The sequence below is a fragment of the Pan troglodytes genome, chromosome 15 (assembly GCF_028858775.2).
Source record: "Pan troglodytes isolate AG18354 chromosome 15, NHGRI_mPanTro3-v2.0_pri, whole genome shotgun sequence".
Taxonomy (NCBI): Eukaryota; Metazoa; Chordata; class Mammalia; order Primates; family Hominidae; genus Pan; species Pan troglodytes.
In genome coordinates this window covers 73167084-73311262 of record NC_072413.2, presented here as the reverse complement: position 1 = coordinate 73311262, position 144179 = coordinate 73167084, and the positions used below count along the sequence as shown (strand labels likewise).

Here is a 144179-nt window from a genome sequence, read left to right as displayed (position 1 = left end):
TACATTTGCTCAAGATGTAACTTCAAATTTAAATATGAGCTTCCTAGTGGGTAGAGCAAAAAAGAAAAAAAAGGAGGCATGGTCAGTTGTATGGTTTATAGTGTCCATAAACTAAAAGCCAGGTGTTTAGGAGAAGCATAACTATTCCTGGAATGAAGAAAGAGAAATTTATTCCATTGATCCCCATAAAGAAAACAACACTGTAACCATAAATATGACAAGAAGTCCCATAATTTTGTCTCTTAAAACATCTCTTGGCAGACGCAGTGGCTCATGCCTGTAATCCCAGCACTTTGGGAGGCCAAGGTGGGAGGATCACTTGAGATCAGGAGTTCAAGACCAGCCTCGGCAACATGGCGAAACTCCATCTCTACAAAAATTATAAAAATTAGCTGGGCATGGAGGCGCACACCTGTGGTCTCAGCTACTTGGGCGGGAGTGAGATGGGAGAATCACCTGAGCTCAGGGAGGTTGAAGCTGCAGCGAGCTGTGATTGCACTACTGCACTCCAGCCTGGGCAACAGAGTGAGACCTGTCTCAATTGAAAAAACAAAAACAAAAACAAAAAAACACGACCTGCTGCGGTGGCTCATGATCCCAGCACTTTGGGAGGCCAAGGTGGGTGGATCACCTGAGCTCAGGGGTTGGAGACCAGTCTGAGCAACCTAGAGAGACCCCTGTCGCTATTTAAAAGTAAATACATATATACATATATAGGTATATATGCGTATACGTATGTATACGTATATGTATATATGTGTATATATACACACATATATGTATGTATACATATATAAAAGTAAAAACATATATGTATATATGTACATATATGTATATATGTACATATATGTATATATGTACATATATGTATATATGTACATACATGTATATATGTACATATATGTATATATGTACATACATGTATATATGTACATACATGTATATATGTACATGTATGTATATATGTACATATATGTATATATGTACATATATGTATATATGTACATATATGTATATATGTACATATATGTATATATGTATATATGTACATATATGTATACACACACACACACATAGCTGATTAAAATCATCTCCACGGAAGACTGAAACCACATGGTTCCGACCTATAGCTGATGTGATTCAATGATAAATTTTAAGAACTAAGGGGCTGGATAGACTGTATAAGCCCCTAGATAATCTTCATCAACATTTAATTCCCTAAACCAGGTATTTATAAGCACCATGAGCACAATGAATGAGTCTGTGGTTGTTTCCTCCCAAACCAGCATTTGGGATGTCAGTTCACTATCACTCCATTTGTTTAACTTTAGCTAAGCCAGGGTAGGGTCAGTGTCACTGGCGGGTGGTACAGGGAGGTGATCATGCCTCTTCTCCACCATCCCCTTTCTTCTCTTACAGGGAACACTTGTAATGTCAAGTTCTTTCCTTTTCTCCTTTTCGAGGCCTAATGGGCCCATCTAAGAACAGCTCTCTCTCACACAGTACTGCCTTCAGACAAGTGGAGCTCAGGCCTCATTCAAAATTTCTAAGTCCCTCTCTTCCCATCCACTCCCCCAGGTGCCCTGAAGGATTCTGGGATTCGTGTCCATGGAGTTGTTCTGGGGCCCGGCTGGGTCCGGGTTCCAGGAAAATGTCAGGGCAATCAGATCTTTCCTTCTGGCTGGCAGGATATTTCTTCCATGGGATGGCATGGGATTGGGCTGATTGAATGGTATTGACATGTTGATTTGAGGTGACTCACACTTTCATCAGAAACAGGGAGCATGCAGGGCTCTGCACGATTAGTGACCCCCACAGACCATTGGGCATAAGCTGCATGCGTGGGCCTGTGTATCAGCTCTCTCCTGCTTCCTTTCTCCTCCCCGCAAGAAATAATCTCACCCTAAGGGCATCCCTGAGTCCATACATAGGCAGTTTCTTTGTCTGCTGTATTCCAACTCACACCTACTGATCTCAAGAGGAAAAAATGTTTCCCTTTTTCTCCCTTCACTCTATTCCATTGGTGAGCAAAATCCCAAACCCTAATCACATCTGATTATCAGTGGAGCTAATGAAGCCTAAGAGAAGGAAGAGAAAGCCAAAGCATAAAAGTCAAATGAACCACGCTCAAGATCTGGGACCATCCCCATCCAAAGCCCTTAGAATATCTCATCTCATCCTTGCAAAGTCGCCACCTACCTCCACTTCTAATAAAAGCTGCTCACCCCTACCACCAGCATTCGTGATCATTACAAACAATGTCTTATTTAGTTTTATAATTTTTCCATTTAAGCACTGATGGTGAAAAAGACGGTTTCATACCTGCATTAAGTCTAAATGGGCAGTATTTCAACTGTATATGGAGTTAAGCAAGTTTCAAAGATTAACTAAACCGCACTGCCATCATGTATAATCGCATTATTTTTATGAGAAAATGTATTCCCAGTTCCAATAACCACTTTATAATTGAGCTTCTGGTACAGAAAGCTAGGCTCTTCCTATCCAGTATCACCTACACATGCAAAAAAGCAAGAACTGGGAACACTGACCACCACTGACAATGTCTAATGCCTGAGCGTCTTAAGAGGGGCAGATTCTTCCAAAAATGGTCACTTCTGTATTCATTTGAAATATTGGTGCAACAAGTATTATTACAACAAAAATGCCTATATGTGCAAACATGCACACACAAACATGTACACACATACCCTGCAAAGAGCTCCAAAGTGTGAGAGTTGGTTCAAGTATTAAAGCACCATTTGGTAGGGCAGGGTCAGGGTTTACATGTTGGGATTTGCACTCAGGAACATTGGGTTCTAAGATCCCTCTGGGGACGTGATACAGTCATTGGGAAAAGTTATATTCTTTTCTTTGTAGGCTATTTGGGATATTTAAACCTTTTATTAAAAATATTGCTTGTACTTTTGATCATGAAAATGTAGACATGTATTTATATAAAATCAAATTACTATTGGTGGGTTAAATAGAAAATGAGGATGGAAATGCAGTGAGTTGGCCAGTTATGGTGGCTCGCACCTGTAATCTCAGCACTTTGGTAGGCTTGGGCTGGAGGATCACTTGAGGCCGGGAGTTCAAGACCAGCCTGGACCACACAGCAAGACCCCATCTCTATCATAAAGTAAAATAATAAAATAAAATAGAAATACAGTGAATTAAGACACAGGCATCCTCAATTCCAGACCAGCTCTTCCACTGACTGTGTGGCCGAGGGTGTTACCTCACCATGCTGAAACTCATAATACTCTGTGGAAGGGAAGGGTCAGGCCAGATTTATATCAAAGGGCCCTTCCAGGCTGAATGTCCAGGATTTCATCCCTCAACCAGTCCTGAGTCACTCTACACTGTCATCGTGTCCACGCAGGCCCTGAAGCACCAGTCCCAGGGCTGAGAACCTCCAACCTGTTTCCTAGGTGAGAGGAGAATCTGCTTCCCGCGGAGGCAGATGTCTGCACACTCTCACCTCCCTCCTCTATCTCCAAACATTTGGTGGCCTCCTGTATACACAAGCTCACGGGCTTCGTGATGCTGAGTATAAACACAGTGAGGTCCAGACCCCGAAACTATGAGGAAACAGATGATGGTATCATAACAAAAGGCAGAAAGCTTGGGGAGTGTGTCCAAACCACATAGCAAATCCACAGAGTAGTGTTCACTCCCTGCAGGAGGAGCTGGGGGGTTCACCAGGCTGGTCATTCTCTCTGTCCCTGCCTGCCCACTCTGTACCCCTGGAGGCCCAGACAGCAGGGCTGGCATGACAGTGAGGATGGATTTGTCCTCAGCATCCACCCTCTTGAAGCAGATAGTGCTGGGCAGCCCCTGAGAATGTTTGCTGGTGGCAGTTCTTGGCCACACAACAGTCAGAAAAAAGCCCCTCCTAAGTACTGGTATTCATAGCACAGAAATGCAATCTCCAGGATAAAATAGGAAGGGAGGAGAGTTGTGTGGGGTGCTATGGATGGGGAGGAGGGCCTCCGGATGGTTGTGTTACATTTTTATAATTCTAACAAGTTGTGGATGTGTTTCTGCCACATACTTCTAGAGGTTAAACCAGGATACACCAAGAACACAGAATTAGGTCTGCATTGTGGGCTTGGGAAATGATTCTGCCACTAGATTATAAGCTCCGAGAAGGCAGGGGCTTCGTCTGCCTTGCCGACAGTTGTGGGCATGGCTGTACATCCAGGAGGTCTTCAATACATATTTGTCGTAGGCTTGTTAATCAACCAAAAAGCAAGTCGACTTTGAGTAAGAGTCTAAGACTTACTCTGAATAAGACTATGAGTAAGAGTTATTTTAAATGAGTAGTGAATTGGAAGATCAAGCAAGGGAAAAGGAAATTGCAGTAGGGCCAGGCACAGTGTCTCATGCCTGTAATCCCAGCACTTTGGGAGGCCAAGGCAGGTGGATCGCCTGAGCTCAGGAGTTCAAGACCAGCCTGGCCAATATGGTGAAACTCCATCTCTACCAAAAAGACATAAAATTAACCAGGCGTGGTGGCACGTGCCTGTGGTCCCAGCTACTTGTGGAGGCTGAGGTAGGAGGATCACTTGAGCCAGGAAGGCAGAGTTGCAGTGAACTGAGATCACACCACTGCACTCCAACCTGGGTGATAGAGTGAGACCCCATCTCAAAAAGAAAAAAAAATGGAAACTACAGACAAAATTGGGAAGGAGGTGGGAAGTGGGGCTGCATTCCATGGCAGGTCAATGTTGTTGCCTTTCCAGAACCACAGAAATTCATCCCAGAAATCATGTTAGCCACTCGAGGCTACTATTTGCCCCCAAAGTTTAAATATATCATATAAAACTTTATAAAGTTTTAAATATAGCATATAAAACTTTATAAAGTTTTAAATATAGCATATAAAACTTTATAAAGTTTTAAATATATCATATGTGTCATCATTATATATGATACATTTAAAACTTTATAGTTTTATATTAGCTATATTAGGCTATATTAGCTCTCGGGGTGGGACATAGTGAAATTTTCCTCTTGTCATCTAAAAAGGCCAAGGAAAGGAACCTCTCATTCACTGAGAGGTGGGCATAGCACCCTAGTTCTCCCCGGGGCAACTTCTGGCCAGGCCGAAGCCCTCATTCCCTCTGAAACAGAGGTGGTAGAGGCCAGGAGCAAGCATGGAGGAGGAGAGGAAAGGAGGCCAAAAAGGCCCTCTCCCCACTTGGGCCCACTGCGCTCAAATCCCCCACCCCAACGTCCCTCCAGATCCTCCATGGACGGTTCTCTCCTCTTTGGCATGTTGCTAATTTCTGAAAAGAAGGTCCTGGGAGCTATGATTGTCCTGTACCCCCGAAGACGTACACACTAAGGAAGGTGTGAAGCTGCCGCAATCAGATGGTGCCCTTAACAACAGCCAGGGTGAAACCCCCTGAACACCTGGCTTTGTGAATTTCACAGCCTATTAACCCTGGTGGGTCTTTCCTTAAGACTTCTTACACCAGCCCTTTAGGGGAATGGGGGCAGGCAGGGAGCTCAGGCCTCTGCTCTACCCACCGAAATTGGTTCTAGGGCCCACTGTGGACAAACCACAGACCTCTGAGGATTCAGTGAGATAGTATAGGCAAAAATTGCACAGTGCCTGGGAAACAGGCATGCATTTTTTTTTTTTTGAGATGGAGTCTTGCTGTCGCCTGGGCTGGAGTGCAGTGGGGTGATCTCAGCTCACTGCAACCTCCACCTCCCTGGTTCAAGCAATTCCCCTGCCTCAGCCTCCTAAGCTAAGCAGGGTCGGGCCTGGTTAGTACTTGGATGGGAAACAGGCATGCATTCTACAAATATTTACTAGCATTTACTATGTGCCAAGTACTGTTCTAGGCACTAGGGATACAACTCTGAACAAAGTGAAATCCTGTTCTTCTGGAGCTTCCATTCCACTGAGAGAGGCAGATAACACATAAACAATATATGTCAGATGCTAAGGGAAAATAATCAAGGAGGCCAAGGCAATGAGAGGCCACCATCTAGGCCGGAGGGCCAGGTAAGGCCTCCCTGAAGGAGGCCACGGAGCAACGGCCACCAGCCCCTCCAGAGGTGAGAGGGCTCATTTGAGAGTAGGAGGTTCACTGGAAAGCCTGGCTGTGCCTTAACACAGAGCAGGAGGTGATGGGGAAGGGAAGAGAGGGTGGGTTGCCATTATCCATCTCCACCTTAAAGAGAGTTGGTGTGGTTCGAATGAATTTCCCAGAAGCCCCTCCCTCACCTGCTGCAAAGGAGTCACTGGTTGTCCTGAGGGCTGCTTATTAAAGATTGTTTCCAGCTGCCTCAAACCAACGGCAGTCCCCTATATGTGTGCTTCTGAGAGGCTCCTCTCCCAACAGCCAGTGCTGCCTCAGTTTCCCCTGGGTTGTCAGTCTTTTGAAGTCTAAAAATTAAATGATTCAGATCAAATTCTTGATCTGGCACTTACTGGCATGTGTCCTTGAGTGGGAAAATTTCTTAACCTTATAGCCGGGCACAGAGGTTCTTGCCTGTAATCTCAGCACTTTGGGAAGATGAGGCGGGAGGATTACTTGAGGGCAGGAGTTCAAGAACAGCCTGGGCAACATGGTGAAATCCCGTCTCTACAAAAAAAAAAAAAAAATTCTTAACCTCTGTGAATGTGCCTCAGTTTTCTCCCCTGCAATGTGGAAATTAGTGCCAATGCCTACCTTGGCATTGGCCATAGGATAATAAAATGGGCTCATCCAGGAAAGCACTTAACACAGAGCCTGGCACACATAACTGCCTTAAAAATGTTTGTGACAGACCCCAGGTCACATCCTTTATCCCTCTGTATACTAGGCCCTTGTCCTTTTACGCTCTCTGATGTCAAGGCAGCTGCAGCTGTGAGATTTTCCAGCCCTTACCCAAAGCTGAGAGCTAAAGACTGTTCATGGTACATTTCTGTACTAGAGGAATAGGAAAGCATATGATTGGAGAACCTGATGGAGACCCCACCCTTCTGGACAAGCATTGACACTCAGGAATATCTGCTGTTGTTGCTACCCAGCTTCCATTCATGCTATCCTCAGGAATGATGCCCTGATTTCCCCTACAGAACATGGTACCCCACTCCCATTCCCAAAGCTTCAGATGGAGGCCTCTCCTGGCCTCAGAGTAGAGCACAAACCTAGGACTCAACCAATCAACGCACTCCATTCTCCTCACCACAGCAACTGGTTGGAGGATAGAAACACCGTCCATCTGAACCAATGACAGCCAGGCCTAAACTTTGGTCTGTGGGGAAACAGATGCTCTCTTTCCTACTGAATTGGATCTTAGAAGAAGTTACTTGGAGCCACTATGAATTTCTTCATTTTTTAAATCAGCATGCCCCCATTACTGTGTGAATTTTAAAAAAGGATGAAAGCTCAGAGCCAAAGGATTATTTGATATAACATATGTGAAAGCTTTTTGTACAAGGCAAAGTTCTATGCAAAATGTCAGAGCTCCTAAAGTCAAGCTATAAAATAAGATTGAGCTACTTTCACTGAGTCTTTTACTCTGCATCAGGTGTTTTATATGCACTATTGAATGTTACTGAATTTAATACTACCAATTGCCCTTTGAGGTAGGAATTATTTAAGGCCCATTTTGCAGATAAAGAAAGTAAAGCTTAGTAAAACTAAGTATGCCCAAACCCACACTGGGGGGTTCTCTGGTAGAACAGCCTGCCTGTGTTATATACCCATATGACCAAAGGAACTGTGGAGTTGAACTTGTGTAACCTCACCAGATTCTGCATACAAGATGAAGTCACATTAGCTGTTATACCCAAATTTAGCTAAGTCATGCAATTATGCCCAAGTTCAGCTGAGTCCTGGCCCCTTTCTGCTCACAGGGATCTCATGCTACCCCTCCTTTGCCCTTCTCTCTCCCCTATCTCAAGCTCCAGACACCAGAATACCAAAGCAACTCCCCTATTCCCCACCCCCTGGTGCAAATCACTCAGACCAATGCCTGGAGATCTCAGTTTCCAGCCATAGCAAAGCAAGATCACCCAGCTACAATGATACAATTGCCTGCCAATCACAAGCCAGCAGCTCTATCATTTTGTAGAGAAGGTTGGCTTCTCCTCTTATCTCCTCCATATTTCCACCCTCACATGTGGCCTTTTCTCTCCATTCATCTCGGTCCTTGGAGAAGGAAGGTCCTTTCTGAGTCTCTTCAATATCCAAGGTCTAATCTCTTCTGTATGTGATCCCCACCTACTACTGGAATCTTCCTCCACCCTTGGCTGGTGTGTCTCTACAGGCATCTCCTCCTACTGCTCAGATGGCACCTTCACCAGCTCCTCCTCCCCCTCCTGCCATCTTCTAACTCTGGAAAGTCACCAGGACTCAGTCCTGGATGCCACACCATTTTCCCTTCATAAGCTCTTCCTCAAGTAGGCCATTTCTCTTATGGCTTCAGTGACCACTTCTCTGAGGACAAATTCTAACCAAATCTCAGGCCCGGCCCACAGAACGTCCACTTGGATATATCCCTGTCACCTTAAAACCTTCAAGCTTAGAAGGGTCCCAAGTCCTCCCTGACAATTGGTTCTCTCTCTCCTAACTTCTCTATGTCTGTGAGCACATCTGTTTGTTTTCAGTTTAGGGGAAGAAAATTGCAGCCAGGCCTCTGCCATAACTAGCAATACTTAGCACCACTCTCTCCCTCCCCAGATTAAAATGAGTTGTCCTGTAGTAGGGTAGCTAATGACCACTCTGTGACAACGAAAAATCTCAGTGGCTTAACACAATACAAGTTAATTTCTTACTTCTGTCACAGATCAATGAGAAATCAAAGGTGAGGAACTCTGCTCCATATAGTCATTCAGGGACCCAAGCCCTTTCCCTAGTGGCTCTGTTATCTCCTAAGACTTGGAATCCCCCACTACATCCTCAGTGTACAGCCAGCAGATGAAAGACCAGAGAGAGTGATGGATCACAGGGGACACTTTTAGGAACCAGGACCAGAGGTGGTATACGGCACTTTCACCTGCATCCCACTGGTCGGGACTGAGTCACATGCCCCAACAAACTACAAGAGAGGCTGGGAAATGTAATCTAGCCATGTGCCCAAAAGGAAAAGGAAATGGAGGTTGGTGAACACATAGCAATCACCTCTCAGCCTGGAGTGCTTGGTCTGCAACCTAACCCCTCAATAAGCCCCATATCTTGAAGAATTTCAACCTTGTCTCAACCAAGCAGCCCAACCACAGCTGCTCAACCTGCCCCTAAGTATCAACTTAATGACATTGGTTCTCACACAATTGCTAGTCTTCGTTCATCCAATAAACAGTTACTGAGCACTTAATCATCCCCCAGTTATTATGCTATACACCAGAGAGGCAAAGGCAAGTAAAAAAGTGGTCCCTGCCCTCAAGAAGACCCCATCTTGTATGACCTCATTCAAACCTAAGGAAAACATTTACTATATTATTATTTCGCCATTTAAAATCCTTTTCTTGGCTGGGTGCGGTTGCTTACGCCTGTAATCCCAGCACTTTGGGAGGCCGAGGTGGGCAGATCACTTGAGGTCAGGAATTCAAGATCTGCCTGGCCAATATGGTAAAACCCTGTCTCTAATTTTTGTAAAAATACAAAAATTAGCCGGGCATGGTGGCAAGTGCCTGTAGTCCCAGCTACTCAGGAGGCTGAGACAGGAGAATCACTTGAACCCAGGAGATGGAGATTGCAGTGAGCCGAGAAAGCACCACTACACTCCAGCCTGGTGACAGAGCAAGACTCCATCTCAAACAAACAAACAAACAAACAAAAAAACCCTTTTTTTGTCAAATATACAGGAAGGTGCCTAAAAAATAGGAACCTCACACAAATGTTAATTGCTTGTTATTGGGGAATAGGGGGTATCACCCAGGGCATGGTCTTGATTCCCCAGTACGAGTGATCACGCCTCTTCCTTTGTTCCTTTGCCAGTTAACTCTTGGAATTATCCTCCGCCATGCTTCTCCCAGACTGACATGTGGGGAAGGCTGGCATCTCCATGTTTCTAACCTCTCTTCTGGTTGCCTCATAAAGTGTCTGGCTGTGGATCCGCTCCAGCCCCATACCAGCCCCAGGGCAGCAAGGCCTACCAAGAGGCCCAGGCAGCAGGTACTTATCTCCAGAACCATCAGGTATTTCGTGATGAGGTCTGAGGATTTATGATGGTGGTGCCTGGCTTCCTCAGTCTCCAACCAGGCACCATGAATGAAGTAGTGGGTAGGGTCTGCTGTCTGTACAACATCAAACATGCCCCAGATGCTCTTCAGAGTAGAAATCCATCAGGAGTTTTTGATTGTCCAGCATTAACTCCCTTAATCATCCGGGACAACTCCCCATTGTGCGGTATGGGATAAATGCAGTCCCTCCCCATCTCCAACCACCTCCAGAAATGGAAATGAGGAGGTTCTCTTTTTGACCTCCGCCACACTGAGCAGGCCTGGGAACGTGACCTAGGCTCAGCTAATCAGCCATTCCTACCAGGGATTTTGAGGCTGGAATGAGTGACCGAAGCAAAGGGCCAGTTCAGGGGCATTTGAGGAAGAGGTAGTATGTCTGATGGCAATGGTGACAGTGCTCTGGAGGCTGGGAGCAGGGGCAGCAATTTGGGGTCAGGCTGACCCAGATAAAACGCCTTTGTGCTCTTTGCGTCACTCCTGGTCACTTTCCAAGCCTGCTTTTCTAACCCCCAACAATTCTGTGAACCCCTAATAGCCTTCCTGTAATTTCCCTTTTTCCCTTATAGTCAAAGCCTCTGACTGATATGATGCCAAACCACCTCCGAGTCAAGGCCACATGGGATGGAGCGCACAGACAGACCAAAATCGCCTACTCCAACCCACCTCCACGCCTGCCTAAACAAATCCATCCACCTCCTGCCCAAGCAGAGCTCTGAGAGGTCATCTCCAAGCATCACAAGAGCTGACGAGAGGATGCTGCTGTCAGGGGTCAGGGTCAACTCCAGGAGAGGAGTTGAGGTGATGCTGCTGTTCACCTCTGAAAGTCTCTAAAAACAATCACAATAAGATCCAGCAGAATTTCAGAGGACTTCAGGCTCTTCAGAGGATGGGCTCTTCAGATACAGAAAAGCTGAAACTCACCTGGTTAAACTTAGTCCCCGCATTGAAGAGGGCCCTTTGGGTACTGGGGGCTAGTTTAGGGAAATTCTGAAACGCCTTTTTACATCTCCCAAAGAATGCAGAAACCCATTTTGGATCCTTTAATGCAATCTGACAGGTAATATGTCTTAGTCCATTTTCTGATGCTATAACAGAATATCACAGACTGGGTAATGTATAAATGATAGAAGCTTATTTGGCATATGGTTCTGGAGGTTGGGAAGTCCATGAGCATGATGCTGGCATCTTGCAAGGGCCTTCATGCTGCATCATCCCATGGCAGAAGGTGGAAGGACAAGTGAGCATGCAAGATAGAGAGAAGGAAGGAGCAAACTTATCCTTATATCAGGAACCCACCTCCATGATAACTAACCCACTCCTATGATAAGGCATGAATCCATTCAGGAGGGCAGAGTCCTCATGACCTAATCACCTCCTATTAGGCCCCACCTCCCAACACTGTTGCATTGAGGATTAAGTTTCCAACACATGAGCTTTGGGGGACACATTCAAACCACAGCAGCTAGTTGTGGAGTACAGGCTTTAAAATACACAGAGGCCAGCTATGGCGGCTCATGCCTGTAATCCCAGCACTTTGGGAATCTGAGGCAGGAGAATCACTTGAGGCCAGGAGTTTGAAATCAACCTGAGCAACACAGCAAGACCCTGTCTCTACAAAAAAAAATTAAAAAATTAAAATAATAATAATAAAATACAACCACCCCCAGCAATGGTATGAACACCTTCATAGTTCTAAATCAGTCTGTACTTTTCCCTCATTCTCCCCTGAACATGTACCTGATTTGGAATCTTGACACATCTAAAAGTTCTCTCCTTGCACCAGTTATCCCATCCCTCTGGTTACAGTTTCCCCTGTTATTGGCTAAGAATGACTACCATCTAATCTCACTCTCTGAGGCATGGACCCATGAGGCATGTGTTAGTCAGGATTCTCCAGAGAAACAGAACCAATAGGATGTAGCTATAAAGAGAATGAGACTTATTATAAGAAATTGGCAGCCTTGGCAACATAGTGAGACCCTGTCTCTACAAAAAAATTAAAAGTTAACCAGGCATAGTGGTGCATGCTTTTAGTCCCAGGTCCTTGGGAGACTAAGGTGTGAGGATCACTTGAGCCCAGGAAGTCGAGGCTGCAGTGAGCCATGAACGCATCACTGCATTCTAGTCTGGGCAACAGAGCAAATGATGTCAAAAAAAAAAAAAAAAAAGGAAAGAAAGAAAGAAATTGGCTCATACAATTATGGAGACTGCCAGGTCCCAAGATCTGCAGTGGGCAGTCTTGAGACCCAGGAGAGCTGATAGTGTAGATCCAGTGTGAGGGCCTGCAGGCTCAAGACCCAGAAAGAGCTGATGTTGCAGTTTGAGTCCGAAGGCAAGAAAAAAACCCAAAAACCAATGTTCCCACTTGAAGACAGTCAATAGGAGGAATTTCCTCTTCTTCCAGGGAGGGTCAGCCTTTTGCTCTATTCAGGCCTCCAACTGACTGGAGGAAACCCGCCCACATTAGGGAGAACTATCTGCTTTACTCAGTTATCAACTGAAATGTGGAAGACTTATCCGAAGACACCCTCACAGAATCACCTGAAATAATGTTTACCAAATATCTGGGCACCCCATTGCTCAGTCAAGTTGATGCATACAACTAATCATCACAGACCTTAATAAATTTTTGCCCTTAGATAACTCCTTTTCCAGCTATCACCCCCTGCCAACATACACACACACTCTCCTCAGAAGAAGAACTATGGTAGAAATTCTATAAATCCCCTAACAATAGGAAACTGGGCAACTATGCTATGTCCTGGCCAGATGAGCAACTCCTGAAGAAATTATCATTCTCCTTACTAAGCCATGGTCTCATCTCCTGCCCATATTCCACCGATGCCCAGTCTCACCCCTCTGACCTTTTCTTCACACTCCTGCATCCACTACCTGGTCCCGACTCTTATCATCTCAAGCCCAAACTACTGTGATCGCCTCTGAATGAGTCTCTCTATCTTCCCTTTCCCCAATGTATCCTCCACACTGCCACCAGGTTACAGAATCTTGGTGAACAAACAAAACACATTCTTCCAGTTCTGAGTTCACAAAATTATTTAATGATTCTTCATTGACTATAAAATTCAATTCAGTACAACAGATACACTTTTAGCATCTGCTGTGCACCAGGTCTGTGACCACCACAGTGAGTAGGCTGTGGCCTTCCCATCAGTGGACTCACTGCCTACCTCTGGGAAGAGGCAGACAAATACAGTCCCAGGCAAAAAAAAATTAAAATCCCAAATTTTTTTTTTTTTTTTTTGAGACAGAGTCTCACTCTGTCACCCAGGCTGGAGTGCAGTGGTGCAATCTCGGCTCACTGCAACCTCCGCCTTCTGGGTTCAAGCAATTCTCCTGCCTCAGCCTCCTGAGTAGCTGGGATTGTAGGCACGCACCACCATGCCCAGCTAGTTTTTTGTATTTTTAGTGAGACGGGGTTTCACCATGTTGGTCAGGCTGGTCTTGAACTCCTGACCTCATGATCCATGTGCCTCAGCCTCCCAAAGTGCTGGGGTTACAGGCATGAGCCACTGTGCCCAGCTAAAATCCCAAATCTTTTAACCAAGAGAGGCTGACATCCATTGTTCTTATCTACCCAGAGGCTGACATCCATTGTTCTTATCTACCCAGTATCCATTTTCCCTTATCTTGGCAACAGCATCTGGTCTTCCACTGGGGAATATCTTAATTTGGATTCCCCAAAAGCAGACCTTTAGACAGATTCAAGTGTGAGAATTTATTTGGGAGGAAGTTCTGGGAAATACCAGTAGGCAAGTAGGAAAGTAAGATGGAGAAGGAAGGAAGTCAATGCAGAGTGTATCATCATTCAAGTGACCACACTGAGCAACTGGAACTTAATCCTACTGGGGAACTCTGAGAAACACTGTAGAACATGAGCCACAGAGTCATCTCATCCGAGACAAAAAAAAAAAAGGGGTATTCATCCTCCAACTCCAACAGCCATTGGCCAAGGACTGCTCTTAGGAAGTGTTAACTCCCTGGCATTTCTGGCCTTTCTTGAATGTGTTCAGAGTGGGCTCTGGTGGTGAGAGAAAGCCCTCAGGCAAAGACATGAGGGTGTTAACAGTAGAAAATTAAACCAGCATCCACCGAAATGGTAAGGACCAAGGGGATAAGGATGGGGCACTGGCAGCATCTGCTACAGTGGCCATTCCTCCATATGGTTGGGGTGGAGATGAACTTGCCCTCTTGGGCCATGTCCCAGACCTGGTCAGTGAGAAAGCCCACATCCCTCTGGTCATGGTTGTAGTTCCAGCAGGGTTAGAGGATAGTTGTTCATGACCCAGACTGAGCCAACCAACCAGCCTCAGTCCTAAGAATTCTGAGAATTCTTCTGGGAATATTTGGCAAGAGATTGCTGAACTGAGGTGACGTAAGCCTAGAGTTGCCAGGGACCACCACATGGAGAAAGCCTCCTGGGAAATGAAATCAATGCAGATGAGCCAGAGCTGAGAGAAGGAGAGAGACTGAGCCCTGATGACATCTTTTGAGAACATGGATCCAGCTATGTGTCATACTCATGCCCTTGGGCTTTTTAATTAGATGAAATGATAAATTCCATTTTATCTTAAGTAAATTTGAATTGGATTTCTATCACTTGAAACTAAAACAGTCCTGACTAATTCATGAGGCAACCAAGATCCTCCAAAATATGGTCCCAACTCAAGTTTTTGTTGTTTTCATCTATAATTCTTCTATTCAAATCCTGTACTGCTTCTAGACTTAGAATTGACTGTCCACCCCCATGGAGCTCGTTTATAGTCACACCCTCCATCCGCTCCAGGCTTCGCTCACCTCATTTCTATCCCCTAGGACTGCTTTTTCCTCTTCGCTGTCTGTCTAAATCCTACTCATTGTTCAAGACCCACCTCTGGTCCTGCCTCCTCCAAAAAGCCATCCTAACTACCCCAAACCACAGCTCTCCTCTGAGCAACGTGATCACTTATCCATGCCATTCGTTTGGTGCTCATTATATAGGATTTGGTATGTTTATAACGATGGCATTAGTGTGTTTCCTGGCTCCCCATTCAGATCAAAAGCCATGTGTGTAACTGTTTGTGTCTTTCATGATGCCCAGAATTGACTAGTACTGTAATATGCAAAACAATACCATGGTTGACTCAAATCTTTTTGAAAGAATCTTAAAAATAAATAAATGGTAATAACAGTTTTACTTGGTTGATTGAAGAACCTAGAACACAAGCATTTCTTACTTCTCTATTTTGCCTAAGATGAACTGAGCTTAATGCTATTGAGGGAAGTCCACCAGGGACTCTATCACTTCACCCACACAGTGGGGCACTTTCAACAGATCACCTTTTCCTGAGCATCTCAGGCCATAGTTCACAGACTTCTTGTAGTAGATATCTGTCATTCTTGACTTCCAAAAGCTTTTGCATAATCTCTCCACATTTTAAGGATATTCACATTGAATTTGTGTCTCTCTGCATAGATGTGTGGGTGTAGACATTTCTCAGCTTTGCTTGCTGCTGGGTACAGACACATGGCTTAGGTTTTGCCACTTAGATGCACCCACATGAGACTTTGATTTGGAAGTGAGCTACATGAGGAAACAGAAGGGGTGCAGGCCCAGATGGTAGCAGGTACAGCAGGTTTCTGGGGCTGGAGGTGGCAGTGGCAGCTCTTTGCCTGCAGCAGAGACAACCATGGTTCATGGTTGGCAGTGGTAACAGCTTCTTACCAACCCAATCCTGCAGTGTGTCTCTAGGAAGTGTTCATGGAATTTCAGCTTAGAGCTTGTTCCTTCAGCCCTTCTGACAATTCTGTGATCTTCCCAATATCCCCAAATAAACCCCTTCTTAAACTTGCTAGAGTGAATTCTATTGCCTGCAAATGTGCACTCTAACCAATGCAACCCTGATGTCCACCATTTGGCCAGGTAGCTTTCTCCATCTCCCAGACATAAACTGAAGTTGTGCAACCTCACCTGTGTGATGACCAGCTTCAATTCTTCCATAGATCAAAGGCCCTGGAGCCTTTGGGTTTATCTGCTATTGTAGTCTTGGAGAAAAGAGAAGAGGCTGAGCAGCAAGACCAGATGGCCATGGAAAATTCCTAGTATTCGGGGTTCCTGGTATTCTGGAAGTTTTTCCTAGTCTGAGTAGGGATTCTGGCTGGGTGCAGTGGCTCACACCTGCTATTCCAACACTTTGGGAGGCTGAGATGGGAGGATCGCTTGAGACCAAGGGTTCAAGACCAGCCTGGGCAATATAGTGAGACCTTGTCTCTACAAAAAAATTTAAAAATTAGCTGAGTGTAGTGGCCTGACCCTTGCACCTGAAGCCCCAGCTACTCAGGAGGCTGAGGCAGGAGGATCACTTGAGCCCAGGAGGCAGAGGTTGCACTGAGCTGAGATGGCACCACTACACTCCAGCCTGGGTGACAGAGTGAAACCTTGTCTTAAACTGAATTAATTTAATTTAAAAGGGATTCTCCCATTCATCCCAAAGGTGACTCTTAGTTGACTGGAAGGTTTCACTAAATAAATATAGAATTGCTTTATATCTCCTAAAGACTTTCTTGGCACCAGACATTAAAGAATTTAAAAACACTCAACTCTGTCTCCCAACATGAGGCTGCCTCTGACTCTACATACCAAGTTCCTCTCCTTCAGGTTCCTCTTGTTGGCTTCTGACTCAGCTAATTTTCCCCTTCTTTAGGCCTCTTGAAGACTTTTCTCAGCTCCCCAAACCCTGCTCCTGCATAAATGCCTAAATCATATTTTCCCCTGTAGTGCTCAGTCACTTCCCAGTAAAACTTGACCATGAGTCTGTGAGGTCTGGGGGTCTGGAGCTGGTGCTGTGGCTGAGCTTCAGCCTTCATAAATATCTTTCTCTTTTGCCTGATCCTGAATTCTAGGGAAAATCTTTCCTCCCTGTTTCTCACTCTCTACTCTAGCTGGCTCCAGACTATGCCAAGGGATTCCCCAATCAGCAAATTGGGCTACTTGTCCAAACTTTATGGCCTCCTTTAAGGGTGCCACTGAAGACAAAGATAACAGGATCATGGGGATCCCCTGACCTCCTAATGTGGAAGCCTGTGCATGCTGGGTTTATTTCTATGTGATCACCAACGATATTCCACAGAAATCCTCCCCAATCACCCTGCTTGTCATTCATTCATCAAAAGTTTATTCCCTGCAGAAATTGCTTTGGACTGAAACCCTATAGGAGGGTAGGTTCGGGATGGCTTGCCAGGGCCTCTCATAGACAGACTTTCATAGACAAGTCCTTGCCAACAGCTTAAGGGGAAACGAGGTCCCAGGAGGCCCCCGGCTGTCTGATCATGTGACCTTCCTGGCTCCGTTACAAGGACGTCCTGTTCCTCTTGGAGTGATGGCTCTACTGAGGAAGTGACTGTGTCATATCTGGGACAGGAAAAAAGCTATTTCAAGTCCTGAAGTAATCACTCGGTTAGGTAGTGCGGTCTCTTCAGAAACTGCCTGGACAGTGGAGAAAGACCAGTCCTGAGGGAAGGTAAATGGAAGCCCGTGTCACTAGGGCAAAGGAGGACCCACTAGAAGAAGAAGGGCAGGGGTTGTCATGTCAGTCCTCCATTTGTGATACATTTCTGGCCAGTCATGAAGAAATGGCATGGGGGAACAATACACATGACGCCCAAACCAAGACGCAGAGGTCTCTCCACATATCTGGGTAAGCAGGAATGAATGAGAACATCCTCACATTCATGGCCTCCTTGGGTTTTAAAAGTACATTGAGAAACAGGATGGTACCTAATGGCCCATGAAGGTCTCTCCTCGGCTGGCTGGCTTTCCCCATGTGCAATGAGAGATTTAGGAGATTCGTTTGTATATTTCCATCAAGAATTCTGGGAATCAGACCTGAAACTTACTATTTCCTTATCACTTGGGTAGACTGGGGAAAATAATGGTTATATTCAGAAAGCTCATGGACCCGCACATACTGATCAGTCAATGGTTCCTTAACACTTAACTAGTGTTAAGGAAACAAGAGAAAGGGAGAAGACCTTTATCCTGAAAATATCACCTATGTCTTCAGGGCCAAGCCATTTACCTGGGCCTGCCTAGCATACTGTAGGTGTTCATCATGTACTTTTTGGGTGAGTGGGTTCGTGTTTATGTCTAGAATGTTTGCATCCTTCTACATTCTCAATTTCCTCAAGAACAGAAGCCATGTATCTGCTTGAGTCCCAGAGTAGTAGAAAGAATCCTGGGCCTGGATGTGCTTCTCATCAATCAGTTGAACATGTTCATCTTTATTTGCCTGATAAATTAAAAAATAAGAGAGAGGCAATCAAAGGCAGAACGGTGGCAAGTCTTACTACAAGTCTATAGGGCTCTTTGTTTACCTCTAGGAAACCCTGGCTTCATCCAAGCAATCTCTCTCCATTATTATGCAAAATCAAGAAAATAATAATAGTAACATTCCTGCCAGAAGTTCCAGGGCAATGCTGTTTTAGGCATCTAGGTTGGAGATGGCAGATATTTGGCATGCTTGCAACTACCTGATATTCCGTGTTCCTGACAGACATCATGAATCAATCATTCTAATCATCACTAATCACTAATCATCACTATTCTGCTGACCCTCAGAGTCTTTCTCAACATTGCATTCCAGGCAGCCACTACCAATCAACTAGAAATCACACATGCAAAGGATGTTATCTCTGCTTTAGTCCATGATGGCATGTGATACTTTCATATCCTAAACCAACCTGAAAATTCTCACAAATACTCTTGATAATAAGTATCACTGCAATTACAGAATTACAGATCTGAAAGAGACCTTAGAAATCATCAGCTTTAATCCAAAATGCAAGATGAGCCTGGAGCATCTCGTATGGCAGATAGGACACTGAAGTCCACAGAGGGTAACCAACTCGCCCTAATTCAGAGTGTTAGTTAATGTCATTAGCAGTCCCTTACATCTGTATAGTGCTTTAGAGATGACAGTGTACTTTTACCTGAAGGACCTCATATGATTCTTTATTCATTCATCCAATAAATATTTATTGAATTCCTACTGTGTTCTATGTACTATGCTGGAGGTTAGGAAACCAGCAGTTAGAAAGAAGAAAGAAAAGAAAAAAAAGCTTTGATTCCTGTCTTACAGTTAAGCAAGGAGCCTTAAAATAACTCCATGACCTGAACAGGATAGACACTACTATCCTCAGCTTTGCAGATGCTAGAGGGTGACAATTAAGAGAGGACATGACACGCTCAAAAATGGCAGCTCTGGAATTCACAACATCCCTCAAGTCGCCACTTTTAGATGAGATCATTACTGTTGCAACATGTGGGAAGCAAATTTCCAGACCCATCAGGCATTTCTTAATTAGCTCTCTGACCACTTCAGAATGCTTAAGGTATGAAAGAACCTCTCTATTTAGGGAATGATGGCAAATTCTCCCAGCCCTGTAGAAACAATTTCAAAGGGTCTTTCTCTCCAAACCTGCAACCCCTTGACCTTGTAGCCCATGCAGTGTGGTGGGAAGAGCACAGATATGGGAGCACAGAGTTCTGAATCCTATTCCCACCCATGGCTCTAACCAACTAGTTCATCTTGGACAAGGTACATCACCTCTCTAGGCTTCAGTTTCCCCATCCATAAGGAAAGTGAGTTGAACCATGAGATCTCTAGCTTCCTTCCCACTGACATCTGACAATTCTGCCTGACCAAAAAAGACAGAGCTTCCCAGCCGTACTTCACCTTCTCCTTTCACCAGACATTCTCTGCAACAGCTGGCTTTGCAGCCCAGACCCACCAAGAAAACAGCAACTCTAGGAAAGGTGGTATGGTCCAGCAAAGCCCAAAGTAGTTCTAATCATGATCCAGCTGATCATGTGACCTGAGACAACCAGTTCAACCTTCATATGTCATGGTTTCTTCTTCCCCCATCCAACAATGATATGATAAAAGAAACCAGATGTAGAAATGCTTTGGAAATATTAAGATGTGCCCATCAAGAAGGAAAAAAAAGAAGCTGACCTAAGTAACTTTGGAAAATGATGGGGTTTTTTTCTTTTTTATTTCACTGTCACAAACTTCACACACAATGGAAAATGATGTGTTTGACTGGAATCTGTAAAGCTAAAAAAATACTGTGCAAAAAGAACTCTGCAAAAACACTATACTCTAGTTGATAAATTTACTTTTCATAGGGAACTACATTGGTGATTCTGAAACTACTTCACATGTATACTAGGGTTGAACAAATATGTAAATAAATTATAGATAATGGGAGTCAGGTTTCTCACCATCAGAGAAAAAAGCAACAGTGAGAAAAGGGAGAAGGTTAGAATGAAACCTGCAGGGTTGGATTCAAGTCAGAGATAATACAAACTCTTTTTTTTTTTTTCTTTTTTTGGGGACAGAGTTTCACTCTTGTTGCCCAGGCTACTGTGCAATGGCACGATCTTGGCTCACTGCAACTTCTGCCTCCTGGGTTCAAGTGATTCTCCTCCCCAGCCTCCCAAGTAGCTGGGACTACAGGCATGCACCACCACACTCAGCTAATTTTTTGTATTTTTAGTAGAGACAGGGTTTCACTATGTTGATCAGGTTGGTCTCAAACTCCTGACACAGGTGATCCACCCACCTTGGCCTCCCAAAGTGCTGGGATTGCAGGTGTGAGCCACTGCACCTGGCACAAACTCTTTTTAAAAGTATATATACAAATAGATTCACAAACATAGATATGCACATATTCATGGGTTAGCATACATACATATATACATAAATATATGTAAATATTCCTAACTGTTCACTGAGAGGGCCTAGAAGCAATGACACCCCAGTAGCAACGAGCACACCCAACACTCAGAAACATGGTTTCTAAATACCATTCTCTGATTAAAGGAACCAGGTTCCTTGGAGAAATAACTGATTCTAGGGCTAAAGCAGTGAAAACACAAGGTGAGTTTTGGAGCAGCTTGTAATGCCAGAAAGTAAGGAATTGGAAAAAAATGAGGTCCCCAAAACTATGTACATCCATTATGCATCATTTTTTTTTTTAATGTGGGCATGTCAAAAGGAACCAGGAGTTCCCAACGAGCAAGGCTGGAACAATTTAAGCAACAAACTAATGAAAGGATTGGATGATATATAACCATGATGATTCTTATAACCCAAAGAATAAAAGAAATATCCATGAGTCCATGCCAATATAAATAAATTAATACATGAACTACAGAGAATCTTTTCTTTGCAGTGACATACTCACGGGTCACTGCAGCCTCAACCTCCCGGTCTCAAGCCATCCTCCTACCTTAGCCTCCCAAGTAGCTGGGACTACAGGTGCGTGCCACTATACCCAGCTAATGTTTTGTATTTATTGTAGAGACAGAGTTTTCCCATGTTGCTCAGGCTGGTCTTGAACTCCTGGGCTCAAGTGACCCACCTGCCTTGGCCTCCCATAGTGCTGGGATTACAGGTATGAGCCACCATGCCCAGCCTGAGACAAATTTTCATAAGATTAAATTCCAAAATATATATGTACATTCTCCCTTCTCCAGGAAGTAGAGTTTCATTTCCTTCCCTTTGAATATGGGCTAGACTTATTGACCCACTTCTAATAAGTAGAATACAGAAAGGGAAAAACAGTAACTTCACAGTGGAGAAACGGCAGAGCCACCTTAACCATGCAAATAAAGTTAACTTCACCATTGATAAGCCATGTTGATATCATGTACCTCCTTATGGCATGCAAAGAAGAAAGGACTTTTCTTCTAAAAAATCCATAACCCTGGTCTAATTATGAGAAAACATTAGATAAACCCAAACACTCAATAAAATACCTGAAAGTGTCAAAGTTATGAACAATAAGGAACAACTAAGAAACTTTTCACAGGTGAGAGAAGACACGACAAGTAAATGCAATATGGTATCCTGGATTACATCCCGTGACAGGAAAAGGACATTAGTGGAAAAACTGGAGAAATCCACAGTCTGTAGTTTAGTTATAGTATATTATACCAGTGTTCATTTCTTAGCAAGGAAATGTTACCTGTAAGAAACGATCACTACACCTACTTTTTTTTTTTTTTTTTTTTTTGAGACAGAGTCTCACTTTGTCACCCAGGCTGGAGTGCAATGGCACAATCTTGGCTCACTGCAACCTCCATCTCCTGAATTCAAGTGATTCTCCTGCCTTAGCCTTCTGAGTAGCTGGAATTATAGGCACATGCCACCACGCCCAGCTAATTTTTGTATTTTTAGTAGAAACAGGATTTCGCCACATTGGCCAGGCTGGTCTCAAACTCCCAACCTCAGGTGGTCTACCTGCCTTGGCCTCCCAAAGTGCTGAGAGTACAGGCTGGAGCCACCGCACCTGGCCTGCACCTGCATTTTGAGGTAAGGCTGAAAATCCAAACCACTAACTACAGGGTGCCTGTCCCACTGGCCAGGGACCAGATATGCCACCGTTTGAAACAAATTCAAGGATAGGGGCCTGACTGAGCATTGATGGCCATGAGGGTGGGGAGCGAGAAATCACTTCTGTTGTGCCCCTCAGTTCTTACCTCTAGGCAGAGTCATTCCATGGGAGCTGTTTCTCTGAAAGGGGCCTGGTTTGTGATCAGAATCTATTGTCAGAAAGAAAGAAAGTCCCTTCTCCCACGCAAATGCCAGGCAGGGGGGTGGTGCCAAATGATCACAGGACCCTCATTTTCTGCAACAGTGATTGCTTTGTGTAAAGGGGGCAAGATGCCAGGGCAACTGCTGGGGAAACTGCCGGCTGCCCAGCATTGCAAGGCTCCAGGCGTTTGGGGAATTTCAGACTTAGGCCAGTGGAAGAAAGAGAACTTGACCACGTGGACTCCACCATCTTCTAGGGGTACTCGTCAGGGAAATAATGGGGAGATGCTGCTCCTTCCTGTTTCGCAGACGCAGCAGCAATACTTGTGGCATAAGAGCAAAGCCCCTCCAGAGGGGACAATTTTAAAGCTAAGTGTCCCTGGCATGAGTTACCAGGGTAGCCAAGCTTTACAAAGACAGGGTTAATTCTTTCAAGTGTTTAACTTTAGTGATTTGGTTTTGATCAAAATCTTTTTTTTTTTTTTTTTTGTTGGTGTGTGTGTGAATCGGAGTCTCACTCTGTCGCCCAAGCCGGAGGGCAGTGGTGCGATCTCGGCTCACTGCAACCTCTACCTCCCAGGTTCAAGCGATTCTCCTGCCTCAGCCTCCTGAGTAACTGAGACTACAGGCACCCGCCATCACACCCGGCTAATTTTCATGTTTTTTAGTAGAGACAGGGTTTCGCCATATTGGCCAGGCTGGTCTTGAACTCCTGATCTCAAGTGATCCACCCGCCTCGGCCTCCCAAACTGCTGGGATTACAGGCATGAGCCACCGTGTTGATCAAAATCTTTTTAAAAACTTGTTACTCCTTCATCCATTAAACAGAGCTTGCAAAATATAAATGAACGTTTCCTTGGTGGTTGAAGGTCATTATTGTGAGCATCAGTTATGCCGAGTGCTGCAAAGTGAAACCAGAGACTCAGAAGTGCATTCAGCGTTTGGGACACTTTGCTGAATGGGTCGTGATCTCAGCAACAGCTCTGAAATTTGCTTTCTTGAAAGAATCCCTGACATCAGCTCGTTTTTCTACTTTAGAAAAGTGCAGAGCATGTTCACTGTTCTTCACAAAGGCAAAACGGAACCCTGGCCCCAGAAGCTATGTGACCTTGACCAAGTGATGTCATCTCTTAGTGGCTCTGATTCTTCATCTGTGAAATCGGGAATAGCGTTATTAGATAATGCATGTTTAGAACATGCCTTCGATGCATTAGAGCAGGGCTTGGAACAGCGTTCAGCATGTCAGAAGCGCTCAGGAGGTTAACCGCTGTTATTACCGTTTGCAGATGAAGACAAGTCCCAGGTCTGGTTAGTTCAATCTGCCTCTTTTCACTGTAGTCTCACCAACATTGGCTCACTGTCTGGGAAGCAACACCGCCAGTGACCTCTTCTGGGTCTCGTGGCCACCAGCCATTGTGCCCATTCTAATCAAGGAGGCTCACCTCCAATTTATGCCTTTTCTAGTAAGAAAGGACAGAAAGAATTTCCCTGAGTTAAGTCCTTGCCAGAGTAGGGGCCTCTTGCAATCCGTGCCACGAAGTCCCGGAAGGAAGCTCTGCAAATGTGCGCTCAGGGCTTGTCAAATGAGCAGAAGGGCGGTTAAGTAACAAAGTAACTGCGGAGTCAGGCGCAGAGGGGAACAGCGTCTCTAACCACGGCGACCCTGTTCTTCTCTGCGCGCTTCCACTGAGTTATTAGATCAGCACTTGGCTGAGATGGGAGTGGAAGAACCCGGGAGGGAACGGGCCCAGGTCTTCATGTAGAAAAAGGGGCCCTGGCCCCTCGGGGTATTCAGGGCGCCGACCACCACGGCCTCGTCGCCCTTTTCCCCTAAAGCCCTGGAGGAAGGCACTCTCTGGCCTGGTGATACCACCCGCCGCAGCGTTTCCAGCTGGGAAGGAGTTGGACATGACCGTACCCGCAAAAGCTGCGCTCAGCACTGCCCGGGGCTGCCCCCATCCCTACCCCTACCCCGGGGGCTCCGGAAACCCCCCACAACCCCCGCAGATTGACCAAAATCCAGGGACCCTCTTACCCCCCATCCCCTCCTCCCCAGGTCACCCACAGACACACACACATTTCCTGCCCTGCCAAAAATAAAGCTGGAGGGCGCTGGGGGTGCGCTTGCCACCAGACCCTCCGGGGAGACTGCTGCCTCGCTGCACCCCTCCAGTGAGAGGACCACTCCCTTCATTTCTGCTGCCTTCCTCCTCCTTTGCTTTGGTGGATGTCACCCTGGCTCTGCCAAGGCCCTGGTGGAGGTTGCTCTCAAGGCATGGGCTGGAACCCTGCCCCTCTTCTGCTAAAGACACATAGCGCTCCTTCCTTATAAGAGCAGTTATACGGCGGGGCGTGCTGGCTCACGCCTGTAATCCCAGCACTTTGGGAGGCCGAGGCGGGCAGATCACCTGAAGTTGGGAGTTAGAGACCAGCCTGACCAACATGGAGAAACCCTGTCTCTACTAAAAATACAAAAAAAAAAAAAGAAAAAAGAAAAAAGAAAAAAAAATTATCTGGGCCTGGTAGCACATGCCTGCAATCCCAGCTACTCGGGAGGCTGAGGCAGGAGAATGGCTTGAACTAGGGAGGCGGAGGTTGCGGTGAGCTGAGATCGCGCCATTGCACTCCAGCCTAGGCAACAAGAGAGAAACTCCGTCTCAAAAAAAAAACCACACAGTTTATACCTTCATAGTACATGTCCCTAACCTCGACCCACCAATAGAGCAACTCCCTGAGAGGACGATCAAGATGTCAAGCTTGTTTGGGGTGAGCCCCACTCCTGGAAATCTGGAGGGGGGCAGAAGTAGTGCCCCTGACATCTGGTGGGTCATAGGTGCTCAGTCGTTATTTATTTTTGCTCTCCTCCTCATTTTCTTCCTAAATATCAGCTCCTCTCTCTCCATACACCTCCTCCTCCTTACACCTCTCTCTCCTTCCTGCTCCATCCCTTCTTCACTTTATCTCCTTTGGACGACTGCCTCCTGCCTGCTGGAGAACTGAGTGGGGCTGAGGAAGCTCCCTGTGCACCCTGCACCCCCTTCTCTTGGCTGCTAAAACTCTGACCCAGCCTCCTACACCACAACCCTGTTTGTCCCTAATTCACTCTGGCTCCTTCTCCACCCCGTCACCCTGGCTTATGCAGTGTAGTCTTGTTGAAGACATCGGGTCTATACCAACCTGGACATCCATAATTGCTTCCTGAAACACATTTATGCAAGATCTCAGGATTTTGTGGCTTTACCAAACACCTCCCCTGAGTTTTCAAAACACCACCTGATAAATTAGTGTTCATCTTGTTGCAGGTGACAATGATATTACAGTGGTATTTTTAAAGTCCTTATCTTTAGAGATACATTCTTTGACATATTTCCAGGTGAAATGATATGGTGTCATGAGTTTGCTTCAAAGTAATATGGGAGGGGATTAAGCAGATGGGACATGGATAGGGAAGGAATGGCCTTGGGTCAATATTTCTTGGGACTAGGTAATGAGTAGATGAGGGTTCATTATACTCTTCTGTCTACTGCCTCCGTAATATAAAGTTAAATTAATTCTCCAGCCTTCCAAAAAGGGAGAAATGAATTAATGAACAAATATTGGCAAAACATTAGAAATTATTGAACCTGGGTGATAAATACACATGGATTTATTGTGTTATTTTTTCTACATTTTTATGTGTTTGAAAAAATGAGTAAAAATGACTTCTTAAATGTTTATTTTTATTTTATTTATTTATTTATTTTGACCAGGTGCAGTGACTCATGCCTGTAATCCCAGCACTTTGGGAGGCTGAGGTGGGTGGATCACTTGAGGTCAGTAGTTTGAGACCAGCCTGGCCAACATGGCAAAACCCCGTCTCTACTAAAAATAGAAAAATTCGCTGGGCATGGTGGCGGGTGCCTGTAATCCCAGCTACTTGGGAGGCTGAGGTGGGAGGATCTCTTGAACCCCAGAGGCAGAGGTTACAGTGAGCGGAGATCATGCCGCTGCCCTCAAGCCTGGGTGACAGAGTGAGACTGCATTTCAAAAAACAAAAACAAACAAAAAACAATAATAAAATAAAATGTTTAATTTCTTTTTTAATGCCACCTTATCACAAACCCTTCATCTGTGTAAAGCTAGGCCATGGGTATTCAACACGCACTACACAGATGTTGATGGACAAGTGTTTCCTCAAAGATCTCAAGTGCTTCTGCTGCCTCTTCCTTAGATGAGCACACTGAAATGCTCCAGAAAACAGAACTTCTTGGCTGGGCAGTGCTGCTTTGGCATCTCCATGCCTTTGCACTTGCTCTGCCCTCCACATAGACTGGCCTTCCCCAGTCCACCTGCCAAGCTCTTACTCAGTTTCAGCCCCTCTTCTCTAAAGCTTTCTCTGACCCTCCCAGGCCTTGTGCCACCACTGAGCCCTGTACATACCTCTGTGTTATACAGTTCACCTTGAAATCCAATTGTTCCTTGCATGCCTAGCCCCCACTCCACACTAAACTTTTAACTACTTGAGAGCAGGGACTTTATTTTTTATTTTTATTTTTTTGAGACAAGGTTTCGCTCTGTTGGCCAGGCTAGAGTAGAGTGATACAATTATACCTCACTGGCACTTCAAACTCCTGGGCTCAAAGGATCCTCCCGCTTCAGCTTCCTAAATAGCCACATGTACGTGCCACCACATCCAGTTAATTTCTAAAAAATTTTGGTAGAGACAGGGTCTCACCATCTTACCCAGGCTGGTCCTGAACTCCTGGGCTCAAGCAGTCCTTCTGCCTTGGCCTCCCAAAATCCTGGGATTACAGGCATGAGCCACCACGCCTGGCCCAGGGATAATTTTTCATTCAACTTTCCATCATTAGGACTTCAAATACCACCTATATGCTCATGACTCCCGAATCAACATCACCAACCTCACACTCCCCAGCACCAGACTCTTATAGCCAAATGCCTTGAACAAGGCAAATGCCTTCTGAACTTCTCCCCTTGGGTGTTCTACAGACCCCTGAAATTCACCGTGTCCAAAACTGAACACATTGTCTTTCCCCTAAACTTACTCTTCCTGCCATGCCTGAGCAGGTAAACAGAACCCTCCACTCAGTCCCTCAACCCACAAATACGAGGTCTACCCTTCGCCCCTCTTCTCCTGCACTTCAGCTATTGATTTCACTTCCTACATAAGCCTTGAATGTTCCCACCTCCCTCATCCCTACAGCCCCTTCCTTGTTCAGGGCACCATTGCCTCTCTCCTAATGACGGCAAAAGCTTCTTCGCTGTTCTCCAATCTTGCCCCCTCCATCCCAAGTCTCCATATGAAAGTCTGATCTTTCTAAAATGCCAATATAATCCTATCATATCCTAATAAAATTCTTCCATGTCACCCTAAAGTTCAAATTCTTCAACATTGAACATGGATTACAAAGCCCCTTTGTGACTGACCTCAACTCACCTCACTCCCTACCATTTCTCTCTCCAACCCTGCCTACTAATCCCCAACACACACACACACACACACACACACACACACACACTCAATAAGCTCTAGCCACTTGGAAGGACTTGCAGTTTCCCAGCATGCCTTACTCTTTCTGTGGCACAGACAGCACTGCCCACCAAATATCACATGGGCTCCCCTACATTCCTAGCCCTGTAGCATTTAGATGGAACTGGGTCACTGGTTCTGGACAATGGGTCATGAGCAGAAGTTGGATGATCACTCCAAGGCTAAATCATTCTCTCTCTCTCTCTTTTTCTTTTCTTTTTTTTTTTTGACAGAGTCTCGCTCTGTCACCCAGTCTGGAGCTGGAGTGCAGTGGCATGATCTCGGCTCACTGCAACCTCTGCCCCCCGGGTTCAAGCGATTCTCCTCCCTCAGCTTCCTGAGTAGCTGGGATTACAGGCATGTGCCACCATGCCTGGCTAATTTTTGTATTTTTAGTAGAGATGGGGTTTCGCCATGTTGGCCAGGCTGGTCTCAAACTCCTGACCTCAAGTGATCCACCAGCTTTGGTCTCCCACAGTGCTGAGATTACAGGAGTGAGCCACCGCACCTGGCCTCTCTCGCTCTCTCTCTGTCTCTTCCTCCCCAGCCACATGTTGAGATGACAGAGTCTTGAGACGAAAGCACCCTGGATCACTGAGTCACCCCATGGAGGGCAGTGGCTCTGAATGCACATCAGACTCCCTGCAAGTGAGAATAAACTTTTTTCACGTGAAGCCATTGAGAGTTTTGCATCTTTTTCTTTTACTACAGCATAACTCAGCCTATCTCCTCCAGCACATGATTTCTCCTCTGCCTGGAACAACTCTCCCTCCCACCTCTCTACTATCTACCTCCTCACCTGGACAGTTTCTGCTTATGTCAGCCTTAGCTTAGTTGCTGCTTCCTCCTGAACTCCCAAGTCTAGCTCTGGGTTCTTACTAAGAACTTTCTTAACACCCTAGGAGATCCCTCTGAGCACTTTCCACCCTATGTTATAAGGGGCCATTCATGTGCCTCTTATTCCTCACCAGGTCTGAGATGGGAGGGCCCATTCCTCTTTCTGCTTCACAGCTGTACCCCCAGCCCCTGCTACAGGGCCTGTATGTAGGGTATCCAATGGATATTTGCCCAATGAACAGGTAAACTTTGTATTCACAGGACCTAGCTTCTAGCTCAATAAATATTTAATAAATGAATAAATGAATGACTTAACCTCTAAAAGAAAAAAAGATTTGGATTCTAAAAAGCAGCCCAATACTCATAAACAGCCTTGAATTGTAAAACTATACTCACTATATACAAATTAGTGTGCCCACCCCACAGTTCTGCCCTATACCAAAGGTCAACTATTTGACTTCAATGGGTCAATTAGCCCCTCTTTTAGTGGTAAACTATTCGAATTGAGGAATTGGAGGGTGGAAAGTTCTGCTTTTTGATGACTTATGCTCAGCTGGAGAAACTAAATACAGTACAAAAGCTGAAAATCCACAGCCAGGTTCTTACTCTACAGCTTCCTCACTTTTTTCATGTTTGTTTAACATTTTCTCCCCATTACCTATTGGGACGTCAGTAGAACCTGAACTGGGCATTAAAACAGCAGCTAAGTAAATAATGCAAGCCTTTTAAGCTCTGGTGCCGTTCAAGGCCACAGCTGTCCTGCAAAGCCACTGACACTGCTGTTGGGTCAGGTGGCTGGGAGGGGATGGGAGAGGCTACACGGCCCCTCTCCTTAGCTGTCAGATGCCTATGGAGGCACTCAGACCATTCGGCTTCTCCATTTGTCATTTTCAGCAAGGCCAAGAGCTTGGATCTCTGGGGACCTGGGGCAGGCTGCTGCAATTTTCCCCAAGAGTTCTAGCTCAATCTGGGTGAAACCTTGAGAAATCAGAGAGGAAAGAGCTATCAGTCCGATGCAATTCAAGGCAGCAAAGATGTATTGAGCATTCACAAACCTGAGTCCCTGGAAGGAATATCAAGGAAGCATGTGTCCCAGATGGTGCCTTTAAGGGTCTGTCTTGTTTCTCATGAAAAAAAGACAGAGTTAAGCACATGAGACAAAAAACAAGAGCATAGCACAAGGCAGTGGATAATCAAGTGCCACTTTATGCCGTTTCAGCTTTACAAGAGGTTAAAAAGGTGAAAGAGTGATGTGATCAAGAGAAGGCAAAGGGGACCTCATTATAATATTGGACGTTGGATGCCTGCTCTGTGCCAGGCCCTACATACATACATTACTGCTTAATCTTTTTTTTTTTTTTTTTTTTAGATGGAGTCTTGCTCTGCCGCCCAGGCTGGAGTGCAGTGCAGCTCACTGCAACCTCTGCCTCCCAGGTTCAGGAGAGATTCTCCTGCCTCAGCCTCCCGAGTAGCTGGGATTACAGGCACTTGCCATCATGCCCAGCTAATTTTGTTTTTGTTTTTGTTTTGTATTTTTAGTAGAGATGGGTTTTCACCATGCTGGCCAAGCTGGTCTCAGATGCCTGATCTCGTAATCTGCCTACCTCAGCCTCCCAAAGTTCTGGGATCACAGATGTGAGCCACTGCACCTGGCCTTTTTTTTCTTTTTTTCTCTTTTTTTTTTAAAGACAGAATCTCACTCTGTCGCCCAGGCTGGAGTGCAGTGGTGCGATCTCAGCTCACTGCAACCTCCGCCTCCCGGGTTCAAGCAATTCTCCTGCCTCAGCCTCCTGAGTAGCTGGGACTTCAGGCGTGCACCACCATGCCTGGCTAATTTTTGTATTTTTAGCGGAGATGGGGTTTCACCATGTTGGTCAGGCTAATCACAAACTCCTGACCTCGTGATCCACCCGCCTTGGCCTCCCAAAGTGCTGGGATTACAGGCATGAGCCACCGTGCCTGGCCCACTGCTTAATCTTTACAAACCCCATGAGGTAGGCTCAGAGAGGCTAAATAACGTGCCCAAGGTGGCAGAGCTGGTGGACAGCAGAGCCAGGATTTTAACCCAACTCTTACCTCAAAACCTGTGTTCTAGACCACCTCGTCTATACCCTCTCATAATAAGTCTTATTTTTTAGGACCGAGAGCCTGAGCTGAAACCTTCACATATCTTGTTTTTAGCCTCCACACTGTCCTTAGGAGGAGAAATGATTACTGCCACTTGACACTTGGAAAAAAACGGCACTCAGAGAAGTGAATGCTCCAACAGGGAAGGAGGGGAACTGAGAGATCCCTAACTGTAATACAACTCAATTTTATTTAAATTCGGGTATCCTGTGTATTTTCATTTTCCTGTCACTAATTTTTATTTGAACCAAAAAGGCTTTGGAGGTGGAAATGTGACATTTTAGGAGCTGGGCACATCTAGAGATCACCCATTCCTTAAAGACAAATTAATAAGCAATCTTCCTGTGACTCCACTGACCAAGATCATAATTGCTGTGGCCCCCGTGAGGAGCCCTGGAGGAGCCTTTGGAGGCAGGCTTTGTGCTATGTGCTTTTGCAGTTTCTTGATGCTTCCTATTGGCAGCAATATTTATTTGACAGTGCATGTAAAACACTCCTATATGACAAGCACAGTGCTAACCCTTCCCCTCCTCACACAAATCTCATTTGAGAGAGGAGAAAACTGAGGGCCAAGGAGGTCCAGTTACCAGTTTGAGATTGTATAACTAGTCAGTTGTAGAACCAGGTTTCCTGCCTCCAAGACCAGAACATGTTTTTACGTCTTCCTCAGTCAAAATTGTACGTGGAGTAGGCAGCAGACCACTCCTTAAAGCAATTTTTTTCTTTTGAGACATAGTCTTGCTCTGTTGCCCAGGCACTCCAGGCAAGATCTGGGCTCACTGCAACCTCTGCCTCGCTGGGTTCAATCGATTCTCCTGCCTCAGCCTCCTGAGTAGCTGGGATTACAGGTGCCCACCACCATGCCTGGCTAAATTTTTTTGTATTTTTAGTAGAGACGGGGTTTCACCATGTTGGCCAGGCTGGTCTTGAACACCTGACCTCAGGTAAGCCACCCACCTCGGCCTCCCAAAGTGCTGGGATTACAGGCATGAGCCACTGCGCCTGGCCCTTAAAGCAATTTTTTTTAAAGTTTTTTTTTAAAAGTTTTAAACCAATAAATGTGTATTTTGTTCATATAAAAATATATGAATGGGTATGTGTCCCTCTCATTGACTACCCTTGGAACTTTTGACAAGTAACATAACCTCTCTAAGCCTCAAAGTTTTCACCTATAAAACAATGATAATAGGACACTTCTCATATCACAGATGTGTTATTAAGGTTAAATATCATGCCTGGCACAGTGTAAGTCTCAGTAAGTGACACTTATTAGCAGTGGCAATATTTATTCGTTGCCTACTGTTTTCCAGGCCTCATGCTGTGTATTATAAAATAGCATGTATACAGCCTGGCCAACATGGTGAAACCCTTTCCCTACTAAAAAATACAAAAATTAGCCAGGCACGGTGGCACTCGCCTGTACTCCCAGCTACCCGGGAGGTTGAGGCAGGAGAATCACTTGCACCTGGAGGCAGAGGTGGCAGTGAGCCAAGATCGCGCCACTGCACTCCAGCCTGGGCGACAGAGTGAGACCCTGTCTCAAAATAAAATAAAATAAAATAAAATAAAATAAAATAGCATGTATAATAAGATCCTAACAGGTATATGTGGAAAAATATACATGGATATAGAAATGAATGGATGGATAGTTAGGTATGATTGGGGGTATACAGAAAAAAAAAGCTGGAATGATGAAAACCAAAATACTCACAGTGAGTATGGGAGGTTTTATTTATTTCTGTGTCTTTATGCAGTTCCCAAATTTTTCTATAATGAATATGAATGAATTACTTTTATAATCAAAGCAAAGAAAATCTTAGAAAATCTATTGGAAGTTCAATTCATTTTGGAATGGGAGAAATGCTATATTTAAAGAAGCAGTAAAAGTGTAAAACCTTTCAGAAGGTGCACTTGCTTCATAGCCCCAAGAGGGAAAAAGTGGCTATTTCCCAGCAAAGCTGAGCAAACCCAGCTGACTTTGCTGACAGGTGCTGACACCTGGTTCTAGAACAAGGATCTTAGAGTTAAAAAGCAAAGAAGTTTTGGTGGCAGCCATCTGTCTGGTGGTCATCTGAGGGAGGTGGTTACTCAACTCTCATTTCTAGTTGTTGAGAGGTCAAGCCCGGCTAGGACTCAGAGACCTCCTGCATCCCAGCCACCTTCCGCCATGACATGTTCATCCTTCCCTGATGGAGACCTCACACTGAAGCAGGTGCAGCAGCAGCAAGTGGTTGTTGGCAGCTCTCCCCACCTCCCCACGTGAGAAGGCAGAGCCAGGTGCTAAGCAAGGACCCAGCTGGGCTGAGAGCATAGGACAGGGTGTTTAAAAAGCAGCTTCCACAGATAGAAGCAGTCAGGTCTGGGAAGCGGGGTAAAGGAGGACGAAGAGGAATAGCAGTACACCGGGGAGGGAGCCGAATACTTTCTGTTTCCCAAGGACTTTTTTGTCCAGTCCTCCACCACTGACTCAGGGAGCATTGGTAACTCCATTGTGCAGAGGAAGGGGGACAGAGAAATTAAGAGCCTTGCTCAAGCCCCACAGCTAGAGTGAAGAGAAAAGCTACCACATGTGTACTTTATTTTGGGCATCACCGAAGCAAATGTTTCAATAGCAGTGAGGACCATGGCAAATTGGAGAGCCCCAGCTACAACAGGGCTAGTTCTCAGCTCAGCGATTGTGCCATGCTAGGATGCAGGTCCATGGTTGCCAGATCCTCTAGACTTTTCTGTGAGGTGTCTCGATTTCTGAATGTTGGTTTACTTTTTAAAATATTAGGCTGGGGCCGGGCGTGGTGTCTCATGCCTGTAATCCCAGCACTTTGGGAGACTGAGGCAGGCAGATCACTTGAGGTCAGGAGTTCGAGACCAGCCTGGCCAACATGGTGATACCCCATCTCTACCAAACAATACAAAATTTAGCCAGGTGTGGTGGTGTGCACCTATAATCCCAGCTACTTGGGAGGCTAAGGTGGGAGAATCGCTTGAACCTGGGAGGTGGAGGTTGCGGTGAGCTGAAATCATGCCACTGCACTCCAGCCTGAATGACAGAGTGAGACCCTTACTCAAAAAAATAATAAATAAATAAAATATTAGATTGGTACAAAAGTAATTGTGGTTTTTGCTATTAAAATAATTGGAGAGGTGTTCTCTCTGACCTACAGATGCCTTTATTTTATTAGGTTGGTATAATAACTAACCTAATAAAATATTAGTTTGGTATAATAACTAACCTAATAAAATAAAAGCATCTGCAGGTCAGAGAGAACACCTCTCCAGGCCAAGCGTGCCCAGTCAATGTGTGTCCTCAGCCTCAGAGGCTGCCTGGATTGCTGGCTTGCCTGGTGGAGCTACTTGCATGTGCTGCCTGGCCATGGTTCTGGAGTTTCGGGCTCCCATGGAGTAGAGGTGACACTTCCCAATGGGCTGGGGAGCTAACTCCAGAGAAATAAGAAAAGCTATACAGGATTTCAGGTTACCAACCAGGGAAGAACACAGACTGGAATCAGATTAGATTTAGGAAACCAGAGAGCTGTATTTGGTACCGAGTTTCTCTGACAACACATCCTTTCTTCTCTTAGGCTGTGAGTAAGCAGACACTCATTAAGCGATGACTATACATCCACTTAAATTGTTCCAGATCCTGGGGATAGAGTGAGGAACAGAACAGAAAGAATCCCTGCTCTGACTGAATTTACAATTTCATGGGAAAAGACAGAAACTAAACAAGCGCCTGATCCCACAGAGGGTGAAAAGTGCTGTAAGGAAATATTAACCGGGATGAGGAAGGCAGGGCGGGCTGGATAGTGATGGCCTTGCCGAGCAGGTGGGATTTGGACAGGGACCTGACTTCAATAGCAGGCCATGTAGATTTCTGGGGAAGAGCGGCCTAGGCACAGGAACAGTAGGTGCAGAAGCCCTGAGGGGAGGATGTATGACCTGCTGCAGGAACAGCCATGAGCCAGGACAGCTGGAGCAGGGAGGGGTGGGAGAGAAGGTGAGGTCAGAAGAGGGGAGCAGATAAGGAAGGGGACCTGGTCTTGCAGGGCTGTGTTGGCCACAGTCAAGACAGGTTCTGCAGATAGACAGTAATGAGATCTGCCCCTGCCCTCAAGGGGTGTGCAGCCTGACCCTGTGCCTGGCTGTATCCCATTCTCACCCACCTACCTGTACTACCTGTGTGTACTCAGCATCCTAAATTCTCACACTCCCAGTGGCTCACAGCCCTCTGGCTGCAGGTGGGACAGTGCAGCTGGGGGGCCCCATTCAGCACCGGGGCATTCCCTGGGTCTAGAGAGAAGAGCAGAAATAAGGAAAAGCCTGTACTGGCTGCCCGTTTTAGGGCCAATCACATAGGACCCCAGGGTTCAGTGGCCATCTCTGCTTCACAGACTGACAAAGGGCAGGAATTGGGGCCTTCCCATTGGACCTGGAGGATTTTGTATTAGCATATCCATGCAACAAGGATTTACTGAGTAATTCCTGAGCACTGGGCCCTATGCTAGTGATTGGGGGATCCACAGGTGAACAAGATGAGCTGCAAATGACCCTCCCCACAGAGAGCAACAGCCCTGAGGGGGACACAGGCAAGCAAACAGGCCATTAGAGCACAGTAGGTAAGCTCCATGATGGAAACAGAACGGTAGACTCTGGGCAGTGGTGTGCTAGTAAATGTTTAACAACCAGCTCTCCAGCAACATACCTGTGTATGTCCATACGCTCATGGATTTTACTGACCTAAAGGATTATAGCATATAATTTATAAATAACCACAAAATATACAACAGTGTTTACTGTAAATTCCACATAATCAATTGACTTTCACAGTATGTAATTTTTGCCAAACATTTGGTCTGTGGACAAGCTATCGTTATAATTGATGAGCAGGTATTGTTCTAATGGGATCTTGGTTGATATTATTTATGTTAATAAGACAAAAGCAAAATTTAAGTGAATGTCAGAACTTTGCTTATTTGTCAGTGCTTCTTTGCTGAATTGGATAATAGTTTTTGGAAACCGAAAGAATATTTCCTCGATTGTTTCATGCTATTCACAATGTAACAGCTACTTGTAAGTTTAATCTGCATCATTAACATTTTCTCCACTACTTCTTTAAGTTTAGATAATCAATGCAACAACAAATCGATCTCTGATTTATAGCATTTGCCAGTCTTCATGGTGTAAATAGTCCCAAAAGCTACCACTGAACACAGATTTGGGAAGAGATCCACAGTATCCTACAAGTTATATAGTGCTTCTGCCACGTGGATACAAGAGCTATAAATGATCTCAACAGTGTAAGTGATAGGAAAATACAGTAAAATAATTAGGAAGTGATGAGCTTTAAGTATTTGTTACCATAGCTGAAAGTTTAATAATGGCTGAATTTAACAACCAGCTTGCAAAATTCTTGAAAATTTAACTATCATTTCTTGAGAGGTACATTGGTGAGGGCTCTGGGGCACAGTAGTGAGACACTAACCTAAACACTAGGGGGTCAGGGCAGCTGAAATCAAAGGGGCAGGGCTTATGGGACCAGATGTCCAGGCAAAGGAAACATCATATAATGCAGTAGAGTAAACTTTAGAGGGGTCAGGGCAGCTGAGACCAAAGGGCCAGGCCAAATGGGACCAGATGTCCAGGCAAAGGAAACATCATATAATGCAGTAGAGAACATGTTATCTCTGGGCCGGGTGCGGTGGCTCACGCCTGTAATCCCAACACTTTGGGAGGTTGGAGTAGGGGGATCCCCTGAGGTCAGGAGTTCGAGACCAGCCTAACCAACATGGTGAAACCCATCTCTACTAAAAATACAAAATTAGCCAGGTGTGGTGGCGCATGTCTATAATCCCAGCTACTTGGGAGGCTGAGGCAGGAGAATCGCTTGAACCCAGAAGGTGCAGGCTGTGGTGACCTGAGATCTCGCCACTGCACTCCAGCCTGGACAAGAGTGAAATTCCATCTCAAAAAATAATAATAATAATAAACAAAAATTTAAAAAGAGAATATGTTATCTCAGCAGCTGAGATAGAGAGAGTAGGTTCTTTTTCAAGAAAAGGCCTTGAATTTGGGCAAATGCTGAACTGCTAGGTCCAGGGTGTCTGGTGGCCCTGAGGCTTTACAAGAAGGGGGAAATTACTGTGCATAGTACAATAACTTCCATTACTTGAGGGAGGGAGGAGGATGGAGAGCTCTCCAGGGAATCCGGGTGGGGAAAGCGGAGGAGGGAAAGGAAAGAGAGAGCTGAGTGCTGGGCACTGCACAGTGGAACCCCGGCCTGAAACAGCTCCCTCTCAAACTTTGGGAAAAGCTGCACCACAAAGAGGAAGTCACTTGAAGAGTTAAATTTTTTGCAAAAAAATGCAGCAAAAGGGCCAAGGGTTGTGTTGGAGCTGCTGCACACACAGGCCCAAAAGTGAGAGAGCATGCTGTACCCTGAGAGCTAAAAATGATTCAATCCCAAGCCCCAGGTGTGAGGTGGGGAGTGGGGGACAGACAGAGCCTCCAGAAGCCAGTTGGACAGTGACAGGTCCTGCCCTGTGCAGATCAAGGCCCCACATACTTCTGTCCCAAGCACAGTTCTGGGCTTCTTTGCCTCTCCTCTGTGGTTACCCCAGGTGTGGGCACCCAGCAACTAATCCCCACATCGGAGTCAGATGCCCCTGCTGAACAGATCTTGATCCCCCGTTCTTGACCCCAAACAGTCTTCCCAAGGACACAGAGGCTGTGGCATGACAGGACTCAAGCAAGGCTGCCTCTGAGGAGGCCATGAACACCTGCTCCTTTGCCAACAATTACCTTAAATGGGTATCAGGGGCTCCCAATTGAGGACAGCCAAGATTTTCCCCCAGCTGCGGCATGTCCTCTCCTTGGACCCTTGAAGTTCACCCCACGGTGACACAGCTGGCTCCGGGCAGTGACTAACTAGGGTTTGGACAAGTCTTTCCATGGTGGGGCAATGAAACCTTGGAAAAATCCCACTCCTTCTGTAAGGGGGAGTTTTCTTCCTCCGTCTGCAGTTGGCTCATCCTAAAGCCACAGGATCCTCACCTTCCTCTTCCCCATTTTCTAAAGCCCCTCGACATCCTGCCCCTGTAGGAAAAGGAGAACAGCTCCTGCAAGGTCCAGAATCCAGCTATTAGGGACTCTGCCATTCTGCTCCTAGGCTCCTGTAAATCTCCTGCCTTCCAGGGGCTAGAGGTACAAGGCCTGACACTGTATTCCCATCCCCAGAAGCCCATAGTCCAGTGAGCTTGGGGGACAGACAAGGAAATTAAAAGTTGCAATGCAACATGACGCATGCTGTAGTAGAAATAAGCCCAGGATCCTCTGGGGGGATGGAGGAAGGGGCATCTAATCCAGCCTGGGTGGGTTTGGAAAGGCTGCCCAGCGCTGATGGCAGGTGATGTAGAATATGATGCTCCGTCGAGCTAGCCTAGCTGAGAAGCAGTGACAGGACATTTGAGAGAGATGGGATAGCATGTGCAAAGACGAGAGAATGAGATACATTTAGGGTCTTATGAGTTGGTTGGTATGGGGAACTATATTAATGTTTACATTCTGGCTAGGCGCAGTGGCTCACGCCTGTAATCCCAGCACTTTGGGAGGCCAAGGCGGGCAGATCACTTGAGGTCAGGAGTTTGAGACCAGCTTAGCCAACATGGTGAAACCCTGTCTCTACTAAAAATACAAAAAATTAGCTGGGCATGGTGGCAGGTGCCTATAACCCCAGCTGCGCAGGAGGCTGAGGCAGGAGACTTGCTTGAGCCCGGGAGGCAGAGGTTGCAATGAGCTGAGATCATGCCACTGCACTCCAGTCTGGATGACAGAGCAAGACTCTGTCTCAAAAATAAAAATAAATAATAAAGTTTAAAAAGTTTACATTTCTACACCTTGACTAACTCAGTCATGGCCATGGAACTTACTTGGCCAGTGAAATTTGAACAGCAGTGACACTCATGTCATTTCCAGAAAAAATTGCATGCTTCAAGAGCCAGTGTCCTCTTCCCTACCTCTGCAATAGTGAAAGCTCATGTCAAAAGAGAGCTTCCATCAGCCTAGATCCCTGATTGCCAATACTGCATAAAGACCCCTGCTGGTCTGCAATGGACATATAGTGTGAGCAAGAAACGAACTTGGTGGCTCATTTGTTACTGCAGCATAGCCTAGCCTGGTCCTAACTGATATCATTAGCATGGCTAAAATAGAGGCTCATATTGGGGAATGTCAGGCAGTAAGCCCATATATACACGCAGCCCACCAGTTTCCCTACTGCTTTCTACAGATCTTAGATAGCAGCACAGGCTGTAATTCAGTGGGTTAGGTTAGAAATCCAGTTCTGTTATTTACTAACTCTCTGACCTTGGGCAGTTCAGTTAATCTCCTTAAACCTAATTTTATCTATCTGCAAATTGAGAATGACAATGAAAATAACATTGCCTACTTCGTAGGGCTGTTACATTTGAATAAGTAAGTGATGAACCTTCTCTATCCCCAAGCATGATCCTTGGACCACCTGTTCCCAGTTACCTGTGTGCTTATTTAAAATGCAAACTCCCCCACCCCCAAGCCCACCCCAGGGTGAATCAGATATGGGTCCCAGAAGTCTGCACTTTTAGAAAGCACTCCAGGCAGTCTTTTGCATGCTGAAGTTAAAGAACCACTGCCCTTGAGGTTTTGATGGACAATCAAACCTCCACACTGAGGAAGGAGCATTGACTGGAGACTGGCTTTTTCTGATGCCAGGAATCTTCAGCCTGTAGCTGACCAGGTGGTCATAGCACCTCCAATAAAAGCCTGAGGCTTCAAAGTCCAGCATGACTAGGTAACCCTGCCTGTGGACCCAGCTCAGTGTGCACAATTCTGGCAGTATTCAGCCCTCTGCAGCCTGCCTAGATCAGCTGCAGAACTTTTTATGAGGTGTTCACTGAGGGAGGGCCTTCAGCAATGCAGCCCTCCCCACTCTTCCAACTCCTGGTCCTGGCTTGGTGAGGCTTCCCTCCTGAGGACACAGAACTGGTTCCTCTTCCTGCAGAACGAGGCTGATGGCTGCAAAAACTAGACCCTGATAAGTAGCCTTCTTACCAGAGTTGCCCAAAGGTCTCAGAGGGGAAAGATGCTTCAAGTGTATTACTGCACAGACCGGTCCCAGCTACTCTCCTTGCCAGCAGCTCCTCCCAGCACATGCCATGGTCATCTGACTCTTCCTACACACTACTCCAAATCCCACACATGCTCAAGAACACACCGTGGCTCCCTATGGCTTCCTGGCCTTGGAATTGGCCAATGAAATCTGAACAGCAGTGACACCCATGTCATTTCCAGAAAAAAAAAAAATGCATGCTTCCAGAGCCAGTGTCCTCTTCCCCACCTCTGCAATAGCGGAAGCTCATGTCAAGTGAGAGCTTCCATCAGCCTAGATCCCTGATTGCCAATACTGCATAAAGGCCCCTGCTGGTCTGCAATGGACATATAGATAGTGTGAGCAAGAAATGGACTTGGTGGCTCATTTGTTACTGCAGTGTGGCCTAGCCTGGTCCTAGGCTGATACCATCAGCCACACTGATAGCACACTGATACCATCAGTGTGGCAAATTTATTCTCAGTTTGCACTTGGCTTTCATGGGTCTTTCTCTCGCTTTCAGACACCTCCAGACTATATCGCACCTTGCCTTTCCAGTCCTTAATGTCACCACTTTCCCAGCCATGTTCTCGCTTCTCTCCCTTGCCCCTGTTACTCACCTGGGAGGGGAGTTCAGGCCAATCCCCTGTAAGGGATGCTGCTGGTGTCCTACCAAGACCCCCTTTACCATATCCTAAAACAAGGTACAAAGGCTGGCCCTCTTGCCTCAAGGAAGCCCCAATCCATAGTGCCTTCCACACCCCTAGGGCTCCCAGGTGGAGCCAGGCTGAGATTATTCTGCAGCTGAGCCTCATCCTTACTTTACTTCTTCCCCTATCCTATCTCGTTTTACCCACTTCCTCCAGACCACCTTCTCCAGAGAGAGCTTCCTTATCAACTACTGGCACAAGGATCCCTATCTCTGGCTTTGCTCCCGGGAAGCCTGATCTAAGACTCCCCTGTCCCTTGGAAAATTACCTTGAGGCAATGGTAGTAGCCTCCAACTACTCTTCCAGGCAGGCTACCCCAGAGATCACAGAAGTCTTGAAGACCAAATTAAGGTACTTATTTAATCCATTTTAAACACACAGAGGCTGGGCGCGGTGGCTCACACCTGTAATCCCAGCACTTTGGGAGTCCGAGACGGGTGGATCATGAGGTCAGGACCATCCTGGCTGACACAGTGAAACCCCATCTGTACTAAAAATACAACAAAAACAACAAAAATTAGCCGGGCATGGTGGTGGGCGCCTGTAGTCTCAGCTACTCGGGAGGCTGAGGCAGGAGAATGGTGAGAACCTGGGAGGCGGAGCTTGCAGTGAGCCGAGATCGTGCCACTGCACTCCAGCCTGGGCAACAGAGCAAGACTCCATCTCAAAAATAAATAAATAAATAAATAAATAAATAAATAAATAAATAAATAAACAAACACACAGCAAGAAGCCAGGGCAAAGAGATAGAACAGGTGAACACACCTAGGATAGGTGCAAGCAGGTGAAATGATCACCTCCCTGAATCCTTGGTTATGTAACATTCTCCTGTCTGATTCTCCCTCTGCCACATCAGCCTTCCCACCTGACAGTGTGGTTACAAAGGTAGAAACTGAGGGCATGCAAAGGGAATTGCTGGACAGAGGTGTATGTAGTCAGCATACAAACTGGCTCTACTGGGAAGTCGGGGGCAGGTACACCTGGTCACACCGCCACACTCCAATTAACCTGCTGAGCACCCGTGGGTCTTAACCTGTTTCTGGGACTTTAAGAGTGTCACCACTGGGTGGCCAATTTAGAAATGACATTGCTTTGATCTAGAGAAGACATGATCTATGCCTTATAAATATTTAGGGTTTACTTGGTCTTTTTTTTTTTTTATTTGAAACAGTCTTGCTCTGTCACCCAGGCCAAAGTACAATGGTACAATCTCGGCTCACTGCAACCTCCATGTCCTGGGTTCAAGTTATCCTCCTGCCTCAGCCTCCCGAGTAGCTGGGATTACAGGCATGTGCCACCACGTCTGGCTAATTTTTGTATTTTTAGTAGAGACGGGGTTTCGTCTTGCTGGCCAGGCTGGTCTCAAACTCCTGGCCTCGTGTGACCCACCCACCTTGGCCTCCAAAAGTGTTTGATTACAGGCATGAGCCACTGTGCCCAGCCTACTTGGTCTTTTTATTCCTCTGTCTATAGCTAACATTCCCATCTCTTTTATCATTTTATCTATACTCAACCCAGAAATTCCTCTTATTCTGTGTCTATCTCATAAGTTACTTGCCTCTGTACTTAATTTTTCTCATTTTCTGGAGCAGAAGCAAATATAAAAAATTCTTCAAGAATGCAGCAAACACAAGGCACTCCTCTTTTCCAGAATTATTGTCTCCTACCCTTAGGTCCCTACAGTTCTTCGCATCACCCCTAATATAAAACCACATTCTTCAGTAGCAGAACTACGATTCAACCGAGGACTGGGGCACTGGTCTGTCTGCCTCCAACTCTCATGCATGCTCCATTGTGCCACGCAGCCTGCTGTTTATGAACATGGCAGGGGTAGCGATCCTGTCATTTTTATCTCTGTATTTTATGCTCTCTCTCTCTCTCTCTCTCTCACACACACACACACACACACACACACACACACACACACAGTTTGTCCATGGTGGGCCCTCCAGTGATACTTGTGGGGTTCAGTTGAAATCCACCAGCACCAAAGAAAGAGCACAGCCAGGCTGCTTTCCTGCATCACCATCCTTTGGCTTAAAAAGCCAGAGGGCAGAAGCAGACTTCCTCCTGTAGCAAAGCTCTGAACAAGGTCTGTGCTAAGTCCTGGTTGGATTTGCCACGGTCTAGGTTCATATTGTGAACACCAGGGTTGATGTCTCCCCAGATTTGGGAAAGCTAAATCTTGTCCCCACATGACTATAAAACCAGGAGCCTCTGTCGCTTTCTGCCCAACCAACTCCTCACAGCACTAAAGCTGAGCTTTTATATGTGAAAGGTGCTGGCCAAATTCCCAGAATAGCCACAGCAGGAAATTGAATAGCAAGATAAAAGTGTAACCATGTATTATACCCTTAATAGTGGAGGGAGAGAATGATACAACCATCAGTTCCAACCCATACAGAAGTCACTAGAGACAGGGATTTGAGAAGGAGTCCTCTGCTCTATTTAATAACTCTTCCCACTCCTCAAAAGGCACAGGGGGCTGGGTGCAGTGGTTCATGCCTGTAATCCCAGTACTTCGGGAGGCCAAGGCGGGAGGATTCCTTGAACTCAGGAGTTAGAGACCAGACTGTGCAACATAAGGAGTCCTCGTCTCTACTAAAAATTTTTTTAAAAAAATTATTCAGGTGTGGTGGTGCATGCCTGTAGTCCTAGCTACTCAGGAGGCTGAAGCAGGAGGATCACTTAAGCCCAGGTGGTCGAGGCTGCAGTGAGCCATGACTGTGCCACTGCATTCCAGCCTGGGAGACAAAGCGAGATCCTGTCTCAAAAAAAAACAGAGACATGTTCTTGTTCTAGACTTTCTGTATTGCCCTACATCATCACCCCTCCCGGTTAGTAGGGAAACCTCTCCCCTTTGCCCCCTTTCTCTTATTTTCTCTATTATTTAGAATGCTTTTGGATGATGATGATTATTATTATTGATGATGATGATAGTAGCTAATATTTATTGGGTCATAGTTTGGGTTACCAGGAAGTGACTCTGAGAACAGCATTCAGGTTGTACAGTTGGGATCAACACCTGTAGAAAGAGAGGGGGAAAAAAGTGGGATTCAGCAAAGGGAGAAGTTTTAGAGGAGACAAATCAGTGAAACGAGTTTGCCTCCCCACGTTTCCCCAGTGTGTAGTTGAGACTGTTGTCTGAGCCAACACATGTTCACATTGTTCCCAGGTTCTCCCATCATGTAATGAGAATAATTCTATCATTTCTCACAAGGCGAGAGGGACACAAATGAAGAAAAGACCAAAACACAGAATTTGAAGCCAGTCTGCCTGGGTTCAAATCCCAGCTCTCCCTCGTACCATCTAGGTGATCTAGGGAAAGATGCTTGATCCTTCTGAGCCTCCATTTCCTCGTCCACTAAATGAGAATACTGTTACTAGCTACCACACAAAGTTGTTGTGAAGATGAGTGAGGGATTATATGTAAAACACTGAGTGGAATGCCTGGCTCACAGGAAGCACTAAGTGTTGGCTGTGGGACTGTACGGCCTTCAGTATTGAAGAAGTCACTCATCATGCAACTCTCCTTCACTTATGCAACCACACACACACAACACCCACGTTACACACATACACACGCAACACGTGCAGCATACAGCACGTACTCAACAAAACATACACAGTACACATACATAAAGCAGCAAAGCCTTGTTTCATAAGTTGTCCTTTTTTTCTTTTTTTTTGAGAAGGAGTCTCATGCTGTCGCTCAGGCTAGAGTGCAGTGGCGTGATCTCGGCTCACTGCAACCTCTACCTCCACCTCCTGAGTTCAAGCGATTCTCCCGCCTCAGCCTCCTGAAGAGCTGGGACTACAGGTGTGCACCACCATGCCCGGCTAATTTTTGTATATTAAGTAGAAACGGGGTTTCACCATGTTGGCCAGGCTGGTCTTGAACTCCCGACCTCAAGTGATCCACCTGCCTCCGCCTCCCAAAATGCTGGGATTACAGGCATGAGCCACTGCGCCCAGCCTCATACTCTGTTCTTTGTGTACTTTGTGGTTTCATTCCATTTTAAAGCCAAATCTCTGCTAATACACACCCATAATGCTCATTGTTCTTCCCCATTGCATGTCATTGTGACATCATGCAATGCCATGATAAGGCGATTTACCAATTGCACATTCTAATTGCTCTCAGAGCATAATATTCATTAGCAATTTTCTTTCATAAGCTTCTTAGCAATAATGTTTCCTCCAATGCAGTATAGCATTCAAAGGTGGAACTTTGGAGTCAGATGGACTTGGGTTGAAATCCTGACATTACTACTTACCAGCTTTGTGACTTGGGGCAAGCTGCTAAACTTCTCTAGCTATAACATTATTCTCATTTTATCAATCAGGAAACAAAGAACCAGAAAGACCAAATCAGTAATCGTGAGTCTCATATTGTTATCTATAAAAAAGCTACACCTTGCAAGGAATGAAAAGATAAGGTGTGTACCACATTTAAATTGGTGCTTGCCACATGCTAATATATGCTAATAAAACATTTTGTAATGATAAAAGTGATGGTAGTGATGAATGGCTTATTTCTTTATTTTATTTTATTTGAGTCGGAGTCTCACTCTGTTGCCCAGGCTGGAGTGCAGTGGTGTGATCTCAGCTCACTGCAACCTCCGCCTCCCAGGTTCAAGTGATTCTCCTGCCTCAACCACCCGAGTAGCTGGGATTACAGGCATCCACCACCACACCCAGCTAATTTTTGTATTTTCAGTAGAGACAGGGTTTCACCATGTTGGCCAGGCTGGTCTCGAACTCCTGGCCTCAAGTGATCTGCTTGCCTCAGCCTCCCAAGGTGCTGGGATTACAGGCGTGAGCCACTGCACCCGGCCAATGGCTTATTTCTTTAAATAGAAAAAAGAAATGCATTGAATAAATCATTGACAGTTAATGGGACTCTCTGGTGATGAACCTGGGTTCTACCCATGCCTGGAGGCTCCAGGTCCCATAAGCTTCCACCCAGCATTGTGTTGTAACTGTACCATTTCCCTTCATGAAATTTGAGAGGTGATGTTTTGACATTATTTCATTTTGTTTCATTTCCTCTTGATGGGTGGGCTTAACCTGTTTCTCAATTTAGGCAGAGCAAAAGGGAGAAGTATTTTAAATTGCCATGATAGTCCAAGTTGGTCTTACCTTCAGGCCCCTGAGCACGAGCCCAAAATTCTCTCCAACTCTCCTACGGTATTTGGGTATTTTCCAATTCCTAGAAATGCCAGATATAAATAACCCTTTCCTTAGTTTCCTCCAAAACTCTCCCTTTCTCCTTTCCTTTTGCCTCTTGGCATTTGGGTACCATAACAATGAATTTTGAAATAATACTTTAATCACATTTTATATTCTTGGCCAGGCTCAGTGGCTCATGCCTATAATCCCAACATTTTGGGAGGCCCCATCTCAAATTAAAAAAAAAAATTACATTCTTATGGTGCATTTCTGTTCACTAAATGCATTCATATCCACTCTTCACAGTTGGCAGTAAGGAAGATAGTGTAAGTTCCATTTGATGGATGACACAGCTGAGGTTCAAAGAGGTGAACCCATGTGCCCTCGATGCTGGCCTTCAAGCCAACACCATTTCCTGCTGCAGCAAGAAGACAGTCTTTACTGACAGACATATTTATTTTTATCATGGTAAAATATACATAACAAAGTTTACTGTTTGAAACTTTTAAAGTCTACAGTTGAGTGGCATTAAGTACATTCGCATTGTTGTGCAACTCTCATCACCATCATCTCCAGAACGTTTCATCTTCCCAAATTGAAACTTCATACTCATTAAATACTCACTCCCCATTTTCCCCTCCCCTCGGCCTCTGGCAATCACCCCTCTACTTTCTGTCTGTTTGAATTTGACTACTCTAGGAAGCTCACATGAGTAGAATCATAAGCTATTTTTCCTTCTGTGTGATAGACACTTTTGCAGCAAGATTTCTGGAGGAAGATGCCAAGATTCTTTCTTCCACTGCATTTGTTTTGGCTCATATTGCCCGTTGGCCAGAAAGAGTGTCTATATCCTAAAGCGGCCCACCTTCAGGGACCTGAACACCATTCAGGCACAGAGCCGGGCTTTGATAGACAAGCCCTGCAAAGCAGATGTTTTCTAACATTTTGCATTGACTGTTGTTCATTCTTCTTGTCTTGCAGGTAATTACTTGAGTTGTCATCATCAGAGTAGAAAAAAAAAAATGCTCCTGGAGAAGAATATAAGGTATTTCCGTGTTCCACCGCTGAGGTTCCCAAAGCCCTCTCTCTCCTCCATTGGCGTGTGTGTGTGTGTGTGTGTGTGTGTGTGTGTGTGTGTGTGGTTTGGGGGAGTTTTTTATTTTAAAACACTCTGTGATTTACTTCAATTCATCTTTTGCCCAGAAAGCCAACACAGCTGCAAATCCGTTCTGCCCAGAAAGCCTTCTAGCCTTCCCAGAGGCCTCTTTGCCTGTTCAGTGGACACTTCCGTCCCTCTCAGGCCGGCTTCTCCCAGCCCACTGCCCCCCGGGCTGCCTGCCCAGCTCCTGAGAGAAGGCACTGCTCCCTGGAAGTGGCCGAGCCTTCTCTATGGGTTTCTGTAACTTGGAGAAGCGCAGGCTCCCCTGGGGCACCCCTGCTCCTCCTCCCCTCCTTGGGCTTCCCCCTCAGAAAGCTGGCTCTGCTGCCCGCTGGTAAACGGACTGGCTGTCACCATGGCAACAGCCTGGCCTGGAGCCGGATGACGCCAGACCTGACTCCCCTTCCCAACCTCACCCAACTCTGTTTGTTTGGGCTCCAGCTGCTTTTGTTGGGCTTTGTTTTGCTTGTCAGTTTGAAACAGCTCCTTTGCTGATTGGCTGCAGGGGGCTGAGATCCGAATCCCTGGGATACTGAGAAGTCCTGCTCCCTGCCCGGGCAGGATTTCCTGGCACTTTGGAGTATTTCCCCCATCACAGTAACAAGGCCTAAAGAAGCCCTGTTTGATGAACACACACTTGCCCTTTAGGCAAGGCAGAGCCCATAGAGAGACTGAGCATCAGATAATCTGCGAAATGCCCCAATCTGCACACCCAACAAGAACCCTATCACTAAACCATGTTGGCTTCCCGAATGCCACACTTGTGACTAAAGGCCAGCCTGTTACTTGATAAAACGAAAGAAGCATACCATGTCAGAGAGCAGTCCAGGTGTGTAGAAACATCAAAAATAAATAAATCCAGGAAGAAAAACAAACAAGTATGTGGATGTTAAGGAACAGCTTTAGGTGAATGTGGTGACAGACATCCAAGTAATGTTCACCTCAAATTTTGGGGTGGTTTTGCTGCTTTTATTCGGATAACTGTAGAAGCAAGAATCCAGAATATTTGTGACTAATTTGAAAACATGGCGTCTACCCTTTTGCTATTTCATCGGGTTTTTATCTCCCAAATAATCAATTTTAATAACTTGCTTGGTCCTCGATAATCCTGAATTTACTCCCAGGACTATCAGGGACCAAGCAAGTTATTGCTGTGCTTAAAATTTTTGTTTTGTTTTGTTTCACTCTGTCGCCCAGGCTGGAGTGCAGTGACGCGATCTCGGCCCGCTGCAACCTCCGCCTTCTCCCTCAGCCTCCCAAGTAGCTGGGATTACAGGCACCCGCCACCACGCCCAGCTAATTTTTGTATTTCTGGTAGAGATGTTGGCCAGGCTGGTCTCAAACTCCTGGCCTCAATGGATCCGCCCACCTCGGCCTCCCAGAGTTGAGATTACAGGCATGAGCCACCGCACCCAGCCATCTCCTTTGAGATACAAAAAAGATGTTTCTGGCCTGGCGCGGTGGCTCACACCTGTAATCCTAGCACTTTGGGAGGCCGAGGCAGGCGGATTGCCTGAGCTCAGGAATTCAAGCCCAGCCTGGGCAACATGGTGAAACCCCATGTCTACTAAAATACAAAAGAAATTAGCTGGGCGTGGTGGCGTGCACCTGTAGTCCTAGCTACTCAGTAGGCTAAGGAAGGAGAATTGCTTGAACTCGGGAGGCAGAGGCTCATGCCACTGCATTCCAGCACTCCAGCCTGGGTGACAGAGCAAGACTCTGTCTCTCAAAAAAAAAAAAAAAAGATGTTTCTTGTGCATCAACCTTTGAAGCTGTGTAACAGCAGCCTCAGCTCCTCATCTGTAAAATGGGGATAAATAATACCAACAGCCAGGTTATAAAGGGCTTAGCTCAATTTGCATACTTACTGAGCTACTATCCTCATCAACTCCCACCTATGCCTTTTTTCTGATGATCCCAACACTTTTCATAAGAACTGCATCATAGGCCGGGTGCGGTGGCTCATGTCTCTAATCCCAGCACTTTGGGAGGCCAAGGCGGGCGGATCACCTGAGGTCAGGAGTTCAAGACCAGCCTGGCCAACATGACAAAATCCCATCTCTACTAAAAATACAAAAATTAGCCGGGTGTGGTGGTGGGCACTGATAATCCCAGCTACTTGGGAGGCTGAGGCAGAAGAATCACTTGAACCCCAGGGGGCAGAGGTTGCAGTGAGCTGAGATCGTACCACTTCACTCCAGCCTGGGCAAAAGAGCAAAACTCCGAAAAAAGAAAAAGAAAGAAAGAAGGAAAAGAAAAGAAAGGAAAAGAAAGGAAAGGAAAGGAGAAAGAAAGAGAGAGATCGCATCATTGCCGGGCACAGTAGCTCATGTCTGTAATCCCAGCACTTTGGGAGGCCAAGGCAGGCAGATCACCTGAGGTTGGGAGTTCAAGACCAGCCTGACCAACATGCAGAAACCCCGTCTCTACTAAAAATACAAAATTATCCAGGCATGGTGGCGCATGCCTGTAATCCCAGCTACTCAAGAGGCTGAGGGAGGAGAATTGCTTGAACCCAGGAGGTGGAGGTTGCAGGGAGCCAAGATTGTGCCATTGCACTCCAGCCTGGGCAACATGAGCAAAACTCCATCTCAAAAAAAAATAAAAAATAAAAAATAAAGAATCACATCATTGAGTCAGTTAACACATATTTATTAAACACTCTAATGGGTCAGCACTGTGCTAGGCACTAGGGATAAAATGATAGGCAAGAAAGACACAATCCCTGCCCTTTGGGAGCCTCTGGACTAGTAAGGGAGACAGACAATGGTCAAATAACCACACAAAATGTAAAATTACTTCTGTGCCATGTGAGTGAAGCCATCTCAGACCCCCCAGACCAGTTCATCCTGCCGCTGAATACCACGGAGGATCTCAGTCATTGCTGTAATCAGCAGAAAAATTCCCAGCCAAGTCCTGCCTTCATCCCTGATCTGCAGAATCATGAGCTATAGGAAATCAGTGGCTCTTTTAAGCCTCTCCAAAGTAAAAATAATTGCATCTCTCTTAGGTGCCTAAAGCATTAAGAGGACAATTTTTAAAAAGAGGAAATAAACTGCATTTTAGTCCTTTTTTCTAGTTAGGAAACCAGGGCTGAGGTAGGTTTAGATATAAGAATGCAATGATTTGACCTGCAAAATCCTAAAGCCTAAAGTGAATTCCATCTGCCATCCTGCAGAAACATCCTGGCGGTTTCCTTCAAACCTTGTTTTGCTGAAGAGCGCCCTCTTCTGGCTCGGGACCCTTCTCCAGCCACGCTGCCTCCTGCGGCTGCAGCTTTTGGGATTGTAGGCTATGGCGTCCATTCCTCCACCAAACGTGTACTGAGCACTGAGGCCCTGGCAATACAGCTGGAATCAGACACCGGCTCCCCCACCTATGGGGGTGACAATCATTTGAACTGAGTCTCTGAGATTGCAGGGCAAGCACTGTGACTCTCATTTAACAAAGAAGGAACTGAGACAGGGAAGGTGGCTAAAACTTTGCTATGTTATTGATGATTTACCGCTGGATTTTAGGGCTTAGGGAGACAAAGAACCTTCCACTGAACATTAGATTGGGCCCACGTTTCTCACTCTCCAAAACCCACCCTGCCGGTCACCCTCTGGTTCCAGACCTCAAGTCCCTTCCATCTTGGGAAGTCTCCTCATGACGCTCCAATGTGCCGTTCTTATGTCACCTCCGCACTTCCCAAATACCTTTCCCTGCCACCTGCCACTTCATCTCTGTAATGACTCTTCTCCAAAGCCCACCCTCAGCTTCCCTCTTCCCTAAGATCTTGTAGCGCCCACTGGAGGGTCCCCTGGTGTCCCTCATACTATGGACTGTAATATACATTTAGAAACAATGTATGGAAGCATTTGGAAAAATATACCTCTTTGTATATGCTGGCCATGGAGGGCAGAGAGTAGTTCCTATCTGACAGGGCTGTTCTTTAACTTAAATGATGAGTTTGAAGCACTTGGCACACAGTAAACACTCAGCACATGATACATATTGTTTAACATGTTCAGTGTGGTTACCTGCTTAAAAAACACATGGTCCTCATAGCATCTAGTGTCATCTTGCACCCATCATAAAGAGACAGAACCCTGCCACCGTGTGGAGAGCAGGGCTCACACAGGAGGTATCATGCCCGAGACCCAGGATATGTTTAGGAATACATAAACATGTTTTCATTTCTTTTGAAAATCAGAAGAAAAAAATTAACTTTTACATTGAAAAAAAGTTTTATTTTTATTGTTTTGTTTTGGAGTAAGAGTCTCCCTCTATCCCCCAGGCTGGAGTGCAGTGGTGTGATGTCCTCGGCTCACTGCAGCCTCCTCCTCGCAAGTTCAAGCGATTCTCATGCCTCAGCCTCCTGAGGAGCTGGGATTATAGGCGCCCGCCACCACGCCCGGCTAATTTTTTGTATTTTTAGTAGAGACAGGGTTTCACCATGTTGGCCAGTCTGGTCTCAAACTCCTGACCTTAGGTGATCCGCCCGCCTTGGCATCCCAAAGTGTTGGGATTATAGGCGTGAGCCACCGTGCCCAGCCTGAAAAAAAGTTTTAATATATAATATTAATATATTTTTCTTTATACCAATGTAGTCATAAAATATAATTTTATAATTATATTAATTGTTAATCAATATAATTATTAATTAACTTGACTATTATCAAGTGATTTTTGACAAAAGTGCCAAGACCATTCAATGGGGAAAGGACAGTCTTTTCAACAAATGGTGCTGGGAAAACTGGATATCCATGTGTAAATGAAGTTGGACACTTGCCTAACACCATATGCAAAGATTAACTCAAAATGCATCAAAGACCCAAATGTAAGGCCTAAAGCTGTAAAACTCACCGAAGGAAACACAGGAGATAAGCTTCACAACATTAGATTTGGCAATGATTTTTCTGGATATGACACTTTTATTGCATAAGCAATAAAAGAAAAAATAGACAAATTAGACTTCATGAAAATTTTTAAATTTTGTGCAAGAAAAGACACTAGCAACAGAGTGAAAAAGCAACCCACAAGATGAGATAAAACATTTGCAAATCATATAGCTGATAAAGGATTAATATCCAGAATATATAAAGAACTCCTAAAACTCAACAACAAAAAAGCAAACAACCCAGTTCAAAAATGGCCAAAGGACTTGAATACACATTTCTCCAAAGAAGATATATAAATGGCTAATAAATAAGCACAAAAGATGTTCAACATCACTAGACATTAGGGAAATGGAAATCAAAACTACAGTGAGATACCACCTCACACCCATTAGGATGGCTACTATTAAAAAAAAACACACAAGACCGTGCACGGTGGCTCATGCCTGTAATCCCAGCACTTTGGGAGGCCAAGGTGGGTGGATCACCTGAGGTTGGGGGTTCAAGACCAGCCTGACCAACATGGAGAAACCCCATCTCTACTAAAAATACAAGATTAGCTGGGCGTGGTGGTGTATGCCTGCAATCCCAGCTACTCAGGAGGCTGAGGCAGGAGAATTGCTTGAACCCAGGAGGCAGAGGTTGCAGTGAGCTGAGATCACGCCATTGCACTCTAGCCTGGGCAACGAGAGCAAAACTCCGTCTCAAAAACAAAAAACGAAAACACCACACTCACACACACAGGCTAGGTGCAGTAGCTCATGCCTGTAATCCCAACACTTTGCAAGGCTGAGGCAAGAGGATTGCTTGAGCCCAGGAGTTTGAGACCAGCCAAAGCAACATAGTGAGACCCCATCTCTACAAAAAAAAATTAAATTAAATTAAAATTAGCCAGGTGTGGTGGTCCATGCCTATAGTCCCAGCTACTCGGGAGGCTGAAGTGGGAGCATCGCTTGAGCCCAGGAGTTCAAGGCTACAGTAAGCCATGAGCATACCACTGCACCCCAGCCTGGGCAACAGAGCAAGACTCTCTAAAAAAAATACACACACACACACACACAGAGAGAGAGAGAGAGAAAATAACAAACTTTGTCAAGGATGTAGAGAAATTGGAACTCTATGCACTGTTGGTGAGAATGTAAAATGGCACAGCTGCTGTGGAAAACAGTGTGGGGGTTTCTTTTAAAATTAAAAATAAAATTACCATATAACCCCAAAATTCCACCCTGCGTATATACCCCCAAAAACTGAAAGCTGATCTCAAAGAGATATTTGTACACCCATGTTCATAGCAGCATTATTCATAATAGCTAAAATGTAGAAGCAACCCAAATGTCCATCAATGATGAATGGATAAGCAAAACGTGGTGTATATGTATAATGGAATATTATTCAGCCTTAAAAAGGAAAGACATTCCAACACATACTGCAGCCTGAATGAAGCTTGAGGCCATTATACTACGTGATACAAGCCAGTCAGAAAAGGATACCCACTGTATGATTCCACTTATATAAAGTCCCTTAAAATCATAGCAACAGAAAGTAAAATGGTGGATGCCAGGGGCTGGGGAGAGGGAAGAATAAGAAATTACTGTTTAATGGGTACAGGGTTTCAGTTTTAGGAGACAGAGTTCTAGAGACAGACAGATGGTGGGATGGTGGTGACAGCTGCACGACATTGTGAATGTATTTAATACCACTGACCTGGACACTTAAAAACGGTTAAGATGGCAAATGTTGTGTGTATTTTACCACCATATATAAAAAATAGGAAGAAAAAAAAAAAAAGGAGGCCTGGTCACAGTGGCTCACACCTGTAATCCCAGCACTTTGGGAAGCCGAGGAAGGCAGAGTGTTTAGCCCAGGAGCTGGAGACAAGGTTTTGTACGAAACCATGTCTGTACAAAAAAATACAAAAATTAGGCAGGCATGGTGGCACACACTTATAGTCGCAGCCACCAGGCCCGATCAGAAAATTTATTCTTTTTTTTTTCTTCTTCCTTTTTGAGACAGTCTTGCTTCGTCACCCAGGCTGGAGTGCAATGGCGCCATCTCGGCTCACTGCAACCTCCAACTCCCAAGTTCAAGTGGTTCTCCTGCCTCAGCCTCTCGAGTAGCTGGGATTACAGGCACCCGCCACTACACTCGGTTAATTTTTGTATTTTTAGTAGAGACAGGGTTTCACTATGTTGGCCAGGCTGGTCTTGAACTCCTGACCTCGTGATCCGCCCGCCTCGGCCTCCCAAAGTGTTGGGATTATAGGCGTAAGCCACGACACCCACCCCAATTTATTCTTAAGAATACACTCTGCAGGCCGGGCGCGGTGGCTCATGCCTGTAATCCCAGCACTTTGGGAGGCAGAGGCGAGTGGGTGGCTTGAGCTCAGGAATTCGAGACCAGTCTGGGCAACGTGGCAAAACCCTGTCTACGAAAAATAAAATTAAATTAAAATGAAGAATAAATGTACTAATGCTATCGGAATCCGTATGCCCATTTGCTTTTAGAGAAGATCCTATTCCCCAAGAGTGTGGTGTGTTTTACAATTCATGCACGGTGTCTTTATCCCCTCGGTCGAAGATTGTCATATCCTTTAGTGGTCAAGAGGGGGCGCAGCGACTCAACCTAAAGCGTGGAAATCCCAGTGGCCTGTAGATCACAGATGCCGAAGTCTGAAAGCCTTGGTCCTGGAATTAGCATTATGGACGTCACCTGGGAGATTGTTAGAGACGCAGAATCTCGATCCTACCCCAGATCTGCCTCAGAATTTGCACGTTAAGAAGATCCCCGGTCGAAGGACAGGCACGGAGGCTCAGGTCTGTAATCCCAGCACTTTGGGAGGCCAAGGCCGGTGGATCAGGAATTCCTGCTGGTCAGGAGTTCGACACACAGCCTGGCCAACATGGTGAAACCTCGTCTCTACTAAAAACACAAAAATTAGCCGGACGTGCTGGTGAGTGCCTGTACTCCCAGATACTTGGGAGGCTGAGGCAGGAGAATGGCTTGAACCCGGGAGGTGGAGGTGGCAGTGAGCCGAGATCACGCCACTGCACTCCAGCCTGGGCGACAGAGTGAGACTTGGTCTCAAAATAAAAAATAAAAATAAAAAAAAGAAGATCCCCGGGGTAATTTATAGACACATTAAAATTTGAGAAGTACTGGTTGAAAGTGTCTAGTCATAGAAAGGGAAGCTTCTTCCTCAAAGGAAAAGAGGGTAGGAAAGGAGCTGGCTAAGGCCTCCCTTGAAGCCCCCAAATGTCCTGTGTATTCGACCAAGCAACCAGCATCAATCAAGATGGAATTGGAGCCACAGGAGAGGGTGTAAAAGCATTTCATTGGTCATAAATGCATAGGCTTGGCCGGGCACAGTGGTTCACGACCGTAATCTCAGCACTTTGGGAGGCCGAGACAGGCAGATCACTTGTGGTCAGAAGTTCGAGACCAGCCTGGGCAACATGGTGAAACCCCATCTCTACGAAAAATACAAAAATTAGCCAGATGTGGTAGCACGCACCTGTAATACCAGCTACTCAGGAGGCTGAGGCAGGAGAATCACTTGAACCAGGGAAGTGGAGGTTGCAGTGAGCCGAGATGGCACCACTGCACTCCAGCCTGGGGGACAAAGCAAGACTCCGTCTCAAAAAAAAAAAAAAAAAAAGCCATAGGCTTTTTCCATTTCAATAAATGCTTATTGATTGCTTACTATGTGCTGGGCATCAGGGATACAATTGTGAGCAAAAATCAGACCCTGTTCCTGCCCTCATGGAGCTTTCAGCCTAGTGGGGACACCAAGTGTGTGTAATCCCATAATCACACATAACTACAAACCTTGACCTTGCTCTGCAGGTTCAGAGAGAGGGCCATGACAGAGTAAAGGGAAAGGGAGTGGGGATGAGGGGCTGCTTTATATGGAATGTTCAGAGAAATCCTCAGAAGAAGTCATCTTTTTGTTTTGTTTTGTTTTCAGAGTTGAGGTGTCACTTTGTCATCCAGGCTGGAGTAAAGTGGTGCCATCATGACTCATTGCAGCCTCCACCTCCAAGCCTCAAGCGATCCTCCCACCTCAGCCTCCCAGCTAGCTGGGACCACAGGTATGCACCACCACGCCTGGATAATTTTGTTTATCTTTTGTAGAGATGAGGTCTCACTGTGTTGCCCAGGCTGGTCTTGAACTCCTGAGCTCAAATGACCCTCCTGTCTCGGCCTCCAAAGTGCTGGGATTACAGGCGTGAGCCACCAGGCCTGACCAGGAAGTGAGCTTTAAGCTAGAGATCTGAAGGATGTGTGGGAGTTAGCCAGGAAAGAGTAGAGTTCCTGTGCGGGGGGTGGCGGGGGAGGGGACAGAATGTACAAAGGTCACGCAACAGAGAGGAACATGCTTACTCAAGGAACTGAGAGAAGACAGGCATGGAGTGATGCAAGATGAGGCTGAGACAGAGAAGGGCAGGAAGGGGCAGCTCGATGGGGCCAGGGACCAGAGGACACAGGCCCACCCAGTCCTGATTGAGGTAGCCTCCCAGTTCCCAAAGTGACTACTGCATGGTTCTGCCTCCCGGGGGCCCTGCACCAAATGGCCCATGTGGACATCTCACCTCTGTCCTTCCAGTTCCCATTCTCTTCCTATCCTCCCCTGCTCTCCCCACTACTAATCCTTTCTTTACCTCGTCACCATCAGCTCCTCTATTGCTTATCCTCTTCTCGCTTGCCCTCCCTAGCATCTTCCTCATTCACCCTTTTTTTTTTTTAAGGCAGGGTTTCACTTTGTTGCCCCCAGGTTGGAGTACAGTGGCATGATTGTGGCTCACTGCAGCCTCAAACTCCCAGGCTTAGTTGATCCTCCCAAGTAGCTGGGACTACAGGTGCATGCCACCATGCCGAGCTAATTTTTTTTGTATTTTCTGTAAAGATGGGGTTTCACCATGTTGCCTAGGCTGGTCTTGAACTGCTAAACTCAAGCGATCCACTAGCCTCGGTCTCCCAAAGTACTAGAATTACCAGCATGAGCCACTGCACCCAGCCTCATTTACCATCTCTACCTGCTCCCAACTTTTCCAGGAAATCGAACGTCAATCTCCAAGCCTATCTTCCCCTGAAAAGAAGATAATCTTTAAGTCAGACACAACCAGCATTCATTGAGAGCTCACCATGTGCTGGGCCCGGCATCACTTTCCACATTTTTTTCATTTAACCCTCACAGAAATCTTATCCAATAGCTACTATCATTCCAGTTTTACACTTGAGGAAATCGAAGTGTAGAGACAGTAAGTAGTTTTCTCAAGATTACGCAGCTAGAAACTGGTTGAACCAATACTACCCTCCTGTGTGATAACAGGGACTGCACATTGTCCTGTTTGACAGCGTACTAACTGCACGACTACATTTCGAAAGCCTTAAAAATGTGCACACCCTTTGGCCCATTTCTGAAAAAGTCAACTTAGATGTGTACAGAGGTCCCTGCAGCATTTCTACAATAGCACAGAATTTAGAAACAACCCAAAGGTTCAACAATATAGGGTTGGTTAAATTGTGGGTCATTTAGAACTAGAAACCTATATAACCTTTTTTTTTTTTTTTTTTTTTTTGAGACAGAGTCTCGCACTGTCGCCCAGGCTGGAGTGCAATGACACGATCTTGGCTCACTGCAACCTCCGCCTCCCAGGTTCAAGCAATTCTCCTGCCTCAGCCTCCCAAGCTAGGCTTACGGGCGCGTGCCACCACGCCGGGCTAATTTTTTGTATTTTTAGTAGAGACAGGGTTTCACGGTTGGCCAGGCTGGTCACGAACTCCTGACCTCATGATCCACCCACCTGGGCCTCCCAAAGTGCTGGGATTATAGGCATGACCCACCACACCCAGTCTCATGACTATTAAAGTGATGATGTAAAAAAAATTTGATGTCCATGAACTACCATGTAGAAGAAGCAAAATGACAATACTTGTAATTACAAGTATTACAGCATGGTCCTGTTTTTGCAAAAACTACAGTATGTGAATTGAAGTAGAAAACTAACATGCAGAGAGGACCCTTGCGGCCAGGAGTTTGACACCAGCCTGGCCAACATAGTGAGACCCCCACACACACACCATCTCTATAAAAAATAAAAAATTAGCCCAGAGTGGTGGCATGTGCTTCTAGTCTCAGCTACTCAGGAGGCTGAAGTAGGAGGGTCACTTGAGCCCAGGAGTTGAAGGCTGCAGTGAGCTAGGACCGTGCCACTGCACTACTCCAGCCTGGGTGACAGAGCAATATTCTGTCCAAAAAATAAATAAAAAATGAAACTAGTGTGTGTATTGGAAAGGTAGAATTAAAAATGTTGACAGTGGTTATTCCTGTGATGGGATTACAGTCAATTTTTATTTTCTTTATTTTTTGATGATCTGAATTTTCAAAGGTTTCTACCAGGAGCATGTATTTCTTTTGGGAAAAGTTTTTTTAAAAAAGTGAGGAGGTGTTGGAAACTTCCCATTTATTATGTTGTCATCTATTTTAAAAACAAACATACTACTTTGCTGAGAACGTTTTGAAAATATTTTTTTCCTATTACAAAAGCAATATGTACTTGCCAAAAAAGGCAATCAGAAAGTACAGACAAGCAAAAAGAAGAAAATAAAAACACATTCCCTCCTACCCAGGAACAGCCAATATTAGCACCTTCATGACTCTTCATAAGCTATGTTTTTTTGTTTTTTTTTTTAAGAGATGGTGTCTCACTATGTTGACCAGGTTGGTCTTGAATTCCTGGCCTCAAGTGATCCTCCCACCTCAGCCTCCCACAGTGCTGGGATGAGCCACCACGCCTGCCATGTTTTTTTTAAAGATAGCTCAACCTTCAATTTCTGCTCCAGGAGCTATTAAGGGCCCACCCTGTTGCCATTACTGGAAATATGAGTTTGGAAGGAGGTTTGCAGAGTCCTCTGTGATCCCCAGTTCCTAAGATGGTTTTGCCAGGTCTCAGGCTGTGTTTGAGACCCCCAAATCACAGCTAGTGGTAAGCGTGGTAGACACCCTGGCCCTGGCCTGTTTCGGAGCACAAAACTCCTCATGTGTCATGGGGGCCCGGAGCTGTCAAGTACGAGGACCTTAAGAGTAATTCCTCACACGTTTAGGATTGCGACACCCTATCATTGTTTGATTTTGCAACCCTCCTTCCCCTTTACTGAAGGAATACATGCAGCATTTGCATATTTCGTTGGGTACTTTTCCACACATGAGTTGAAGGGAATTAAGATTAATTTGCCTGCAAGACTACCAAAACCCTCCTTCCCCCACTCCTCGGATAATTGCAGGCAATCAATCAGGGGTGTCTTCAGCTGGAGTGAAGGATGGCAGCTTTGAGGAGCCGTGAAGGCAGGTTCTGCCATGAGGAAGGCCACCCCAGGCCTGGGAGTCCACCTACCAAGGCCAGATATCCCTGGGCCATTCTGACACTCCCCCGCACCCCACGCACACACAACAAGAGGTTTCCAAGGCCCACCCACACCCTCTCTACTAAAATCTCCCCTCCTGGGAAGGAGAGCCGGAGAGGCCTCCAGCTCCTGGCATCCAGCCCCAGTGGGTCCACGCCCTCAGCACAGCCCTGGAGCAGAAAATGTTCTTAGAGCTGATGTGCAAGTCAGACCGTTTCTGTTTCCTCAAATGGGGTGATATTTACTCCTGGCCCAGACCCAGGCCCACCCTCCCACCAAGCTCCACAAGTTGAGCTGGTCTCATTGCTATCTGATATGTTCAGTCTTTCTGGAAACTTCAATGACCTTGGAAACTCTATTTTCCTTTACATGTGGCTGCTTTTGTCCACAATAATAACTATAGCTTCTGTTTATTACACTCCTTCTGTGTGCCAGGCACATTACAAACATGCAATACCCACAACAGTCTTTTGAAGTAGACACAATTATTCCCATTTCACAGATAAGAACACTGAGGTTCCGAGAAGTTATCTGTGCAAAGTCACACAACTACCGACAAAGATAGGAGTCAACCCAGACCTGCCTGACCCCAAAGCTTATGCACTGCCCTGAAAGGTCACTGCTCGAGGGAACCAAGAGAACATATAATCAATCCCCATTCCAATGACAAGACAGCTAAGCTGGAAAATTCATTTACAAACAGTTACATGGTACTTACGAGGTGCAAGGTGTTGCTTTAGCACTTTACAAATACCAACTAATTCACCCTCATTGTATCACTATGAGATAGGTACTTTTTTTTTTTTTTTTTTTTTTGGAGACAGAGTCTTGCTCAGTCACCCAGGCTGGACTGCAGTGGTGCGATCTTGGCTCACTGCAACCTCTGCCTCCTGAGTTCAAGCGATTTTTCCTGCCTCAGTCTCCAGAGTAGCTGGGACTACAGGCGCGTGCCACCACACCTTGCTAATTTTTGTATTTATAGTAGAGATGGGGTTTCACCATGTTGTCCAGGCTCGTCTCAAGCTCCTGACCGCTGGTGATCCGCCCACCTTGGCCCCCCAAAGTGCTGGGATTACAGGCAGGAGCCACCATGCCCGGCCTTTTTTTACAGAGGAGAAAACTGAGGCACAGAGAGAAGAGTAAACGTGCCCAGGGACATACAGCAAGTGGTAGAGTCTGGATATGAAGCTAACTCTAGAGCCCGTGCTGCGTCTTCTATCCCAGAAGCAGAGACCCACCTCTCCTAAGTCATTGTCCTTTGACCTGTCTACAGCATCACCACCTTCCTCATCTTTCTGAGAGTCCACTTCAAATTTCAGACTTCCTCATCCCACTCTGGGTGATGTTAGTGTTCTCTTGTGAAATTGCTTTGTGAAATGACTTACTATGCAAGGCCATATTTGATTAGATCACTATCCAGAGTCCCTAAAGAACTAAGAGTTCTGCAAGGTTTATTGAAGCAAAACCTCAGTTGTTTCTGTGGAAGCTAATCAATTAATTAATAAACAGGGACTTATTGAGAGCAGTTTGTGTCCCCAGCCCTGTGCTGGGCACCCTGGGGTCTGTGAACACAAAAGATGCACAGACTTGGACCCCAATAAAGAAATACAGTATATAAGTGCACACTGTGTGCTGAGCCTGTGTACAGCCATATTTCAAAAGACATATAGGATGGCTGGGCGCGGTGGCTCATGCCTGTAATCCCAGCACTTTGGGAGGCCAAGGCGGGTGGATCACTTGAGGTTAGGAGTTCGAGACCAGCCTGACAAACATGATGAAACCCCGTCTCTACTAAAAATACAAAAAATCAGCCAGGCATGGTGGCGGGTGGCTGTAATCCCAGCTACTCGGGAGGCTGAGGCAGAACTGCTTGAACCCCGGAGGCGGAGGTTGCAGTGAGCGGAGATTGCGACACTGCACTCCAGCCTGGGTGACACAGTGAGACTCCAGCTCAAAAATAAAAAATAAAAAAGACGCATAGGAGAGGAAAGTCAGAAGTCAGGAAAAGTTTTTAGGCAAGGTGTGGAATTTGAAATAGGCTTTTTTTTTTTTTTTTTTTTTGAGATGGAGTCTCACTCTGTCACCCAGGCTGGAGTGCAGTGGCCTGATATCAGCTCACTGTAACCTCCGTCTCTCGGGTTCAAGTGATTCTCCTGCCTCAGCCTCCCGAGTAGCTGGGATTACAGGCGTGTGCTACCATGTCCAGCTAATTTTTGTATTTTTAGTAGAGACAGGGTTTCACCATTTTGGCCAGGCTGGTCTCAAACTCTTGACCTCAAGTGATCCGTCTGTCTCGGCCTCCCAAAGTGCTGGGATTACAGGCGTGAGCCACCGCGCCTGGCCTGAATTAGGCTTTGAAAGAAGGGACAGGGTTCCGATAGCAGGAAGAGAAAGAGCAGATTTCGCAGCAGAAGCAACAGGCATGTTTTCTGCATCCAAATCGGCCAGATCCTCAGAAAGAAACGAAAGGGAGAAAAGGCTAGAATGGTTCGTGTGTTTTGGTTTGGCTTGGGTTTTTTTTCTGTCAAGTTTTGCTATTTCCACCAAAGTGAATACAGAAAAACTCCCTTGCTGGCAGCACCGCGACGAGGCTTCTGGATTGGAGAAGGGCGCGCTGCCTCACATGTGCACTAGGGGGCAGAGCTGCCGCGGGGCTGCTGTAACTCCAAGAACAACCAGAGGGCAAGGGGAAGGATCCCAGCCCCTTCCTCAAATCAGCCGGCTGCAGAACGGGAGGGCAGTTGGAAAGCAGTCGTCTTCTTAGTCCGAGTTGCCTTCATATTCAGCCTAGAAGTTAAGGAAGAAACAGCGTGTAAGAGGAAGTTGGGTGAGACTGAAAGGGGAAAGAGAAAGAGAGAAGCATTGAAGAGGCACTCTTCCCCACCCCCAGCAAGGAACCCTCCATGTGCCATGAAAAGACTTCCAAACAGCAGAAAAGGGTTAGGGCTACTCCTGCCTCCTGCTGTAATCTTGGCTGAGAAAAGTTTAATGCAAGGCTTGGGTAACTATGAAAAGTGACCAACTGCTAGACTAAGACTGGTTTCAGAACAGCCGACTCCTGTTCCCTGGACAGGGGTGACCATTCCAGCTGCTCTAAGGAGGAATGCTTGAGGCTTTAGGAAGTACACAATTCTTGGCCATCCCCCCAGGCCCTGGTGTCATGGTGTGGGCTGCGTGTGGCAGCAGACGTGACAATGGCGTTCTTTAAGAGCCCTGAAGTCAATATTTAGCCTAAATGTACAACCCACCAGCTGAGCCAGGCAACAGGGTTCTGAAGCACAGGAAATTAGAAGCACCTAGGCGATGTGGAACACTATTTGAAGCTAGATATCCTGACTTTTATCAGTTTCTAACTAGCTGTGCAAGTTTGGATGGTCGAACCAACTTCTCTGAGCTTTAATTTCCCTGTTGGCGAAATAGGTTAAATTAGATTAAAAGTCTCCGATGTGACTTCCAGCTCTGAAACTCTGGAAAACACACACTCCTTCAGCCAGAGGAAATGGGGAATCTAGGGGGCAGGGATGGGGGTGGGAGGATGGTGACAGGCGTCTTGAAGGATTAACCCCACGCTTCTCCTCGCAATTGCAATCGGCTCCCCAGCAGCGGCCACTGCGGCACTGCCTGCCCCACCCCCGCCCTCTGGGCCCGGCGGTACACACCCACGGCTCCCTCAGAGACTTCTGGAATCTCGCTGGATTTCTCCCAGGAATGCTTATTGCCCTTTAGATCTGCAAATCGCTTTACATCAGCAACCCTGCCGCGCGATTATTAATCATCTCAATATTCTCCCCCATCCCCTACCCTCCCCCTCGCCCGGCCTGGAAGAGGAATTGCAGGGGTCCGGATTTATGAAGGTGATTCGTATTATTCATTCAATAATCAGTTAACTAAAGTTCATTAAGCGCCTAATAGGAGCAAGGTGCAGAGACACACAAATCCAATCACCACAGGGGGCAGAACTGTAGGGGGTCGATGCTCAAAGAACTTCACTGATATTCCAGTTATGTCCTGGGGAGGGGGTGGTTAGAGGGTGATGGAAAAGCTCCCCTCACAAGCCTGATGACAGTGCTGCAACCATTATGGACCACCCCCACGGTTCGTTTTATCATGCCAGGAAAAGGAAAACGGCCTTCCCAAGGTCACTTATCCCCCGAGGGGCAACACTGACCCCAGAACCGCGGTCTTCAAAGCTTTCCACTGTGCCATGAAGGAAAATTTTGAGTTGAAGCCTATAAAATACAGCGTTGGGCGAGAGATGGCATGATTTCCGGGCACAGAGTGAGAAAATCGTGATCCCAGATCACCCACCCACAACAAACGAGACCGCCCCAAATCTTGACTGCAGCTACAACCAGCAGACGCACAGGAATGCTGGAAACAGCTCATCCATCCATCGCGGCGCCCTCTCTCTGGGCCCCCAGCGCCCCTGCCCTTGCCTCCGCCTGGGTGGGTCCCGGGACAGGAGGCGGGGGTCTCGTGGCTCGGAGCCTTCGCCCAGCATTCCAGGGGCGGGGCAGGGACCGGGGCGGGGCGCGGCGGGAGTCCCGCCCCCAGCCTACCCCGGGCCGGCGGCGCAGTGGCTGAGCCAAATATGGGCAGAGCGGAAGCGGCGGGCCGACGTCACGGCGCCGGGTGGGGGCCGCGCTGCGGGGCGGTGACGGGAGTCGCTGACGGCGCCTACGTGTCACCGTGGAAACCAAACAGTAAACAGAGGACTCGCGAGCTCCTGGCACCGTCTGGCCCTGCGACCTGGCCTGGAGCAAAGGGCCGGAAGCTGGGAAGGGCCAGGAGAAACCTTGGCCTGGCCGACGAGGACAGGGGCGCGGCAAGGGTGTAGAGAGGGCGGTGGAGGGGACGCTGAGAGAGCACTCCCAAACGTCCCTCCCTGAGGTCCCTGGAAGCCGGCTCTCCCTCTGCCCACGGGCCAGCAGGTGCTGGTCAGGAGCGGAAGAAAGCCCTCCTGTCCCTTCTTTTTCTTTTCCTTTCTTTTTTTTTTTTTTTTTTTTTTGAGATGGAGTCACGCTCTATCGCCCAGGCTGGAGTGCACTGGCGCGATCTCTGCTCACTGCAACCTCTGCCTCCCGGTTCAAGCGATTCTCCCGCCCCAGGCTCCCAAGTAGCTGGAACTACAGGCGCGCGCCACCGTACCCGGCTAATTTTTTACATTTTTAGTAGAGACAGGATTTCACCACGTTGGCCAGGTTGGTCTCCAACTCCTGACCTCAGGTGATCCGCCCGCCTCGGCCTCCCAAAGTGCTGGGATTACCGCGCCCGGCCTCTCCTGTCCCTTCTGAGGGCCTCCGTGCCTGCAAGGTTGTTGTGGATACTGATTTTGCTTTGTTTTTCCTTTCTAATGGCTAAGAGTTCAAGCATTGAAGCCACACTGCCTGGACTCAAATTCCAGCGCTGCCACTCCAGTTGGATGATCTTGAGCAGACCTCTGCGCCCCAGACTATATTATTATCTACAAAAATAAGGATAATAGCAGGACCTACCTTTAAGAGTAGATGAGGACTTTTAAAATGAGTGTGTGTGTGTGTGTGTGTGTGTGTGTGTGTGTTTGGAACAGTGTCAAGCATGTTGTGAGCCCCAAGTTAGTGTTAAGTGTTTATTTTTATTCCCAGGCAGCACAAGAGAAACTTACGTAGTATTAGTAGTGCATCTCCTAAATCTACTACTGACGTAATGTTTTTTTTCTCGAGTCTTCTTTAGATTTAAAATAAAAGGGGGCTGGGCAGTGTGGCCCACGCCTGTAATCCCAGCACTTTGGGAGGCCAAGGCAGGAGGATCACTTGAACCTAGGAGTTCTAGACCAGCCTGGGCAACATAAGGAGACCCCGACTCTACAAAAATAAAAAAAAATAGCTGGGCATGGTGGTGCACACCTGTGATCCCAGCTACTTGGGAGGCTGAGGTGGGAAGATCTTGGGCCAGGGCAGTCAAGGCTGCAGTGAGCCTTGATTGCAGTCACTGCACTCCAGCCTGAGTGACAGGGAGACCCTCTCTCAAAAATAAATAAGCAAAAGGAATTATCTATTTTAAAGATAATATTCAAATCTAGTAAAAATATTTAGTTATTAACTAAAATGTGCATTTGTCAAATAAAAACATGGCAAAACACTGTATCACACTGCTTCACAATTTTAAATTTTAAACACGAAAACTCCAAATGGTTACATGGAACAGAAGCAACTCAAATTCAGTCTTCACAGTCATTGTGTTATCTCTGTTTTTTAAGTAATTTTTTAAAATGAAGTGTACATATTACATTATTCAAACTCAATAGTAATCCCAGCAACTGTTTGGGACTTAAAACAACAAAAGATTTTTTCAGGAAGAAGTACTTTGTCACTGACAACATTAGAATTGCCAGCTCATAGTGTTTATTTAAAAGGCAGACTGCCCAAAGACCTGAAAGGCCCAGAGGTGTTCTAGGTCCCGACGCGGCTGCTGGAAGCCACCTTTGGTGAGTGTGCCCAGTGCTGGCCTGGGTGCCCTACCTGGGAGCTCTCATCCCCTTCCCCCAGCAGGCCCGGATGGATAATCCCTTACATCGAGCAGATGAGCAAGGCCATGCTCCAGCTGAAAGCTCTGGAGTCTTCACACCTCACCGAGGTCGTGGTTTACAGCTCCTATTGGTACAAGCTCCAAACCAAGTGGATGCTCCAGTCCGTGGCTGAGTGGCACTGCCAGCACCAGGAGCAAGGGACGCTCAAACTTGCAGAAGCCATGAATGCCCTCAAACTAGACCCTTGGATGAAGCGAACCAGCTTCCAGCCAATGTGATGGAGGCCAGGATGTAGAGATTAGGTTGTGGCCAGAGCCGGAGTGGTTCCAGCTTGGTTTAAACTCTGTTCCAGCCTGATGAATTAAGGAAAAACCATCTCTTTGGGGATCTCTGCCCTTGCTCTGAGTCCTGTTGTGAATATCTTTTTTGAAGGTTGCCAATTAAAGAAGAAAGTTTTGGGGTTTTCTCATTTTTCTTTATTAAGAATAAAGTTTTAAATAAGGGAAAATTTTTAAAAGGCAGACCAACTTTTTTTGGTTTTATTATTCGTTTGAAATTCTAAGCAGATAATGTGATCCCTTGTGGATAACAAATCCTAGAGTGACCCACAGTGATTCCTGCTTCCTGATGTCCATGCCTTTGTGTAATTCCCTCCATCTGAGTGCAGGTGGAACCTGAGACTTGCCTCTTAGCAATAGAAAATGCAAAGGTGATGGGATGTCACTCCCGTAATTTTATGTCTGTGTGTGGCCCCATCTTGCTGGCATGCACTGGAGAGGTTCTTCTCGCAGGCTTGATGAAGTGAGCAGCTGTGTTGAAGAAGTTTACAAGGCAGCCTCTAGAACCGAAGGGTAGCCTCAGCCAACAGCCAGCAAAATGCCAGAGTTCTTAGTTATACAGCCACAAGGAAATACAGTCTGTGAACAACCTGAGTGAGCTTGGAGGTGGACTCTTCCCCACTCAAGCATCCAGCTGAAAACACAGCTCAGCTGACACCTTGATTGCAGCCTTGCGAGACCTTGAACACAACACTGTTCTGTTCAGAAGATGGATGGAGTTTGCTAGATAAGCAACTGGCTATACCTGGACTCCTGATTTTCAGAAACTGTGAGATAATAAATGTGTGTTGCTTTAAGCTGCTAAGTTTGTGGTAAATTGTTATACAGAAATAGAACACAAATACATTCTCATTGCCTATCCCTAGAACAGACTGCTCCCACCTCCCCATGCTTGGTACACTTCTGTGGCTCTGTACACACTGCTCAGGCCTCCCATCTTAAAAAGGTTCCGTGAGAGGATTACAAGGAGTGTCAACTGCAGAGCATGCCCCAGTGTTGCTACTAGAACATCAAGCATCTAAGAATGATGTGGTGCAGGCACTTTAGGGCATTTTCGTAGCAGTCTCCTGATGTCATCAGAGTTTTGAAGATGGAAAGGGAGCTTAGAGATTTTTGAATCCCACCCCTAAACTGGCATAGGAAATAGTCTCAGAGGGGTTGAAATCTCACCCCAGGTCACATAAGCACATCTTTAAGAGCAGATGTTCACATTCTAGCAATGCAGTTAAGCACTTTGGGTTTTAGAGTCACAAAGAGCTGGATTCAAATCTTAGATCTGCTACTTACCAGTTGTGTGACCTTGGTCAGCTTATTTAACCTTTCCTAAATTGTTTTCCTTATCTGTAAAATGACACTAATCATATCTGCCTCATGGGATTGTTGTGAGGACTAAATGAGAGCATTTATTAAACAAAATAATTATTGTATGCCCATTACGTGCCAGTTGCTAGAGGTACAATGATTAGCAAACCAAAGTCATTGATTCAGCATGGCCTATAAAGTGCATAGCACAACCTGGCACAGAGCAAGCACATGTGAAATACTGGGCATTATCAATATTTTCTCTTAAGGCTCCAGGTTCTATCCCAACCATTTGCCTCCAGACAAGCTCTATAAACTCATATCATAGAACCTCTGCTGTGGTTCCAACTGCCCACATCTCCCCATAGATACTCCCCAGGCATTGCAAACTCAACATGTCCAACATAGAATTTACTTTTTAACCCCCAAACCTGTTCCTCTTCCTATAGTCACAAAGCCATTGGTGGAAACACAAGCCTCCCGTGTTTCAAGCCTGGTAAACCTGACGGTGAGCTTGGGTTCCTCCCTCTCCCTCACCTCCACCACCTACTCAATCACCAGGTCCTGACCCCCTAATTACCTCTTGTTCCCTCTCCATTCCCACCACCACTGTCTTGGTTCAGCCTACACATAACTGAGCTAAGTAAGCACCAGGCTTTTCATGATCTGGCCATAGTGATCTCTTCTTGGCTGATCTTCAGCCCCATCTATTTGATGATGCAATATTGATATAAGTGAAATTCAATGCACTTGCGTGATGTTCTGTAATTTACATCTCCTCCTCATCATCTCCCCCTCACTGCCCCCTCACACACTTTGTAGTTGAGCAAAACCAAATTCAGTGTTTTATGAGTCTGTGCCCTTGCAGTGCTAATCCTCAGCCCAGAAGCTCTCTACCCTGCCACTTGCTCATCTAGCAAGCTCCATACACCTTCGAAGCCTAGCTGAAAGGTCACCTTCCTCAGAGACTCCCCCAGAGAGAGTTTGTCACTACCTCTTCCATGTAACTCCTGAACCTGGTGTTAATTTCCATTGTTACAGTGTATTATAAGATTTGTGTTTACCTGTCTTTCTCCCTTACTTGAGCTCTTTGAGGACAGGATTGTCTCTTCCTCACACTGAATTCAATACCTGATACATAGCAGACACCCAGAAACTTTTTATTAAATGAAATGAAGCCCATACATGTTCCCCTGACCCCCATCTCCCTAAACTATAAAGATAATAAAAGCAGCTAACACTTCTTTTTTTTTTTTTTTTTTTTTTTCTGAGATGGAGTTTCGCTCTTGTTGCCCAGGCTGGAGTGCAATGGCGCCATCTCAGCTCACTGCAACCTCTGCCTCCCGGGCGCAAGCAACTCTCCTGCCTCAGCCTCCCAAGTAGCTGGGATTACAGGTCCCACCACCACGCCCGGCTAATTTTTGTATTTTTAGTAGAGATGGAGTTTCAACATGTTGGCCAGGCTGGTCTTGAACTCCTGACCTCAGGTGATCCACCCACCTCGGCGTCCCAAAGTGCTGGGATTATAGGCGTGAGCCACTGTGCCCAGCCAAAAACAACTAACCCTTCTATCATACTTCTGTGTGCCCAGATGCTGTGATATTCAGTCTATGCATACCAACTTATTTAATGTCCACAACAACCCCAAGAAGTGGATACAATTATTATCCCCATCTTACAGGAGGGAAAACTAAGGAGCAGAGAGGTTAAATAACTTACCCAAAGTCTAGGAGTGAGGATTCAGGGCTAAGTCTATGCTTTGGACCACTCTGCTAAATTGGATCCAATTCTTGCCTGGGTGCGGTGGCTCACGCCTGTAATCCCAGCACTTTGGGAGCCCAAGGCAGATGGATCATTTGAGGTCAGGAGTTCGAGACCAGCCTGGGAAACATGGTGAAACCCCATCTCTACTAAAATTACAAAAAGTCACCAGGCATGGTGGCATGCGCCTGTAATACCAGCTACTCAGGAGGCTGAGGCAGGAGAACCGCTTGAATCCAGGAGGCAGAGGTTGCAATGAGCCGAGATTGCGCCACTGCACTCCAGCCTGGATGACAGAATGAGATACTGTCTCAATACATAAATAAATACATACATACATACATTGGATCCAATTCCCCAAATTTAGATCAATATATTATATTGTTTTGATAAATTTAGCTGTGATGATAGTCATATCACTGACAAAAAGCCTAAAAACAAATCATTGCTTCCATAGATTTGACCAAAAATTGTTCCCCAAAGTAAGCATGGCAGCAACTGGAGACTGGGTCACTTACATTTAGCACAAAGGTGTTTCGTTTTGCTCAGTCTAGACCCTTTAATAGGGGCCCCTTTGTATGGGCCTGCTTCTAACATAACCAACAGTTAAACCCCTGCGGGTTCCCAGCCCTCCCAGTCACCTGACTGTACCAAACCCAATCACCTTGAGCTGAAAGGGAAAAGGGCTTATTAAGAAGAGCTGGCTGGGCTCGGTGGCTCATGCCTGTAATCCCAGCACTTTGGGAGGCTGAGACGGGCGGATCACCTGAGGTCAGCAGTTCGAGACCAACCTGGGCAACATGGTGAAACCCCATCTCTACAACAATGCAAAAATTAGCCAGGCATGATAGCAGTTGCCTGGAATCCCAGCTACTCTGGTGGCTGAGACGGGAGTGAGGCAGGACAATCGCTTGAACCCAGGAGGCAGAGGTTGCAGTGAGCCAGCCTGGGTGACAGAGTGAGACTCCGTCTCAGAAAAATAAAAAAATGGAGAGCTGATGGCCATAAGGCCAGGCAGGCTCCAGAGCCCTTACTGCTCTGTGTCCTCTTAAGCAACTGAAGAATGCTTGGGCAAAGGAAAGGCAACTTAGTTTAGTCCAAAAATAGATGTGTGGAACCACGAAAATAAATTGTGTTGCAACGGAACTGGTTTACGTTTCTGTTGCTTTCTCCCGCATGCAAAGGAAATGGAAATCTATCCAACCATCCCCCTTCAGAGACTTTGCACTGATTCCTCAGGATTCAATATACCCTATTTCTACCTGCTTCTCCTCAGGTCTGGGCATATTCTTGGCAAATGATAATTATGATGATGATGTTGATATGATAATAATGATAGTAGCTAACCCTTATTCTTCTATTTTAATGCAGACTAAATTATAGGTTTTACCATTTAGCACACTGATTGCTAGGAACCATTGAACTCAAATGGGATTTTTGTGATAGTCTGAAAGTTTTATAGCAGTAAGAGTGAAAAACATAATTTTGTTTGTTTCTTTAAAAATGATTATATCTAAATTTATATATGCATTCATTCTGCATTTAATAGCGAAACAATTTCTCAACCTATAATTAGCCTAGAAGTGTCACTGACCTACAGCTTACTTGTATTTTTTGTACCCCTTAAAATTCTTTCCCAAGCTAGCTAGCTCCTCATCTTAATATTGTAGAATCCTCGAAGGCAATTTTTTTAAACAAATAGGCATACTCTTCTACCCTGAAAAAAATCTGTGAAGTATATAGTTTATCTTCACTTTAAGTTCTAGCTATGTCCCTGTCAATATTTTTGTAATTTTCATCTGCATTCATTCACTCATTCATCTTCATTTATTCAACATGCACTTGAGGGCCTAATAGACACTAGAGATACAAATGTGATGAAGACAGAAAAGGTTCCTGCTCACATGGAACTTACAGTTCAGGGATAAGAGACAGACAATTTTCTTTTTTTTTTTTTGAGACAGGGTCTTGCTCTGTCACCCAGGTTAGAGTGCAGTGGCACGATCTTGGCTCACTGCAACCTACACCTCCTGGGTTCAAGCGATTCTCCTGCCTAAGCCTCCTGAGTAGCTGGGATTACAGGTGAACACCACCCACCCCCAGCTAATTTTTGCATTTTTAGTAGAGACAGGGTTTTGCCATGTTGGCCAGGCTGGTCTTGAACTCTTGACCTCAGGTAATCCGCCCACCTAGGTCTCCCAAAGTGCTGGGATTACAGGCGTGAGCTACTGCACCCGATGAGACAGACAATTTTTTAAAAGGAAAATAACACATAAATTAGATATTGCGAGTAGGGATACAGGCTGTGAAAAAACAAAGCAGGATAACTAAATAGAGAGTCCTAGGGAGCAAGTATGTCCCGAAGTCACCCTAGATAGAATGACCAGGGAAAGCCCCTTGGAGGACATGTCCTTTGAGCAGAGTCCCAAATGACAGGATGCAGCCAGCCTGGGGCAAGAGGCCGCGGCAGAGGGACTTCAAGTGCAGAGGCCCTGCTGCAGGAGTACGTGTTCTATGTGCCAGGAGTGGAAGGAAGGCTCGTGAGCAGAGTGCCTGTAGGGAAGAAGGAAAAGAGATACAGTGGGAGAGGAATTAAAAGTCAACTTTTTTTTTTTTTGGTGGAGGGGTGGTGTTTAGGAGTAGAGGTTTAATAAGCAAAAGAAAGAGAAAGGAGAATAACTCTCTCTTCAGTAGAGAGACAGGGGACCCCGAGTGAGACTTCCTAAAAGTCAACTCTTTAATATTAATAGGAAAACAGCACAATTTAAAGCATTCTGCTATTCAGCATTCAAGTGAGGCTCATATCTCTTTTTTTTTTTTTTTTTTTTTTTTTTTTTTGAGGAGTTTGGTTACTCTGTTTGGAATGAGTCTCATACACCGTTTAGAGATCAATTTTGTTTTAGCTTTTTTTCAACTGTAAAAACATTGAAACTTTAGACGATTACCTCGAGATAATCAACTGAGAACTTTTACTGTGCCTCAATTTTTTTTTGTCCGTTAATTAAAGATAGCATAATTGATTTACTTTCATTCACACATGGGAATTGCTGTTGATACGAAATTACTGTTATTAGAACAAATTGTTAAATCCTACCCTTTAATTTTGATAATTACACAAGATGCAGTGATGTGCAAAGATGATGCAGAATCTACAATCCACTATTCTACAGAGATAAATATTTTTCCTCTTCCCTCTTCCCATCGAAAATTAATTTGGAGCCAGAAGCCCAATGGCAGCTTTGAAGTTGAATTGGCAGAGGTCATCCAGGAAGACAGTGAAGGAATTCCAGGAGGCAAGGATGGGAATGGGGTATATTTTTGCAGCCAGATATAAAAGATGTAAAATTCCCATTGCTTAATATACTAACAGGGACCAGGAGAGGAGAAGTTAAAGAATATGTGTGGAATATATTTCTGTGTATGGAAATAGCACAGAATTTATTCATCCACTGGGCAAAATATTAATTAACCTTGTACCATGTGCCAGGCACTGAGCCAGTTCTGGGGATCCTGGTGAGCTAAACTGGACATAATCCCCATGAGGAAATGACTTCTGCCTCTATCCCCTTCAATTATATGTATATGTCTTTAGCAATGTTGAATAGTGGTGCCCTCTGGTAGTTGTTTTCTTTTTTGTTTGTTTTTTGTTTTTTTGAGACAGAGTTTCACGCTTGTCACCCAGGCTGTAGTGCAATGGCATGATCTCGGCTCAATGCAAGCTCCGCCTCCCAGGTTCATGCCATTCTCCTACCTCAGCCTCCTGAGTAGCTGGGATTACAGGTGCCCGCCACCACACCCAGCTAATTTTTTTGTATTTTTAGTAAAGACGGGGTTTCACTATGTTGGCCAGGCTGGTTTCGAACTCCTGACCTCAGGCGATCCACCCACCTTGGCCTCCCAAAGTGTTGGGATTACAGGCGTGAGCCACCGCGCCTGGCAGGTAGTTGTTTTATTGAGATTAGCATGAGGCCATATCTTGTGGGTAGGAATCCGACAAAGTCTTTTTCAAAAGAAAGTTGAAGGCCAGGTATGGTGGCTCACATCTGTAATCCCAGCACTTTGGGGACCAAGGTTGGGGGGATCACTTGAGGTCAGGAGTTCGAGGCCAGCCTGGCCAACATGGTGAAACCCTGTCTCTACTAAAAATACAAAAATTAGCCAGGAGTGGTGGCAGGTGCCTGTAATTCCAGCTACTCAGGAGGCTGAGGCTGGAGAATCACTTGAAGCCGGGAGGCGGAGGTTGAAGTGAGCCGAGATGGCAGCAGAGCGAGACCCTGCCTAAAAAACAAAAAAATATAAATGAAAAACAAAAACAAAAAATTTCCCAGAGTTAATAATCCCTGAGAGTTGTCCAGTCCTGAGTGAGTAAAAGGGATTTGGAAGGAGCCATTTAGCTGGAGAAAGGAGGAAGGAATTTCTTCTCTCAAGCCCATGAAAGTGGTCAGCAGGAAGCTTGGTGGGATGTCAACCCTGGGGATCCGATGGTCTCTGATTTCCTCTTTCTGGACCTTTAACGCCATCTTGATGTAGCAGCCTGGTTCCCACTGGGCTGTGCAATAAGCTAGAGCAAGGGTCTGTGTCTGGGCCTTGGCCAGGGCTGTCAAAGGGAAAGCGATGCTCACCCTCTAGAGTAAGCATGGGGCTGACAGGGACCATGATTGAGGTCCCCAGGAGCAGGTCAATGTCCGAAGGTCCAGCTGCCCTTCTTCATCTGGGAAATCGTCTTCCTTTTCTTCCTCTGGTTGTTATTATTGCACACCTACAGGAACCAGCTGGGTTCCTTTTTTTTTTTTTTTTTTTTTGAGATAGGGTTTTGCTGTGTCACCCAGGCTGGAGTGCAGTGGTGGTGCAATCTCAGTTCTCTGCAACCTCCCCCTCCCAGGCTCAAGTCATCCTCCTGCCTCAGCCTCCTGAGTAGTGTAGCTGGGACAACAGAAGCACACTGGGTTTTGCCATGTTGCCCAGGCTGGTCTCAAACTCCTGGACTCCAGTGATCCTCCTGTCTCAGCCTCCCAAAGTGCTGGGATTACAGGTGTGAGCCACCGCTCCTGGCCCACCAGCTGGGTTCCTTACAGGGTAGATCACCTTGTTATTTCAGACCAGGTGTTTGTTAGTTATATTAATTCTCTATTTAGTTTAGGTATATTTAAAGGCTATAAAATATTTGCCCTTTGAACAGCAAACAGGGATCCTAAGGCCACTGTCATCACAAGTCTAGCAGAAACAGCACCCCAAGTGGCGTGTGATATAGGAGTGATCTAAAGAGCGGTAAGTTGCTTTTAAATGTCCATTTTTATGGGAGGGGCAGAGATATCATAGACGAGAACATCAACCTCAGTAAAACTGTCATTTTGAATTAAAACTTTTAACTCGATTGAATATGACACCCCATAAGCACCCAGTGATTTTCATTATCACCAAAGCATTAGAAGACTGGCGCTGAAGCTCTTCTTCCACCCAGTGTGTGTGAAAACATAGTGCATGGTGCCTGCATGATACTCGCGAGCAGAGGCAGAAGGGCAGTCTCCTTTCCCTGTGGTTTGTACGTGTGCATGTGTGTGTAAGTGCCCCATTATCAGAGACGTCCTGGACAAAGGTCACGTTCTTCCTTAAGATGATAAAGTTTCTAAGTTAAAGCTTGTTCAGAGTCATGTTGACTTCTCCTTCTTGAGCTATTATGTAACTTTTTGTTTACAGAACGATCAACCATTATTTGTGCTGTTTGAGATATCTTTTGATTTCTGAGCAACTTTTTCTCCCCCACTTCCCCCCAGTATAAACTGAATGAAGGGCATATGGTATTAGAGAAACCAGAAATCACTATGCATTTATTAATAAGGGATAGGGCAATAGCCCTCCTTCCCTTTCGAGAATAAAAGAGTACAAAAAAAGTACACGTTAGTGAAAACATTTTTTTTTTAAACAGAGTTTCAATCTTGTCGCCCAGGCTGGAGTGCAATGGCGCAATCTCAGTTCACTGCAACATCCGCCTCCCGAGTTCAAGTGATTTTCCTGTCTCAGCCTCTCAAGTAGCTAGGATTACAGGCATGCACCACCACACCAGGCTAATTTTGTATTTTTAGTAAAGACGGGGTTTCTCCATGTTGGTCAGGCTGGTCTCGAACTCCCGACCTCAGGTAATCCGCCTGCCTCGGCCTCCCAAAGTGCTAGGATTACAGGCATGGGCCACCGCGCCCGGCCTGAAAATTTTTTTTAACCAAGTATCAAGAGGCAGTTCAGCCTGCTGGATACGATAACGAGCAGGAAGATTCTAATGCCGATAACGGAATATCAAGAAAGTTGTTTATTCTAACCATTCTTCAATTTGCTCATCTTTGAAGTAGAATAACCCTCCACGTGATTTTGTGAGAATAAAAAGTTAAAATAGTCTGTACAAAGCTAGGTTCTGTTTGCTTAAAGGGTTCCTTGAAGATCAAAACATCTGAATTTAATATTAGCACAACAAAATTTAAATATTTCCCCCTGCGAGTACTGAAACAGAAAAAATGTATTCCCACAAAAGCTGTTACACAGCGGTTTCCCGTCCCCAGAAGCAGTAGAAAATCTTAGCATTCCAATGGAAGGCATGTATTTGTAAAATATTCTAAAATCAGCTCTATAGTTTCCTTGTCCTCTTTGATAAGGGATCAGACAGAGGGTGTGTCCCCCTCCAGCAGCTACCCTTCTTGACAAACTGGTCTCCAATAATACCTTTCAGAAACTTACAAGACTTCCAGAATGAAAAGAGCACAAGGTTGGTCGCATTCAACTTAAATGCTTTTATTGACAATGTCTTGGAACAATAAGCAAACAATGCTTAAATTTTTCATTCAAATTCACTTTCCACATGTCAAAAGACCTCAAGGTAGAAAAAAATAAAATAAAAATATAAATATCTGAGAATCCATCTTAATAAATAAATTAAAAACACAATAAAACGTTTTCATGGAAAACTGTTAATGTCAGAACATTCAGACCACCTCAACAATGCATGATCAGTAACATTACAATGAACATTGATGTTGAAGAAAAACTACAGTACATGGATATAGCTATTTATTTCTATCTACCAGAAAATAAAGTCGTATCTTTTCTTAGTATAATATTGGTCATTTCTAATCAGAACACACTATTGCCAGGAACACAGTAGTTATTGTTAAAATCAGCTGCACTAGATACAATTTGAAAATATCCAGCACCAGGTTAATTCCAATAATGAACCCAATAGATTAGTTAATGCTATGAGAAGACTAAGGAGAAAGAGAAAAGAGACACAGACCCAGGCCTGGCTCAACATGCTACTAACTACCAGCTCTCTGAAGTGTCACTGGGAACAATACACACTCCATGCGTTTTGCTACATCTCCGGAAGAGGTAAGGACTTGAGTCCACACATGGATGCTTTCAAGTCCTTGAGGCCCACAGCCTGGTGTGTTTCACGCACAGATAAGGTCCTCCCTAGGTCTACAGGAACCCTCTAGGGAAGACGTGTTTCTCCTCTCTGTAATGCACCAGCTCGGGCAGTGGCACTTGTGGGTGCCGGCTGCCTCCCCTTCCCTGCCCCCTCACAGGGCCAGCAGCGTGGGTGAGCTGAGCGAGTCAGAGGAAGGCTCATTGCTGCTGCTGCCCTTGCGGTGGGCAGCTGCACAGCTGGGGAAGGAGTCAGCCTCGGGGTAGGTGAAGACGAAGGAAGACGTGTAAGCAGTGCAGCTGGGAGTACAGGTGACCACCGGAGTGCACAGGGGCTCCAGCTCTGTGGCCATGGGCCCCATCCCCAGGGAGCCACTGTGCAGAGGCTCCCAGTCTGCTGCATAGAAGGACCCAGATAGGTCCATGTCTGGCACGGAGCGGGCTGTCTCAGAGCCACTGGGCCTGGATGATGCTGGGAACAGGAAGTCATCAAAGGGCTCGGTCTTCAGCTCCATGCTGCTAATGCTCTTGACAGGTTCCACTGAGGGCTTGGGCTCAGGGTCATTGAGGAGAGGCAGGGTGAAGGCCTCTTCAGACTCCGGGGTGGCAACCTCTGGCAGGCCCCCAGTCAGATCAAGGGAAGCCACAGACATCTCTTCTGGGAAGCCCAGGTCATCAGGGATCTTGCAGGCAGGTCGGTGAGCTGCCAGGATGAACTCTAGTTTTTCCTTCTCCTTCAGCAGGTTGGCAATCTCGGTCTGCAAAGCAGACTTCTCATCTTCTAGTTGGTCTGTCTCCTGTATACAGAGGGATAAAGGAAAGCATAAGACACAGTCTTACTCAAGGGCCCTTATGCTCAATCTTCAACTTTCCCCTTAAGTTTTAAAAAGGAGCAACCCACAGAGTACCTACCGCTTGGAGTGTATCAGTCAGCTCCCTCCTCCGGTTGCGGCATTTGGCTGCAGCCATCTTATTCCTTTCCCTTCGGATTCTCCTTTTCTCTTCTTCTTCTGGAGATAACTAGAATAATCACAAAAAAAGACCGACATTCAGTAAAAGTGTCTGCCATCACCTCCATTCACCCACCCCAGTAGAACTGGCTCCTGCAGCTTCCCTGCTTCCTGGCACCCCACTGTGAAACCATTTCTGACCTGCAGTTGCAGACTAGGTGTGACTTGCATTTAAAATAAGATCCTCAGCAAGAGAACAAAGAAGAGCCCAGTCTAAAAGCATGCGGTAAGAAACTTGGGGAAGAAACTATGAGAGTACTTCTTAGGGTGAGACTCAGAGTCTGAGTTGGGATGGAATGGGCTTGGAGCCAGGGCTCCCAGTTACGGATGTGCAGCCAGCCCCATCAGTGGCTTCATCCTCTGTACTGGGCTCCTGCATCTCCGGGGCTGCTTCCCACCCAGCCCCCACATTCCCAGGAAGAGTACGCTAGAGTTCCTCACCTGTTCCACCTTGCCCCTCCTGCCAATGCTCTGCGCTCGGCCTCCTGTCATGGTCTTCACAACGCCAGCCCTGGAGTAAGCCCCAGCGGAGGGGGTGGGGACTCCGAAAGGGTGAGGGGCTCTGGTCTGCGATGGGGCCACGGAGGAGACGAGGGCGGGCTGCACCAGCCACTGCAGGTCCGGACTGGTCGAGATGGCAGTGACCGTGGGAATGAAGTTGGCACTGGAGACGGCCAGGTCCGTGCAGAAGTCCTAGAACAAAACAGAAGGGGAAAGCCGACGTGAGCGAGCAGGTTCCGGACACAGGTGGGGCGAGTTCCCAGTGCCGCATGCAGCAGTGAAGAGAAACGATCCTGCCACGGACGTTTCATCTTAAATGTCCCTCATCCTGGATGAAAGGTCTCCCTCTTTTCCTCCCAGGCATTCCGCAGCGCAGTGCCTGTCTCTTCCATCCTGCCGCTGCGTTCCCGTTATCCCTTCAGCATCACTTGCTTGAAAGGGGGTTTGTTATAAATATCCCTGACGTCTGCGCTGACGCAGGCGCCGCTCCGGAGTCTCCAGAATGAACTCGCTTTTTATCAATGAAACTGCCTTACACACCCGCCCGCTGCACCCTCCTCCCTCATCCCTCCTCCGTGCTCCAGGCTGCCGGGGGAGGGGGGATTGCCGCTTTCTGCCACCTCCCCGGAGAAGCCAGGCTCTAGTTAGCGACTTTGTGCTTGGGACACGTCTGCTCCAGCTAATGTCAGAGATCCGTCCTGGAGTGCAGACCAGAGGTTGCTCAGAATGAACCTGCCTCCCGAAGGGGGAACCAATTCTTACTATGGCAAGCGTGCGTGCGCTCAGAGCAAGTCCCGAGCCCCCGAGCCGGCACCCTCCGGCCACGGCAGCCTCCCTCCAGGCACAAGGGAGCCCCCTACTCATCTACTGGAGCGTCCCGCCCGGTGTCTCCTCCTCCGCGACCCCAAGCCCCCGGCCCCGCGGCGGCGGGAAGCCAGCCTTACCTGCGCGTTGACAGGCGAACCCATGCTGGAGAAGGAGTCTGCGGGTGAGTGGTAGTAAGAGAGGCTATCCCCGGCCGGGGACGCGCTGCTGCAGCGGGAGGATGACGCCTCGTAGTCTGCGTTGAAGCCCGAGAACATCATCGTGGAGGTTAGGCAAAGCCGGGCGAGGGGCCGAGGGGCGGAGACAGGTGGGCGCTGTGGAGCAGAGCTGGGTAGGAGCGCGGTCACTGCTCGTTCGCTGCGCCGCGGCCGCCGGCTCAGTCTTGGCTTCTCAGATGCTCGCTGCAGATGCGGTTGGAGTACGAGGCGCCGCAGCCACTGCTTTTATAACAAGCGTTTTATGAATGAGTGTAAACGTCACGGGCTCAACCACGGTGGCGCCAGAGGGGTGACGCGCGGGCCTGGGCGCTTCTGCGGCCGCCTGGCTGCGTCCCCAGCGCTCGCAGCTCCCTGCTCCCGCCTTGGCGCGTGTCCTAATCTCGTGAGCATTTCGCAGTTCCTGTCTCAGAGGTCTCGTGGGCCCCCCAAGATGAGGGGTTTCGGGGATGGCTCCCCCCAGGGCTACAGGGAAAGGCCGTGGAAACCTGCTGACGCAGATGTCCTAATATGGACATCCTGTGTAAGGGGGGAGGGATTGACGGGAACTGCTCGCGGGCTGCAGCCAACACCGAGGGTGCAGTGCGGGGGGAGGCGGGGGCCGCGGCCGGGGGAGGGGAGGCGGGAACGGCGCAGAATGAGAGAGAACATTCGCACCTGGTTCAATGCGGACCCTTGTTCCCGAGGTCGGGGGGGATGGGGCAGAGAGCGCCTTTTTACCCTTGTACAGAAACTGAAGACAGTTCTGAGGCTCAGAGATAGGAGAAACGGCCTCGAGTACAGGACCCCGAGGACTTAAGCCTCGGCTCCCGAAGGAATGCGCCCCTACCCCCATCCCCAATTCTAGCCCTAATTCAGTGCAAAGCGTGGAAGCAGACCTTCATCCCCTAGCCTCCAGCCCTCGGGCTCGAGCAATACTAGCACTGTTCCTGCGTTTGGAAGCAGAAAGTGGAGGATCCAAAATAAGAGAATACGATAACCTACTTTACGATACTGGGTACTTTATTTATTTATTTATTTATTTAAAGAAGACAGCGCGTTTATTTATTTATTTTTCTCGGCCATGTGTGGGAATATTAAGGAAACTGTCAAATCCCTGAGACACCAGCAGATAAACACTGTGCAAAACCTACGTGCGAAGACATTTGAAGGGGGTGTCTGCCCGGTTCTGAGCTGGGCCCCAGGGGTAGGGAGTGCGAGGTGTGGTTATGTGGGCAGGGTGGTCAGTTCGGGATGACAAGGCGGGGTGTGCTTCCTGCGGGGAACTCAAATCTGCGCTGGGGGCTGGTTCGGTCCCGCCAGGAAGCTGTGCTTACGGGAGCCCGCAGCGGGTGATTTTCCAGCGCGGACTTGGAGGGGGGAGGACGGGGGCTGGAAGGACAGTGTCCAGCTGCGCCTAGGCGGAATACCTCGACTGCTGGGACCCCAGGCGCGGCTCCACGTCCTGGAACACGGGGCTTTGGGGAGGCAAGGTGCTCCAGAGTGTGCCACGCCTCCCAATCTCCTGCCCTGCTGCGTAGGACAGCCGGGGTCACGCTGCCGGGGCTCAGCCCCAGCGCGCTGGCCACCTCCAGGGCGCGAAGACGCATGTCCCCGCACAGCCCCGGTCTTCCCTTCTCCACTCTTCGGGCCCGGGGGTCGGGGCCCGCGGTGGGCACCTGGAGAGGGGCGAGGCAGGATGAGGCCGGCGGGCGGATAGTTCGGGGCGCGCGGGGAGCCGGACCGCAGACCTGCCTCCAGCCGCCGCGCCCGGGAGCCAGGAGATCCTGCTATAGATAGTAACAGGGAAGCGGCTGTTTACAGCAACACAGCGCCGCCAGGGCCGTCTCCAGGCAACGCCGCGCGGCCGGGCGCGCCGTCGGCCTGGCGAGGCCACCCTCCCTCCCAGCTCCCCTGGGCCGCGGCCTCCCCGGCCCGGCCGCGGCCGCTCCTGTCGCCTGACATCATCCGCCGGGTCCGGGGGCTGAGCGGCCCGCGCGAGGCTGTGCGCTAACCTCCATTCTTAGAGATCCAACCCGGCAGGAGCGGGGAGGGCAGGAGGCGGGGATTCGTGGAACTGGGCCACTTGCTATTTTTGCATTCCCTGTCACAGGCAGAGGTGAAAACAGAATTTCATCATTGTATGTCATTGGTTTATGTTGGTGGGAATTTAGGCGCTTTTTTTTCTCACTCATAAAAAGGGAGGGAAACGGAAAAACACACATAATACGTAAACACAGATTCCTTGGAGCTGCTCTGAATCCTAAAGCAATTCTGCGGCCTTCGGTACTTCTAATTCTATCCTTGATTACAGAAAGAAAGAGGGGGACGGGAGGGAAAGGGGTTATGAAGCCAAATACATCTCTCTTATTATTAATATTAGCTTCAGACAAAATAGGTCAAGCTTTGAATTCCTGAGTCTGGCCATGACTGCCATTCACAACTAGATCTCAGGCCACTTAACAGGAAACCTGACTGGGTGCGGTGGCTCACTCCTGTAATTCCTGCACTTTGGGAGCCCGAGGCGGGTGGATCACTTGAGGCCAGGAGTTCGAGACCAGCTTGGCCATCATGGTGGAACTCTGTCTCTGCTAAAAATACAAAACAGCCGGGTGTGGTGGCGCACGCCTGTAGTCCCAGCTACTCAGGAGGCTGAGGCAGGAGAATTGCTTGAACCCGGGAGGCAGAGGTTCCTGTGAGCCCAGATCGTGCCACCGCACTCCAGCCTGGGCAACAGAGCAAGACTCTGTCTCAAAAAGAAAAGAAAAGAAAACCTAGAATGATTTGATTTACTTCCCTTTCAGGTCCAAAGCATCTCGGCCAATACCTAAAAGATGTGTCAAGATTTTATATCCAGGATTTATCTCAAATACACTTATCCTGCCTTTGCCAATTAAAAAAAAAAAAAAAAAGAAGGGTCTTTGAGTGAGCCTATTTCCTCCAGATAGCTTAACTCTTTCCTTCTGGCACCATTATGACCAGAGTTGGAGACTTACTAAATCCATCCTCTGGAAAGGACAAACTAAGTCCATCCTCTGGAAAGGACAAACCATTATTTAACAAATAATTTTGTTAAATTATTTATTTAACAAATAATTTTGTTAAATTATTTATTTAACAAATAATTTTGTTAAATTATTTATTTAACAAATAATTTTGTTAAATTATTTATTTAACAAAAAACTATTGACTGGGCTGGAGGCTGGTGCTCACTGTAATGAAGAGGGTAGACCTGTCCCGACCCTCAGAGAGATTCCAGTCTCATAGGAAGACCAACAAGTCAATAGAGTTTACAGGGTAGCAGTAAGTGGTTTGAAAGAGGTAAGAAAGGGGTGCCAGGCAACACAGAAGAAGGCTTGGAAACAGGTCCCAGAGGAGGTGACTGCAATACAGAGATGGGGCTCAGATCCTCTGTCCTCTGGATAATGGAATGATGAAGATTGAGTAAGGCCAGAGCATCATCCAGGCAAAGCAAGTGCTCAACCAGAAGCCACAGTATAGGCCAATACAATCTCAGACTCCCTCTCCTGCCCCACTAACATCCGAACCTGTGATCATTCTAACATATTCTCACATCTCAATCTGCTCATGGTATCCATTTCAGGACTGCAAAATCACATTCTAAAAAGTGGAGCTCACACAAGGTAGCCTAAAAATGAAGACAAATCAGAACAAACATGTGAAATTATTTTTGCCATTTGCAGATCCGCAGGTCAGGGTGACTTTGAGACAGGTGCTTGTGTGCCTCCGTGAGCACGGCGCTGCCTTCCAACAGGGCAGGGATTTCATGCTCTGGACAAGTCTGAGCATATAAAACCAAAATGTGTGTAGTTCATGATTATCTATGTGCTGAGTTCCTCCTATCTGGGGATCCAAAAGTGAAAAGGAGGGTAGAATTCCACATCTGAATTTTAACCCAAATTGAAAAAAAATTCACTTTCCCTCTACAGTGTTTCCGCATCCGATAGACTTTTCCTACTTTGCACTCTCCCTGTGGCACTTGAAGGAGACCTGACCCCACACTTTTGAAGTCAGTGCACATTGTTTAGCCTGGTGTTATTGCAACATTAAGTGAAAGGCTGCTGTCTGTACCGCCTACGTAAATGCTGCCGCACACACCCCATCCCCAGCATGCAGAAGTAGTTGTTTATTTGGGGAAGTCTGGTCTAGTGGTGAAGGGTTGTGGTCAAAGCACGGGACCAGAAGTCAGGAAGATGCATATACCGAAATCAACTTAGACTTGTTTGGTAACTTTTCGCCTTTGTCTTGTTCATGTGCTGATATTCACTTAGGATCTAGCACAGTGCCTGGCACATAGTAGGTGTTCAATAAATATCCCTTTTCTTTTTCTTTTTCTTTTTCTTTCTTTTTTTTGAGACAGGGTCTCACTCTGTTACCCAGGCTGGAGTCCAGTGGTGTGATTATAGCTCACTGCAGCCTTGAACTCCTAGGCTCAATGCCCCTACCTCAGCCTCCCAAGTAGCTAGGACCACAGGCACACACCACCATGCCCAGCTAATTTTTTATTTTTTGTAGAGATGGGGTCTCGCTATGTTGCCCAGGCTAGCCTTAAGCTCCTGGCCTCAAGTGATCCTCCCACCTCTGCCTCCCAAAGTGCCGAGATTACAGGCGTGAGCCACCAGGTCTGGCAATAAATATCTCTTGAATGGATGAATGAATGCATGTCCTCATCCAGGCAAGGTGAATGTAGACGGTTGTGCTTTTTGGGTACTTAGAAAGCAAATAGATAATGTTCTTTAAATCTTTGGAAAGGCTGAACAGGCTCTTTTATTCTGGGATATGAATAGGCAAAAATTGGGAAAGACAAAATTACAAGATGTTTGGGCTATTTTCAGCTGGTACAGCCTCTGTGTATAAAGAACACCCCAGTGGTTCATGATGAAAGATCAAACTTACCCTTGTTCCTGAGCCCCATGAGAAAGACAGCTAGTGCCCATATATAAATACCACATTGTCTGCAATGACAATGACCATGTTACCACTACCCTTTAATTTATTCATTCTAAATGTCTGGACCCAACAAGAGAAAGAGGCATTCCACAATTCTTGTGGGACTCACACACACGTGAGCCCAATGAAGGGTCTTAGAAGGTCAAGGTTACTCATTCGATGGCTCAGACCGTGAGCAAAAAGATTGCCCCTATTTAGAACACTGGAGGCACAAGATTACCATGCCACCCCCCCCACACACACACACATGCCACTACTGCAACTAATTAGTACTAGAGATTTAGCCTCTTTGAGAAAAACTGTTTTTTCCTTCTGAACAACTCTTGGCTTTTTGACAGGAGAGGATGATTCAATGGGATCCCCGTCCTTCTGCTAATGTGAGCATTTAAACAAAGCTCTGTGTGGTCCCTGAGACATGCTCCATCTGGAGCTGAGGAAACTGGGGAACAGTGGCAGTGCCAAAGACAGGCACACTGCAGCCCAAGCCTGCAACATCTTTTGCAGCCACCAGCAGTATGGGAAACTGGTTCTGTCAGTGTTGCAGAATCTTGCTTTAGAAACAAGTGCTCCCTACCAGCAGACAAGCACAGCTTCTCCAGGCTGTCAGCTCCTCCGATGTCCTGAGCTGACCTTCTGCAGCTCCGGCGGACTTAGCTGCTGAAATTCCAAAGGAACCCCGTCAACGTCACTAAACCTATAGGACAAAAACACACCCCAAGAAACCTCAATTGCAGGGCTCCCATCCAGTGAGAAAAATCTCATAATCACCATGTGCAGGGCCAGGGGTGGCTAGAAGAAGCTGCCACATGATGCGATTCGAGGTGTTAAGACATCTTCAGCAGAGGTCACACCATGTCATCCATGACCTTACTCTTACTCAACAAGACAAATCTTTTTTCTCTCTCTCTCTCCCTATACTGAAAAGTTGCAAAGGACAGATTTTATTTATTTATTTATTTTTTGAGACTGAGTCTCACTCTGTCGCCCAGGCTGGATTGCAGTAGCATGATCTCGGCTCACTGCAACCTCCACCTCCCCAGTTCAAGCGATTCTCGTGCCTCAGCCTCCCAAGTAGCTGGGATTACAGGCGCCCGCCACCACGCCTGGCTAATTTTTGTATTTTTAGTAGAGATGGGGTTTCACCGTGTTGGCCAGACTGGTCTCGAACTCCTGACCTCAGGTGATCTGCCGGACTTGGCCTCCCAAAGTGCTGGGATTACAGGCATGAGCCACGCCACCCGGCCACAAAGGACAGATCTTTAAAAGAGACATTGGCCATGGTAATGCCAAAGAAATTCCCCTTTCCCAAACCAGGAAAATACTGACTAGTATGTATGAATTCATTTAGGCTGCCCTCTGATCTAGAACTCGTAATTTCATCATCAGATGTGACAACTTTTTGTCTTAGTTTAGTACATGATTGTGTTCCAAAAGAAAACTTTCTATTGTAACTCCCAGGTGAGGTCTGATTTCTCCACGGATGTTTTATTACTCTGGAGTACTGAGTTAGAGATTGATGGTGAAATTCCCAAAATGACTCTTCTGAAGAATTCCACCTTTAAACTCTGGCCCATCCCAGACTGTGAGGTAATCAGTTAGGACAAGGGCAGATTATACACTGGCAGAGTCTACTCTCCCACCTCGGGGGGCTCTGAATTAAATCAGAACACCAAACAGAACTGTTATCCCCCCAAACCTGTTTAGAGGTCAGTTTACAGAATGACACTTAGATAAAAATCTACACTTCTTATGAGGATTCCCAGTCCACAGGCTTCAGCCTCTGCCTTGCCTTCCAACCTTACCTTGAACCACTTTCCTGCACTCCACTCCAGCTACATTGGCCTTTCTCTCCCTCAAATATGCCAAGCTGCTTCTGCCTCTGGGCCTCTGTACCCACTCTTCCCTCTTCCTCACAGACCTTGACAAGTTGACTCTTCCTCCTGACCAACATCTGCTCAAATGTCACCTTCTCCAGGAAGCCCCTCCTGTCTTCCCCATCCATTGTTGCAAACTCCTTTGCCCTTCAGTCACTTTCTGTCATGTTGCCTGGTTTTCTTTTCTATCTAGCACTTATCACTACCTTACCCTGTCCATTTATGTACTGTTTCATTGCCATCGTCAACTAGTCCGTAAGCTCCACAAGAGCAGGGACCTTATCTGTCTTATTTAGCAGTTATCTATCCTCAGTACCATGCTTCCTGACACCAAGGCACTCAAATCCTTGTAGAATAAACGTATATTTTTATTTTTGTTTATTTATTTTTTTGAGACAGGGTCTCACTCTGTCACCCAGGCTAGGATGCGGTGGCTCACTGCAGCCTCGACCTCCTGGGCTCAGGCGATCATCTTGCCTCAGCCTCCCGAGTAGCTGGGACCACAGGCATGGGCCACCAAGCCCGGCTACTTTTTTTTATTATTTGTAGAGATGGGGTCTCACTATATTGTCCAGGCTGGTCTCGAACTCCTGGGCTCAAGCAATCCTCCCACTTTGGCCTCCCAAAGTATTGGGATTCTGAGCGTGAGCCACCGTGCCTGGCCTATGAATAAATGTTAAACAGAGGTTCATCAGTTATTGTCCTTGTGACGGAGAAGGCAGCATGGATTCCCTTTCTGGACAGAGAGCTTTGATGGGTGGTTTATTACCTCTATCCTTCTCAGGTTAGGAAACCAAAATCCTAGTCAGCAATTTCTTTTTTTTTTCTTTTTTTTTTTTTTGAGACAGAGTCTCGCTCTGTCGCCCAGGCTGGAGTGCAGTCTGCAACCTCTGCCTCGCAGGTTCAAGCGATTCTCTTGCCTCAGCCTCCCGAGTAGCTGGGATTATAGGCATGTGCCACTATGCCCAGCTAATTTTTTTTTTTTTTTTTTGAGACAGAGTCTTGCTCCGTTGCCGAGGCTGGGGTGCAGTGGCACCAGCTTGGCTCACTGCAACCTCCGACTCCTGGGTTCAAGCAATTATCCTGTCTCAGCCTCCCGAGTAGCTGGGATTACAGACAGGCACCACCACGCCTGGCTAATTTTTTGTATTTTTAGTAGAGACGGAGTTTCACCATGTTGGTCAAGCTGGTCTCAAACTCCTAACCTCAGGTGATCCACACGCCTCAGCCTCCCAAAGTGCTGGGATTACAGGCGTGAGCCACCGCGCCTGGCCTAATTTTGTATTTTTAGTAGAGACAGGGTTTTTCCATGTTGGTCAGGCTGGTCTCGAACTCCTGACCTCAGGTGATCCGCCTGCCTGGGCCTCCCAAAGTGCTGGGATTACAGGCGTGAGCCACTATGCCCAGCCCCTAGTCAGCAATTTTCTTATCGGGCATAATTTAGATGCTTATAAACCCAAGGGGTATACCCATCCTTAGAACTACAAAGACCCATCACACCTGCTGTCTAAATGTTTCCACATAATCACTTCTTGGCCTTTTGGCTAAGATCAAGTGTAGTAAATGTTTCCACTACCTACCACACAAGATCGTACGGGATGCTTTAGTTTTAAATCCACAACCACCCCACCCCAAAACAATGATTAGCACAATGAGAAACTTTACCTGAGGTTGGTTACACCCCAGATCCTTTCTTTGACACAAATTTAGCCTAATTCAAAATGAATTTTTTTTTTTTTTTTTTAGTCAGAGTCTCACTCTATCACCTAGGCTGGAGTGCAATGGCACGATCTCGGCTCGCTGAAAACTCCGTCTCCTGGGTTCAAGCAATTCTCCTGCCTCAGCCTCCCAAGTAGCTGGGATTACAGGAGCACACCACCACGCCCTGCTAATTTTTTGTATTTTTATAGAGAAAAGGTTTCACCATGTTGGCCAGGCTGTTCTTAAACTCCTGACCTCAGGTGATCCACCCACCTCAGCCTCCCAAAATGCTGGGATTACAGGCATGAGCCACCATGCCCGGCCAAGAAACTTTTTAGAAAATATGTGTGCATAAAAGTAAAAATCTAACCAATTTTTAGTTTAAAAGTGCTGGCCACAGGGCCACAGTAAACATTTATGGCCCTAATAGTGAAATGATTATGGTGTCCTTTCAAGTAATTAAAAACAAAAGCAACACTGCGTTGTAAAATACATTTTTATTTAAAAAAGTAAAACTCAGCCAGGTGCAGTGGCTCACGCCTGTAATCCCAGCACTTTGGGAGGCTGAGGGAGGCGGATCACTGGAGGTCAGGAGTTCAAGACCAGCCTGGCCAACATGATGAAACCCCCGTCTCTACTAAAAACATAAAAAATTAGCCCAGTGTGATGGTGGGCACCTGTAATTCCAGCTACTTGGGAGGCTGAGGCAGGAGAATCGTTTGAACCCGGGAGGCAGAGGTTGCAGTGAGCCGAGATCGCGCCACTGTACTCCAGCCTGGGCGACAGAGCAGAACTGTCTCAATAAGTAAGTAAGTAAATAAATAAATAATAAATAAGGAAAACTCACAAGTATGCTGAAATAATGCCCGGATGTAAGTTCCATGAGGGAAAGAGACACTACTGTTTCCCCGTTGCAAGATCAGTGCCTGACATAATACTAAGCCCTCAGTCAATAGAATAATGAATACAGCTTTCTGATTTCTTTCTTGAATGCCCCCCACCCCTGCCCCAGAATGTGCTTAGTTGGTTTCTTGGGCAGCCCAGCAATGACTGGGCACGTGGCTGGGGCCAGGTCAGTATTTGTCAATTGTTTGGATCGCACAGAACTGATCTCACATACCACAGGCTCAGCTGAGGCCAGTATATAGAACCTACAACAGGAGCTGATCTGGCAGCTATAAACAGAACACCACACACCTGCCGGCCTCAGATTAGTTAGCATAGAGGGCTGGGCTGGGCCCACAGGATTCTTCATTTAAATCATTTGGCAGAACCTTTCTATTCCTTTCTCCAGATTCATCAGGTGGCTGGGAATAAATACATCATGAGTTACCTGCCCAGAGGGTTTCTGCGGGTGAAGAATCTTTGCTTTCACCTGGACTTTGCTTGCAGTGAATGGGAAACTTCACAGCAGGTGAGGAATTGGGAGTTCCTTTGCTACTAGTACTTTGACATCCAAGGCAAGTTTGTTTGAACCTGGGGCTTCACCCAGCTGATGTCTGTCTGAGCTTAGAATTTGGAAAAGAAGGAGGTAAGAGGTTGTGAAATAGGCTAGGGAAAGGGAAGAAAAAAAAAAAAGTTCTTCAACTAGCACTCTACTCATTGGCCCACGAAATCAACGGTTTCACCAAACAACAGCTCCAAGCCCCAGGTCATAATTTCTATATTTCTTACCCATTTCTGGCCCATATGGTAAAATGACCAGAGAATAATGCAGAAAGCTGAGGAATTTCAGATTAAGATGTTTTAGATTTACATTTAGATAAGAGCAGCCCTGAGGCATTTACATCACACATCTAGTTTGAGATTAATTCAGTTGTATTCTTATCAGATATCTCTAGCCTGCTTTCTATTTTTCCATTGGTTTCAGAATTCTTTCCAGGAAAGAAATGACTTTCACATACCTCAAAATATTATTACCTTGTATAAGGGTCAGAAAAAAACCAATTACCTACAGTTACTTTGTATGGACACTGCAAAGTTAATCCCTTCTTAATTCAAATTGTACAAAGTCAATTATCCTATTCCTTGCTACTCATTCATCACTTTTATTGAGCACCTACTATGTGCCAGTCACTAGACTCCACAGTAAACAGGCAAGCTTCCTACCAACATGAAGCTTATAGTCCAGTAATGAATTAATAAGAAAACAAAAATGTCAGATAAAAGTAAGTAAGTGCTGGGCAGGTAATTTTTTTGTTTGTTTTTTGTTTTTTGAGATAAAGTCTTGCTCTGTCGCCCATGCTGGAGTGCAGTGGCACGATATTAGCTTACTACAACCTCTGCCTCACCAGTTCAAGCGATTCTTGTGCCTCAGCCTCCCGAGTAGCTGGGTCAACAGGTGTGCACCACCAAACCCAGCTAATTCTGGTATTTTTAGCAGAGACAGGGTTTCACCATGTTGGCCAGGCTAGTCTCAAACTCCTGGCCTCAAGTGATCTGTCCACCTTGGCCTCCCAAAGTGCTGGGATTACAGGTGTAAGCCACCATGCCCAGCCTTGGGCAGGTAATTAAGATGGAAGAATATGTTGTGAAGAAGTGTGTTGCTACTTTGGACTGGGTAGAAGAAGGAGACAATTTCCATGAGAAGCAAATGATAGCAAGGAACTAGCCATGGAAGAACAAGGAGCAGGGTATTCAGGGCAGAGGAAATGCTTCCCAATGTAAGGTTATGTACTGAGAAACATAAGTGCCAATGCCCCCACACCTTTGAAACCAGCTGTCTTTGCAAGGTGCACCTCAAACCCTACTGTCTGACTTACCAACAGCAATCTCCCCCTCCCTCCAGATCTTTGGATCAGTGCTACTAAATGTAAAAAGTTCCCAGCTACTCCCAGCTCACTTTCCTCCCTAGCTGTCCCTACACTTCCAACAGGATATGGATAGTTGTATTTTATTCTCACTCAATTACAGCCCATCTAGATCCTTCTTATACGTAGCTCCACACTAATGTTGATGATTGGTAAGAACTCTCTCAAAAGCTTAGAGTCTTAAGTGAAATCACTGAAAAATAGTGAAGTAAATCACTGACACCAGGCTTGGAGGTCTTCCAGGGCCCTTTTTTACAGGAATTTGAAAACAGGCACATTCCATTGTGTCCTTTGTTAGAGAGCTGTTGACAATAAACAGTTCAGAATTTGTGCTGTAAAACAGCAAACAGTGAACAAACCAAGGCTTTCTCAAACAGGGCCCCACTTTCCTGGATTCTGCTGATCCTTACACAGGATTTAAGCCTGTATATTTGAGAAGTTTATGGGAAACTAGACTCTCAAAGCATTTGCTTCTCAAATTCTTTGTTATTTTGACTGCACTGGAGACTATTCCACAAGCCACTATCAGAATCCACCCATCTCTGGTTCCCGTAAATATTATGTCTACACAGAACTATGTGAACTATTTCTAAGCTAGAATATGAACCAGGGCTTGAAAGCTTGCTGGTGGAAATGACCTAAGAAGAGCTTTAAAACTTAAATTTGAGAAAATTCAGTAGCAAAGGAAAAGTGGGCTAAAGGATTATGTGCATGTTTGTAGCTCAGAAGGTAGTTCAACTCTCAAAGATTGATTATTCAGCCCACCCTAGATTATTTAAATCCAGCAGCAAATGTATGCTGACATATTTCTGGGGGCCCTAGGGTGACACTCACTAAGGCAAGCAAAAGAAGCTGAAGTCAATTCCCAGAGAGGTGATTCCTTTTTTTTTTTTTTTTTTTTTTTTGAGACGGAGTCTCGCTCTGTCACCCAGGCTGGAATGCAGTGGCATGATCTCGGCTCACTGCAACCTCTGCCTCTTAGGTTCAAGCAATTCTTCGTGCCTCAGCCTCCCAAGTAGCTGGGATTACAGGCGCACGCCACCACACCTAGCTACAGAGAGGTCATTCCTAGCGTAGTCGGGACTGATTGTTCCAGGTAATGGGGACCAAGGGAAGCTGAGGTGGCAACTGCCAACTGTCAGTGATTCCTGAGAAGGCAAAAACTAGGCAGCTGCTGCCATGCATCCTGGAGCTGAGAACTGAATTCAATCTGATTGGGAATGTCTTTAAAAGAGAGGCGGCGTTGGGGGAGAGAGAGAGAGGCAGGATCTCCCTGTATTGCCCAGGCTGGTCTTGAACTCCTGGGCTCAAGCAATCCTTCCACCTCCGCCTCCCAAAGTGCTGGGATTACAGTCATGAGCCACTGCACCCGGCCTGATTGCAAACTTCGGATGCAGGAATCTCCTCTCAGCTTTGGCAGTCCTGTCCTCTAGAACGTTTGTGAAAAGGCATGGAACATGGAATTAAATATGAGCTACTAGCATTATACATATGTTCTCTGCCTCCACCTCCCACTCTTCATCTCAGTTCAGCCTACTTTTTATCCAGATCTCAAACTGAAAATGTCACATCCACATAAAGGACTTTCCCCAGCAGCCAGGCTGAATTAGGAACCTTTTAGAAGCCCTCATTCCACCCTAGGCTTTTCATGATTAGCACTTACCACCATTTCTAATAATACATTTATTTAGAAAGCATTTGGGCTAATTTCTAAAAATTAAGTTCCACAAGAGTAGGGATCTTTGTTTTATTCACTGATGTACCCCCAAGGAGTTAGAGAAGCCTGATCCTAATAGCTGTTAATTGTTGAATTAAATGAATTCATTTAATGTCTATCTCCCCACTCCAAGAAGGCAGACACCTTGCCTATTTTACTCATCAATGACTCTCTAGCCCCTAACACAGTATCTGGCATATAATAGCTGCTCAAAAAATACTTCTTGAATAAAGAGAAATAATGATAGCTAATATTTATTGAGTGCTTGCTCAGGAATTATGCGAAGTGCTTTACAAATATTGTTATGGTTTTTGTTGTTGTTTTGTTTTGAGACAGAGTCTCACTCTGTCACCCAGGCTGGAGTGCAGTGGCGCAATCTCAGCTCACTGCTACCTCCACCTCCCGGTTCAAGCGATTCTCCTGCCTCAGCCTCCTGAGTAGCTGGGATTACAGGTGCCCGCCACAATGCCTGGCTACTTTTTTTGAGATGGAGTCTCGCTCTGTCACCCAGGCTGGAGTGCAGTGGCACGATCTCAGCTCACAGCAACCTCTGCCTCCCAGGTTTAAGCGATTCTCCTGCCTCAGCCTCCCGAGTAGCTGGGACCACAGGCACCCACCACCACACCCGGCTAATTTTGTATTTTTAGTAGAGACAAGGTTTCTCTATGTTGGTCAGGCTGGTCTCGAACTCTCAACCTCAGGTGATCTGCCCACCTCACCCTCCCAAAGTGCTGGGATTACAGGTGTGAGCCACCATGCCCGGCCTACTTTTTGTATTTTTTTTAGTAGAGACAGGGTTTTACTATGTCGGCCAGGCTGGTCTCAAACTCCTGACCTCAAGGAATCCTCCTGCCTCAGTCTCCCAAAGTGCTGGGATTACAGGTGTCAGCCACTGCACCCAGCCTTGTTATGTTATTTAATATTCACCACGATTCAATGATGTAGGTATATTATTCCACTATTTTGGTTGAATAAGTTCAATAATTTTTTTTTTTTTAGTAGAGATAGGATCTCACTATGTTGCTCAGGCTGATCTCAAACTCCTGGCTCAAGCAAATTTTCCCACCTCAGCCTCCCAAAGTACTGGGATTACAGGCGTGAGCCACCACACCCAGCCAATTCAATATAATTTTTAAAATAATGAACTTATAATTTTCTAATCCACACCATATAATTGGGCTAAATATTTCCCCAGTGTAGTTGATAGTGCTCTGGTGACCTGCATAAGTAAATTTATTTCCCTAAGTACCTACCAGGGAATGACTAATAAGAGAGAAACTCAGGGCCAGGTGCAGTAGCTCACGCCTGTAATCCCAGCACTTTGGGAGGCCCAGGCGGGTGGATCACCTGAGGTCAGGAGTTTGAGACCAGGCTGACCAACATGGTGAAACCCCATCCCTACTAAAAATACAAAAATTAGCTGGGCATGATGGTACGTGCCTGTAGTCTCAGCTACTTGGGAGGCTGAGGCAGGAGAATCGCTTGAACCTGGGAGGCCGAGGTCGGCAGTGAGCCAAGATCGCACCATTGCACTCCAGCACGAGCAACAGAATGAGACTCCATCTCAAAAAAAAAGAGAGAAACTCAATCTCATGGGCCTTAATTATGCTAACGTTGCTTGGAATTAAAATATAGGCTCAGCTTCTAGAGACATTGGGCTTTGGAGAAAAATTTATCTATGTTGTGCTGGTTGCATTGGGTTCATATGCAACCACAGAACATATAGAATGCTTCCAGTTTTGCTAGGGGACACTGGAAGCAGGAAAACAGTATGCGCCAAATCTTGCCCAAGATGCTGGTTAAACCTGCTTTGCCAGCGTCTCCTGTACCTACCTGGGACACCAGCTGGAAGGCAGGTTTGTTCCCTCCTCTGGGAGGAACCATGCCAGTCCCTAACACTCTGCCCCATCTGATCTGGCTAGATCAGGCTTTGGGAAGTCAACAATCCCACCTCGCCAGGTAAAACCAGAAGTGTTCAGGTGGTGCAGCATGGTCCCAGCAAGGAATGGACTCACTGAAAACAAACTGATCTGCCCAGAGTGGAAGTAATTCCAAGAGAATTACTCAAAGTATTATATTCCCCATATCAGAACCCATTCTGGTGAGATTATGTTACTCTCCTTTAACAAAGAAACTGGTGACCCAAAGAAGCATCGTGTGAGAAGTGGTCATCTTATCAGGAACATTAATTCTTGAGTTAAATTTTTACCTCTCCTTGATTTCTCTATTTGCTCTTTGTCACTGTCAGCACCACCCCATAAATACTGAAGAAGAAACAGGAGTGTCCAAGGTAAATAGGAAAAATAAAGACAAAGCAGGGAATTTGCATACAGCTACATATCTTTGATTTAAAAGGACTATCCTTCAGTTTTAAATAATGTCCTTTTTTTTTTTTTTTTGAGACAGAGCCTTGCTCTGTCATGCAGGCTGCAGGCTGGAGTGCAGTGGTGCGATCTTGACTCACTACAACCTCTTCCTCCCACTTTCAAGTGATTCTCCTGCCTCAGTCTCCCAAGTAGCTGGGATTACAGGCGTGCACCACCACGCCCGACTACTTTTTGTATTTTTAGTAGAGGTGGGGTTTCTCCATGTTGGCCAGGCTGGTCTCGAACTCCTGACCTCAGATGGTCCACCTGCCTAAGCCTCCCAAAGTGCTGGGATTACAGGTGTGAACCACCGTACCCAGGCAGATAATGTCCTTTTGACATTTTTAGTGTTAAAATGTCTTCTCATTTATGAAATGATAGTGATAATAAGTAGTAATTGTTGTTCGGTAAAATTCAAAGCTGGCAACCCGTGTCAATTCCCAAACTTGTAAAAAAAACTTTGCTTGCCCCTATAGTATATGGGAGTCTCTGGATGACTGCAGTGGTGTCTTCGGAGGTTTTAGGTGAGGATGGGGAGAAGCATTTCCCCCCTCATCTGTGAGTGGAACTACGGGTCTGCTGGGTGGGTTCCGAGAGTCCTGTGTCAGCAACTGGTACACCATGAAGGTTGACTTTGACTAAAATGAATAATCTCTAGGATTCCAGCATCTCATTTCTCAGACCTACCCAAGAGCCCAGTGCACCTGTCTGGTGCCATCTCACCTGTCCGGGAGGAACATGTCTGGTAGTGTAATTTACATTAAATTTCAGGAGCCTACTGCTCACAAGAGAATTTGTCTTTTAAGAGTAGGACCCAAAGGGAATGGCAAATGCTTAATCCAAAGAAATATATTGCTGATGATGGAATTTTAGGGACAGTGAGGGAGCATTCCTTGGCATAGGGCATATCAAATCACATAGATGGGCATTTATCCAGTCTCTCTATGAATTACATCTCTTGACACTTGACCTTGACACTGCTCCATTTACAGGCCACCTCATCTTGCAGAATATTTTTAAACTTTAAAATACCCTCTGATTTACGGTTTTTGAAGCCCTTCCACAAGCATGACCTAGTATGACCCTCCTAACAGTCCCGAGAGGTAAGGAGGCCAGGTAGCAACATCTCCTTTTTTTTTTTTAGAAGGAATTTCGCTCTTGTTGCCCAAGCTGGAGTGCAATGGTGCAATCTTGGCTCACTGCAACCTCCACCTCCTGGGTTCAAGCAATTCTCCTGCCTCAGCCTCCCAAGTAGCTGGGATTATAGGCATGTGCCACCACACCTGGCTAATTTTTTGTATTTTTAGTAGAAATGGGGTTTCACCATGTTAGCCAGCATGAGTGGAAGAGTGAATTCCATCATGGCTGAGATGTGAAGGAGGATAGTGTGAACCTGGGCCTTGAAAGGCCAGGTAGGTCACAGCTCCTACACATCCTGGCCTGGGCCAAGGCCTCTTCTTTGCCAGGGAAACCTGGCAAGTGGAGGCTTCACTCAGCACTAAGATGGAGAGGTGTTGAGGGAAAATATACCCACAAATAATAATCAAGCATTTATACAGCATTTAGTATTTCCACACCACCAACTAATAATCACTGTATCATTGCAATCCTCTTGGGTCAAAGCAAACGTGTGGGGTCAGTGAGTTGTCCAGACCCCATTTTATAGATGAGGAAATAGGTTGGGGAAATTAATCATCTTGTGGTTTAAGGAAGTCAGCAACATAGAAGGACATCATGGTCCTTATGTTGAATCTGGTCATCTAAACAGAGAGGCTCAGCCGAAACACAGGGCAGCAAAAGAATATGCATGTGTGTGTGCATGCAAGCATATATGAAACAAACTGCTTCTCACGATACAATCAAAACGATATCTATTTGGTATTTCCTAGACTAAAAATTCCCTGGGTCCCTCATGGCCCATGACCATGTTTGGGTCAAACAAAAAGAAAGAACTGGCCTGGCCGGGTGTGGTGGCTCACGTCTGTAATCCTAGCACTTTGGGAGGCTGAGGCAGGTGGATTGCCTGAGCTCATGAGTTCAAGACCAGCCCGGGGAACATGGTGAAACCCCGTCTCTACTAAAAATACAAAAAATTAGCCGGGCGTGGCAGTGTGCACCTGTAATCCCAGCTACTCGGGAGGCTGAGGCAGGAGAATTGCTTGAACCTGGGAGACGGAGGTTGTAGTGAGCCGAGATTGCACCATTGCACTCCAGCCTGGGTGACAGAGCGAGATTCCATCGAAAGGAAGGAAGGAAGGAAGGAAGGAAGGAAGGAAGGAAGGAAGGAAGGAAGGAAGGAAGGTGGGAGGGAGGGAGGGAGGGAGGGAAAGGAGAGAGAAAGAAAAAAAAGAAAGAACTGGCCAGGCGCGGTGGCTCACGCCTGTAATCCCAGCAGCACTTTGGGAGGCCGAGGTGGGCAGATCACTTGAGGTCAGGAGTTCAAGACTAGCTTGGCCAATATGGCAAAACCCTGTCTCTACTAAAAATACAAAAATTAGCCAGACGTTGTGGCAGGCGCCTGTAATCCCAGCCACTTGGGAGGCTGAGGCAGGAGAATCACTTGAACCTGAGAGGTGGAAGTTGCAGTGAGCCAAGATCCTGCCACTACACTCCAGCCTGGGCGACAGAGCAAGACTCTGTCTCAAAAAAAAAAAAAAAAAAAAAAAAAATTCTAAGACTGGGAGATGGAGAAGGACATGGAAATTTAGAGGTTATAACTGATGCCCTTGGACAGAATCATAAAATGGGTTCATATGCTAGAATCAAATCTAGGCACTTAGATATTCTGTCATCTTTCACCTTCCTCCCCTCTTCTTCATCCACACTGAGAAAATGCCCTCAGTCACCTCTTCCAGCTTTTCAGGTCATCTTCAATGTACAGTGTAAATATTATCTCGTTATTCCTCTTTCAGTGTAACCCAGATATATTGGCTCTCAGAGACCAAGACATGCTATATTCCTGGAAACATAAAGAGAGATGACAGAATTAGAAAGGGATGTTTGATGGTCTAAAAAGGATCTTATATCAGACTTTCAAATATTCCCTGGCAGTGTCAGGACAGAAGGGAGACTAGCCTAGCAATTTAATATATTTACTGGGTAAATAGTAAGCACTTGCAGTCCCTGACTTAATCAGAATGAAGTTCATTACGATAAAGAGCTGTGCCCTTTGGTCCTGTTTGCATTAAGCAGGCTCTCAATTTCATTTAATTTCACTACATCTCTGAAGGAAATTATAGGCTATAAGGCTAGCCAAAGAGTCGGCGGGGAGGACAGATAGCAAGCATATCCACCAGAGGAGTTAGAGGAAAGGAGGTAGTGGGCTAAGATTAGAGCATAGAGGACAGAGATTCCCCTTATCAACCCCAATCTATGAAACTAATTTTACTTTCTTGTTTTTAACTTGACGTTTGTATCAGTCTCTCTCTTTCTCTCTGGGTTTTAGAAACATGTTATCAGGTCATCTAAACCTTTTATGAAACATTTCAGACTTGTACGTGCATGAGCTGGTGAAGATTTATTATATTTGACACCATAACTACAGATTTTAAGGCATTCTTTTAAGCGCAACTTGACTGAAACCCCTGAGGCTAGATCGCTATCTTTTGCCAGATGTTAACTTGGTTTCACTGATGGAAACCCAGGGTAAGGTTAAAACTGTTTCTGGACACATTCGTACCTTGGAATGTTTAACTCCATCAGTATATTAGTATTAAATATCAAGAAACCTGGGCTCTTGATCTGTGTTCATCTCTGTCTTCAATTTCTTTCTGTTTCTATTGGAGAAATCAAATGGTCCCCCCGATTTGAATTAAAACAGGCGGAGAGGAAAGAATAAGATCCAATGAGCCCATAAATAGAAGTACCCACCCAGGTCCTTTGGGATTCTTTGGTATCTATTCAGGTTACAAGAAATCTGCCCATCTCTGGGTGGGAATACGGATAAATGATGTCATTCAACAGAATTAGGACCAGACGGGGAAATGTATCCAAATCCTGCAGGGGGTAGCACTGAATGCAGGCTTTAGATATGGAGAGGCCTCCGAGTGCTCTCAAGCATAAACAAGAGTACCGTGAAGGCAACACAGTTTCTGGGATGTGACTGAGAGGGTAACGGCACTTCTGAGATGTGCTGGGGGTGGGAGCAGGGGTTATAACACCAAATAATTGGGTTGTGACAGACGCCGGGCATGAGGGCCATGATTCCCACAATGGACTAGAGCACAGTGGAACTATGTCATCTGCTGGGCTGTAATCGGTAGGAGCAAGCTGCACGTTCAGCACGTTTTCTCCTGGATCCCATCCTTGGCGACCGATCTAGACCTCAGCCTCCAGGATCTGTTAGAGAAATAAACAAGTGGGAGACAACAACCAAAACAGCAACACAGTCGAGCGGGCGCGGGAGACGAAGCTCCGCCTTTGGAAGCCTCGGGCCAGTCAGAAGCCTGTTGCTGGGGCCCGGTGTTTGGCCGCCTGACGTTCCCATGGAGACGGAAGAACGTTACACACCAAACACTGGCGACGTTGACGTCTATGCATTATATCCATGGAGACGACAGAGTAAACGTCATCCCCCCACACTTCCCCGCCTCCCTTAGCGCCAGGGGCTGAGGGAGCGACGCCGGCGTCGCCGTCACGTGCTGGACGCCGGGAGCGAAGCCGGGTGGGCGGGGCCTGTTGCTATGACTGCAGCTGCGGCTGTTTGGAGCTGCAATTAGAAAGTGCTGAGGTGGCAGTGGAGCCAGAACCGATTCTGGAACAGCTTCTCCCGCCCCCGGGCCAGAGAGGGTTCCCCAGCCCCTGGAAAGCCAGGACACCCCCTAGGCTGTCCCAGCACGCCTCAGCCTCAGGTCCTGAGCCAACATCTCTCTGCGCTGCCTGTGAATCCAGACTGTGACTCCAGACTGAGGGCCAAACCGAGACCACTCCCTCCACCCTCAGTTGGCCGTAATTGTCAGGGTGACCTCCCCGACCGACCGTCTCCACTGACCGTCTCCTCCAGACAGCAGCCCACAGAACAGCCACCGACCAAACTGCCTTGCCCATGAGACAGGAGCAAAACCAGCTTAGAAAACTTTCCCACTGTTGGAGTAAAACCCAGAATTCTCCCAGAAAGGAGAAGCATAAGGAACTTTGAATTTATCTTTTATACTTTAAAAGCAGCAGAACTTGAGACATTCATTCCTCGGAGCTTTGTTGAAGAATTGAGGAAGGGGTGCTTAATAATCCCATTCAAGAATAGTTCCTCTGGAAGGGAGAGAAAACTCAGAAATCCCTGAGTACTGTGATACTCCAAAATGGGAAGGCCTGGAAAAACCTAGGTCATTAAAAACTGAAGCTTAAATTTCTACATTGCTTAATTTTGTCTCGACTGCACAAGCCAACAGAGTGTGAGAAATCTCTCTGCGTGCCAGCCTCCCTTTTCGTCACACAACTCTGGAAACAGTTATAGGAAGATTGCAGCAACAAATTGTAAACAAAACCAGGTCAAGAAACAGAGGAGAGGGCCAGGCAGGGTGGCTCAGGCCTATAATCCCAGCACTTTGGGCAGCTGAGGCAGGTGGATCACCTGAAGTCAGGAGTTCAAGACCAGCCTGGGCAACATGGCGAAACCTCCTCTCTAATTAAAAAATAAAAAATAAAAATAAAAATTAGCCAGGCTTGGTGGCGGGCGCCTGTAATCCCAGCTACTCGGGAGGGTGAGGTAGGAGGATCGCTTGAACCCAGGAGGCGGAGGTTGCAGTGAGTCAAGATCGCGCCACTGCACACTCCAGCCTGGGCGACAGAGCGAGACTGTCTCAAAAAAAAAAGAAGAAAGAAAGAAACAGGAGTGAAAAGTTAAGATGACCATGTGAAGCCAGCCAACCTGAACAAAATGTAACTTTTGAATGATAAGGCACAGCTGAGCGACCCAGACTTTGAATTTTCTCCAAATATCATGATCTTCCATCCTGGCTGAATTTAAATGGTGTCTTTTGTATTTGGGGGAAAGCAGAGGGGATATTACTTGCTGGAATTAAAAGCAAGCCATTGGGGTGAGCACATAGTCTGTTGCAGATGGTGGAGGCATAAAGAGGGATTTCATGAAAATGAATGGCATTCGGAGTTGGCCTGGGCTTTCTCCATTCCTCCACCAACACATATCCAATCCCATTGTCTATCTCTGAGAAATCAGCACCTCAGGGTCCCTTCCCTGTTACTCCATAGTAGCCCTCGCTGGGCCCCCATTCAGATATTTTACCACCTGCTCACAGAGCATATCCGTTGCCTTTCAACATTCCCTTGCTCCATCCTCTGACCTACCTATTACTCACTTCCCTGACATCCTTCCCTAAACACTTCTTGACTCCCTTCCCACTCAATTGCCACTCCCCAGGATTTTACCCAGTTGATCATTGCTCCCCAAACCCTTGCCCCATCCACTCATCCCCACCATAAAGTTTTTCATGTCTGGTCCTTACTTAATAGAAGACAGTAGCTTATTGGAACTGCTGTCCAGTTCCAAGCAGAGGAAGAAGGGCACAGTGAGTGGAACAAAGCCATGAGCAGCCCTTCAGGAAAAAAAAAACCCTGGCCGGGCGCAGTGGCTTGCGCCTGTAATCCCATCACTTTGGGAGGCAGGCGAATCACTTGAAGCCAGGAGTTCGAGACCAGCCTGGCCAACATGGTGAAACCTTCTCTCCTAAAAATACAAAAGTTAGCCAGGTGTGGTAGTGCAGGCCTGTAGTCCCAGCTACTCAGGAGGCTGAGGCAGGAGAATTGCTTGAGCCTGGAAGGCAGAGATTGCAGTGAGCCAAGATCCCACCACTGCCCTCCAGGCTGGGCGACAGACTCTGACTCAAAAAAAGAAAAAAAAAAAAAAAGAAGAAAAGAAAAAAGAAAAAAATCTTGGCCGGGTGCAGTGGCTCACGCCTGTAATCCCAGCACTTTGTGAAGCTGAGGCGGGTGGATCACCTGAGGTCAGGAGTTCGAGACCAGCCTGGCCAACATGGTGAAAACCCGTCTCTACTAAAAATACAAAAAATTTAGCCGGGCGTGGTGGCGCACACCTGTAATCCCAGCTACTTAAGAGGCTGAGGTAGGAGAATCACTTGAACCTGGGAGGCCGAGGTTGCAGTGAGCCGAGATTGCGCCACTGTACTCCAGCCTGGGCAACAAAGTGAGACTCGGTCTCAAAAATAAATAAATAAATAAAAATAAAAACAAAAACCCAGATAGTAGTTGAGATTCATGCTGTATATCCAACCATAATGCAGATTCTGCTTATTACAGGATTATGGGCAAGGTAGCAATTTACTAATTCTGGTATTTTCAGGGAAGAAATGACAATTTCTACTTTTTTCTGTCAACGAATGGTTAAGCTAGACTTCTCTTTTCTAAACTCCACCTAGAGCATAACAGCAGCTGGAAAAGAGAGAAACTTCAAATTCAGGTTAATGAGAAAGGCTGATTTATGGGTAGATTAGATTGAATCAGTTTTTGACATGGAAATGAAGTGGTTTGTGTTTTGTTTCAGATGGGAAAGCACTGATGCAATTTACCTCTAGGCACAGAAATAACCCATTTTAGGCCTGGCACGGTGGCTCATGCCTGTAATCCCAGTACTTTGGGAGGCCAAGGCAGGCAGATCACCTGAGGTCAGGAGTTCGAGACCAGCCTGACCAACATGGTGAAACCCCGTCTCTATAAAAATACAAAATTAGCCAAGCATGGTGGCGCATGCCTGTAATCCCAGCTACTTGGGAGGCTGAGGCAGGAGAATCACTTGAACCCGGGAGGCAGAGGTTGCGGTGAGCCAAGATCAAGCTGTTGCACTCCAGCCTGGGCAACAAGAGCGAAACCCTGTCTCAAAAATAAAAAATAAAAATAACCCATCTTGTCATCTAGAAAAGAAGTGGAACAGCAGTCCTTCTTATCTCCCTACTTGAAACGCAGAGTTAAGTTCGAATAAGATGGTCGTATTTACTTTGCCATTCTCTCTCTTGAGGTCTCTCTTTCAGTCCTTCAGGCTAATCAAGGACCCAGCAAGCCACTGACACAGTGTATGAGAAGGAGAAAATAAAGGCAAGATTTATCTAATACTTTTGATATGCTAGGACTATGTAGAGTACTTGAGAGTACTCTATGTGTTATCTCGTTTTATCCTGTTAATATCCATGAGAACTAGGTCTTCATGTGCCCACTTTTACAACGGAAGAAACTGAGATTCAAGTAGTTAAGTAAGTACAGAGCCAGGACATCTCCAATGATGCCATGGAATGCATGGAAAACCTCCACTTGGATCATTCCACGAGCTTTCTTTTCCATAGGGAGACTCTAGCCCCCTTTTCCAAACTTCTTTCTTTTTCTTTTTCTTTTTTTTTTTTTTTTAAAGAAGGGAAGATTGTGAGATCTGCTAGAGCTTCATGAAAAGGTGCTGACACCACAAAAAACAAGAATTCATCCCTGCCTTCTGGGACTAGCCTATATTTCCTCATTGGCTCAAGATCCAAGGAGGCAAAGAGAGACATGCCCCAGAGCACACACAGCAGAAAGGTTTGGGTGGTTCGGGGAGACTCTGACCTGCCCCAGGCTAGGGAGGGCACTACCTGAGTTCAACAGCTCCCTGGACAGCTCCACACAGATTTATCTGCAGCTGTCACTTACAACCAGCTCCTCCTTCCTCTTCTCCCTCCTCCCCAATGCCTGACCCTGCAGGGAAGCACGTCCAGCACGAATTCCTTCAAACCTCAGCTACCTTTAGGATTTTTATGTGTCTGAAGAGTTCCCTTCTTGACAAGCAGCATTAGTCAAGTCCAGTAGGTGGGAAGGGCATTTCCCGGTGATCCTGGGCTTGGAGGAAGGGGAGACCCTTCTCCCTCCCGCCTTTGGCAAGCAACCGTAGAGAGGTCCATATGGGTGGCAATGAATACAGACAAGCCAGAGGGGTTCTTGCTGGACAGGAATGCCCACGGGCCACACCTTCCTCAGCCCTCAGAGCACTTCATCATGTCTGGACCCGTGAATGGGGTGGCAGTGCCAGGGAGTGGGTTCTCCCAGTGTCTGGCTCCAACAACCGGTTTACTGTGATGATTCTATTTGTGTTCCCTGTGTTCTGTTTGGCTTGGCAGCAGGGAAGGAAGAGGGCAACAGGTTCACTCCAGTTTGTACTGGGTTGTTCCTGCAGCCACACCCAGGCATTAAAGCAGGCGGCTTGCACCCTGGATGCCTTTACCTGGGGGCCCTTGGTGTGCAAAAGCAAAGCGTGGGAAGTATTTCCTTTTCATGGGCCAGCCAGGTGTGGCTGGCATTTCACCTATTCCTGTATTACTAACGTCATCCAGATTCAGGTCAAAGGGCAGGTTTCCTAGACTCCCATCACGCTGAGATCCGGGATCAGGGGATGGTTGATCAAGTCCATTTGGGCTGGATTACCTGAGTTCCTACTACTCATGGACACTTAACTCCTGCTTCTAAAACAAAATCTGTCCAGGCACAGTGGCTCATACCTATAATTCTAGCACTTTGGGAGGCTGAGGCAGGCGGACCACTTGAGCCAAGGAGGTCTAGACTGCAGTGAGTTATGATCATGCTACTACACTCCAGACTGGGAGACAGAGCAAGACCCTGTTTGTTAAAAAAAAAGAAAAGAAAAGAAAAGAAAATTCTGGACCAAGCGCAGTAGCTCATGCCTGTAATCCCAGCACTTTGGGAGGCCAAGGCGGGCGGATCACCAGAGGTCAGGAGTTTGAAAACAGCCTGACCAACATGGAGAAACCCCATCTCTACTAAAAACACAAAATTAGCTGGGTGTGGTGGTACATGCCTATAATCCCAGCTATTCGGGAGGCTGAAGCAGGAGAATCACTTGAACCAGGGAGTCGAAGGTTGCGGTGAGCCAAGATCACGCCATTGCACTCCAGCCTGGGCAACAAGAGCGAAACTCTGTCTCAAAAAAAGAAAAAAAAAATTCTGAGGTCAGGCAACTGTGCTGTACCTTGAAGGACTGGTGTCCCCAAAATTGAAATATGGTCTCTCCTAAAGCATACAAATTAGGGGTTCTTTTTATACAAGGTGGTAGCTTTCAAGGAAAACAGACTTCAAGGTCAAATAGACTTAGTCTAGAACTCTGGATTTGCCCCCTTACTTAGATGAGCCTCCATCCAGAACTAAAATCTCTAGCATGTGAAAAACAACAGCAAATATTTATGCTACTACATGCCAGGCACTGTTCTAAGCATTTTTGTAAAAACTCATTTAAGCCTCAAAACAACATAAAGAGGTGAGTAGGTGAGTAGATTATTGTCATCCCCTCTTACAGATGAGAAATGGAGGCAGAGAGGTTAAGGAGATTTTCAAAGGTCACACAGTTGATAAATGACAGTGCTAGGATTCAACGGAAGGAAGTCTGGAACCCATACGGAAGTGGAACCAGAACCTCTGGAACACATCTCAGAACCAGAATCGTAGCGATGTTCCTGGAGAGCCCTGCTGTGCCGGTGGCTAGATGCCTTAGACAGCAGACACAGACACAGCACCCCAGACCCGCCCTGTCATCTCTATGCTTCCCTTCTGAGGCTCCCAAGTCAACTTTGGAAAGGGCCTTTCTTTTTTCTGAGACAGGGTCTCGCTGTCTTTCCCAGGCTGAAAATCACTGAAATGCAGTGACTTTATCCTAGCTCACAGCAGCCTTGACCTCCCAGGCTCAAGTGATCCTCCCTCCTCATCCTCCTGAATAGCTGGGACTACAAGCCCCCACCACCACACCAGGCCAATTTTTGTATTTTTTGTAGAGATGGGGTTTCACCATGTTGCCCAGGCTGGTCTCAAACTCTTGGGCTCAAGTGATGGCCCACCTTAGCCTCCCAAAATGTTGGGATTACAGGTGTGAGCCACCGCACCCAGCCAGAAAGGGCCTTTCTACTAGCCTAAACATTGCCCTTGCCCTGGACCCTGGGGCAGCCTTCCCTTGAATGCAGGGATTTCCTGGCTGAAGGTCACAGTCATGGTCATCCAGCCAGATCAACGAAAGGATCTTCAGAAGTGCACTAGCTTCCATGGGCTCCTCACCTGCTCCAGGAGCAAGAACAAGGCCTAGCATTATGACGCTATGGATCTGTCATGAATGAGCATTCTTCCCGGCAGGCAGGCGTATGCCTCTCTGTGCTCCTTCACATGCTGGGGGCCGGCAGAGCCAGGCTGGCATGCTGGGCATAACCAAGCATGTCGAGCAGGCAAGGCCACAGACAGCCCTGCCCTGAAGAAAGTGGCCATGACCTAGACAGCTGAATAATGAAACCATTTCCTCTCCAAGAGAGACCTGAGCACATGGCTGCAGGGCCTGGCAAAGCCATAGGCTTTGTTCCTGGGGCCGCTCCCTACCCGGATGAGATAATGTGCATTGTGGGGCTTGAGACAGTTAGAATGACTTCTTAAACGGAAGCAAGGTGTAGTTCATTACCATCACCCACGTTTACTGAGTGCCAAGTGTGCTTTATGTGACTGATAGGAATTCGTTTACTTTGTCCTTAAAACAACCCTGTGAGGTAGGTTCTTATACTATCCTCTTTGACAGATGAAGAGATGGAAGCACAGAGATTGCTCGAGGCCAGGAGTTCAAGAGCAGCCTGGGCAACATGGCAAGACCCAGTATACATACATATATATATATATGTGTGTGTGTGTGTGTGTGTGTGTGTGTGTATTTTTTTTTTTTGAGACTGAGTCTCGCTCTGTCACCAGGCTGGAGTGCAGTGGTGCAATCTCAGCTCACTGCAACCCCCACCTCCCACTTCAAGCAATTCTCCTGCTTCAGCCTCCCAAGTAGCTGGGACTACAGGTGCCCGCCACCACATCCAGCTAATTTTTTTGTATTTTTAGTAGGGACGGGGTTTCACCGTGTTGGCCAGCATGGTCTCAATCTCTTGACCTCGTGATCCACCCGCCTTGGCCTCTCGCAGTGCTGGGATTACAGGTGTGAGCCACTGCGTCCAGCCTTCTATATTTTTAATTTTTTAAAAAAGCAGTAGAGGCATAGAGAAGTTAACTTTCCCAACTCAGCACAGGCAATAAATGAGATTCAAACCCAGAAATGGCTGACTTCCCAGACTGTGCTAAACTATCTAAAGCAAAATGGAGGCCCTTTCCTCAGGGTCAGTGAAGACACAAGACCAGAGAAGGGTCTTGAGACACTTCCATATTAGGCTGGGGATCCAAGGCCCTTGTCCAGTTACTGGGGACCCTTGGGACCATAGCCCATGCCTCCAGAAGTGTCATCTGATCCAACTTCCAGGCTCTCACTGGCCACTCTGGAGCTCAATGAGCCAGAGATGGCTCCACTAATCCCTTAGGCTAGCTAGATCCGTACTACAAGTTTACGACTCAGCTGGAACCTGGCTGGCCCCACAAGAACAGCAAAGGATGGGGACAGAGAGTGGGTACAAAACTGTGACTGTCTTACTTCTGGGTATTTGTCAGGATGTGGCCTTGTCCATCTGGGCTGGGGTTCTGTTTGTGACTGGGACAGCATTGTGCTATAGGCCAAAGCTTAAGCTCCCAAGACACCCTTCTATTTCTTTACAGTGCCTCCTCTCCCTCTGCTTCCTCCTGATAAAATACACATATCTTAGTAGCATTTGACAACACCAGCCCCGGAGCTCGACTCCCTGGGTTCAAATCCCTGCTCTGCTACTCATTGCAAACTATTTATCTTACGAATTATTTAATCTTCCTGTGCCTCAGTTTCCTTCTCTGCAAAATGGGCACACCAATACTACCTTCCTTATACTGTTGTTGGAGGACAACAAGGTAAGGTGTGTGGATGGCAAATGCTTGACAAACAGTAGGCATTAACGTGGTGGTGGTTTATTATATATTTGCTTCCTTCCTTCTCAGTATACTGAGATAAGTTTATTGAACACTGGCTATAAGCTACAACCTACTGGGCTATTGTTTGTACTCCTCCTTCCATGCCCTCCTACCATCAATTCTTAGGTTAGTCCTTTTTTTTTTTCTTTTGAGATGGAGTCTTGCTCTGTCATCCAGGCTGGAGTACAGTGGCATGATCTCGGCTCACTGCAACCTCCACCTCCTGGGTTCAACCATTCTCCTGTCTAAGCCTTCCGAGTAGCTGGGATTACAGATGTGCACCACCATGCCTGGCTAATTTTTGTATTTTTAGTAGAGATGGGGTTTCGCCATGTTGGCCAGGCTGGCCTCGAGCTCCTGGCCTCAGGTGATTCGCCTGCCTTGGCCTCCCAAAGTGCTAGGATTACAGGTGTGAGCCACCGTGCCGGCCCGTAGGTTAGTCCTATATGGGGAGATTTGGGCTTAAAAGGAAAAACCAAAAAATAAATAAAATAAATAAAAAAGAAATCTAGGAATAGGCACTCCTGGAACGGGACAGAGGTCCCATTAGACTGGGTGAGGGGTCTTTGGGAAATACCTTAATGCCAATTGTCTTCACAATTTTAATGGTTCAACATGCGAAGGGAGCCAAGGCTATTAATTTGTAACAGCTGCAAAGAAATCATGTCAACACCTCAGTATAGATTCTCTCTGTGGGCTGAGGTTAGGTTGAAAGTCATGAGACCTAAAATAATTATCGAGCAACAGCATTGTAGGGGATTACTGATGGCAAAATAAACAACCTTCAACAGAATCCACCCCACTTGGTTGTATCCTCCGGGAGACTCTCACCTCCTTTTTTTAGATTGTCATCTCAGTCTGACTACAAACCATGTCTTAATAGATAAAGCTTTGATTCCACCTCTAACATAAGAGCAATACAAACCCACATGCCTACTAAATATAAGTGGCTGATGATATGGGCCTAGGATAGAAAGTGAGCAACTTAATGGGTGAGTTCATGCCGCAAAGGAGAGTCAAGGTGAAGGGGTACCTTATCTCAAATCTGAACAAAGACGTATATTTCCTGTGAAGTCTGATGAGAAAAAGAAGAAAAAAAATGTGGTTTGACTCCATCACACAAAGTAAGTCACAGTGGGTCCTGCTCTGCTGTAGAACTTTAAAGCCTGAGCGGCAGGCACATTTGTGGTTTGGTTGTGTTATCCGATTCTGCGGCTGACACACGCTGCTTTTAGTTCATGGCTATAGAGTTTCCAGTCTCCCTTGGGCTCTTACGTTATGGTTTCAGGTTTCAGCGTGGCCACACACCTCTCTCCACTATTCAGGTGGAACAGCTGCAAGGGTTCCCCCTGCAAAGAGATCATAATAATAGCAGTAGCTGCCACTGAGGCCTGGCCCTGTGCCACATGCTGCTTTGTTTTGCATGGTTTCATTCTTTATGCCCACTTTACAGATCAGGAAACTGAGGCTTAATACAAGTAAAATAATTGATGTAGGGCCACTCAGGTAGAAAGGTGCTGAGGCTGGATTCACACCCAGGACCATGTAACTGCTGAAACTGAGAGTTTATGCACCAGATCATACTGCATCAGCATATTCCTCCTCTTTCTACACTTTCGTTTATGCCGTGCTTTGTCCCTTTTCTCCTGCATACCAGCTGAGCATGTCCTCTTTACTCTGCCTGTCCCTCAAAGACCTGCCTCCTCTGTTCCAGTGCCCCACCCGTGTCAGCCTAAAGTAGCCTCTCATCCCTCTGAACTTTTTCACCTGGACCATTTACTTTGGCACTTAATTATGCATTATTTTGTGTTATTATTTAAATGTTTTATTGCATAGGCTTTGTCTCCCAAACTAAATTACAAGCTCCCAGAAGTCAGGATCAGCTTTTCATGCGGCTTTTTGTTTTTTGTTTTTTGTTTTTTTTTGAGACGGAGTCTCACTCTTGTCGCCCAGGCTGGAGTGAGTGGTACAATCTCAGCTTACTGCAACCTCCACCTCCTGGGTCCAAGCGATTCTCCTGCCTCAACCTCCCAAGTAGCTGGGATTACAGGCACCCACCACCACGTCCAGCTAATTTTTTTTTGTTTGTTTTATTTGTATTTTTAGTAGAGACATGGTTTCACCATGTTGGCCAGGCTGGTCTCGAACTCCTGACCTCAGGTGATCCGCCTGCCTCGGCCTCCCAAAGGGCTGGATTACAGGTGTGAGCCACCGTGCCCAGCCTTCATACAGCTTTGTATTCCTTCCAGCACTCAGCATAGAACTGTGCTCAATAAGAGTCTAGATCCTGCTGAGGAGCACCAGGGGAAAAGATAAAATGCAATAAAAATGTTAAAGTCTGAAGAAGTAAAAGAAAACCGAATGCCGTGGCTCATGCCTGTAATCCCAGCACTTCGGGAGGCGGAGGCACAGGCAGGAGGATCACTTGAGGCCAGGAGTTTGGGGCTGCAGTGAGCTATGATTTTATCACTGCTATGCAACAGAGCAAGACCCTGTCTCTAAAAAGAAAGGAAGAAAACTCAAAATAAATATTCCAAATGTGGCTTCTCCACAGAGGTTATTTTCAGCAAGTGGGATTCATTCTGAGCTCAGCTGCCTTCAACCCTCAATCTTTCTGTAGTGTCTAGCCTAATAAATAGGCGACCTATAAATATTTAATGAATGAAAGAAAGAATGAAACCCCATCTCCGTCAGTTAAAGTAACTTGGACAAATTATCTTAACTCCTCCAAACCTCAGTTTCCTCGTCTGTAAAATGGGAATCATTCTTGGAGCGTTTACCCCAGAATTAGAGGCATGTGAGGCACCTCTCACTGTCCCTGGCACATAAGAGCTACCATAGTTATTATCACCGTTATTATATTCTAAATCTTTCGTGGGAAATGGTTCCAGCAACTCGAAAATAAAGGACATAGCCACTAGTCTGATGACTTTAAGGTGGAAAATTGCTGCATAAGATGATCAAAACACCCCTAAGCAACCACATGGCCCACAGTTTTCTGCATATTGCTATTTACCAGGTTTCGGGGTTACGTTTTGTTTTTGCTTGTGGCCAAGTTGGAACCCCCGTGGTGTCTTCCTATGGAACTCAGCTTACCGTTGCTGCGGGGGCCCACTTTTCCTTTCTTTATTCAGAAAAGGAAACAGGAAATCGAATGTAAAACCCTCCGACGGTTAGTATCACACCAAAGTTGTGAATTTAACCACACCCCCGCCAGGAAATGGAAGTACAGTTCTCACAGTGATGTTCCCTCACCTTTCATGGCCCACGTGGTATTTTTCAGCTTTTAGTTAGATAGGGTAGATGAAAGGGCTGAACTTTGGGCAGTGGGCTGTCATTGGGTAATTGTTGATTTGGGCATAGATTAGCACACAGATTTAATATTGTACTAATCGAGAAGGGTCTTCCATTTGCTCTGTGGCTATATGGCTCTATCAGATGTCACAAACTTGGGGGTTGGGGAGGTCCGTGCAGTGGTGGGACCGTGGCTCACTGCAGCCTCGAGCTCCCAGACTCAAGTGATCCTCCCACCTCAGCTTCCTGAGTTGCTGGGACTACAGGCACGAGCCACCGAGCCTGACCACATAGTGTATTTTAACATTTGCTTCAGTTGTCAACATTTAAAAACAGAGAAGCCAGGCATGTTAAGTCACACCGATAATGTCAACACTTTGGGAGGCTGAGGCAGGAGGATCAAGACCAGCCCAGGAGTTCGAGACCAGCCTGGGCAACATAGGGAGAACCCCGTCTCTACAAAAATAAAAACGAAAAAATTAGCCAGATGTGGTGGCACATGCCTGTGGTCCCAGCTGCTTGAGAGGCTGAAGTGGGAGGCTTGCTTGAGCCCAGGGGGTCGAGGCTGCAGTGAGCTGTGATTGCACCATTGCACTCCAGCCTGGGCAACAGAGCAAGACCCTGTCCCCCCAAAATAAAATAAGAATAAAAACAGGGAGATTGCACACATGTGCACATGCACATACATCCATTCTGGATTTACAGACTCTCCTGGGGAAAAATAGTGATAGTGGGTTATAGACGCCACTGTTAGGTGGGCACGTGTCTTGGGTTTGGTGCAGCAGCCCTCTGCACTCATTTGCTTCACCTGCCTGCCCCCAGGGCATTGAGATTCCAGGCTTAAGTCTTGTGTATCTGAGAGGCATTCACAAATCTGCCACTCCCAGGAGACAGGTATAGTTTCCTGACACCTTAAGCCTGACCTTCTGTATATTCAATCTTTTGCTTTCACCTTCTCTTCCCTGCCTGAGTCTCCTGATTCCAAGTCACTAGTCCTGATGACCCCAGAGATGGACAGATGCCTAGCCTAGGCATAAGGAAAGTTTGCCATTTCTTTGCTCCACCCCAGGGTAGGTCTGTATGTGAGACGTATCTACAAGGAAGCTTTGGAAAAGCAAATCAATTGAGGAGATAATAGCACCATCAGGTCACCCCCGAAACTGCACATTTTCCTTCGTTGATGTGTTGGAACTCTTGCTTTGCCACCCAACACTCATTCAGGCTTCTTCTGGCAACTGGATTCCCATTTTCCTCTAGGAAATTACCCTTCCCCAATCCTAATCTCTGTGCATTAAGCTCAGTTGACTCTACCTCTCCCTCCATAGATGGCCTGGCCAATCAGAGCACTGCTCAATTCCTCTGCTGTAGTGATTGGTTCAGAGGTGGGCACATTACCCCAGTGAAACACAATGAGACCTTTGCCGGGATTGCCCAGAGACAAGCATGTGCTGTTTTCCACTAGACTTGAACCTGAGCACATACAGACCTAGAGTTGCTGTCGGCCACCTTGCATGAAGAGCCTGAGAATTGCACTGGCAGTGAAGGATAGCCCTACTTAAAGATAAACAGAGATGGGGTCCTGGAGCCCTAGATGAAGCCTTGCCTGATGCAGCCTACCTTGTACTTTTTAATTCTACAAGCAGCTCCCTAGAGAAACTAGACCAGAATGTTTTTAGGTTTCCTACCTGAAGTCAATTTTCCCTAAAAAACAGGCACCAGGTGAGAGAGGGTGAAAAGGGGTACACTTTTTTTTTTTTGAGATGGAGTCTTGCTATGTCGCCCAGGCTGGAGTGCAGTGGTGCAATCTCGGCTCACTGCAACCTCCACCTCCCGAGTTCAAGCGATTCTCCTGCCTTAGCCTCCCGAGTAGCTGGGATTACAGGCGCCTGCCATCATGCCCAGATAATTTGCTGTATTTTTAGTAAAGATGGTGTTTCACCGTGTTGGCCAGGCTGGTCTCGAACTCCTGAACTCAAGTGATCCGCTGCCTCGGCCTCCCAAAGTGCTGGGATTACAGGCGTGAGCCACTGCATCTGGCCGAGGGGTACTCTTTTTATGTACCTTTCAGGTGATTCATTATGTTTCAATAGGAGCCTCCAGATAGCCAAAATAAAGGGTTAGTTTAGTTTTTGTTTTTGTGTTTTTGTTTTTTTGAGACGGAGTCTCACTCTTGTTGCCCAGACTGGAGTGCAATGGCACGATCTCGGCTCACTGCAACCCCTGCCTCCCAGGTTCAAGTGATTCTCCTGCCTCAGCCTCCCGAGTAGCTGGGATTACAAACTTGTGCTACCACGCCCGGCCAGTTTAGTTTGTTTTTATTTTTCTGCACTGGATACTCCTACTCAAGGTTTGTTGTTTTTTAATTATAAAAGTAATACATGTTTTTAAAATTCCAATAATCAAGAAGTAAGTAACACTAATAAAAAGGTAAAGTCTTCTCCGCCTTCATCCCTGGAGCCACTTTTTAGAGGTAGCTTTGGGGAGTAATAATATTGATGAGAATAATCACTAATGTTTATAAAGGGCTTACTGTGTTCCAGGCATCACTGTAAGTACTTTACATGTGTTTTCACACTGAATGTGTGGGATAGAAATGTTAAAGTTGCAAAGCTAATAAAATCCAAATAATCTGACTCTAGAACCACTACACTGCCTACAATTAGATGTTTAGTCATAAATATACACATACACATATTTAAACCACAATGAGTTCAGGTTACACATTCTGTTCATAATCATCTGTTTTAACTGACTATCATCTTTGACATCACTCAATGTCACTTTCCTGTTAAGAACATGGAGCTCTTGGCTAGGAAAACTTTCCTGGATACAGATGACTTTCAGGATGGCAGCCCATTCATTTCGGAGTTGAGCTTCCCCTAGGCCTCCAGCAAATAGTAATAACCCTCGTGTCTGAAGCAGGTGACAAATGGAAAAGAGGTGGGCATCAGCCTTAGGATATTGAGCTTTTAACCTATTGGTCATTGGTTGAGAGATGTCCATGTGTTACATGCCCTTTGAGGGCAGAGACTATGCCTTAGACCCAAGTATATTTCCAGAGCCTAGTACAGTGTGTTTGGCATGGTTGGCACAGAGAGAGTGCTCAAGAAACATTTATTGAGTGAATGGATAAAGAGACTACTTGTTGAAAATCACTTTGGTGCAGGGCATCAAGAAATGAGACTCATGCTGGGTCCTCTGTGGAGAGGTTCCTAAGCCCTAAAGGTGAACACAACTGACCTGGATTCATGAGCATTTATTATTAATGATGTCATGCTGATGTTCAAACAGGATTTCCACAGTTTCTCATTCTTACGCATTGAAGTAAAACAAATATCTTGCATACCATCAGTAGACAGTTTTAAAAGGGCATCTGGGCCAAGCATGGTGGCTCACGATTATAATCCTAGCACTTTGGGAGGCCGAGGTGGGTGGATCGCTTGAGGCCAGGAGTTTGAGACCAGCCTGGCCAACATGGTAAAACCCCATCTCTACTAAAAATACAAAAATTAGCCAGGCATGGTGGCACGTGCCTGTGGTCCCAGCTACTCGGGAGGCTGAGGAGGGAGAATTACTTGAACTCAGGAGGCGGAGGTTGCAGTGAGCAGAGATCACGCCACTGCACTCCAGCCTGGGCAACAGAGCAAGACTCTGTCTTAAAAAAAAAAAAAAAAAAAAAAAGGCATCTGGTCCATCATAAAGGTGGTATAGAATGGTGGTTATAAGTTTGGGATCTAGGTAATCCCAGCACTTTGGGAGGCCGAGGTGGGTGGATCACAAGGTCACAAGTTCAAGACCAGCCTGGCCAAGATGGTTAAGCCCCGTCTCTACTAAAAATACAAAAATTAGCTGGGCGTGGTGGTGGGTGCCTGTAATCCCAGCTACTCGGGAGGCTGAGGAAGGAGAATCGCTTGAACCCGGGAGGCAGAGGTTGCGGTGAGCTGAGATCGCACCATTGCACTCCAGCTTGGGCAACGAGTGAAATTCTGTCTCAATAAATAAATAAATAATAAGTTTGGGATCTAGAGTCAGCCAACCTAGGTTCAAATCATCCTAGCTGTGACATGTACTAGCTGTGTGGTCTTGGCATGTTACTTAATCTCTCTGTGGCTTTATTTTCCCATCTGTGAAATGCGGATAGTAAGAGTACCTACCTCATAAAGTTGTGGGGGTTATCTGAGTTGATGGATATAGAACTTTTTTTTTTTTTTTTGAGACCGAGTCTCACCCTGTTGCCCAGGCTGGAGTGCAGTGGTGTGATCTCAGCTTACTGCAACCTCTGCCTCCTGGGTTCAAGTGATTCTCATACCTCAGCCTCCCAAATAGCTGGGACTACAGGCACATGCCAACATGCCTGGCTACTTTTTGTATTTTAAGTAGAGACGGAGTTTCGCCGTATTAGCCAGGTTGGTCTCGAACTCCTGACCTGAAGTGATCCACCCGTCTCAGCTTCCCAAAGTGCTGGGATTACAGGCATGAGCCACCACACCCAGCCTGGATATAGAACCTTTAAATGAGTAATAAGCATACAGTCAACATTCAATAAATATTAGCTAGTACCTTTACTATGGAGAGTCGTGTTATGGGACTTTTAAAAAGAGACCAAATTAAATGATGATATGAGATCTTCTGCAATTTCTCCCTCATCATGTCCCATAAAGCCAAATGTGCTAGTGATTTTGAAATATTGTACATGTTGAGCACAGAATATATTGTTTTAACTTGTTCTCATCCCTGGAAGGCGTTCCAATTCATTATTAGTTTCTTGGCAGTTAAAGCACATGCCTTTCTGGTAATACTGCCTAATACACATAATCCCTTTAATACCCACCCACTGAGTATAGCGAGTGCTCCCTCCTCCGTGTCATTGGCTGCAGAATCTTCTCTCCCTTTCCCCTAAGTGGCCCAGCGTCATCGCATTCAGGGGGAGCTACTCTAACCACTGCAGCTGTTCTAAAATTGCAAGTGTGCCAACAGCCATCTTCCTTTCCTCTCTAGTCCCGCAGGCTCCTGTTCACACAGCCTTTCTCCTTCTCCCTCTCTGTCACAGCGGGCTATCTGTCAGGACTCATGAGCCTAAGAAGGCACTGTCTAAAATTCTGAAAGCTGGCCAGGCACAGTGGCTCACGCCTGTAATCCCAGCACTTTGGGATGCCAAGGCGGGCGGATCATTTCAGGCCAGGAGTTCGAGACCAGCCTGGCCAACATGGTGAAACCCCATCTCTACTAAAAATACAAAAGTTAGCCAAGCGTGGTAGCAGGCGCCTGTAGTCCCAGCTACTCGAGAGGCTGAGGCGGGAGAATCGCTTGAAGCCGGGAGGCAGAGGTTGCAGTGTGCCAAGATCGCACCACTGCACTCCAGCCTGGGCGATAGAGCGAGACTCAAAAAAATAAAATAAATAAAATAAAATTCTGAAAGTTTCCCAAAAAAATGCCAGTTATGTACCCACCTTTCCCACTGCAAGTTTGTTTATTGATTGATTGAGATAGAGTCTTGCTCTGCCACCCAGGTTGGAGTGCAGTGGCTCAATCTCAGCTCACTGCAACCTCTGCCTCCCAGGTTCAAGCAATTCCCATGCCTCAGCCTCCTAAGGATTACAAGCATGCACCACAATGCCTGGCTAATTTTTGTTTTTGTACCATTAGTAGAGACAGGGTTTCACCATGTTTGCCAGGCTGGTCTGGAACTCCCAGCCTCAAGTGTGATCCACCCACTTCGGCCTCCCAAAGTGCTGGGATTACAGGTATGAGCCACCACTCGGAGCCCCCACATTGCAAGTTTATTCTGGAATAACATCATTATTATTCTGTTATCATGGGGCAGACTCTGAGAAGAGGAGACAAAGGACTTAGGACAACAGTCCATGTACACACACACACACACACACACACACACACACAGATCTGTCTTTGGAAGATAAGTAGGCAGTTTTTGACACAGTATTAAATGAAAATATTTTCGGCAGTGATGCCTTCAGAGTATAGAAAAGCTAGGTCTGACGAGGCGCGGTGGTTCACGCCTGTAATCCCAGCACTTTGGGAGGCCAAGGCAGGTGGATCACGAGGCCAGGAGATTGAGACCATCCTGGCTAACACAGTGAAACCCCATCTCTACTAAAAATACAAAAAAATTAGCTGAGTGTGGTGGCGGGCGCCTGCAGTTCCAGCTACTCGGAAGGCTGAGGTAGGAGAATGGCGTGAACCTGGGAGGCGGAGCTTGCAGTGAGCCGATGGTGCCACTGAACTCCAGCCTGGGCGACAGAGCGAGACTCCGTCTCAAAAAAAAAGGAAAGCTAGGTCCTACTTTAATAAAGCCTAATAAATGAAGATGTAAATATTAAAACTGATGAATTAAGTGGTGATTAACTGTCTTGTAAAAAATTGCTTTGTGTATATAGGCAGTATCAGGGATTTAATTAGTCTCTCTCCATGCATTTGAACCTGATTTATAGCATGAGGTCTCTTTTAATCCTATCTCCACTTCCTCAAAGATACTGATGTCAGCTACCACCAGAATTGCTGAGCTGAATTCCCTGACCCAAGGTGGCTCGGTTTAATTCAGTCAAGTATTAGGCATTCAGCCTGTTGAATCCTCTCCTGTGCCCAGATCCCTAAGGCCAGCCTCACCAGGGTGTGGCCTGGGCAGAGAGGGCAACCCGCCCGTGGGATGGAGCTGCAAGGTTCTGATGGTCTTCGTAGAATCACAGCTGGCTTGGCAGTTTCTTGGCAGTTTCTTGACCAAGCGGGAGACATAGATGGAGGCATGTTGTCTTCCAGGAAGGACACGGAGGTCCATATAAAAATTCTTTACTCTTATCCCACAGATGCGTGGTGGCATGGGAGTGCAGAAAAGGCAGGCCCCGCCATGGATGGTGGGAAAACCGCTGGAAAGATGCTGATCCATGGTGGCTGATCACCATGGTGAGATGGGTACCATACTAATGGTTCCATCCTCAACAGTGCTACCTGCATGATACAACTGTGGGCAGGACAGGCCAGGTCTATTCTCTGCCCTTCTGTTTGAGGCTTTGGAGACAGACAACTGCAGGCCCACTGGTTTTACTCATGGTCAGACTTCCCAGGACCTGGCCTTTCCTCTTCAATGTCACTGTCATTTCCCACAAACCCTATCCCTCACAACATTTGAGAAAGCTTTAGTTCAAAAATGTGGCTTCTTCCCCTATTCATTCATTTGGCAAAAACTTATTGGGCAGGCTGAGCAGTAGGCCCAGTAAGGAAATGCAGTCTTGGCTGGGCGCGGTGGCTCATGCCTGTAATCCCAGCACTTTGGGAGGCTGAGGCAAGGGATCACTAGAGTTCAGGAGTTTGAGACCAGCCTGGCCAACATGACAAAACCCCATCTCTACTAAAAATACAAAAAAAAAAAAAAAAAATGAAATGCAGTCTTGTCTTGTAGAACCCCAGGAAAGATTGCAGAGCATTCAAGCACTGCAGCAAGGGTGAGCAAAGATGGAGTAGAAAGGGACCTGATCCAGGTGTGGAGGGGTTAACACATCCTGCTTGAGTTGAGGCCTGAAAGAAGCTTTGGAATTTTTCAGGGGAAAAAAAGTGACGGGAAGGGCATTCCAGGCAGATGGAATGGTGCATGCTAACACACAGAGGATGGGAGAGTTCAGCACATTTAGCTTTAAGGTGCCAAGGACAGGGTACCGTAGCTCATGCCCATAATCCCAGCAATTTGGGAGGGTGAGACGCATGGATCACTTGAGCCCAGGAGTTAAAGACCTGCCTGGGCAATATGGCAAAACCCCATCTCTACAAAAATAAAAAAAAGTGGAAAAATTAGCCGGGCGTGGTGGCACATGCCTGTGGTCCCAGCTACTGGGGAAGCTAAAGTGGGAGGATGGGAGGATCCCTTGAACCCCGGAAGTCGAGGCTACAGTGAGTCGAGATCACGCACTGCATCCCAGCCTGGGTGACAGAGTGAGACATTGTATCCAAAAAAAAAAAAAAAAAATGTGCCAAGGAGTGGAAGGAGGAGAGGGCTGGTGTGAAGGGTTGAGAGGATTGCAGTTTGAGCTGAGCCAGAGAAATAAGCAGGTCCCAGGTTGCAGAGGGCCTTGTCTACCTGGTAAAACATTTAGGTTTTCTCCAGAGAGAGAAATGAAGGGCCACGGAACAGGCTTACCCAGTGGGATCACAGGATTTGTGTTTTAGAAAGGACACAGACAGCATGATGGAGTGGCATTGGAAGGCAACAAGCAGACCACTAAAGAGCCAGAATGTTGAGCTCCTGCCCCCAGCCATGGTGGGGGGAGGACATGAGTAGCAAGATTCTGCCTAAATTAATTATTAATAAGCGACGCAGTGATTCATCTATACCTTCCCCATTCCTAGCTTCATTTCCCCATCCAGCCCCTAGGAGCCCTGGCTTTGATTCTAGTCCGTTTCTGTTTCCTCCTTCCCTTAGCTGCCCTCTTCACTGGAATTCTCTAAGGTGCCTGTTCAGCCCTATGGAAACGGCTGCCAGATTCTTCTGTTTTCTTCATGGAAAGCTCCCAAGTTTTTCTCTCCAAAATCCCTTAGAAGTGCTTTGGCCAGTGGAAGAGAGGGGTCTTCAACGCCTTTCAAAGAGCAGCTAAGAAATAGTGGCTCAGTGAAGTTGCTAGTTATGGGAACGCCACCTGCTGTGGGAGCTGCCAGTGACGGGAAGCCCAAATCAGCAAGATGAGCCCCAGCCGCAGGCCTCACTTTCTGGCAGGCTCCACGAGCCAAGAGGTGTCCATGCCAAGTCCTCATTCCCATGGTGATGCCTTATGGGCTCCATCATGTTAGCCAGAATATACCCTGGGAGATTATACCTGGGAGACACGTAGCTCAACAAGTACGGAACATGTTTTCCCTGCTGGTATTGGGGGGACAGGATGAATATCTGTCTGATAAGCTCACTGAGATATGTTAGGCTTGTTCCCTGTGAATAATTTATATTTTGAGAAACCTAGTACTTTCAAATTCATACAATAATGAGCTGTGTTATATTAGGATTCTGTTGTATGTTCACCTATCAAAATTTATACCTTAAATACTCACACTCAATATGGAGAGATACAAAGATAATTTAGATATCATATATGATTAACTATAGAAAACACATATCTTTTTTTTTTTAAGAGACAGGGGTCTCACTGTGTTGCCCAGGCTGGTGTCAAACTCCTGGGCTCATGCAATTCTCCTACCTCAGGTTCCCAACATGCCGGGATTACAGGTGTGGGTAACCATGCCTGGTCAGAAAACACATATCTTAACACAATACACGATAATCACAATAGCAGGAAACATAAGTTTTGTTTTGTTTTGTTTTGTTTTTTTAATCAGAAAGGCAACATTTCCAGGTGAAAAATTTCCTCAGTGATGTAGGAAATGCCATCTTCTGTCATCAGCCCATCTCTAAATTCTCACTCTCACATTTGTTCATGTAGCTGCTACTCCTAATTCCAGATGAAAAATTCCTGTTGTTCAAAGGCAGAGCCGTTTGTAATTTATGCAACCCCTGGGTTCCATCAAAATGAAAAGAGTTACTGAAATAGAAGTTATTCTTATTGCCATGCCAACAGCAGACCCACAACCTCAGCTTACAAACACATTCTGTGCTAAAGCCCAAAGCACATACCCTCACGTGCCTCCATCAGAAAGATCTTTCCATTTCCTTCAAGAACAAACCTCCTTCACGTACAATATCCCTCCCAGTAGCATATGTAGGCCTCATTCCTCAGGGAGCTGGCAGGAACACACACACACACACACACACACACACACTCCTCCAGCACACACCTCCTTTCTCATTTTCCAGAGACCTGGGGGTGTGTGTGTGTGAATGTCTGAACTGATGACATATTGTGACAGAGGACGCAAGACAGTGAGGCACAGCCTCAAAGCAATGCAGGTCACAGCAATAGGCTTTATATAACCCAGAGCCATGGAGAGACCCAAAATAGTAGCCTCCCTGCTGCTCAGTTAGTCTCCTCCATCAACCAGGGATAAAATTAGAGCAGGCGCTGACGTGCACCTGCGTCTGCACAGGGACTCCAGGGAGACAGTGAGAACAGGCTCGACACTCTGCCATCGGCCACGCAGACTGCCAGATTTTTCAGACCCAATCTGTTACCAGACAGAACTCTGTGTGTGTGTGTGTGTGTGTGTGTGTGTGGTACACACACGCACGGGTGTACATGTGGGCCATGTGGAGCCCTGCTCTGAGAACATTTCAAGGGAATGGCTGGGAAGTTTGGCGGCATGGGGCATTTGAGAAGAATGTTCCAGGTTTTTTGGGGAGGAAGTCAGTCCCCACACCAGTCCCCATTTTACTTCATAGTTCCTTCTCGCCGCCCTCCCTACCGCTTCTCTCTGGCCTGTGTGGGGTCAAGTTTGGCTGGGAAGTCCTTCCTCTAAGACCTCGTTCTGCAAAACAAACAACAAACTAAAACAAAATCCTGCTGTGTTTATTTCAATTCAACCAAACACACACAGTCTGGAGAGTAAAAGCTTGTGCCAAGAGGTCCAGAGGAGAGACAGGCTGGTGAATGTGGCCGACTGTTCTGCAGGCCCCGGGCCCCCACTTTGCCTGGAAGCCATGAATGCCACTTACAGGTGGGACTGGCAGAAATCCTGTCCTGCCGAGGCAGCAGGTGATTTGTTCTTTTTCTGCTTGAGGGAAAACAGGGCAGAATAATTTTTTCCCCCAAAAGATGCACAGTTAAAGGTTAGTCATTTTGGTCACTACGTACCAGATATGATACAAATTTCAAGGGAGGAAGCATGGCTGACCCCAGGAACCAGAGACCAGATAAATAGGTACAAACTAGATGGAATGAGACAAGATTATGTTTGGTTTTGTTTTTAGGAAAGAGCCGTCATCCCACACTATGACCTCTGAAATTCTACTATTATACATTAATTTTGGGAAGTTTATGTTCTTGGACTTCCCTTTTAAGTAAATACTTTAGAAGCTGGCCATGGTGGCGCGTGCATATAGTCCTAGCTATTTGGGAGACTGAGGTGGGAGGATTGCTTGAGCCCAAGAGTTCAAGGTTACAGTGAGCTACAATCATACTACTGCACCCCAGCCCACTGGGTGACAGAGCGAGACGGCCTCTCTAAAAAAGTTTTTGGCCAGGTGCAGTTACTGGCCAGCTACTCGGGAGGCTGAGGCAGGAGGGTCGCTTGAGCCCAGGAGGTTGAGGCTGCAGTGAGCAGTGACTGTGCCACTGCACTCCTGGCTAGGTGACACAGCGAGACCTTGTCTCAAAAAAAAAAAAAAATGTGGGGGGCTGGGCGCAGTGGCTCACGCCAGTAATTCCAGCACTTTGGGAGGCTGAGGCAGGTGGATCACGAGGTCAGGAGATCGAGACCAGCCTGGCCAACATGATGAAACCCTATCTCTACTAAAGATACAAAAATTAGCCAGGCGTGGTGGCACACGCCTGTAATCTCAGCTACTCCAGAGGCTGAGGCAGGAAAATCACTTGATCCAGAGAGTCAGAGGTTGCAGTGAGCCGAGATCGCGCCACTGCACTGCAGCTTGGTGACAGTGCAAGCCTCCATCTCAAAAAAATAAATAAAAAATAAATAAATTTAAGAAGAAAAAAAACACCTTAGTGAGTGGTAATATATTCAACTATTTCACATGGAGGTATCCATAATTTATCCTTTTCCTTTTAAGGTAACCCAAATAAATCCTGGATTCCCAAATAGCCCAGGATCTGTGCAGTATCATTTTCAAAAAACAAAACAACATACACACACATGTGAGAGCACACACACACACACACACACAATAATCTAATTTTTAATGGCCGGGTGTGGTAGCTCACACTTGTAATCCCAGCATTTTGGGAGTTCAAAATGGGTGGATTACCCTAAGGTCAGGAGTTTCAGACCATCCTGGCCAACATGGCGAAACGCCGTCTCCACTAAAAATACAAAAAATTACCTGGGCGTGGTAACACATGCCTGTAATGCCAGCTCCTCGAGGGGCTGAGGAAGGAGAATCACTTGAACCCAGGAGGCAGAGGTTGCAGCGAGCCAAAATCGAGCCACTGCACTCAATCCTGGGCAACAAGAGCGAAACTCTGTCTCAAAATAAAATAAAATAAAATAATTTTTAAAATAATTCCCATTTTTATTTAAATATTGAGAAAAGCAACAAAAAGGATCTGACAGCAAGCAAAGCCACACTCTGAACTTCCCCTTTCCCTCCTCCAAGTCTTTTTTTTTTTTGAGACGGAATCTTGCTCTGTCACCCAGGCTGGAGTGCAGTGGTGTGATCTCAGCCCACTGCAACCTCCACTTCCCAGGTTCAAGCAATTCTCCTGCCTCAGCCTCCCGAGTAGCTCGGACTACAGGTGCGTGCCACCACACCCAGCTAATTTTTGTATTTTTATTTTATTTTATTTTATTTATTTACTTTTTTGAGACAGAGTCTTGCTCTGTCACCAGGCTGGAGTGCAGTGGTGCGGTCTTGGCTCACTGCAACCTCTGCCTCCCGGGTTCAAGCGATTCTCCTGCCTCAGCCTCCTGAGTAGCTGGGATTACAGGCACACAACCACACCCGGCTAAATTTTGTATTTTTAGTAGAGACGGGGTTGCACCATGTTGGTCAGGCTGCTCTCAAACTCCTGACCTCGTGATTTGCCCGCCTTGGCCTCCCGAAGTGCTCGGATAACAGGCGTGAGCCACCACGCCCGGCCCCCTCCTCCTCTGAGCCCTTTAAAAATTCCAGACACCCATAGTGTGTCTCTCTCCCTTAGCTCTCCCTCTCTCAACCTCTCCCTTAGCTCTTTATTTTTGTGTCAATTGACCAGCATCTCTGGCTTCTTTTAGTCCTCTCCAATCTGCTCACTCTTTGGCTTCTTCAAGCACAAAAAGGAAGCAGCCGAGGCTGACTCAGTAAGCAAGAATCTGTTCCCCCTTCAAAGTCCAGGCGTAAGGGTTCAGAGACAGTGCGGCTACTCACCCTGCTAGACCGACAGGGCTGTGGGGCTGTGGCGGGTGGGGTGGGGGAGATCTCTGAGGAAAGGACTTTGCTAAAGGAGATAGGAAGGAAGCGGGTGGAGAAATGGAGTGGAGGGAACTTCAAAGTGAAATTTCTGTCGTTGGACAGTTTTTGTCTTTGGCCTACCTTGTACAGTCACCAAGAGTTGAGACCAAGAGCTTATTGAAAGTACACGGTACTTTGTCTTAGTATTCTGTCCACCTTTTCTGTACTCTCTACCGGCTTTCAACCTCTGGTCTCACTATCCCCACTGAACATTGGCCCCACTGAACAGCCCCGCTGCTACTGAACAGGTTTCTTCGTGCCCTTTGTTCATGAAGAAACTTTGTTCTTGACTTTCTCTTTCTTTCTTTTTTTTTTTCTGTTTTTTTGAGATGGAATCTCTCCCTGTCACCCAGGCTGAAGTGCAGTGGCACAATCTCTGCTCACTGCAACCTCCGCCTCCCGGGTTCAAGCAGTTCTCCTGCCTCAGCCTCCCTAGTAGCTGGGATTACAGGTGCACACCACCATGCCCAGCTAATTTTTGTATTTTTAGTAGAGACAGGGTTTCACCATGTTGGCCATCAGGGTCTCAAACCCCTGACCTCAGATGATCCGCCCACCTCAGCCTCCCAAAAGTGCTGGGATTACAGGCATGAGCCACCGCACCCGGCCCCATCTCTCTTTCCATAATGTTCTTTCCTCTCTGCCCTTTCTCCTACCCACTTGTCTCCCTTCTTGGCAGCCTAGAGAACTTAAATTCATTCTTCAGTACTCAGCTCAAAGGTTACCCACCCTGGCACTTTCCCCTTCCCTTCCCTCTCCCCGTCTCACACATGGTATGCAGAATTCTAAGACGGCCTCCAAGATTTCTGTCTCCTGGTATACACATCTTACATAATCCCCTCTCCTTGAGTGTTGGCAGCATTTGTGAATATGATGGGATGTCACTCTCTTGATTATGGTAAAAAGGATTTTGCAGATATAATTAAGGTCCCTAATCAGCTGATTTTGGGTTAATCAAAAGGGAGTTTAGTCTGGCTAGGTCTGTCCTAATTAGGGGAGACCTTCAAAAAGGGACTAGGGGCCAGGCATGATGGCTTATGCCTATAACCCAGCACTTTGGGAGGCAAGAGGACCTCTTGAGCCCAGGGGTTCTAGAACAGCTGAGGCAGCATAGGAAGACCCCCATCTCTACAAAGAAAAAATTGTTTTAATTAGCCAGGCATGGTGGCATATGCCTGTAGTCCCAGCTACTTGGGAGGCTGAGCGGGAGGATGGCCTAAGCCCAGGAGTTCGAGGCTGCAGTGAGCTGTGATCGCATCACTGCACTCCAGTCTGGGTGACAGAGTGAAACCCTGTCTCAAAAATAAATAAATAGCCAGGCACGCTGGCTCATGCCTGTAATCCCAGCACTTTGGGAGGCCGAGGCAGGTGGATCACCTCAGGTCAGGAGTTTGAGACCAGCCTGGCCAACATGGTAAAACCCCATCTCTACTAAAAATACAAAATTAGCTGGGCATGGTGGTACATGCCTGTAATCCCAGCTACTCAGGAGACTGACATGGGAGAGTCACTTGAACCCAGGAAGTAGAGATTGGAGCAAGCCAAGATCATGCCATTGCACTCCAGCCTGGGCAACAAGAGCAAAACTCTGTCTCAAAATAAATAAATAATAAAACCCTGAAAACAAAAAGGGACTAGGATCCTCCCTGAAGTCAAAGAGAATTTCCTGCTAGTCTTGAAGAAGAAAGCTGCCACCTTATGAGAGGATCTGTGAAGTGGGCCATGTGACAAAGACTTGAGGGAAGCCTCTAGTTGATAAGAGTGGCCCCTGGTGACAGCTACGAAGACAACAAAGGCCTCAATCATACAGATGCAAGAAACTAAATTCTGCCAACAATCACGTGAGCCTGGAAGAGGACCTCAACCTCCAGAAAGAAATGCAACCCGGCAGACACCTTGATTGTCAGCTTGTGAGACCCTGAGCAGAGGACTTGGTTCAGCCATACCTGTACCCCTGACACATGGAAACTGTGAGATAATACATTGTTGTTGCTTTAAGCTGCTAAATTGTAGTAATTTATTACATAGTAGTAGAAAACTAATACCACCACCCCTCCCAAGAATTCTTCATCTTCTGGATTCTGTAGCACATTGCACTCATCAGTATTATAACCCTCCCTACACCATATCATACTTATCCCCCACACATCTGCCACCCTACTGTCACTGCAATCCCAGGCCCAGTCTTCTTTGGGCGTGGTACCAAGTATCTGGGAGCTAATAGGTAGGAAGTAATACATGCTTGTTGAATTAATGTCATGCAAACCCAAAATTGGCTGCTATCTCCACTGCCTGAGTATTTTTAACAGAGGTAATCTTTTCTTTTTCTTTTCCTTTCTTTTCTTTTCTTTTTTTTTTAGACCAAGTCTCACTCTGTTGCCCAGGCTGGTGTGCAGTGGTGTGATCTCAGCTCACTGCAACCTCTGCCTCCTGGGTTCAAGCGATTCTAGTGCCTCAGCCTCCCGAGTAGCTGGGACTACAGGCGTGAGTTACCACGCCCAGCTAATTTTTGTATTTTTAGTAGAGACAGGGTTTCACCATGTTGACCAGGCTGGTCTCGAACTCCTGACCTCAGATGTTCCACCCAGCTTGGCCTCCCAAAGTGCTGGGATTACAGGTGTGAGCCACCATGCCCGGCCAGAGGTAATCTTTCTGACATCTTGTGTATGTGTAGGGCTGGCTCAGTTGTCCATAACATTTTGTATGTACATACATAGATTTAATTATTAATTTAATGAATTCTATAGTAGCCCCTAAAAGAAGATACGGTTTCAGATTTCCCCTCTGGTTTTAGGCTATAACATTTCTCTTGAATGTTCTGAGAATATCAGATCCTCCATGACAATGTCTTTAAAATTGTGTCGAGTAACACTAACCCTTAAATGGGCTGTGGGCAGCTGTCAAGTTTCAGGCCTCAACTCTTGGCAAGACATTGTCTCTCTCAGAGGCCTTTAAGAATGTCTCCAAAGCACACTACAGTGTATCTGCTGAACTGTTAGCCAACAGCCTCTGTATCTCATGGGCAGGTATCAGTTTCATTGTTGTAATATCCCCTCAACAACCATTGCAATGGCCAGGACATGTGGCCTGGCCTGTGGTTCAGAAACATAGTCACTGTAGCCATATATGACCCCAGAAACAGGGAACAGGTCTATGAGGTTGATTTGCCTGATTCCTACTCCACCCCCACATATGTGTATGCACACACACAGACACATACATGCATGTGTGCACACACACCCATATACATGCATGTGTGCACACACATGCACCCACCTTATTGGCGCCACTGATAATATAAAATACCTGTAACAAGGGACAGAACTTTTTATTTTTCTATGTGTAAGAAGATTTATGGGGTAAAAGCTCCTGAATGGGCCGGGCGCGGTGGCTCGTGTCTGTAATTCCAGCACTTTGGGAGTCTGAGGCAGGTGGATCACAAGCTCAAGAGATCAAGACCATACTAGCCAACATGGTGAAACCCCATGTCTACTAAAAATACAAAACTTCGCTGGGCGTGGTGGCGCACTCCTATAGTCCCAGCCACTAAGGAGGCTGAGGCAAGAGAATTGCTTGAACCCTGGAGGTGGAGGTTGCAGTGAGCCAAGATCACGCCTGGGAAACAGAGCGAGACTCCAGAAAAAAAAAGAAAGAAGAAGAGAGAGAGCGAGAGAAAGAAAGAAAAAAGAAAGGAAGGAAGGAAGGAAGGAAGGAAGGAAGGAAGGAAGGAAGGAAGGAAGAGATGAGGGATTTCTCAAGGATCAGCGTATCTAAGCCAAAGGCCTTGGGGGAAGGGAGAGAAAGGAAGTGCGGGGCTTGGCAGGCACCTCTCCCTCCCTGCCTTTGATTCAGACATTCCTGGTGCTTACTGGGTGTAGACACTTTTCTCTCAGCCTGCTTCCTTGTAGGCAAAATGGGTGTAATAATCGCACTCACCTCATGGGGTTATTTTAAGAATTATATGAAACAATGCATGTTAGGCAGACAATTCAAGGCTCAGCACACAGAAAGCCACCCTTTAGCTATTACCATTATTTGACCTGTAATCAGGCTCAAAGAGTGTCTTTTAGGGTCTCAAAAATTGGGTGCAAATTGGCTCTCCTCAGTAGTTGGTGGTCGCTCATCAGGTGTTTAGGACGTCTGCAAAGTAAGGAGGTCTGACAGACTCCTCATTGTAAGCTGTTCCCTAGTCACTCCGCCCCCATACCGGGAGTGGCAAGGGAGGCATTTGGCAAGAAACCCAGCAGTGAGACAATAGGTGTGAAAGATGAACAGGAAGTGTGGTTTGGAAGCAAGTGCTAGCACCAAACCACTCATGGAGAACACCTAATCTGGCCGCTGATTGGGCGCTGAGCCATTACTCATATCAAGCTTCAATGGGAAGGTTTGTATCCATGCCCAAACTTACAGCACACGGACCTTCACCAGGGAGATTGACTGAACTGGTGACCAAGGGCTCCCTTGAGACAGCATGGCCTTTGGCCTTCCAGGTTCAAATCCTAGGTCGCTCAGTTACTACCTGAGGCACATTATTTAACCTCTTGGAGCCCCAGCTGTCTTATCTTTGAAACAGGCATGGCTGTTGGGAGGGTTAGTGGAGATCACATGGAAAGAGTCTAGCACAGGGCCTGGCCCACTCCATAAATGCGAGCTCCCTCCCATTTCCCCTCCCAGGCATCTGAGACACCCCTCCACCCCTTCCTTGTCTCCTCACTGAAGACAGTTAAGCATGCTGTCTGGGGATGACGCCAGTTCTTGATTATTTGATATTGCCACACATCTGGCCTTATCACTGACTATTGAATATAAGACTGGCTGCCCTCTGCTCCACCTGGCTCCTTCCGGCCAGGTGGCTTCTCCTGACGCACTTGGACAACAGTGAAGGGTTGGGCCAGGTCGCCTGGTGGCACCAGGGTTGATGTGAAAGAGTTTTTCCTCAATATTCCAAACTTAAGAGAAGGAATGACTTCAAAAATGCATATGTATCTGCATGCTGAAACACACACCTTTGAGAAGTTTCCTTCCTTTGAGTACCCAGACTGCAATTGTTCTGACAAGTGCCCTGCCTGATCCTCCCTCTGAACACTTTCGTAGTTCCCAAGCTTCTCTTCCAGATAATCTGGGGTTCCTGTTTCTCAGCTCATCTCCTAAATGTTGGGGTTCTAGGAGATTCTGCCGTCAGTGCCCCCACCCACCATGCTCTCTGCATGACCTCAACCGCAGCCATACCCTGCTGAGTTCCGAATCCATCTGCCTGGCTCTTCTGCCCACACATCTGCATACACAGCTGCCTCCATTTCCACCTGGTGGTTCTTAGACTTAACGTGTACAAAACAGAAAGACTGATCTTCTCAACACACACCTAATTCTTCTATATTCTGTGCCCCAGTAAATGGCATGTCCTGCAAACCCAGAAGCATAAGCAAATCTCTTGATCTCCCTCTTCTGTTAATTCTATTTCCTTAGTATCTCTTGACTGTATCCCCTCCTTCCCATCTACCTTCCGACTCTGCATTCTGGCTGCCGCTGTATCTCCCCTGTAACACGGGAACCACGGCCTCAGTGGGCTCCTTGCTTCTAGTCGTTGTTCTCCACCATTGCCCCTAGAGACAACTTTCTAAAATGTAAATCTGATGGCACGCCTCCTCTTACTTAAAAATCTCTCGGCCAGGAGCGATAGCTCACGCCTGTAATCCCAGCACTTTGGGAGGCTGAGGTGGGCAGATCATGAGGTCAGGAGATTGAGACCAGCCTGACCAACATGGAGAAATTCCGTCTCTACTAAAAATACCAAAATTATCCGAGCGTGGTGGTGCATGCCTGTAATCCCAGCTACTCGGGAGGCTGAGGCAGGAGAATCGCTTGAACCCGGGAGGCGGAGGTTGCAGTGAGCCAAGATTGTGCCATTGCACTCCAGCCTGGCAACAAGAGTGAAACTCTGTCTCAAAAAAAAAAAAAAAAAAAAAAAAACAAAACCTCTCAAGGGCCCTTTCTCAGTCAGGGTCCAGACGGGGAACTGAAATCACACCAGCTATTGTAACACATTGTAACAGGGTCAGTTTAAGATAAAGAATTGTTTACTAGGTCCAAAACAAAAAAGAATTGTTAACTTCAACTTGCAAAGTGAAATGACAAAGAGAACACTGAGGTATCACTGAGGCAGCAACTGCAGGAAACAGCTACTCCTCCTCCCAGGACTGTGGGAACAAAGGGAAAAAGGTGGGATTATTCATTTAGGGAGGAGGGATCCATGGCTTTAATGATAAGAAACAAACTAGTATGACATGCCAAGTCCTCGTGGTCTGTCCCCTGCTTTCTTCCTGGCTTTCTCTGTAGTCACAGCACCGGCTTCCTCATCCTCAACCCAGGCTGAGCCACTCTGCTCTCACCACTCCATGCTTTTTACATGTGCAGCTGCTGCCTGGAACACTGTTCCTCACCCTTTTTCCTGGTAACTCACCATTTATTCAGAAGACTTTGCTGACCGCTGCCCCACTTCAGGCTGAGTTCAGTAGCCCCCTTTCTTTTCTTTTCTTTTCTTTTTTTATTTTTTTGAGACGGAGTTTCACTCTTGTTGCCCAGGCTGGAGTGCAATGGCACAATCTCGGCTCACTGCAACCTCCGCCTCCCGGGTTCAAGCGATTCTCCTGCCTCAGCCTCCTGAGTAGCTGGGATTACAGGTAAATGCCACCATATCTGGCTAATTTTTTGTATATTTTAGTAGAGACAGGGTTTCACCATGTTGGTCAGGCTGGTCTCGAACTCCCGACCTCAGGTGATCTGCTCACCTCAGCCTCCCCAAGTGCTAGGATTATAGGCGTGAGCCACCGTGCCCAGACTCAGTGGCCCCCTTTCTTTTATTTTTTTGAGACAAGGTCTTGCTCTGTCACCCAGGCTAGGTGCAGTGGCACGATCTCAACTCACTGCAGCCTCAACCTCCCGGGCTCAAGCAATGCTCCCACGACAGCCTCCCAAGTAGCCAGGACTACAGGCACGTGTCACCATGCCCAGCAAATATGTAAATGTTTTGTAGAGACGGGGTTTCACCATGTTGCCCAGGGTGGTCTTAAACTCCTAGACTTAAGCCATCCACCTGCCTCAGCCTCCGAAAGTGCTGGGATTACAAGTGTAAGCCACCGTGCCCAGCCTCAGTGGCCCCCTTTCTTAAGGGCACCCATAACATGCTGGTCATATCACTACCACATCACACTGTATCATCATTGTCAGTTTAGTCATCTACGAGCTCCATGGGACAGGACAGGGGCAGTCCCTTTTTTCTCTTTGCCCCTCCAGTTTTCAGTATTGGCAGGTACCATGCACTCAATACATTGTTGAGTATTAAAATCAAACCCATGTCGCCTCTCATATAAATAAATAGTATTCTCCTGCCTGATTTCCCCACCAAATCCAACCTTCCTAAGGGCCAGCTCTGGTCCTATCTCTCTAATAATCAAAAAATCTTCAGTGGCTCCCCATTGTCTGTGGAATAAAGTCCAAACTCCTTAGCATGCCATGTCTGGTGTTGTCTCTGACCTTGCTATCTAGGCTTATTGCCCCCTACACCCCTGCATGCACCACCCCTGCCAGGCTCCTCCCATGCCAGGCCACTCTATTTCCTCAGCACCTTGGACTCTGTCCCTCTGGATCAGAGTTCACTCTGTTACATTCACCAGGAATACCTTTTGGGGCTACCTTTCCCTGTTGCAATTCTCACCAACCTTCAGGGCCTGGTTCCTAGACCATCTGCCTCAAGAATCCTTCCTGCATCCTCCTGAAGCAGTGGAGGATCAAGTCTCGAATGTTGAACAGGACCTTTATATCCCTATGGGGTCGGTCTAGCTTCTACTTACTAGTCTCACCTTCTCTCTTCCCACTCACCTCTTTGCTCTGTCTGCCCTAGAATGCTGGCCTTCTCTGGGCTCCTGACATGTGCCAGGCTGTTCCATGCTGCTCAGCCATTGTGCATGCTGTTCCTTCTGTCTGGAAGGCTGTCCTGCTCACTCTTCACCCACCTCACTTTCCTGACCCCAGACCATGTGAGCGCTCTCTATTGGCATTCTGTGTGTGACCTTTTATTCAGTTGTGTCTCCCGGCTCTGCTGGACTCTATACTGCATGAAAGAAGAACCTGTGTGTATCTTTTTACTTATTATTATTATTATTATTATTTTAAATGGAGTTTCGCTCTTGTTGTGCAGGCCGGAGTGCAATGACGCGATCTCGGCTCACCACAACCTCTGTCTAACAGGTTCAAGTGATTCTCCTGCCTCAGCCTCCCGAGTAGCTGGGATTACAGGCATGCGCCAACACACCCAGCTAATTTTGTATTTTTAGTAGAGATGGGGGTTTCTCCATGCTGGCCAGGCTGGTCTCGAATTCCTGACCTCAGGTGATCCGCCCGCCTCAGCCTCCCAAATTACTGGGATTACAGGCATGAGCCACTGCACCTGGCTACTTTTTATTATTTTTATTTTTATTTTTTGAGATAGATTCTCGCTCTGTCACCCAGGCTGGAGTGCCGTGGAACAAATCCGGCTCACTGCACCTTCTGCCTCCCAGGCTCAAGCAATCCTCCCACCTCAGTCTGCTGAGTAGCTAGGATTACAGGCGTGCACCACCACTCCTGGCTAATTTTTTTGTATTTTTAGTAGCGATAGAGTTTCACCATGTTGGCCAGGCTGGTCTCGAACTCCTAACCTCAGGTGATCCACCCTCCTCGGCCTCCCAAAGTGCTGGGATTACGGGTGTGAGCCACCATGCCCAGCCCTGTGCGTGTCTTGTTATCATTCTATCCCTAGTGCTTAGCACAGTGCCTCGGCATACCAGATGCTCAAAAATGTTTATTCACTAACAAGTTTCTCCATTTATACCACTCTCAGCAATCTTCAGCAAAATGGTTATTTGTATATACATACTTTTCCCCATCTTGATCATAAGCTGCCTTTTTTTTTTCTTTTTTTTTTTTGAGACAGGGTTTCACTCTGTTGTCCAGGCTGGAGTGCACATTCTTGGCTCACTGCAGCCTCGACCTCCTGGGCTCAAGCAATCCTCTCACCCTCAGCCTTCTGAGCAGCAGGGACTGCAAGAGCATGCTACTACACCCAGCTAATTTTTTGTATTTTTTGTAAAGACAGGGCTTTGTCATGCTGCCTAGGCTGGTCTCAAACTCCTGAGCTCAAGCAATCCACCCGCCTCAGCCTCCCAAAGTGCTAGGATTACAGGGATAAGCCACCACGCCTAGCCATAGCTGCTTTTTAAATAAAAATTTTAAAATACCTTTTTGTTTTGTTTTGTTTTGAGCAGGAGTCTTGCTCTGTTGCCCAGGCTGGAGTGCAGTGATGCCATCTCGACTCACTGCAACCTCTGCCTCCCAGGTTCAAGCGATTCTCCTGCCTCAGCCTCCCGAGTAGCTGAGATTACAGGCGCCCGCCACCACGCCTGGCTAATTTTTGTATTTTTAGTAGAGACGAGGTTTCACCATGTTGGCCAGACTGGTCTGGGACTCCTGACCTCAAGTGATCCTCCCGCCTCAGCCTCCGAAAGTGCTAGGATTACAGGTGTGAGTCACCGCAGCTGGCCAAAAATACCTTTTTATTATGGACATTTTGAAAGATACACAAAAGTCAAAAAATAATGTAATAACCCCCCTTTTCCATCATGCTACCTCGATAGTCATCAACATTTGGCCAGTTGTATTTCATCTGTCCTCCTTTTTTTTCTGCATTATTTAAAAGTACATCTCAGACATCATGAATCAAACACTTCTTGAGAGCTGATGTGTCTTGTTTATGTTTCTCATAGCCTTTAGCTTAGTATCTGGCCCCTAACAGATGACAATTGTTAACTGAATTAATCAAGGAAAAATGTGATTCATTCATTCAAAAATTCATTCAACAAATACTTATCGAGCAGCCACTATATACCAGACACTCTTCTAGGCATTGGGGATAGATTCTAGTGGAAGGACACAGGAATTAACAAATGAATGAATGAATAAATGACAAAATTTTAATTTTTTTTATTTTTTTGAGACAGAGTCTCACTCTGTCACCCAGGCTGGAGTGCAGTGGTGCGATCTCAGCTCACTGCAAACTCTGCCTCCTGAGTTCAAGCAATTCTCCTGCCTCAACCTTCCAAGTAGCTGGGATTACAGGCTTGCACCACCACACTGGCTAATTTTTGTATTTTTAGTAGAGGTAGGGTTTCACCATTTTGCCTAGGCTGGTCTCGAACTCCTGAGCTCAGGCAATCCATTTACCTTGGCCTCCCAAAGTGCTGGGATTATAGGTGTGAGCCACTGCACCCGGCCAAAATGACAAAATTTTAAAGAGCACATTACTGCAGATTACCTGGGGCAAAAAAGAAAGAAAGAAAGAAAGAAAAAACCCCATAGTGATAAGTGGTATGCAAATAATTAAAACAGGTGAATGTGATAGCAAGTGATTAAGTGGCTACTTAGAACAGGTGGTTAGGGAAAGCCTCTCTGAGAAGGTGACCTTTATACTGCGTCTTGAATGGCAAGAAGGAACCAGCCGTGGGAAACTGAGTGAGAAAAGCAGTCCAGATGGAAAGAATAGCAACTGCAGTGTCCCTAAGGCAGAGCCAGCTTGACTGAGGAACAGAGAGAAAGGCAGTGTGGCTAGAGTGTGGGGGTGGGGGAAGTGGCAGGAGTGAGGTCTGAGAAGCAAGCAGAGGCCACATCCTGTAGGGATTAAGGGTTTTATTGAAGGTTTGTTTGGAATCCATTGGAGGCTTTGCAGGGGAGTGGTACAATCTGTTTAAAAGATCATTTTGCAGGCCACGTGCGGTGGCACATGCCTGCAATCCCAGCACTTTGGGAGGCTGAGGCAGGTGGATCCCTTGAGGTCAGGAGTTTGAGATCAGCCTGGCCAACACGGTGAAACCTCATCTCTACTAAAAATACAAAAATTAGCCAGGTGTGGTGGCACGTGCCTGTAATCCCAGCTAGTCAGGAGACTGAGGCAGGAGAATCACTTGAGCCTGGGAGGTAGAGGTTGTAGTGAGTAGAGATCGTGCCACCACACTCCAGCTTGGATGACAGAGTGAGACTCCATCTCAAAAGAAAAAAAAAAAAGATCATTTTGCAGCCTGTGCAATATATCAGACCCTGTCTCTACAAAAAAACAAAATAAAAAATTAGCTGGGGCCAGGCGCAGTGGCTCACGCCTGTAATCCCAGCACTTTGGGAGGCCGAGTGGGCGGATCACAAGGTCGATTTCATCCTGGCCAATATGGTGAAACCCCGTCTCTATTAAAAATACAAAAATAAAAATTAGCTGGGTGTGGTGGTGCACACCTGTAGTCCTAGCTACTCAGGAGGCTGAGGCAGGAGAATCGCTTAAACCTGGCAGGTGGTGGTTGCAGTGAGTCGAGATCATGCCATTGCACTCCAGCCTGGGTGACAGAGCGAGACTCTGTCTCAAAAAAAAAAAAAAAAATTAGCTGGGCACATGCCTGTCGTCCCACCTACTTGCAAGACTGAGGCAGGAGGATCACTTGAGCCCAAAACGTCAAGGTTGCAATGAGCTGTGATCACACCACTGCACTCCAGCCTGGACGACAGCAAGACTCAGTGTCAAAAAAATTTAATAAATAAAAATACTTTTTAAAAAATAAAAGATCATTTTGGCTGTGGTGTGGAAAATAAGGCATATGGTGGCAGGAAGACCAATGAAAAGGCAATTGCAAAAGTTTAGGAAAGAATGATGGTGTTTTAGGCCAGGTAGGAGCAGCAAAGATGGAGAGAAATGGAAGACACAGGAGATGTGTTGGAGGCAGAGTGGATGGGTCTTGCTGACGGATTCGATGTGGAGGTGAGGGAAAGTGTCAAGGATGATTCCTGAGAGAAGGAAGGCCACTCTTACAGACTAAGGGGCACCAGTGACGGGGAGGAGGCAGTCGGGGGTTGCAGCTAGTGAACAGCAGTGTGGGCATACATGACACCAGGTGGAGTCAGCCAAGCTCACACAGTTTTACTTCAGAAGCTTCAGCACCAGCCTCAGGTTCCTCGTCTGTAAAATGGCCATGACAATAACATCCTGAGCATTTCATTTCAAAGTTAAATGAGAAGGTGCATGAAGGGTCAGTGGTGAGCTAATGCATAGCGAATGTCCTTACCCATTTCCTCTTCCTAGAATGCACCCTCCCACCATGAGCTTCGGTCGTCTGCGGAGCCGTCCTGGGGAGTGAGTGTACTTCCCTTGCTCGTCGGGGAGTGTCATACTCCCCAGGGAGAACCCGATTCACCCACTCACTGGTTGGGTAATTCTTGTACTTTTGGTACTCCCCGCAGGTGGGGGTGGGACAATAGGGAAATCGTTGCCCCAGGGCTAAGGTTTTTTTAGGGGATGAGTGAGACCCAGGATTCTTGGGGTCCTGGACTTCCCCAAAAAAGGGTAAGAATGAGAAGGGAGCAGGAAGAGTAGGAGGCTGTGGGTGCTGCTCCTCTGTTTATGTGGGATCCAGGGAGGCAGGAACCCTAGAGACCGGGGGCTCTCTGCTCATGGCTCCTCCCCTGGTCCAGTGATTCAATGAACAGACAGGGCCCCAGGAACTTGCCTTGGCTTGTACTTGGGGAAATGCTTCCGGATCTCCTATAACTAGAGTCAGAGAGCAGGGGCCAGGCCACCTAAAAGTGGCTCTCCCCACTGTCTCCCTCCTGGCTCCCCAGACAGCACAAGTGCTAACCTTTTTAAAAGTTATATATGTATATGTATGTGCATATGTAAGTATATATACACACATATGTCATATTTTGTAAGTATGTGTATGTATAGAAAGACTAAAAAACAGACATTAAAATGTTAAAGGTAGATTTTCTCTAGGTGGCGGAATTGTGAATTATTTTTATCTGTGATTTTTCTGTATTTTCTGCAATGTGTTTTTTCCCAAAAGGGCAAAATATTACAACTAAAGAACTTCTAAAATATCTTTCTTTCAAAGTGCTCAAAATCTTCCATGATTCTGATCTCTCCCTGAAACCCTCAGCATGGGGAGAATTTGTATAAGAGTGATAGTAAAGATCATTCATTTTTTTTTTTTTTTTGAGACCGAGTCTCGCTCTGTCACCTAGGATGGAATGCAGTGGCACGGTTTCGGCTCACTGCAACCTCTATCTCCCAGGTTCAAGCGATTCTCCTGCCTCAGCCTCCCAAGTAGCTGGGATTACAGGTGCCCACCACTACACCCAGCTGCTCTTTGTATTTTTTTTTTCTTCTTTTTTTTTTTTTGGAGATGGAGTCTCGCTCTGTTGCCCAGGCTGGAGTGCAGTGGCGCAATCTCAGCTCACTGCAAGCTCTGCCTCCCAGGTTCATGCCATTCTCCTGCCTCAGCCTCCAGAGTAGCTGGGACTATGCATGCCCGCCACCACACCCAGCTAATTTTTTGTATTTTTGTAGAGACGGGGTTTCACTGTGTTAACCAGGATGGTCTCGATCTCCTGACCTCGTGATCCACCCGCCTTGGCCTCCCAAACTGCTGGGATTACAGGCATGAGCCACCAAGCCCAGCCTCCTCTTTGTATTTTTAGTAGAGACAGGGTTTCACCATGTTGGCCAGGCTGGTCTCAAACTCTTGACCTCAAGTGATCTGCCCACCTTGGCCTCCCAAACTGCTGGGATTACAGGCATGAGCCACCACGCCTGGCCCATTCATTCTTTTATTTAACAAATATTCATGTGCTTAATGTGTATTATTTCTGGACTCTATAGGAATAAAAGATGTTTAGGATACAGTTCCTGTCCTTTTTTTTTTTTTTTTTGATACTGAGTCTCACTCTGTTGCCCAGGCTGGAGTGCAGTGGCGTGATCTCGGCTCACTGCAAACTCCGCCTCCCAGGTTCAAGCGATTCTCCTGCCTCAGCCTCCTGAGTAGCTGAGATTACAGGCATGCGCCACCATGCCTGGCTAATTTTGTATTTTTAGTAGAGACGGGGTTTCACCACATTGGCCAGGCTGGTCTCAAACTTCTAACCTTGTGATCCACCCCCCTTGGCCTCCCAAAGTGCTGGGATTATAGGCGTGAGCCACCGTGCCCAGCCCTGTCCTCTTTTTAATTTAGATTAAAAAAAAATTAGGCTGGGCAGTGGCTCATGCTTGTAATCCCAGCACTTTGGGAGGCCAAAGCAGGAGGATTGCATGAGGCCAAGGGTCCAAGACCAGCCTGGGCAACATAGCAAGACCCCACCTCTACAAAAATAAAAAATTAGCAAAAAAAAAAAAATTAAAGTAGAAAAAGGCAAGGAAATGAATGAATAATGTGGAAAATTAGGGGTCCTGAGGAGGATGACATAACTACCATCTGGAGACATTAAAAGTTATTGTATGCAAGAAATGGGATTTTTGGCTGGGCGAGGTGCCCACACCTATAATATCAGCACTTTGGGAGGCTGAAGTGGGCAGATCACTTGAGGCTAGGAGTTCAAGTCCTGCCTGGGCAACATAATGAGAACCTTCTCTACAAAAAAAAAGAAAGAAAGAGTAGCCAGATGTGATGGCATGCTCCTGTAGTCCCAGCTACTCAGGAGGCCAAGGCGGGAGGATAGCTTGAGCCCTGGAGGTTGAGGTTGCAGTGAGCTATGGGGTAACCACTGCACTCCAGCCTGTGTGACAGAGCGAGACCCCATATCAAAAGAAAAAGAAAAAAAGAAATAGAATTTCTGAGCCTCAAGGGGTGGATAAGACTTGGAGAAGTGGAGCAGGTGGAAGGGCATTCCAGGAAAGGTCAATGACATAAGCAAAGACACTGAGGCAGAGATGTGCCAGGGTAGTTTGGAAAATAGCAAGTAAAGGACATTGACTCTCTTGACTGTCATGGCTAACAAGTAATGGTTTACCATATATGCATATAGGTGTATATATATATACATATATATATATACATATATATATGTGTATATATATATATACATATATATATATATATTCCCTTGGGAGTTTTGCTCACAGTGATCCTATAAAGTAGATGGGGCAGTAGCATGCTCCCATTTCATAGATGAGGAAACTAAAAGTCTGCTGAGACAATGGCTTCTATCTGAGGCCTCCAAGGCGAAGTGGAAGATATGGAAAGATAAAGTTTTCAGATCTCCTAACCCCATGGGTGCTCACACCTGGGAAAGAACCTGTGGATACAGACGGAAGGTTTCTCATCAAGAAGAAAACCAAGGCACTAAGGATATGGAGCAGCATTCCGTTACTCATAAATCAATGACCAAACCAACATGCCCTCTATGTGCATATAGGCTGTACATCATTGCTTGAGCATAGAGAAAGGTATAGAAAACTATATACCATGCTGTCAACATTGATTTGGGTGGAGGAAGGTACAGGAAAAGAGAGAAGGAAGGTGGGAAAAAAGAAATACTGAATAAAAAGTTTTCAAGAACACAGAAAAAGCATAAAGATGTTTGTTGGAGGCATAGTTTATAATCACAAAACTTGAACAACTAAAATGTTTAGGTATAGATTTTAGTTAAAATACTTATAGCACAGTATTCATGCCATCAGAAAGCTTTCTTGCCCTTAAAAATGATGAAGAGACTCATCAGTTTTCTAATTATGTTTAAAAAATAAAATAAAATCACCAATTTCCAATCATATTCAAAAATAAATAAAAATGATAAAAAGCACATATAATTATCAACATTAAATGATGTTTAGAGAAAAAAATTTTTTTTTTTTCGGAGACAGACTCTCATTCTGTCGCCAGGCTGGAGTGCAGTAGCGCAATCTCAGCTTACTGTAACCTCTGCCTCCTGGGTTCAAGCAATTTTCCTGCCTCAGTCTCCCGAGTAGCTGGGATTACAGGCGTGCGCCACTATGCCCAGCTAATTTTTGTATTTTTAGTAGAGACGGGGTTTCATCATGTTGACCAGGATGATCTCGATATATTGACCTCGTGATCTGCCTGCTCGGCCTCCCAAAGTGCTAGGATTACAAGCGTGAGCCACCACACCCGGCCACTTTGCAGTTTTTCTAAATTAAATTAATTTTTTTAACAAGCAGATTGCTTTTTAAGATAAGGAAAGTTAACAAGGATTCTAATCTGCTTTTGAGTTACATTTTCTGGGCGGGCACGGTGGCTCACGCCTGTAATCCCAGCACTTTGGGAGGCCAAGGCTGGCGGATCACGAGGTCAGGAGTTCGAGACAAGCCTGGCAACATGGTGAAACCCCATCTCTACTAAAAATACAAAAATTAGCCGGGCAAGGTGGCAGGTGCCTGTAATCCCAGCTACTCGGGAGGCCGAGGCAGGAGAATTACTTGAACCTGGGAGGCGGAGGTTGCAGTGAGTGGAGATGACGCCACTGCACTCCAGCCTGGGTGACAAGAGCAAGACTCCGTCTCAAAAAACAATAATAATAAAATAAAATAAATTACATTTTCTTAGTTGCTGGACTTAATCTCAGGCATTCTCCTTCCTTTGTTTTACTAATTGCTCTGCTGGTGCACCTGCCCACGTGGCACACCACTTCCATCTCGCACGGTTGCTGCCAGCTCTGTGCACTTCCTAAAATGTCTCACCAGGGAAGAAAGACATCCTGTGGCCCATCCTGGGGCTTATTCACAACAGATCCTACAGCCCCAAAATAAACAGCCAGGGTGTTTCCTCTTCCTAAAGGGGAAGCAGAAGCTCCTGGTGAGCAGAGGGAAGGGTGAGCCCTGTCTAGACCACCATCCCGGGGGAATTCTGTCCACACAGTTCCCCATGGAAATCCCCAAGGCCTAGAGCAGCTCTGCTGACTCAGGCCATTCTAATTGTGTCTCGGAAGCCGGCCAACCTTCCCTCTCCAGCACCCTCCATCCCATACCTCCTGAGGAAGGCAAAAGATCCCAGAGGCACCTACCTGGGTGCAGGGTGAGCTTCCAAAAGAGAGTCTGCTTAGGTAAGGTAATGGGTCCAATTAGAGTTTCCTTGATTGATTGGGCTTTCAGGTCTCACCTTGAGCACTGCCTGGAGATAATCCTCTGCTCCCATCTCTGGGAACTTCCCTGGCTGGGGTATGGCCCAAAGGGACTCCGAGAGTAGCCGCATTTTACTGGTGCACGTAAATTGCTCCATGTTCATTTCTGAGTAAAAGAATCAAGTGCAGTGCATGGGCAATTTACCCCTCAGGTTATATTTGGCAATGTCTAGTGACATCTTGGGTCATCACAACTGTGTGCTACTGGCATCCAGTAAACATTCTCCAATGCTCAGAATAGCACACAGCTCCTCCTGACCCTACCAAATAATTAACCAGCCCTAAATGCCAATAATGCAGAGATTGGGAAACCCTGGTCTAAGGTATGCCCTGTACTTAATAGATGCAAAGAAAGGGGGCACTAGGGAATCCCAAGACTTGGGGATATCTGGAAGATCCACTGGGAGAAGGATTTTCCTAAAGAATATGAGCAATGTTTCCAAACTGCTGGCTCCCACCAAAAACATGGTATATTTCTATTTCTTTTTTTTTTTCTTTTTTGAGATGGAGTCTTGCTCTGTCACCCAGGCTAGAGTGCAGTGGCACGATCTCAGCTCACTGCAACTTCCGACTCTCTGGTTCAAGAGATTGTCCTGCCTCAGCCTCCCGAGTAGTTGGGATTACAGGCACGTGCCACCACACCCAGCTAATTTTTGTATTTTTAGTAGAGACAGGGTTTCACCATGTTGGCCAGGATAGTCTCGATCTCCTGACCTCGTGATCTGCCCACCTTGGCTTCCCAAAGTGCTGGGATTACAGGCGTGAGCCACCGTGCCCAGCCTATTTGAAAAAGACTTTTAAAAGCTATTATGCTATAGGTAGTTTTTTTTTTTTTTTTTTTTTTTTTTTTTTAGTTTAGAGGCAGGGTCTCTCTCACTCTGTCATCCAGGCTGGAGCGCAGTGAAATGATCATGGCTTACTGCAGCCTCAACCTTCTAGGCTCAAGCTATCCTCTGGCCTCTACCTCCTGAGTAGCTTGGACTACAGGCACGCACCATCACATCACGCTAATTTTCTATTTTTTATAGAGATGGGGTCTCACTATGTTGCCCAGGCTGGGTTCAAGCAATCCTCCTCCTGCCCAGCCTCCCAGAGTGCTGGGATTACAGGCATGAGCTGCCGTGCCTGGCCACAAGTACTTTTTTTTTTTTTTTTTTTTTTTTTTGAGACAGAGTCTCACTCTGTAGCCCTGGCTGGAGTGCATTGGCGTGATCTGGGCTCATTGCAGCCTCCACCTCCAGGGTTCAAGCGATTCTCCTGCCTCATCCTCCTGAATAGCTGAGACTGCAGGCGCTCACTGCCGCACCCAGCTAATTTTCGTATTTTTAGTGGAGACAGGGTTTCACCATGTTGGCCAGGCTGGTCTCAAACTCCTGACCTCAAGTGATCTGCCCACCTCAGCCTCCCAGAGTGCTGGGATTACAGGTGTGAGCCACCGTTCCAGCCACTTTTCATATTTTTAAGGAAAAAAAAAGCATATGGGAAAGGATAGGGGATGGAAGGAGAAAAATCTGGATTCTGGCCACTAGCTTTGCTCTGATTCCGAGCACTTGGTAATTAGACATAGACTCTTCTGTCAGGAATCTGGCAAATAAAACAAAAGAATAGGATCCATATTTGTTATGTTAACCCTTGTAATTGTCTGGAAGCTTGACCATGACTGAAAGTATATCAACACAAGACAAAGTGAACTAAAAATTTAATAACATTCTGGTTCATTTAACTAACAGGTGGTCAAATGTCTTTAGTTGAAGTTGCATCCGTGAACATTTGAATTAACTATGGCTGCAGTGATAACACTTGCCAGATCTTTGCTTTACTTCTCCCTGCAAATCCTGGGTATTTACTTGGGCATCTTGAGCCTCTGGTAAAATGCTATTGCATGTCCTCCTTCGACTCTCTTCCCAAGAGCTGCTTTGATTCGACAAGCCTCCACTGGGCCCTTCAAATGTGCCCTGCAGTGTAGTAGTTGCTGTGGATACACTCATAGTACGTGGATGCTAATTTGGGATTAGTATGGCATTTTGAGACAGAAGGCTTGAAAAAAATGGTACTGCCTCTAATGGAAGAGGACACTAAGTGAGTGAGTGGGAGCTGGGTTGGTCTGGAAGACAATGACTCAGGACATGAGGTGATCAGGGCATCCCAGTGGAAAATGTTTATGAAGTTGTTGGAGCTGAAGGGTTGGATCTTAGGTGAGAATATGAGCTCAAGAACTAAATGTGGAAGTCTTCCACGTAAAGGTGAGTCCACTGAGAAGGGGAGAAAATAGAACAGAAGCCCACCAGCTAAACCTTGAGGTGCAATTCAGAGATGAAAGGTAGGAGGAGGCTAAGAAAGCAGCCAAGGAGATGAGTAAGAACAACTGGAGAAATAGGAAGAAAGCCAGGAGAGCTCAGCACTATTGCAGTTTAGAGTGAAGTGTGTTTTGCTCTGCTTTTTTGTTGTTGCTGTTTTTATTTTTATTTTATTTTATTTTATGAGACAGGGTCTCCTTATGTTGACCAGGCTGGTCTTCAACCCATGAGCTCAAATGATCCTCCTGCCTCAGCCTCCCAAGTAGCTGACATTCCAGACATATGCCGCCATACCGGCTTTGTTGGATTTTTGTTTTTGTTGTTGTTGTTTGGTTTTTGAGACAGGGTTTCACTCTGTCCCCCAGACTGGAGTGCAGTGGCACAATCATGGCTCACTGCAGCCTCCACCTCCCAGGCTCAAGTGGTCTTCCCACCTCAGCCTCCCAAGTGGCTGGGACTACAGGCAAGCACCATCACACCAAGCTAATTTTTAAATTTTTTGTGGAGATGGGTGTCTCTTTATGTTGCCCAGGCTAGGGTTTTATTTTTATTTTTATTTTTAGATGGAGTCTCGCTCTGTCACCAGGCTGGAGTGCAGTGGCACGACCGTGGCTCACTGCAACCTCCACCTCCCAGGTTCAAGCAATTCTCCTGCCTCAGCCTCCTGAGTAGCTGGGATTACAGGCACACGCCAC

The 144179-nt window shown here is 46.5% G+C and overlaps 1 protein-coding gene, 2 long non-coding RNA genes and 1 pseudogene across 3 annotated transcripts; 1 reads left to right on the top strand and 3 right to left on the bottom strand.

Annotated features, from left to right (window-relative positions):
• Positions 1–62218: 62218 nt before the first annotated feature.
• Positions 62219–64286, bottom strand: LOC741754 (uncharacterized). The gene is made up of 2 exons (XR_008538959.2): positions 63891–64286; positions 62219–62509 (listed from the first exon to the last, which is right to left on the bottom strand). It is a non-coding gene; the product is annotated as an uncharacterized LOC741754 (long non-coding RNA).
• Positions 64287–77196: 12910 nt separating this feature from the next.
• FOS (Fos proto-oncogene, AP-1 transcription factor subunit) lies at positions 77197–79637 on the bottom strand. The gene is made up of 4 exons (NM_001098421.1): positions 79497–79637; positions 78493–78744; positions 77954–78061; positions 77197–77838 (listed from the first exon to the last, which is right to left on the bottom strand). Exons 1-4 carry the CDS (start codon positions 79635–79637, stop codon positions 77197–77199), a joined length of 1143 nt encoding a protein of 380 aa, NP_001091891.1.
• An 8303-nt stretch (positions 79638–87940) lies between these two features.
• On the top strand, positions 87941–88046 carry LOC112205515 (U2 spliceosomal RNA; annotated as a pseudogene).
• Positions 88047–88681: 635 nt separating this feature from the next.
• LOC129136991 (uncharacterized) lies at positions 88682–141340 on the bottom strand. The gene is made up of 4 exons (XR_008539050.2): positions 141071–141340; positions 98690–99348; positions 97857–97969; positions 88682–89625 (listed from the first exon to the last, which is right to left on the bottom strand). It is a non-coding gene; the product is annotated as an uncharacterized LOC129136991 (long non-coding RNA).
• Positions 141341–144179: the final 2839 nt, after the last annotated feature.

Bases quoted from the DNA above. Each gene is read 5' to 3' on its own strand.
- FOS (NM_001098421.1), bottom strand. From the start codon at position 79,637: ATGATGTTCTCGGGCTTCAACGCAGACTACGAGGCGTCATCCTCCCGC. The intron at 78,745-79,496 runs GTAAGGCTGGCT...GTTTTGTTCTAG, and splicing joins GTTCGCCTGTCAACGCGCAG to GACTTCTGCACGGACCTGGC. The intron at 78,062-78,492 runs GTGAGGAACTCT...TGATTATTCTAG, and splicing joins GGAGGGGCAAGGTGGAACAG to TTATCTCCAGAAGAAGAAGA.